Source organism: Orcinus orca, chromosome 13 (assembly GCF_937001465.1).
Source record: "Orcinus orca chromosome 13, mOrcOrc1.1, whole genome shotgun sequence".
Taxonomy (NCBI): Eukaryota; Metazoa; Chordata; class Mammalia; order Artiodactyla; family Delphinidae; genus Orcinus; species Orcinus orca.
In genome coordinates this window covers 55,056,998-55,200,703 of record NC_064571.1, presented here as the reverse complement: position 1 = coordinate 55,200,703, position 143,706 = coordinate 55,056,998, and the positions used below count along the sequence as shown (strand labels likewise).

General features: G+C 48.3%; 1 protein-coding gene and 1 long non-coding RNA gene across 3 annotated transcripts; one reads left to right on the top strand and one right to left on the bottom strand.

Moving 5' to 3' along the window:
• Nucleotides 1-40,623: 40,623 nt before the first annotated feature.
• Nucleotides 40,624-44,776, bottom strand: SIX2 (SIX homeobox 2). 2 transcript variants are annotated; one of them, XM_033419149.2, is made up of 2 exons: nucleotides 44,060-44,776; nucleotides 40,624-41,914 (listed from the first exon to the last, which is right to left on the bottom strand). In XM_033419149.2, the coding sequence occupies exons 1-2, from the start codon at nucleotides 44,623-44,625 to the stop codon at nucleotides 41,584-41,586; spliced, it is 897 nt and encodes a 298-aa protein (XP_033275040.1). In that variant the 5' UTR covers nucleotides 44,626-44,776; the 3' UTR covers nucleotides 40,624-41,583. The 2 variants fall into 2 exon arrangements, with proteins under 2 accessions (XP_033275040.1, XP_004265043.1); XM_004264995.3 differs by having other exon boundaries at nucleotides 44,066-44,776.
• Nucleotides 44,777-68,287: 23,511 nt separating this feature from the next.
• Nucleotides 68,288-134,222, top strand: LOC125960826 (uncharacterized). The gene is made up of 3 exons (XR_007470890.1): nucleotides 68,288-68,469; nucleotides 128,830-128,936; nucleotides 134,102-134,222. It is a non-coding gene; the product is annotated as an uncharacterized LOC125960826 (long non-coding RNA).
• The last annotated feature ends 9,484 nt before the right edge of the window (nucleotides 134,223-143,706 follow it).

Sequence of the window (143,706 nt, the reverse complement as noted above, 5' to 3'; positions counted from 1 at the left end):
CACCGTCCACTTTAGTCTCACCTCGCAGCAACATTCACTCTGAGGGGGTGCTAGGGTGAGGAAGGACGGCGAAAGCTTGAGCCTTAGGGCCGAGGCCTGGCGATCCTACGGGGAGTAGTTGGTGTGACCCGAGGAGACCAGCACACTAGGTGAATGGGAGTGTGGCCTGCAAGCAGGATCCCAGAGAGTCAGGGATGGAGAAGGGGACCCAGGACTCATGCGTCTGGAGATTCTTCGTCTTAGCGCGACAGGCTCTGCGCAACTTCTATGCGCGCAGCCTTCTGCAAACCGTTTCCGCGCGTTGTCCGGGTCTCGGGCTCAGGGGATCCAGACGGCCTAACGCGGGAATTTGCCGTTTGAGCTATTGGGACACTAAAGAAAGCTTTCCAGGCTGCAGCAAGCGCTTCGACGCGGAGAAGGCGTCGGCCTCAAGGCAGCTTGGCGATCTCGTTACAGATCGTTATTGGAGGAACGGGGTTTTAGCGAGCCCGAGAAAAGTTCAAGTCAAACTCAAGTCTCTTGGCATCGAGTGCTGCGATCCTCGCGGCCTCTCCGTCTGCCCCTCTTGAGCCCGGCGCGTACGCGTGACCGGGCGAGCCTGCGCGAGTGGGCGTCTGGTGCGTGGCCTCTGTGTGACTGCTCGCTGGCACGTGTTTACTGCGTGTGCGTGGGTGTGACAGGTCTCAGAGAGTAGGACGGGGAAACCTCAGCTTCCAGACTCGCTCTCAGGTCCTAACCTGGGCTGTGAGTGGGAACGCGAAAAGATGAAGGCGGACCACGGCTGTGTTCCGCAGAAGGGCTCAGGACGTGGGCCCGCCCTCGGAGAGATCGGGGAGGAAGAAGGGATCCGTTCCCCTGGGGGTGGGGAGGGGTCGGGGTGGGTGCAGAGGAGAGGAGCGGGGCAGGGCATCTAAATTCCATGAGTCCCTCCAGAAGCTTCCAGACACCAGTTTAGGAGCTTTTCTGAGCTGGACACCCGAGGAAGACTCGTCTTCCGCCTCCGGGACCCTGAGATCCTGGCCGTGGCGCTCAGCTTCGACCCCGCGGTAAAGAGGCGGGATGCCCTTCTGCTCCGGATGTGCGCGCCCAGGCCAAAAGCAGAACCAGGTCCGAGGTGGCAAGGCAACGTGCGCTCTGGGCCATTGGCGGGTTTTTGGTGCCACCTCGCGGCGGCGGCGCGCAGCGTCTCAGCCACCTGCGCCGCGGGCTTTGGCTACGCAGTCGGGCTGCGGGGGGAGGGGCGGGGTGGTGGTGGGTGGTGGCTGGCCCTGAGGCCTTTGCTTTTCCACCTGGTTTTTCCGAGCACCGCTTCCCCCAGAATCGCCTTTTTCCGCTTTTAAAGGGGTCTGCGATGGGCCGTGCCCTGTCTTATACCGAAGTCCACAGTTCTGCGTCTATGGGACCCTCCACCTTGGCCTGTGGGATTTGGGTTCACCTTCCCAGCTCCTTCCTCTTTCTTTACTGTGTGGTCCCGGAGCTGCCCGCCTGGACTTGTACTGCGTGTCTCATGCAAAGTCTTCCTTTCTCCAGCACTATTCACTTCCTCTCCCGCAGATGCCTCCGGGTCTCGTCCAGATGGCGCGTGGGCCCTGCTTCCACCATGATAGCCCATCTGGCGGGAAGCCACACTCACCTAGCACCCACTCATCCCCTCCCCAACTGCTCGCTGAGTGCCTGCTGTGTGCCGGCGCTGCGTTACACTTCTGGCACAGCGCGTGGCAACGTGGACGCTGGCCATGCGATCACAGTTTACCGGAAGCAGAGAAATGCCCCACACAAATTGATTTCAACGCCCACGTGCAAGCATGAATAAAGAGAGATCCCAGAGCAGGGCATCTGAAGCCGTTCTTAACCCTTAAGTACAAGTTTTCCAGGCTGGTGAGGAGGAAAGGACCATCGGGCACCCATGAGCTTGTCCGAAGACACTCATGGGTGCGGAGAGGGACAGATGCTTTCTTGGGGTGCTCCTTGGTCTGATGGTGCCTCCTCTGAACAGTGCAGCCAGCCTTGGCTAATGTATTTCATAGGATAATAAAACGTCAGAGGTCAGAGGAGCCTGTGGAATCACTTCCTTCCCAGTTTAAAGCGATCAGGAAACAGACTCAGGATGGCTCAGGCTCTGGCCTTAAGTACACAGTAGGGTGGCCCATAACTACAGAGTCCCAGAGAGTGCGGGAGGAGGCTGGGCTCCATCGCCAGGATCTCAGCGGGGGAGGCCGGTGGTGGGAGGGGGCAGGCTCCATCGCAGGCTCTTTTCCTTTCACAAGGATAGTTTTGCTTGCCTGCTTCTCTCTTAAGCAGCATAAATACTGCTCTTCAGTCTCTTCTCGACAAATCTCAAACTCAGAAAGCTCTGTTTTTGCTTGTTTGTTTGGTGTGTTTGCTGCCAAAACTATTTGGCGGCAAAATCTGCCCTAAACTGAAGTGAAGCTATTTATAGTCTTTATTTATCCCACTTGGCACCGATATCAGATGTTTCACTGTGGAAATATTGTGTTTGATTACAGGTACTGCTCTGTACCCCCAGGGTGGTACTGTAGAGTATGTCAAACAGGCACAATTATATGTATCTTCCTGAAATCCCCCAGATTCTGAATTCCCAAACACATCTACCCCAAAGGTTTTGGGCAGGGGATTGTGGTCTATTGGATTAAGCCTGTATTGTCTAAAGATAAGAGGTTCATGGTGAGACAGGAAGGTGGGGGAGTTAGAATTTAAATAATGTACGCAGATGAACCACAAAGGCTAAAGTACACAGGAAGGTAGGTCAGGTTGGCTGTGACGCAGGGTCACAGAGCCAACCATCAAAGCTGGTGGCATCCCTGAGGGCCCAAGGGTCTTGATTTCTACCCAAGCTGGAGAAAGCAGATAAATCCTGGTTCCTGGCATCAGGGGCAAAAGAAGGAGCCTCGGGGCCCTCTAGGAACACTGATCTTTCTGCATGTCTTCCTGCCATCCAGTTGGAGGACTGGCCCAGGCCCAGGCCCTTGTCTCCAAACATCTTTTTCCTCCTTGACACATCCAAGCCCAGTGTAGGTTTCTACGTCATGGTTAGTTGAGCTGACTGGCTCCCAGGTCAAATTTGGTCCATGGCAAACTGACTGGCATCTTGTGAAGTTCCAGGTTATCACCGAGGAGGGAGGAGGTCCAGGCTTCCTGTGGTCATCTGGGCCTTTCTGCAGCAGCAGGACTGGTCAGCAAGGGGGCGGGAGCTGCCCTATGTTCAGACCTGGTGAGCTGCGTGGCACTGTGTGTGGTCTTATAGGTGAACCTCCAAACAGTCTTTGGACCTCATGAGCACGGGCTCCATCCTGCCTGCCCTTCTGTGATAGAAGTCAGAGGACCTGGAGGGAGGTGGACACAGAGGATCAGCCTCCTCTGCCCCTGGCTGGGGACCACTGGGCAGCTCAGTGCTGGTGAGAGAGAGAGCAGGTGGGCAGGGAGATGGGTTAGGATGAAGGCCTGGAATGGGAACGAGGCTGGGTCTTTCTTCTTCTTAGTCCGGGGCCTAGGTCTGAGAGTGACACTTACTGCCTTAGTCAAGGCCCTGTGGGGTTGTCCTCGGTGAGCTTTTTTTTTTTTTTAATTGGAGTACAGTTGATTTACAATGCTGTGTTAGTTTTGGAGGTACAGCAAAGAGATTCAGTTATACATATATATATATATATATATATATATATATATATATATATATATATATCTCCATTCTTTTTCAGATTCTTTCCCATTATAGGTTATTACAAGGGATTGAGTAGAGTTCCCTGTGCTGTACAGGAGACCCTTGTTGGTTATCTATTTCATAGGCAGTAGTGTGTATCTGTTCATCCCAGACTCCTCATCTATCCCGCCCCCCCGCCCCCCGGCTTGGTGAGCTTTGGTCAGTGCACACAGCCTCCCGAGCAGCAACAGCGAAAATGTAAAATTGCCTTTTTCATCCGAGTGAGCTCTAGAATCTTCCTCCCAAACGGGGGTAGGGTTAGAAGGATGGAAAGTGGAGGAGGAAATAATCAAGGCCTGAAGAGGTTTTATTGTTTTAAACGGTGGTAAAATACGCGAAAAGTTTCCCCTCTTTAATCATTTTTAAGTGTACAGTTCAGTGGCATTCAGTACCTTCACAGTGTTGTGCAGCCACACCACCATCTAGTTCCAGAAGATTTTCATCAGCCCCAGAGGAAACCCCATGTCCATTAAGCAGTCACTCCCCAGGGTCCCCGCCCCCCCATCTCCCCAGCCCCTGGCAGCCACCAATCTACCCTCTGTCTCTCTGGAGGCACCTATGCTGGACATTTCATATAAACGAAATCCTACTGTACGTGGCCTTTTGTGTCCGGCTCCTTTCACTTATAATCTTTTCAAGGTTCGTGCATTTCTAGGGTGTATCCTACTTCATTGCTTTTTATGGCTGAAAGATACCTCATTATATGGATATGCCACAGTTTGTCTATCTATTGATATCTATCAGTTGATGAAAGGGGATGTTAGCCCCTTGCCAGGGGAGGACTGAGTTAAAGGGGGAGGACCTGCCAGTGATTGTGTTTTAGCTACGGAAGAAAAAGTCACCCAGGCTGAGCGTACTTGGCTGTTGTCGTTTTCAGGGGCCTCCTCCCCAACACACATCTTGCACACCCTGTTATTTCCCAATATATCCATGTAGAACAATTCTATCCTGACCCTGAATGAAAAGAGGAAATGGCGCTCAAAGCCGCCCAGGAGAGGAGATGAAGGCATCTGAGGGCATTTGGGGCCAGCGGTGGTGGTGACAGTGAAGTCCCACCTGGAGCTCAGGAAGGCTCGTGGGGCAGCCTGGGATGAGAGAGCAGGCAGCCGGGTGTCCTGCTCCATCCCTGTGGGTTTCCCCACCCCTGCTCCCTCTTCTTACTGCAAAGTCAAGGGGAAGATGCAGCCTTCACCTTCACTGGAAAAAAGGGGCTTGATTCAAGAAGCTTCAAAGTTGAAAAAACAAAAAGTTTCCTTTCAAGGAAGTCTGCAGTTCTGCAGAGATTAGATCTCTGACTCAACTGCTAGGCTGACCCCTTGCTCAGGGCCAGCTCTCATTTTGTTTTTAAAATAAATCTATTTATGTATTTTTGGCTGAGTTGGACTTTGTTGCCGCACACGGGCTTTCTCTAGTTGCAGCGAGTGGGGGCTACTCTTTGTTGCAGTGCGTGGGCTTCTCACTGCAGTGGCTTGTCTTGTTGCAGACCACGGGCTCTAGGCGCACGGGCTTCAGTAGTTGTGGCTCGTGGGCTCAGTAGCTGTGACTCGCGGGCTCTAGAGTGCAGGCTCAGTAGCTGTGGCGCACGGGCTTAGTTGCTCCGCGGCATGTGGGATCTTCCCGGACCAGGGCTTGAACCCGTGTCCCCTGCACTGGCAGGCGGACTCTCAACCACTGCACCACCAGGGAAGCCCGCAGCTCTCATTTTTAATGGCCATTCTCTCCCCGAGTTGGGCTCTCCCCTTGATGCCAGCCTTTACCCTTTCGCAGGCCAAGGGAAACACTGGATTTCACCCTCCAGGTCAGGTTGGGGACAGCCAGGGGCCCACTACTCTCAACCCTGGATGCCTCGGGGAAAAGTCCATCACTACCATAAAGCTACGGATAAGTGCCTCAAGCTTTCACCTTTTACATGAGAGACACCACCCCAAAGGAAGGAAGAAAAGGAACATTGATTAACTGCTTCCTGGGCATCAGGCAGTGTCCCAGGATCTTTCACCATCATATTTCTTTTAGTGCTCCCAGCACGCTGGGTGATTAGTATTTATATCCTCATTGTACAGTTGAAGAAGTTGAAGGCTGAGAGAAATTGTAGGATGCTTGCTAGTTTTCTCCATCACTCCAAACTCACCTTGCAGTCATGGGAGAACTGCTTAGAGACGGGGTGGGGATGGTCACCTGAGCTGGGAAGAGTGACTCAGGGAGACCTGAGTCATCCTGGCCTGTCCAGAAGCAGAGGCAACAGGAACTCTGCAGGTGACCCAGAGGGGGGCTGTGGTTTTCAAAGAGCAGGAGGAGGGACTCACCCAGGCTGTGGGGAGAAGTTTACGGTGCAGTGCAGTAAATACTAGACAAACACGGTGTCTTCACTGAGATACCCTGGCCACCAGAGAGCCCAAGACCGCACTCTACCTGGCCTGACGGTGCTTTGGGTGTATGGCTCCGTCCCCGACTAGAGTGGGGCAGGGCTGTATTGAACACCCCTTTGTATTTCTCACAGCACCTAACCTAAGCCTGGCCCATATTTGTTGAATCACTGAGTGAGTGAAAAATGCCGGCTCACCGCAATGGGAGAGGCCACAACAGTGAGAGGCCCGTGCACAGCAAAAAAAAAAAAGCTAGCTCAGGGCCATAGACAAAGAAGCCAGGCATTACCAGTGTGCCATGGGATATGCTTAGAGAAATCAACAGGTGACCCAGGTAGGACATGCTGAGTCAGAGAGATCCCTAAAAAGGAGTGGAGGTGAGGACAGCCTGGGCAGGTGGGATGGCCTGGACCAACAGGAGGATTCTCTACAGTCAAATGTAAGGGAAGGAACCAGGCAGCTTGCAAGGAGGAAGTGCTAACAGGACAAGAGCAAGGGAAAGGGGTGGGGCACTCCTGGATAGGGCTGCTAAACAGAGCTGTGTAGGTGGGGGGTGGGGTGGGGGGAGGGGGAAGGAGGGGCATCTTGGAGGTGATGTCGCACTCAAGTACCTGGAATTGAGACTTAGAACGTCCTTGTCTGAGGGCACCTGGTCCGTTTGGATGGTGGTACTGAGCTCTTAACTGGTTCTAAATCCACCCATCTGATTTTGACCAGTTTTAGAATCTTCCTGTCTTTTCCTGTCCAGCTTCTTTATTGAATTTCAAAGTCATCCATTTCAACACAAATCTTCATGCCTGTTTGTCTTACTGTAAACACAGGAAAAACATATGTGCTCAAATTGGCAACCCCATTTTTTCCACGTGGATGTGTGGGGTGCGCTGGCTTTGCATGGCGATAGCTGGTTAATGAGTGTGCCTGGAGTACCAGGTGAGGTCGTGGATTTCAGGGGGGAAGACAAGAAAAAGAACCCACTGTGTTTGGTGTGCATTAGGGCAAAACCACTATGTACCCCCACACTTTGCAAGCCCCTTCCCAGCAAACACCTAAAACCGGAACCTAAAACTGGAACCCGTAGTTTTTGTAGGTCAATATCTCTCTGTGAATAATCCTCACACACATGCCACAAGCCCAAGTCACCACTCGAATATGCATTTAATTTGATTCGAGGGAAAGGATAAATGTACCCCTGGCTCCCTTGGGTTTGAAGCCCATGTGCAAACACCCTTTTCAGAAAGATGGTGAACTACAGAAGTCATAAAGGGTAGAGTAGGAGGCCGGGCTTTGAATCTCAGAACTTCCATGTTGTAACTCTGCAAACTCGAGCATTCGGTCTGCTTTCCTCACCTATAAAATAAGTACAAGAGCACGTATCTTGCCAGAGTGGATGAAACATTAATGAGATAGTGTACATTTCCAGCACCTGGTGTACAGTGAGGGCTCAGTACCTGCCTGTAGAGTGGGAAGGTGGGGTGGTGGCAACTCTGAAATGGGTGATGGCGGCTGGGACTGGGGTCGACCCAGCGAGTGGGAAGCTGGGAGGGTCTGTGTCCAGCTCTGATTCTGGGCCACCTCTGCCCTCTTCTCCTCCATTCCATTTCAGAGCATCCGGCCAGCCCACCCCATCCCTCCCGGTGCTGCTTCTGTGCTCCTCTGTGATATGGAGGACCAAAGTGATGGGCTTTGCGCACTCGTGGTGGACGCGGTCCAGGTCTCCAGGATCCCCTCTCATTCCCACATTTTAAAGTCTCTTTGGTCCTACGGCTCCATGTTTTCTAATACCAAGGGGTAGGGGCAGGATGTGGTGCGCCCCCATGCCCACTGCACCACCTTTGCTCTTTTGCACCCCAGCACGATCGTGGCCTTCTCCCATTTCCCGCTTCCTGCTGCCCTTCCTCTTCATCCATCTCTCTCCCACTTGCTGGTTGGACACTGACTCATCACGGGCTGCTTCTCCACCATCCTCCTTCTCTAGGTGCCTCCCTCCATTGTGTCCTCTGCATGCCCCGGGCTTCAGCTACCAGTTTCCATATTACAGAGGAGAAAGTGGAGGCAGAGAGATGGGAAGAAGTCTGCCCAAGACTGAACGCCAAAGCAATGTCAGGGCCAAGGCAGGCATTCTGCTGGAGGGAAGGGTGCCTGGTAAACCCAGGCGACCAGCGAAGGGGACCCAGCCTCCGGTTCCCTGCTGAAGCTTCCCAGCTGTGGCCGCGTCTTTCCCACACTTGAAGGGCAGCATTTCCCAAACTTACCTAAGGGTGCTCGAGCCTCTTGTCAGACAGTCAGCATCCTGAGTCCTTACTGAATCGGAATCTCTAGGTGCTCCAGGTGATTCTTGTGAACAAGAGATGGGAAAACACTGCTGTAGGACCTTGCCACTCAAAGTTTGCATGTGCGTGTGCATGTGTGCGCGCACGTGTGCGCAAGTGTGCGTTGGGGGGGGAAATCCCAGCAGCATTGGGATCACCTGGGGACTTCTTAGGACTGCAGGGTCTTAGATCCCACCCCGACACACATTTAACAAGACCCCCGGGTGACTTCCATACACAGCTCCCTCTCTGGGTTTGCAATTCCTCAAGGAGGTGACATTGTGTAGGGGGAAAATCAGGCCTGTGACCTTAGTCATGTCATTTTACTGATCTGAGCCCTTGCCTTTCTCCTTTGTAAGCTGGTGGTAATGATACTTGCCAGGGGCTGTGATCATCGGATTGGATGCCAAGTTGGAAACAGTTCACAACGTTTAGAAAGGATGACTGTTGCTATTGTCTGGCCCCGGCCCTTGCTGTTGTTGCTTTCACTCTGGCCACCCTGGGACTCCCCATCCTGTCTGTCCTCTCACAGGTGCTGACCTTCCCCCCCTGCCCCCTGAAGGCAGGGCTCCTGGGCTCCTGCAGATAAACTCCTGGGGGAGGTGGGCAGCATCAGGTGGGTCATCACCTTGGCCACACCCACACCCCCTCTCGTCCACCCCCACCTCTGGTCATGGAAGCCGGATGCCTCCATCACTCAATGGACAGACTCTGCAACAGGAGAACCGGGAGAACAATGACAGACAGAGCCACGTTGCCAGAGGGACAGACCCACGGCCTCAGCCCAGAGCCACCGTGCTGGTCTAAGCAACAGCCCACGCAGATATTGGTTTGGGTGATGGGCAGGCCTTTGGAGGATGATTGAGGCTGGAGGATGGCTGGACTGGGGTCAGCAGCTGGAACAACGCAGGAGTGAGGAAAGGTGCCTGGAGTAGAATATGTGTGTGGAGGGAAGTACCGCTGTGTCACCAAGCAAGGTGTTCCTCAGTCAGCTGGACGGCTTCAGGATGGAGAAAAAGATGAGGCTGCTGCTAACCTCCCCAGAGCCCACAGCATTTCTTTGCTCCAGACGATTCCTCCTCTACTAAGATTTTTCCAACACCTCTGCCCCAGGTGGGTCCTGGAGCCCCTTGGTCTGTGCCCTGTATTGGTGATAGCTGTGTGTCTTAGATTTTCCTGTCCCTTCCCTTTCAGTTTTGTACTCCCTCCGGTTTGTTTCCATAAATGTCCTCCTGTGTGTCAGATCACATGTCCCCCTTTAATTTTTGTCTCAGAAAATAGAATAGTTATATTTACACGACTTCACTGGGTTTGATTTTATAGAAGGTGGAGGAACAGCATAATTATTAGACCCCGTTTTCCAACTCATTGTAGATTTCCTATTCTGTCTCCCCAGTTGCAAATGTTATTCAATCGACAATAATCATTTCTAGAAGTCTTCAGTCAATGGCATCGAGTTACACTGCTTTAAGTGGTATCCAACCACCAGCCCAGAATTCCTTCCTGGGGGGCAGCCCCCAGCTTGCTGGGACACAGCCCTGCTTTCTCCCACGTGGGTGGTGCTTTAATGGGGTCACTCGTGAAAAAGGCAGACATTCTCTCCCTGGATGTGATTCAAGTAGCCCCCTTGGAGAACATTCTTCTGAACAACCCCACCAAGATCTATAAGGAGTTTTAAAAAATCATGAATCTGAATCCCCAAAGCTTAAAGTATGTGAGAATTTTAACATGGCAGGGACCTCCACAATCAGACCACCTGATCTCCAGGTAGGGATACAGAGATCCAGGGAGATCCTTACCTTAGCAACCTGTACTGTTCCAAGTCTCGGGATGACCTCCCAGGTGCTCTCATCGGTTTCCTTTACACCATAGTTCTGGGGGCCTTTGTCGTGAGTGGAATTGGAAGATGGGTGTCTTAGGACTGGGACGCCACTCCTGAGGCTTTCTCCCCTCCTAGAGGCAAAGTTGGATTCTCCTTTCAGGGCCTGGCAAGCTCTTCCCGGGGGATTTGCTGATCCTGGCAAAATCCTCCTTCCCACCCCTTCTTCCTCTTTCTTTTCCCAAGTCCCCACCCTCTTCCTCTTCCTCTTCCCCCTCTTCTGGCCCTCCTCTCACCCGCCTTTCTTGAGAGCCCTGCCCAGGACGCCCCCTTTCTGGAGTCCCCAGTGCCAGGCCCCTGAAGGCAGGAGAAACAGCGCCCCGCGCCCCCCGGCCCCCTGAGCGCGCCTGCTTCCCTGCCTGGTGCCGTGGCAGATGCAGCATCTCCTGCTTTGTTTCCCATCCTGAAGACGAGCAGCTGCTGCACTAATTACCACCAGCGGGGGGTCCGGGCCGCGCTGACACTCCTCCTGCCGCTTAGGAGGCGGCCCAGGGTGGGAGGTTTTTAGGAACCCAATGAGCTAAGCCAGCGTTGAGCATTATTCCAGGCATTTTAAACACTCGTTAAAGGCTTTGCCGTGTCTCACTTCAGTACACATCATGCTCCAGTTACTGGTAGGAACCACAGGGGCATCCGCCTGGGCAGCACTTATCAATATTTTAGCACGAGAAAGGCAAATGATGTTGAAACACTGAACTATATTTCCATCTGTTCAAGCTGAAATGGGACAAGCACAGCTCAGGAAATGGAATACCTCCTCCCCAGCTGCCTCGGAAGCAGCGATACCCACTGGCCTGGTCTCTGCCCCTGCCTCAATTTCTCCTTCACCTCCCTTCTCCCTTGGTCCCCAGTGTTCATAGCTTGTGGGCGAAGGTTAAGGAGCTTGATACTGACTAGATGTTGGGTTTGTTGGTAAAGAATCCGAGAGTGATCCCCCTCTTGTTACAGTGTGCCTCACCCATTGATTAACAGGGAAAAGCGGGGTCCAATGTGACCTGCCCACTTTGGTGTCAGGGGACATCATCTCCATCCCCTGCGCTGGCCTGGCTCAGTGCCTGAAGAATGTCCCTCTTGCAGCAAGACCCAAGGATGGGTGGTTAGACCTGAAAAGGAACGCACAGACCATAAGCAGGTGCATAACCTCTGCATAAATACTGGACACAAATAAAGCCTTTTTTATTATATTCCCATTTTCCCTGGAATAAAACAGAATTTAGTGGCAGGAAAGAACCTTGAGAAATATTGATGTTCAGTTGTCTCAAAGGATTTGAAAAGTTCCTGGGGTGTGGAAAGCAGGAGTGGCTGTCATGGACGCTGAGACCAGACATCTCAGATGATTTAGTGCCCCCCTCGAGATAGAGCACATGGGGTAGGTCCACCAGCTGGGCCCCCAAGAGGTTCACAGCATTCAAGGAATAAGGAACCCTCGCCCTTTTTGTCCCCAGCCCTAAAGCAGAAAGAGGGACTGCTTCCTTTCATCTTCCCTCAGACTAACTTTTTGCAGCTTCTTCTCTTTGAGGCTGTTCTGTTTAATTGGATTCATCTACAGAGAAGTAAGGATGGGGTGAGGAAGGGCAAGTGGGTGCGTCCAGAGCCTGCAGCCCCCAGGACTCTGCTAAGGAGGGCACTGTGGGTCGGCCTCACTCCTTAGGGCTTGCGGTATATACGTTTGTCTCAGGGTGTAATTCCCCCTGGCTCCCATGCTGGTGGCCAGGCTGGTGGTAACTTGCCTTGTAGGAAAGGGGCTTCCATTGTGGCAGCAGCAGCAGAGAATGAAGGCCCATGTCTGTCACGGGAGATTATGAGCTGTGAGAGCCAGAGACCCACTGATTTCATCTATCCCTCTGCTTGCAGACAAGACCACTCACATCCCCAGCCAGCTGGGGGAAGAGTGGCTTCCAAAATCTTCAGAAATGGGTCCTCTTCTTTGGTCGGGACAGGGGACAGAGGAGGAGAAATAGCTAGTAGCATTTGAACCAAATAGGCAAGTGCTAAATGACATCACAGAGAGTCATCTCTGAGATCGGATGTTCAATGAATATTCAACGGTCAAGGCCATTACTGACAGTCCTGGAGAAGAAAGTTCTTTGCAGGCATTTGTGCCTGGGTGAGGCTGGTGGGGAGATAACAAAGTGCTCAGCCCTGCAGGAATCTGGGGAGGTTGCCCAAGCAGTGTAAAAATAAGGACCTATTTGTAAATTTAAAAATGTAAAGTGTTTACTGCTATCAAGGAAAGCGCTTTTTTTTTCTTTCTTTCTTTCTTTTAAGGAGAGTGCTTTTTAACCTCACGATCTCTTAAGACTCAGGATTAATGTTAAAATGTTGGAAAGACACAGCCTCTTACCTCCCCCTCCCTTGGTCATAGAAGATGGGGCTAGTAAGGGGGAGAGAAAAGAGGGCTCTTTGGAAGACTTTTGAAACAAGCCCAGAACAGGGTCTTGTCTAGGAGGGGGTCCACCCCAGCATCCTCATAGACATTGCCCTACTAAGGGACTAGGCAGAACTCTAAGAAGGACTGGTAAAAGAAAGCAGAGGGAATCAGTCAGTGCATTGGCTATAGACAACATATATGAGCCTGAGTTGGAAAATAGCATGAATTAAGATTGAAGCCAGTACCCACGCCTCTCACAAACAGCACTTGCGGGTATTAGACTGAGTGCAGAAAGGGAAGGCCAGGGAAAGTGATTAAGTGAGCACTTACTTTACCCTGGGTGCTGTCCAAGCTACTTTACGTGAATTATTTCTCACAGAGCCTCAGAGATAGAAATATTATTAAACCCATTTGACTAATGAAAAAACTGAAGGTCAGAGAGACTAAGTGGCATGCCAGATGAGACACTCAAGGTCACTGAGATAGTAAGTGGCACATTCAGAACTGGAATCCACATTTGTACACCTGCAAGGCTCATGTTCTTTTTATACCACATGTTGCATGTGACTCCAGTGTCAAGGGCTAGGGGTGAGGAAAGGGAACAGACAGAAGGCAAGATGGGGCTTCCTGGAGGCCAGAGGGAAGAGGGCATTGCGGTGTAGGAAAATTGTGCCTGCAAGTTTATTGGGATGTGGCTAGTCCACAGCCTTGTGAGTCTGGAAGTGCAGAAGAAATGGCCAGAAACCAGAGCATTCCTGAGAGGGTGAGGACAACTGCAGAGTGACTGCAGGTCATCCTGGCGTTAGAGGTGCAAGTTCAGAGCCCAAACCAAAAGACCGCCATACGGAGCCCAGATGCGGGACCGGTGGGCGGCCCGCATTCCTGGGGTTCAGCATGAGTGTGTGTAGGCAGCACTGTCAGGGGATGAGAACACATGACGAGGGCGGGGGAAGCAATTTCCTTACCTCATGAGACAGGCTAAGGCTGTTAGGCATCAAGCTATTGACAGTCAGGAGACAGAGCAAATGTGAAGATTCTTTAACCTGTGACTTTGCAGAGCCTTGTAATGGCTGTAGCAGAACCCATTTTTGTGCGCTCTGCCTATGGTGTGTATATCTCATGACTGAAGGACCACAGGTCAGAAGTTAAGGAGGAAGATCAGTGTCCATCCAGCAACTCTGTTGCAGAAATGACAGAGAAAATAGGAACTGGAGTTTGGAGTGCGGGTTGGTGGGTGTTTTTGGACTTAGAGAGTCATGTCTCTCATCAGAAACCAGCATTCACAGTACAGATGCATGTGGAAGTGAACATGAGAAGAGTCTTGATCATGAGGCCAGGCCCCTGAGACCCCAAGGAAAGCTTCCTGGAGGGGGCCTTATGGAGGCTGGAGAGTGAGTTATTCAGAAATCAGAAGGTTGCTCAGGGTTGCAGGCATCTCAAGAATCAGAGTTATATGGCTGCCACCTTAGCAGGTGGCATTGGTTGACTCTTCAGCTCCATCACTGACATCATCAGACCATTTTTTCTGTAGGCACCAGGGTCACACAGTCTAGCACCTGTGACAATGTTTCAGATCTCGGCAGATCTAATCAGCCCTGAGAAAAAGGCCCAAGGTTTAGGAACAGGGGCTCTTCAATCCTTTCTAACTCCCTGCCATTCCCCACTGTGGGGAATATGCAGTGAGGACACAATCCTAAACGTGCTGGAGCTCTCAAAATGAACCCCCTTTGACCTTCACCTCTGACCTGGGGATCAGGTCCTCTGGCACACCTGCCACAGAGGTACGAACGAGGCAGACCTGTGCACTCTCTGATGTCTGCCTGTCAGTAGGAGAAAACAGCCCCTGCTCGGTTTTCTAAACACTCATCAGCTTGGTAAGTGACCCAACCACAGATGCCCAGACTGCTGCAGACATGGAGGAAGCTGCTGAAGGAATGCAGGGCAAAGGTTCTGGGCAAGGATGGAGGAGGGTCCCCGGAGAATCACTGATTGCCCACTGAAGTCTCTGGAGCTCGACTGAGGTGTGGCTGTATGCGGGGCCCTGGAGTGGTGGCTTATGGGGCCCCTGGGACGCAGACAACGGGATAAATCATCATGAAGCTGTCTGCTCTGTCTCTCCCATCTTCATGTCCTCAGGAGCTAGCACGGTGCACAGGAAATGTCAACGTGAGATGCCTGTGAACCTGGGGACACACAGATCCTCTCAGTGCCACCTGAGCCTGAATCCTGCAGAGCAAAAACTCCAGCAGGGTTGGAGACCCTTCCTGGCTCTCGTTCAGGGGTCTCTCCATTTGCTATGGAATTCTGTGTTTTTACTAGAGATGAGCCTCAGAGGCAAGGGATCGTGACAGATAAGAGTCAGTATTTTGAACACATCTCAGAGGCGATTCTGATGTGTGGCTCGCTATGGGACCCTCAAGTATACACACACCTTCCTGCTTGAGACATGCTGATTGGCAGTTCCAGGTTTGTTCTGCAGGCCAGATGGGCTCCCAGGTGGGACAGCCAGAGGGAAGAGGTGGAAAAGTGTCAGAAAATTCCCTCTGCCCCAAAAGATTCCCTTGCCTAACCTGCCAATCCCACCTTAAATCCCACCACGAAGCATCTCTTAAGTCTTTGGTTAAGTGTTGTCCTCTCCAAAAACTCCTAACAATGCAGCTCTCTCTATGGAGTTCATCCCTCTTTCCAAAGGTTGGAAGTTGCTGGAAGCAAAAACTGTCATTTCATGTGACCCAGGACCCATCCTGCCTGTGAAATGGGCTGCACCCCTGTACCTGCCCCCTCCCAGGAGCCGAGTCTTCCCCCTTGCCCCACAGACCAGCCCAGGGCCACCAGCTCTTAGATTCTGAAGTAGTCCTTTGAGAGGGCAGGGTGACATCTCCTCTCTCTCTTTGCCATTCTCCTTCCGGTCTCCTCCCAGCCCAGCATTTAGGGCAAAGGCACAGGGAGCCAGACTGTCTGCCCCCACTCGGCACTGTTGCCAGGAAGTGTCGGGAACAGCCCTGCTGCCCTGCCGCTTGCCCCAGGCACCAAGATGAAAGAAACCCCAGAGTGGCAGTTTGGGATTTTCTAGTGCCCTGGGCCAGAAAGGCTCCCTGCGAGGATTAGTGGCTTCCTCTTGAAAAAGCCGCAGCTACTCTCTCAGACAATACCTCCTATTTTGGGACTCTCTGGCCCCCCTTTCCTAACCAAGCAGCCCAGTATACAAGGGGCTCTGAATCTGCGGAGGACAGCTTATCTTAGAATACCTCTGGTGACAGGGAACTCACCACCTCCCAAGGTAGCCCGATCTGTCTCTGGTTGTTCTAGGCAGTGCTTTCTTGTACTGACTCTGAAGCGGTCTCCCTGCTGTCTCTTCCATGGGTCATGGTTCAAAGCCTGCAGCTCCATCCAGGGGCAGCGGAGCACTGATGATCCTACTATCAAGGGACAGAAAGAGGGCTTGCTCCAAGCCCCTCCTCCACAGGAATTCTGGAGCTCCCACTGTCCACAGGATACCACCCTTCCTAATGAGGGGATACTTTCAGGAACGTTGTCCTCAGCGAGCTTCCCACCCCTCCTCCAGTGGCCCCTGCTGTGCCCGCAAGCACCTGTCAACTCCCTGTTCCATTCAGCTGTCACTCCGGCCAGGGTCCTATCACCCCAGGCTCCCATGCACAGTACTGAACGGGGCTGCTGGGAGTTTCCTCATAGTCCCTGGCACTCTGAACCCTCTTATCCACCAAGTGCTTGTCCTGGAACCCCTCACCGGGTTTCCCTAAGCCCCTTTACCTCTTTCCCCATCAACACAAGGCCTGGGTCCCAGCCACCAGCCCAGCCACTGGGGGGCAATGGACCGGAGTCCATGGCAAAGGGCTAACAGGCTGTGTCTTTGGAAACAGAATCCACAGCCTTCTTCACTGAGCTTTTCTGAACCCCAGACTACAGGGTGTGTATTTTTTTTACTGTGGTAAAATACACCGAACATGAGCTTTACCATTTTAATCATTTTTAGGTGTACAGTTCCGTGGCATTAAGTACATTCACAATGTTGTGCAACTGTCGCCACCATCCATCTCCAGAACTTTGTCATCTCCCCCAACTGAATCTCGGTGTCCATGAAGCAATAACTCCCCATTCCTCCCTTTGCCCATTCCTTGGCAACCACAATTCTACTTTGTAGCTGTGTGAATTTGGATACTGTAGGTATCTCGTATGAGTGGAATCATACAGTATTTGTCCTTTTGTGACAGGCTTATTTCATTTAGCATAATGTTTTCAAGGTCATCCACATTATAACATGTATCAGAGTTTCATTCCTTGTTAAGGCTGAATTAAAGTATTCATTGTGTGCGTTGTATCCATTGTATCCACGTATCACATTTTGTTGATCCATTCATCCACGGACGGACACTTGGTTTGTTTGCACCTTTTGGTTATTGTGAATAATGCTGCTATGAACATGGGTGGACAAATATCTGTTCGAATCCAGTGTGTGTATTTTACATGCTGCTCAAAGGGCTTCTCCCTCTGCCCCTGTAACACACACATGCTCCAATCAAACGGAGAATTCCCCCAGGGCAGGGCGGGAACCTCATTCTTCAACGATGGTACAGCTTGCGCTGTTTCTCTCATATCAACTCTTTCTAGGGTGTTAAAAAGCCCTACTGTGTTTTTAAAGACTATCAAGTGTAAGCCCAGTACTGGAGTGGATATACACGCTGCCTGTTTTCATAGGTGGCACTTTGATGTATTGTGTTGGGATATTATTCTAGATCGGACTGGTAAATACTATGTTTGAGGTTGGGTTGTCATTTTTATAACTGTCTTGGTATTTTATCAGCATATTTATCACTTTTGATATACAAAATGAGCTGCAAGCATTTATAGAACAGTAAAAGGATATATTTAATGAGACTTGTTTTTAACTGAATAAGAATAAATCAATAAAAATGATTAAAATGAAAAAGAAAAAAAACCCAAACATGCAATGTGTATATCATTCCAGTACTGGGCTCATACTTGGCTTTCTTTAAAAAGACGGTTGGGCTTTTTTACTCCCTAAAATGTGTTGATGTAATGCAAATGCCCCCCATCCTCATCTTCCTACTTTCCACCATCAGAACCTTCATAAGGGCTCTGATGAGTCAGTGTGACACCAACTAGGGAGTCTGGCATTTTGCAAGGCACAGTGCCTTAACCCAAAGCAATGAATCTGCAATAAAGGAATTTCAGTCATTAGCTGTGGACAGAAGAGAGATTTGGGATGAAGAGTCCTTCTCAAATTATGCCTCTTATTTTGACACACTCAGAAGCTCCAGATTAGGGGAGGTATAAGGTCGTTTACTCCATCCCCTCTTCCAGTCCCCAGCCCTCTTGATCTCACCAGCCTCTGCCTGAACACCTCCAGTGCCTGAGAAACAACGCCGCCACCACAGCCAGCCCACAGCATCTCTGGACTCCCCTTGGAAGAGCTCTTCCTTCTCGAGTCAATGACTCTCTCCCTGTAGCATCCTTTATGGGTCCATTATCTACCCCCTTGAGGCTCCTTGGGACCAGTCAGCTCCCTTTTCTCCAAATGCAGCACCCCTTGAATGTTACAGGCAAGTACCCAATCACCCTGAGGGTGAACATCCTGTTTTTTTAAAAATATATTTATTTATTTATTTTGGCTGTGCTGGGTCTTAGTTGTGGTATGTGGAATCTTCATTGTGGCATGCATGTGGGACCTAGTTCCCCGGCCAGGGATCAAACTCAGGCCCCCGGCATTGGGAGCGAGGAGTCCTACCCACTGAGCCACTAGGGAAGTCCCAATATCCTGGGTTTTGATGTTTGTTCTAGAGCTCCACGCCTAGACCTGACTGTAGGACCTCAGCCCAGCAGCAGCCGCGGGGACCTGGTTGGTCCTGCTCCACTCCTAGTCTCGGGGACGAAAGCAGTGCTGAGAGCAGGGTGTGGGGGAGGGAGAGAAAGGTACCAGCTGCTGTTGAGTGCCAGCTATTGTTGACCAGGCTCTGTGGTTGGCTTTGTACACATATTATCCCATTTGGTCTATTAGTCCCACTTCACAGATGGGAAAACTGAGGCTGTGTGAAGTTAAAGTTCTAGGACTCCTGACAAGAGTTTGGGGTAAGCGTGAGCCACTGTGATCTCACTTTTTGAATAAAAGCTGCAATAGCAGCAGCAGCAGCTCCCCTATTTCCCTAAACCGGGAGGTAAAGGGGGAGAGAGAAGGTGGTCCTTATATTCTCAGAATTGCCTAAGGGGCTCTCCGAGAGGGGAGTGCGGGAAGGGGGAATTGCAGTGTTCCAGGGAGAAACTACTGGCTGTGGGCAGGACCCAGGCTGGTGTGGACTGAAGCAGCCCCCAGCCCTGGTCTAACCTGTCTCCCAGGCCCTCTCAGCCTGGCCCCTCAGGGATTCTGGAGCCAGCTGCCCAGGTTGCTGTGTGGCTTTCAGCTCTGTTTTCGGCATATCTGGCGCTTGTCCCTCTGACCTAGGGCCAGAGGAATTCAGGAAAAGTCAGAGGTAAGGTACACACACACACACACACACACACACACACACACACACACACAGAGGAAGACTCCTTCCTGGGTGTGGAGGTGGGGGTGGATGTCTGCATCTTGGGCTTGGCTATTGAACCCATTACGTTAACAGGACAAAGAGCAGAAAGAGGGGGAGATGTTGAGGCTCCTGTCTGCTCCCCATCCCTCCACCTCCTCCCTACCCACCTGTAATGGGTCAGGGTCCTGGCAAGGACATATCATTCCCCAGTTGAGTAAGAAGAGGGTCTGAGGGGCTTCCCTGGTGGCGCAGTGGTTGACAGTCCACCTGCCGATGCAGGGGACACGGGTTCATGCCCCGGTCCGGGAGGATCCCACATGCCACGGAGCGGCTGGGCCCGTGAGCCATGGCCACTGAGCCTGCGTGTCCGGAGCCTGTGCTCCACAACGGGAGAGGCCACAACAGTGAGAGGCCCGTGTACCACAAAAAAAAAAAAAAAAAAAAAAGAGGGTCTGAATAAGCTGAACTGAGGTCAGAGTTGCCAGGCCGGCCCCAGGGGGAGAGAGGCGCCCCCTGGCTCTCTCTGGCTGCCTCCTTCTTGCCCGCTTGTGGGGGCTCAGGTGGCTCACACCCTCTTGACCAGCTGGGGTGGGTATGGGCCTATAGCCTGGACCCAATGGGCCGACCACCTTGTTTCCCAGCCTGAGACTTTTTTGCTGTCGCTCGTGATTCTGCTTTTTCTTTTTCTCACAGATGGAGCCGCTGAAGCTTGGAGCCAATTTGGGAGGGGACAGCAAAGGGGCCATTCAGCCCATGGTGGTTGGTAGCCCTGCGGCCTCCAACTTCCCTGGAGTTAAAGGAATCTTCTGAGGAGTCCCACGGGGGTGCTCACCAGGTCCCGCAGCAGGGCTTGGGCACAGGGTGGTGGTGACTATGGGCTCATTGCCTGTCTCCTTGGAGCTGCAGTTTCCTCTTTGTAAAATGAGAGCGATGATACCCACCTTGTGGCTTTGTTATGAGGATTAAATGAAGCAAAACACTGAGCAAGTTCTCCGCACTTAGTAGGTGCTCAATAAATACTGATTATTATGATTCTTATAGCTATTATTTTTGTCTTGTCTATTATTATCCTCTGGCACATTCTTCCCTCAGGAATGCCTTGGGAGGCCCTGGGTTCAGATGCTCTTGTGTTATAGTCTTCTAGCTCTAACTTCTTTCTAATACCTGGCACATCTACACCCACATGGATTATTTTTTTCTCATCCTTTGTTGCAAAACCTGCTTCTCCTCCTAAATGCCCCAGTTTGGTTAGTGGCACATCATCCCCCGATATATGGAGTCACCCCCATATCCTCTCTTCCCCTCTGCCCAATGTGCAACCCACCTCCGAGCCCGGCTGCCCCGCTCCCAGAAGGATCAGTCAGTGGCTTACCTGCACCTGGAGTGTTTTTACGTGAGTCCTGGACAAGTAAGCACTTAGCACAACATTTGTTTATAAGTCTGTCTCTCCTGTACTGAGGGCCTAAGGGTCACGTCTTCTGTTTGTTTTTAAGGCAGGTATCAAAGATGGATGGACAGATGGGAAAGAGGCCATGGAAAAGCACTGTGAATCTTGGGTCTAGCAACAGGGCCGTCATCCTCTCTAAACTTTAACGGAGTCCTCCATCACCTCTTCTAGAGCACTCAGGCAAATGGAGCGACCATGTCTTCCCTCCATAGGATGTGTTGATCCCAGGCCCAGAAAGGATAGTGCACTTGCCTAAGGACGCAGAGCACATAAAAGGATTAAGATGTCGGAATGTAGGACATTGAGGGGATTGACATTGCCAGGGCCTCCCAGTTCTTAAACAAAGCTTCAGTGTGTTTCTCGGGAGCCAGAAAGAGTGGGTGGGTTCAGAAGGGGATGACACAGAGCTTTGGGAGCTGCTCTCAAAGCCAGAGGTTTGGGAAACTTGTCTCAACACACACACAGGAGAGGGGAAGACACAAAATCAAAGCAAGTCTAAGACAATATTTGGCTCAGAAATATGCTGGAAAGAACTGTTCTGGGGAAGATTCCCATAGGACACCGTCTCTTTCCTCTGATGAGGCACTGATTCCTCTGTTCAGGTAGCAACGCTGGCCCCTCGAAGGAGGCATAATCAGGCCCTCTTTGGCAAAGGTGGACATACCCGGTGAGCTGTTCACAAGTGCACAGAACTGAGCATTGCAGGTCAGGAGATTTAGAAGTGAGCAGGCTGGAGTAAGGTGGCAGAAGATGGAGGAGGTGTGGCGAGGACTGACAGGGGAGCAGAGGGAGGGTGATGGTGTGTGGCCACTGGAACAAGGGTAGGTGTAAATAGCCATGACGGCCGGTGTTTACTAAGCACCCAGCGGGTACCAACAGCCATGCAAGGTAGGTGTTATACTCATTTCACAGATGAAGAGACTGAGGTTCAGGGAGGTCAAGTTAATCACCCAAATTCACAGTGGCACAATCAGCATGGAACCCAAGTCTAAGTGACTCCAGACTCCAGGTTCTTCCCTCGATGCCACATAGAGAAGAACTTTGGGTTTGGATCTGGGGACCATGGTGACAGGACCTGTTAGCCTAGAGGAGGGATAAAGGATTTCATGACGAGGGCAAATCTCCCAACAGCCACCTCCATAAACACACACACTTAGGCCCGTTCCTTCAACTGGCTGGAAAGTGCAGGATTTGGAGTCAAGAAACCAGCTTCATGTCCCCCAATTATAGAGTGAATGGCCTCCCCGTCTCTGCACATCATAAAATGATGACCAGCGTCATGTCTCCCAAAGAAAGTGTGTCACACACTTAAGTCCTCAATAAACCACATGGCGCCTGATAGAAGTTAATCATATTTTGATGATTTACTTTATTGTTGATGTTGCCACTGCTCATTCCAAACTGAGCTGGTGATGTTTTAAGAGGCCTGATCTAACCGGAGTGTGAACAGCACGGCAGTAATTGACTTTTCCAGCTTTGCCCTCAGCAGCCTGGTGGAACAACCTGGCCATCTTGTCCCAACCCCACCTCTAGGCCACCTCCTCACCCCCCTGCCTCCTTGCCCATCCAAGCGCTTGACATCACTTCTCTCAAACTTTCCCCTGGAAGAAAGCTCTGAATTCTTTTTGAGAACGAACTTCACACCCTAATAACAAGGTTTTACTCTTTTCTTGGGTGCTATAGGCCCCGCCTCCCTTCCCCCCTCCTCCCTGGGCAGCCTGAATAACGTTTTCAAATGCATAAAAGAAAAGACAGAGGACCTAAAAGGAAACCAATCATTCTGAAATACAGTGATCAAAATATTTTTTAAAGCAGCGATATAGTAATATATGTGCTTTTCCATTAATGGATTAAATAATAAGATCTACTGGCAGGACTAGTAACCATTGGAGTTTTGAAGCAGTGATGTGCACGGATGATATCTGAAAGTATCTGTTATCACTGCTAATACTACTGTGGCTGTTTGCCTACTTTCATAACTTAAGAAAAAGCGAAATTTCAGTTAGAAGTTAGTGAAGATAAAGCTGTCATTTTCTCCCCAAAGTGAAGGACCCCTTGGAAGCTTATCCATTAATCTCTTGCTGGGGAGGGAGGGTGGGAGGGTATCTGTGGATTCCAAGTTTGAAACCCTTGTTTTACAGCAGTGCTTTTCACCGGGGAACCGATTAGAAATGTAATCCCCCCAACCCCACCCCCCTGAAAATTTAGTGAATCAGAAACTCATCAATCTGAGTTTGAACAAGCCTTCGGGTGGGTCTGATGTGTTTTCAAGTTTGAGAACCCCTGTCATAGAGCGAGGTGGGACACAATTTCTGAAGTGGACAGCATGGCCAAAGTGGCCCCTTACCCATGATCAGTAGCCCTCTGCTTTCTCTCTCTGCTTCCTCCACACTAGCCCTTAACCTAAGGTGGACTGGTGGAGTGGAATTTAAAAACCCAAGATTCTTGTTAATGCATAACAAAGTGCTACAAAGCAGCTTCTGTCACAAGGGCAGAATAAAATACAGCTACAAGGACAGAGGCTAAGGTTCTGCTCCTTTATGTACATACAGAATAATTGGCCTCCTAATTATCTCCATAGAAGTGAGAAAACTTGCTTAGCTTATTAGCACCTTTATTAATACTAGGAAATCATGAGACACCCTTAATAGCTTTCTTTTTATTTTATTTTATTTTTTAACATCTTTATTGGAGTATAATTGCTTTACACTGGTGTGCTAGTTTCTGCTGTATAACAAAGTGAATCAGCTATACGTATACATATATCCCCATATATCCTCCCTCTTGCGTCTCCCTCCCACCCTCCCTATCCCCCCCTTCTAGTTGGACACAAAGCACTGAGCTGATCTCTCTGTGCTATGCGGCTGCTTCCCGCTAGCTAGCTATTTTACATTTGGTAGCGTATATATGTCCATGCCACTCTCTCACTTCGTCCCAGCTTACCCTTCCCCCTCCCCATGTCCTCAAGTCCATTCTCTATGTCTGCGTGTTTATTCCTGTCCTGCCCCTAGGTTCTTCAGAGCCATTTTTTTTTTTAGATTCCATATAGATGTGTTAGCATGTGGTATTTGTTTTTCTCTTTCTGACTTACTTCTGTATGGCAGTCTCTAGGTCCATCCACCTCACTGCAAATAACTCAATTTCATTTCTTTTTATGGCTGAGTAATATTCCATTGTCTATATGTGCCACACCTTCTTTATCCATGCATCTGTCGATGGACACTTAGGTTGCTTCCATGTCCTGGCTATCGTAAATAGTGCTGCAATGAACATTGTGGTACATGTCTCTTTTTGAATTATGGTTTTCTCAGGGTATATGCCCAGTAGTGGGATTGCTGGGTCATATGGTAGTTCTATTTGTAGTTTTTTAAGGAACCTCCATACTGTTCTCCATAGTGGCTGTATCAATTTACATTCCCACCAGCAGTGCAAGAGGGTTCCCTATTCTCCACACCCTCTCCAGCATTTATTGTTTGTAGATTTTTGATGATGGCCATTCTGACTGGTGTGAGGAGACACCCTTAATAGCTTTCTAATGATCCCTAGAGGAGGGAGCCATTTTCATCACATCTGCTGGCCATTACCAGGTAATTACAGAGCCTTTTAGACCTGGTCCACACAGAATGTGGCAATGGCAAATTGATCAGTGTTGGTACGGGTTTTGCATCCCGTGCTGGTGAAGGCACTCCACCTCTCACCAGCCCATGTCTCTTTCCAGAGCCACAGCAGCATCCTTCCCGAAAACTCTGAGAAGAGGACCCTCACCATGGTGGGCTGACAGGGAGAACTGCCAATTTGCCAATCTCCCGGGCAGCCTCGGGAGACCCAACTCTCCTCTGATCTTACTTCTTAAAAGGACATGGGCATGTTCATCCTATCCCAGTCTCCTCTGGGAAGGACGGCTAGGCTTACAGCATTTCAATTCTACAGCCCCAAGAGCACAGGCTTTGCAAAGCTGAAGGCATATTGATAAGCAGGGCTGCGGTTTCCCACCTGGCTGGGACGTGGCACCCCTGGAGGGCTTGGGTCTCTGGGGCACTGAGCTTTAGGGCAAGAGCAGGGAGGAAGAGAACCAGCATGCAAAAGGAATCAAGCCTACATTTCTCCAGCAGGTGGCACCATAACTTAACCTTTGGTGCCTCCATCGCCAGGGACAGCAGCTCTGAGTTTGCAAACCAGGAATGTTAAGTCGCCACCTGGGACTCCCCCTCTCAGGATTTGGGGCTTTGATAGTGCTTAGGACAGCTAACTAACCCCGACTAACCTCCATACCGCTGTCCTCCCAATACCTGCAATATTGCTGATTCTTCATCTGAGCTTCATAAACAAACTTGTCAGAAATACTTACTGTCTTAGATCTCCTGGAGCCCTGAGGAAGAATTTGGGCAAGTCCTAACTATGCTCTCCATCACCTAAAATTCTGGAGTTTTCTCCTAAACACCCCAAGTCTCCTTGTAGAGAGATCTGCCATCCAGATGTAAAGCTTCCAAAATCTACCTGTTTCCTTGGCAGAGAGATGAAGAGCTTGGGCTAGGAGAGTTTTGTGATTCTATAGTCCACAGTCCCTCCCTCCCAAGGTGGTCCGTTCCACCATCTGGTAGCTCTGATTTTTGGGAAACACTTTACTTATTGTCTGGTTATCCTCTGCTGCATAACAGCTACCCCCAAATTTAGTGACTTAAAAAAACAATCATGCTGGGCCTTCCCTGGTGGCGCAGTGGTTGAGAGTCCGCCTGCCGATGCAGGGGACACGGGTTCGTGCCCTGGTCCGGGAAGATCCCACATGCCGCGGAGTGGCTGGGCCTGTGAGCCATGGCCAGCCGCTGAGCCTGCACGTCCGGAGACTGTGCTCTGCAACGGGAGAGGCCACAGCAGTGGGAGGCCCGTGTACCGCAAAAAAAAAAAAAAAAAAAAAAAATATATATATATATATATATTCTAATGGCAAAGCAGGCACTTGTTCAGTGACACTTCATCTGGTGACACTTCATCTGCCATGTTATGGAGTAAAAACAATGATATCCTAATCAGGTTAGACAAGGTCAGACCAAAAAATCCAAAAAAAACAAACCAATCAAATTTATCAAGGCTATTTGAAATATGAATTTACATCTACTATTGTTACTGATGTCCTGTTAAAAATGCTATAAACAATGTTATACCTCATTCAGTTCAAATTATTTTTATATGTTTTATAATGTACAGAATATAGTATACAATATATTTAAAATACACATATGGAACAGGCGCAAATGTTTTTATCTGATGCAGCATGTGAGCAATAAATTTTAGACCAATGAAATGTATTTCCATCTTTGCATTAATTTAGCAAGCTTTTATCAAACATGCACTACATGCACATACTGTACTAATACTAAAGATACAAAAAACATGTAAGGTCTCTGCATTCAAGCATTTTGGAAGGGAAGGGAAGATATGTAAAAAAAGTAGTTGGTGTGAAGTGACATGATGGAATTGTTTACAAAATACTGCGAGGCACTCTAGTAAGCGTAGGTCAGTTGTACCTGGGGGAGACAATCTTGTAGGTCTTCACAGAGGAAGTGACAATATGATCTGGGGTCAGAGTGAAACCCTCACCTCTGCAGCCAGTGCATGATGGCAGACACTTGCTCCACCTCTTCCTTGGCCCTTCTCCAGCTCGGTTTTGGCTTCTGGGCACAGTGATCAATTTTGCACACAATGTCCCACAAAGAGGGAAGGAGGACATTTCCAACCCCCTTCAAGGTGACATTTGGAGCTAGAGCATGCACCCCATGAGGGTAGGTCCTACATCTGGCACGTGTTTGTAGACTGGCACTGGGTATGATGCCTGGCACATCAGAGACTCTTTTTTTAAAAAAATTATTTATATTTGGCTGCATTGGGTCTTTGCTGCTGCGCGCGGGCTTTCTCTAGTTGCAGCGAGCGGGAGCTACTCTTCGTTGTGGTGCACAGGCTTCTCATTGTGGTGGCTTCTCTTGTTGTGGAGCATGGGCTCTACGCGCGTGGGCTTCAGTAGTTGTGGCACGCGGGCTCAGTAGTTGTGGCTCGCGGGTTCTAGAGCACAGGCTCAATGGTTGTGGTGCACGGGCTTAGCTGCTCCACGGCATGTGGGATCTTCCTGGACCAGGGCTCGAACCCGTGTCCCCTGCATTAGCAAGCGGATTCCCAACCACTGTGCCACCAGGGAAGTCCCACATCAGAGACTCTTGATTAGTGTTATGCAACTGAATTGTATTGACCTTCTGAACTAGACCAGCTCATTGGTTAACGTCTTTGGAGAGTAGTTAACGATAATCCCTGTGCCTTCACCTTCAGCTCCCTAGCCCACACATTTAGGTTATTATCCACCCTTAGTCTGTTATCTGCTCACCTCAGTTTACCTGTCACTGGTCTGCCCACTCATGTGCCTTTATGAGATGTTCCTGAATTTGCTTTCAACCTCTGAATCCTTCACTCGCTAGGAGAGCACAGTGTCACATGCAAACCTAGAGATTTCACCATGATCCTCCAGATCATTTATAAAAATGAGGTAAATAGTTTTGGTATTGATCCTCCAGTCTGGGAAGGGGATAAGGTCAACGTTCTCTGTTTTCCAATAGCTCAACACCCGCCCCCCCACAATTGCTATTAAGGAACATTTGTAGATTTTTAAATCTCTTTGTCGGTTCCCAAACTCTTACAGAGAGTGCCAGCCTGAGAAAAGCCTGAAATAAAAGTGGGAACATATCCAGTAGCCTCCTGAGTCCAGACAAATTCATCTAGGGACAGGAGTAGCTGAAAAGTTTCTTCATTTAGGTGGCCGGGCTATGCTGAACTTACGTTTTCGCAATACCCTCTGTGGTGACAGCGTGCGCTGGAGAACTAGGAGTTACAACTTCTCAATTAAGCCACTTCACTGCCTTACTTCATTGCAATACTTTGAATGGAGTCATGCAAGTTTTCCGTACCTTTGTGAAATAGGCATGGTCAGAAAATAGAACACCTCAGAGAAATAGAGAAAGAATAAAAGCAAATTACAGACGTAAAAGGGCCATAAGGTTCCAGGAAGGAAGATTATACTCTTTGAATTTGTAAAGGTAGTTTTTAGTTAGAATTAGATATGACTATCGATACATGTGTCAGAAACCCAAGAGATTAGTAGCTTAAATAAAATAGGGGTTTATTTCTCTTTTATATTAATGAAGTCTAAAGTAGGAGGTCTAGAGCCAGAATATCTACTCCAAAGTCATATTAGATTCAGGTTCCTTTCGTCTGACTGCTCCACCAACTTTAGCATGTTGCCTCATGGTCTAAGGTGGCTGTGCTGCGGAGCGGCTGGGCCCGTGAGCCATGGCCGCTGAGCCTGCGGCCATCACGTTATAGCCATCACATTTACATTCCTGTCAGCAAGAAGGAGGAAGGGAGAAGAAAGGGATCCTCTTCCTTGAAAAACACTTCCAGAAGTTTTCATACAACACTTCCAATAATATTCATTAGCCAAAACTTAGTTATGTGGTATATCTAGCTGTAAGGGAGGCCAGAAAATGTAGTCTTTATTCTGGGCAGCATGTGGCCAGCTACAGATTGTGGGTTCTATCATTAAGAAAGGTGTGAAGCTAAATAAAGGGAACCAATAGCCCACTGTGCTGAGGTGGGAAGGTACAGTCCCCTACCAGAAAGAAAATGAAACTAATAACCTATCGGGCTTACACACAAAGTACTAAAGAGTGTGAAAAATAATTCTTTCCTTATTTTTTTACCCTTGGGTCACCTAGTCAGTCTATCTTGAGCTCACCTTAGACAGTCATCAGGAAGTGTATTTGTCAGGGTCCTCTAGAGAAACTGAACCAAGGAAGGCCTTATCACACATAAAAAGATGAGTTCCCTCTGGTAATCACTACTCTGTTCTCTGTATCTACATGTTAGTTTTTATTTGTTTTGTCTTGTTCATTTATTTTATTTTTTTGCTTTTTTATATTCCACATATGAATGAAATCATGTGGTGTTTGTCTTTCCCCATCTGACTTATTTCACTTACCATAATACCCTCAAAGCCCATCCACGTTGTTGCAAACGGCAAGATTTTATCTTTTTAATGGCTGAATAATATTCTCTTGTATACATATACCACATCTTCTTCATTCATTTACCCATTGATGGGTACCTAGGTTGCTTCCGTATCTCGGTATTGTAAATAATGCTGCAGTAAACATAGAGATGCATATATCGTTTCAAATTAGTGTTGGGGTTTCTTTGAATAAACACTCAGAAGTGGGATCGCTGTATCATATGATAGTTCTTATTCTTTGAGGAACCTCCATGCTGTCTTCCACGGTGGCTGCACCAATTTACATTCCCACCAACAGTGCAGGAGGGTTCCCTTTTCTCCACCTCCTTGCCAACACTTGTTATTTCTTGCCTTTTTGATAAGTCATTCTAACAAGCATGAGATGATAATTTATTGTGGTTTTGATTTGCATCAGAAATAACGTTTAATCAGATATGTGGCCATCTTGTGGCCCAGTCAAGCTTCACATAAAATTAACCATCAGAAGTCCACCCCTTGTTAACTTGGCATACACATCTCCTTAAACCATACTTAATGTGCAAATAAAGACAATAACCAGGTCATAATTCCAAACATGATACAACTACCCTGAGTACAATGAAAACACACTAACCCCCTCCCCAGAAGAGGAGGAAAAGTCCTTGAGCAATGTTTACTCTTCTCCTTGATATCCCGTAAACTTAAATACTATGGTGTAAAATGATAATATGTAAATACTATAATGTAAAGTCAATACATCTTACGCTACATGAGAAGGAAATAAGAGAGGAAAAAACCCAAAGATATTTGCTTAATATATATGCATATATACACACAAATATAATCATAACAAAATAAGGAGGAAATAGTCTTGACAATTGCAGTCCTCATTTCTGTAACCAGTCACATAGTTGTAGCTCGTATTTATAATTGCCTTCTTCCATTACCCATTCTGTATTCCCTTTGCCTTCAGCAAGGACCTCAGCTGGTCATGGTTCTTTAACTGGTGGTGTGATTCCTGAAGGCTCTGGGCCATTAGTAGTCCTGCCTGGTCTGGGTTGTTGCAGTTTTCCGTTGACCTTAATTACGGGGCATGGTAATAGTAAGAGACGCCCTAAGGGATCGCCTGTATCCCAGACATGCTTTGCATTACCTCCATAGTGCAGTAGCAGTCCAGTTTCTCCTTGGTAGTCAGAACCAATCACCACAGCCAGCACAGTGACTCCCGTCTTTGCCTGCTGATTCAGAGGCATGGGAAGGTGGCTGTCTTAACTTCCAGTTCAATGGAATCACTGTTGTGTCTCCTGGTGGAAGCATTTCTCCTTCTGGAACTAAGAGCTCTAGGCCAGCAGAGCATAATGTGGGAACAGAAAGCAGAAACTTTCCTAGTGGGTCACTAGGGGGAATAGTGAGTTGTGCCATTCCCACGTCTACTCCTTGATTCCTGGACCTGTGAATCCTGGCTATGGGAGAAATAGCAGCATATATTGGATGTTGATTCAGAGCATATACAGCTTTCCTGGGAACCTTGCCCCAGTCATGCAAGGTATTGCCACCCAGCTGGTGCTGTAACTAAGCTTCAAAAGATCATTCCACCTTTCTATCAAGCCAGCTTCTTCGGGATGGTGTGGGACACGGTAAGGCCAGTGAATCTTATGAGCATGGATCTGTTGCTGCACTTCTTTTGCTGTGGAGTGAGCTCCTTGATCAGAAGCAATGCTGTGTGCAATACTGCAATGGTGACTAAGGCATTCTACACGCCCATGGATGGTGGTTTTGGCAGGGAAGGTAAATCCGTATCCTAAGTGTCTATTCCAGTAGGAACACTGTTGGTGGGAATGTAAATTGGTGCAGCCAATATGGAAAAGAGTATGCAGGTTTCTCAAAAAACTAAAAATAGAACTACCATATGACCTAGCAATTCCACTCCTGGGTATATATCTGAAAAAAACACAAATTCAAAAAGACACATGCACCACAGCGTTCATAGCAGCATTATTTACAATAGCCAAGATATGGAAGCAACCTAAGTGTCCATCAAAAGATGAATGGATAGGGGCTTCCCTGGTGGCGCAGTGGTTGAGAGTCTGCCTGCCGATGCAGGGGATACAGGTTCGTGCCCCGGTCCGGGAAGATCCCACATGCTGTGGAGCGGCTGGGCCCATAAGCCATGGCCGCTGAGCCTGCACGTCCGGAGCCTGTGCTCCACAATGGGAGAGACCACAACAGTGAGAGGCCCGCGTACCACAAAAAAAAAAAAAAAAAAAAAAGATGAATGGATAAAGAAGATGTGGAATATATACAGTGGAATACTACTCAGCCATAAAAAAGAATGAAATTTTCAGCCACATGGATGGACTTGGAGGGCATTATGCTAAGTGAAATAAGTCAGACAGAGAAAGACAAACACTGTGTGATATTTGTCCTCTATCCACAGGACAAATACTGTATCCACATTTATATGTGGAATCTAAAAGATACAATAAACTAGTGAATATAACAAAAATGAAGCAGACTCACAGATACAGAGAACAAACTAGTGGTTACCAGTGGGGAGAGGGAAGAGGGAAAGGGCAAAATAGGGGTAGGTGATTAAGAAGTACAAACTAGGGACTTCCCTGGTGGTCCAGTGGTTAAGACTTTGCCTTCCAATGCAAGGGGTGCGGGTTTGATCCCTGGTTGGGATCCCACATGCCTCGGGGCCAGAAAACCAAAACATAAAAGAGAAGCAATATTGTAACAAACTCAATGAAAGCTTTAAAAATGGTCCACATCAAAAAATCTTAAAAAAAAAAAAGAAGTACAAACTATTAGGTATAAAATAAGCTACAAGGATCTATTGTACAGCATAGGGAATATAGCCAATATTTTATAATAACTATAAATGGCGTATAACCTTTAAAAATTGTGAATCACTGTATTGTACACCTGTAAGATATAATATTCTACAGCAACTATACTTCAATTTAAAAAAAGATTCTTTGTCCTTTGACAGTTTGATTATAATATGTCTCACTGTGGCTCTCTTAGACTTTATCCTACATGAAGTTTATTGAGCCTCTTGGATGTGTAAATTAATGTTTCTCATCAAATTTGAGAGGTTTTTAGCCATTATTTCTTGAAATATTCTTCCTGCCCTTTTCTCTCTCTCCTTCTGGAACTCCCAGTATGCATATATTGGTATGCTCGATGGTGACCCACAGGTCTCATAGACTTTATTCATTTTTCTTCATTCTTTGCTCTGTTCCTCAGACTGGGTAACTTCACTGGCTAATTCTTTCTTCTGTCAGCTCAAAACTGTTGTTGAGTCCCTCTGGTGAATTTTTCATTTCAGTTATGGTGATTTTAAACTCCAGAATTTCTATTTAGTTCCTTTTTATTGTTCTGATTTCTTTATTGATATTCTCTCTTGGGTGAGACATTGTTCTCATGCTTTCCATTAGTTCTTTAGACATGCTTTCCTTTAGCTCTGTGAGCACATTTAAAATAGATGATTTTAAAGTCTTAGTTTAGTAAGTCAATGTCTAGGTTTCTTTAGGGACAACAACAAAGTAGGAGGAGATTGGCTTTGCATCAATCTTAGATTGCCTACTTAGATGTTAATGTGTGAGAGAAATAATCTTCTATTATGCTTAAGCCACTCTTATTTGGGCTTTCTTCCATCACTTCCAGCTGAACCTTACCCTAATTAATACACTATGCAACCGATGAGGAAATGAGGCCCGGAGACGTGAACTGACTTGTGGTCTGTAATGTAGGAGTGGTATCTCCACATGTATTCCTCACCACAGAAAAACCAAGACAAGCAAGACAAAAAACAAAAAACCGTACTCAAGTCATAATAATAAAAAAATAATATAGAGATAGATATATAGATGCATGAAAAAGGAAAATTGACAGAATACAGATTTCTCTGTTTTAAAATCACTGAGGATTGACTAACCATACAGAATCAGTAAATCCTTTTCCTGGGATTTCCCCCATTTCCCAGTTTCCCTTGCAGTTGGGTTGGTCAAATGACTAAGTTACTGCCAATGGAATACAAGTGGAAGTGATGTGTACCACTCCAAACCTGTCCCCCACCCCACACCTCCCATGCCTGTCTTCCATGCTTCTTACCCACCTGGCAACCAAATGCAAAGGACTCTAAGGGTGGAGGCACCTGATAAGGAAGCCTTGGTCCCTGAATCACCCCATGGGAAGCCACTTGTTGTCCAGAAACACCCCACTGGACTGTTATGTGGATGAGAAACAAGCTCTTGTTTTGGGATTCATTTGTTTGCAGCCATGCCTAATACAGTCTCTTTTCCTGCTCTTTGCCTCAGCTCCACCAGCTTGGAAGTTGGCCTGTGCTGGGTAGACTCTGAGCCTCAGGAAGACTTCTGTTGCCACAGCTACTAGATATGGTGACATTTTCATTCTTTCCTGACTCAAGTTTGGTGCCCAACACAGCCCAGCTGCCGTGGGGTGACGTGGCACTGCCTGTTTGTGCCTTCCTGCCCCGTCTTGGTTCCTGGTCTCTAGGGAGGGAGGCACTGCCTAACCCCTGAGATTGTGTCTTGGCTCCAGCCACTGTGGACATTCATCCTTGCTCTGAAGTCATGTCTATTTAATATTCCTACTTAACATTTATCTGCCTTTAGGGTGATTGCTTAACTTAGTTCTTTATAGAATAATAAGTAAATGATAAAGGGACTCGACTTCATCTACAACTCTGAACAGACACCAGCGTCTAGTCTTTCCGCGTAAACAGAACTCTTGACTCTCTTCCCATTTTCTCCAGCTAAAAACACCTACAGCCCTTTGGGGACCACCCACAAAATTCAGTATTCACCTGCTGAGGAAATCTCTGGCTCACAACTCATTCGCTGGGAGCCTTAACTGACAGGTCTTGAGCCCAGTGAGAGAGCACACCTCTAGTTCTCTTCTCTGCCCACTTCCCCTTGGGGAAGGTATGGAAGCGGCCTGTTAGAAGAGACCCGTTTCTCTCAGTGATTAGGCATTCTTTCTAGTGATTTCAGGGATGGGTTATTCTGATTTTGAGGTACGTTTACTTTAAGTCTCTATAGCGGCATCCAGAGCTCCACGATGGCTGCCATCTCTCTGCATCACTCCCCCAAACCCAGGGGAACAATCTCTACTCTTTGGGCTGGTTTGGTATCTGCTATTTTCCCCAAACTCAAGAATTCACCTTGGGCTTCCCTGGTGGCGCAGTGGTTGAGAGTCCGCCCGCCGATGCAGGGGACACGGGTTCGTGCCCCGGTCCGGGAGGATCCCACATGCCGTGGAGCGGCTGGGCCCGTGAGCCATGGCCGCTGAGCCTGAGCGTCCGGAGCCTGTGCTCCGCAAGGGGAGAAGCCACAACAGTGAGAGGCCCGCGTACCGAAAAAAAAAAGAATTCACCTCAAGGGACTTCCCTGGTGGCTCAGTGGTTAAGAATCCACCTGCCAGTGCAGGGGACACGGGTTTGATCCCTGGTCTGGCAAGATCCCACATGTCGCAGAGCAGCTAAGCCCGTGCGCCACAACTACTGAGCCCGCGTGCCACAACTACCGAAGCCCAAGCGCCTGGAGCGCGTGCTCCGCAACAAGAGAAGCCACCGCAATTAGGAGCCCTCGCACCGCAACGAAGAGTACCCCCGCTCGTGGCAACTAGAGAAAGCCCGCGCGCAGCGACGAAGACCCAACGCAGCCATAAATTAAACAAACAAATAAGAAATTAAATAAATAAACTAATTAATTAATTAATTTTTAAAAGTCACCTCAACAACAGAGTGCAGAGGAAAGAGCCTCCGCTAACTTGGGCCTCAGGAAAGTCACTAGATCACTTTCCTTAGGCTCCCATCCTCACCTGTCAACTGGGGAGAAGAATTCCTTTCCTGCCTACCCTATACAATGGTGAATATTAAATGACAGGAAGTTTTTGAAACCACTGACACCCTGCCGAGTACCATATAAACACTAGGATTACCTATATTGTTTTGTTTTTAGAAACTACTCAGCTTCACCCTTTCTGTTTCTAATCCCCTCCATCTCCCTTCCCCCACCCCATCAGGGTCTGGCTCTTCCCTCAGGAGGAGAAGGGAGGAGTGATTCACACCTCCTGGCTGGCCTCCTTAATTAAGCCTAGCTTCACTCTCCGACCACTCCCTCTCTTCCTTCTCCTTGGACCAGGTGACCTCCCTCAATAGTTCAGGTGTCTCAGGGCAGCTTTCCAGGGTCGCCAATGGCTCTGCCTCGGGACAATAGGGTATTTCATACTCCCTGTCTTGAAACTGACAGAATCACCTAGCTCAGGTGGAATCTGAGCGCTTGTACCAACTACAGCTCCGCGGGTGGAGAAGGGAATGGGGGCTTCCGGTGGGGCCGAAGTGTGTGTGTTGGTGGCGGGAGGAGGGAGTGGGGCGAGGATGGGCCCCGTGTGTTCTGGTCTTTGCAGAACAGTGTCTGGGCTGCCCCTCCTTTCTGACCTCCTCGCACCGCAGCAGTAAACCTGTGTTAATTGAACGATGCTTTATTTACTGTCCACCAGACAGAGAGCCCTGTCCGCAGCACAGGATTGATGGGGCTGGGGGGGGAGCGGACCGAGAGGAGGGCGTCCCACCCAGGGCTCAGGTCTCAGCCCTCAGGATCCCCGAATCAGTCTCATCTTCCCGAGCAGAATGGAGGAGACGGGGTCGGAGTCTCAGGAGGGCGAAGACGGAGGCGGCAGCAGGGTCCCAAGGGTCCCAAGGTTCTATCTTTACTATTGAGTAACCCGCGCTCGGCGAAATCCGCTTCTTGGTACCCGACGGTGCGTCAAGACTACACCGTAGAGCGCAAATGAGGGAACGGGGTAATTACGCTGATGGTTGCGGAGATAAACGCTCTCCCCCGACTTCAGCGGGTCACTGAGGCTCTGAGCTCCGCTGCCGCAGCTCGCTCCGGAGCCAGTGCTGGTTCCGAGTTTCGCATCGCCCTCGTGCTGCCTCCGATCCCCGCGGGAGTCATCTGCGCCCGCCCCTGCCACCCGGGGCCCCGGGACTAGGCGCCGCTCCACTCCCGGGCACCGCGCTCATCTGCAGCCGGTACCCTGGGAAAACGTGCGCTGAAGACTCACAGGGACCAGGTTCAAATGCAGGTCCCGCCGCTGTAAACGTGTCTGACTCTGGGCAAGTTCCCGAACGTGACTTCTCAGTTTCATGTACCAGTAATAATAGCTTCTTTGTGTGGCCGCTGTGAGAATTAAACAGATACCAGGTGTGTAAAGTGCCTGGTGCGGAGTAAGCGTTCACGAAATGGCAAGTATGACCTGTTACTCTGCGGACCACGAAGCCACCATCGAGCTGCGTCTCCACGGCCCAGGGCAAGCTACCCGGATGATTCTGCCAGCAATGAGCTTTTGAACTAGTGAGAGGTCCTGGCTGGGCAGCCAACACAAACCCTTGGAAAAGCCCTGAAGGAAGGGAGTCGAGGGCCTGCAGCTCTGCAAGCCCCACCCCCGCGGCTTCTCTTGCCTTCCTGTCTGACCCGTCATTCCCTTTATAGGACCTCAGGCGGCTGGTCTGACTCCCGGGCCGGGGCAACCGAGGCTACACTCCGCCCGGAGACTGCAGAGTCCCAGGCATGGGCCAGTCGGGCCTGAGTGCCCTGAGCCGGGATGGCTACAGAGTTGCGGACAGCTTCACCTCCCGCGGCGCGACCCAAGCCGCTAGTTCAAGGGCCAGAGGAATGAGGCTGCCCAGTCCCTTGGTCCCCTTGCTCCCCTGTGCTCAGGCCCCAGAGCTTCGCGTCATCTCGAGCAGCGCGCGGGTCCCTTGTCCCAAAACGCCGGTCGCGCCGGGCCTGGCATCGAGTGCGCGGCTGGGTCTGCGAAGGCCTCGGCCGCCCGGAGCCGCAGAATTTCTCCTTGCAGCGCGCCAGAGTCCGAGCGGGTGCGCGCTACTCAGAGAGCGAGGAAGCACTTGGTACTCCGGGTGGGCCGGGCCACTGGTAGTTCTGGATTTATCCCTGGCAACGGCCAGGGCTGCTACCGTCCTAAGCAAGGCGTCCTCCTACGTGTCCGCCCTCGTGCCAGCCTATCGGGTTTGTGGGTCCTCCAAGAAAGGGAGCCTTTGGGCAACTAGGGGCTCCTGTGGGCCTTGCAAGGTGCGCTTTCTTCAGGCGCATCCTCACGATCTTTCTTAGACTCTCACCTGGTGGGGGAGCAGCCCTGCTGCTGAGATCGAGGGGGAAACAGAGTGGAAAACTCACCCCACTGGAGGGCACCCAATCTGATCCTCTCCTCTCCGATTCCACCCCACAACCCAGGAGAAACATTTCCCGAGTTACAGCTGTACAGGAACCCACAGAGTTTCCAGAAGAGACTCCTGCGAGGCGACTCTCGAGGCCTTGACCCTGACACAGGGACTCGAGACCTTTCCGGGCTCCACTGCGCGGTCCCCAGCAGCAGCGACCCAGAGACCCTCTTTTCCTCCCTGCTCACCCTGCCCGCGTCCAGCAGCGGCTCCAGGAATCGAATCAGGAAAAATCCGGGCAGGGTTGGGCTCCCGCGGCGCGAGAGGAGAGGCTGGTTCTCTTCCAGCCCCAGGCGCCTCCTTTACAAGCCGCATTCCGGGCTCCTCCGAGTGCCCTGGTCAGCTCACTGGCTCACCCACACACCTCTGGACTCAAAAAGAGCTACGGTCTCAATGCACACGTCAGCCCCACCTATTCACACCAGCGCGGTTTTTCACCCTATTGCATGCACACACTCTCTTAGCCTTCTCACATCTCCCAGCACATCCTCACGCACTGGGTGGTCGCTTCCCTCTCCAGCATCCCTAGGCAGCTTCTAGTGCCCAGGGTCCCCAAGCCGTAGTGTTGGAATGGGGAACACGAGAAAATGAAGGGGCCCAGTCAAGAGCCCTAGCCCTCCTGTCCTTCTCCACCCGCCCCTCAATACAAAAACATTCACAAGTTTCCTGTCCGGAGGCCTGGCAGCATCCCAGCAAGAGGTGGGCACTGGTGGAATCCAGGAGGCCAAATTCCCTGTGTCCTGACTCTGGTGTCCCCACTCGGCTGGTCCCTGCTTTTCTCAGGGGCCAAAATTCTGTTAAACAGGGACTGAGTTAAACTGAGGACCAAGTAGACCGGTGTTCTCCCCAGATCTCCCTGGCTCTGTTGAACCTTTTCTTGTGTGGCAGGCCATCACCACCTGCTCCTTAGGCCACTCCCTGGAGATGCTCTTCGCAGAAGGGACACCAGGTCCAGGCCTGCCCTGAAGCCTGGAGAAGGGTGCTGAGTGCGGGGTGAGGAAGGAGACTGCGCGGGGAGCACAGCCAGCCCTCACGCTCCCGTCTGCCTTCAGTAGCCCTTGGCTTTTACAGCCCCGAAGCAGATGAGCCGGCCAGCTGCCCTCAAGGGCTGGGTTCTGCCTCCTTCATTAGGGTTTTACCTTGGAGGGTACATGCGTATGGGACCTGGCTGGGAATAAATGAAAGGTGAACATGGTCAGGGAAGCCGAGAGGGAGGCTCCCGCTTCTAGCTGCTGCGTCCCTTCAGGTGGCCTGAGCAGAACTCTCGGCTTCAGTGGCTACTGGCAGAGGGGAAGGATGACAAGTCATCGGGAACACTGTTCGGTGAACACCGGCGGGGAATAGCTGCATTCACCTGGCAACATCGGTGCAAAAGTTACGTCCAGTTGGTGCGGTCGGTCTAGTGGAGTGTGGAATGGAGGACTGGCTTGTATAGATTTATACAGTGGGTGAGTAGCTGCTCGGTTTATTTTCAGAACGTCTGCATAGTTTCCCCTTTTAAATAAATATTTTCGGAGTTAGCTTTCCAAGGGGGAGGGAAAGAGGGAAGTTGCAACAAGTAGCGCCACCAAGCCAGAATAAAGCTCCAGGACAGGCAGCCCGCCCCCTACTGGCAAGTGAGAACTCCCAGCAAACTCCATGGATTCCACCTGGACCGCTGGATAAGGGTGGGGTCCCTGACCGTCTGCAGCCTCGGGCTAGGACCGTCTCTTTCTCTGGGCCACAGCTGCCTAGAGCCAAGGCCTTCCCGGCCAGCCGGGCTTCAAGGCTGTGTTCTGGCCCCAGCAGGTCCCTCGGCTGGGACGGGCTGCTCGCTGGGGCGCCGGTGGGAGGGTGGGTTTGAAGGCTTCTGGGGAGAAGCAGAGGTTTGTGTTTGTGTGAGTACAAGGAGGAGGGAGGGGCTCATTTGTGTAGGTATCTCCCTTTCATCTGTGCAGGGGCGTGTTTCACCTGAGTGCCTGCGTTTGTGTGTCTGTAAAAATGGGTTGAGTGTCTATGTGTGTTTGTGTGTGTGTGAACATATGTGTGACGGAGTATGATATTTCCCCGTGTGGCCACAAGTGTGAGTGGGTGAGTTTTTGTGCTACCCACAGTGCCCAGCACAGTGAATCGAATGATAAATGTGTACGTGTCCTTGTGAAAGTTGGTACAGAGCCTGTTTGCCTGTGATTGTGAGTGCAGAAAATAGGAGGCAGGTAGGGGAGATGTGGGCTCCAGGGACTACTGTGTTTCCTCCCTTCGAGAAGTAAGGACGGGTCTGTCGGCTCAGCTCGGCTGACTCGAGGCAGCTTCTCGCTCCCTGAGCCTCTCTGGACCCTCAGACAGTAGCAGGCTCTATGCCCCGCCAGTCAGGGAGGGGTGGGGGCCACTCGGGCCCAGGATGACCTGAGTTGTCCCCTGAGAGCACAGCCTCCAGGAGAGGCGACAGGAGCTGCCAGGACTGCACTTCCTCTTGGGGGTGCAGGGGCCGTGGGGCGCCTGATGCCGTCTTATGCTGCTAGGGATTCCCTTGACCCCCACGACTGCACAGAGCTTACGCTGAGGAAAAGCCTCCCTCTCCAAGTTAGCCCGCCCAGCTGCCCGCGTCCCCGAGGGTCTCGACTGGGAAGGAATCCTTGATATTTAGAAAGTCCGCGCAGAAGTGCTCTCCGCGAGCGCTGATTTCACCGGCGGAAAGCGCCGGAGAAGTCCTGGAGCTCCAGGATCACGGGGTCAGAAGGGCGCCTCCTCCCCTCCATCCCTTCCCACCCAGGGCCGGTCGGAAGCGTCCGGGTCGCGGAGGAGTAATGTGTATGGTACCAACAGCCACCGAGACCTGAGACGGAAAAGCCTCAACTTTCTCCTCGAGGAGTCCCGCCGGCTTCGGACCTGCCTGGACCGGCTTAGACTTGTCGCTTAATGGGGAGGGAGGCTGGCTCCCCGAGAGGGGAGGGGGCGCCGCAGGTTAATTTACAGCCGCAGATGCACCTACGGCGCACCACGCACGGAGGTGCCTCCTCTGCCTGACCATCCAAGCCCCGGCGTCCGCTTGTTCCCGTTTAGAACACGCGCCCGGCGCGCCCGGCTCCCCGAGTCTCCCGGACTTCCCTTCTCCCCAAGCCCCTTCATCTCCACGCCAAACCAACGGATTTCTGAGCGTGGAGACCTTCGTTCCACGGCTACACGCACGACCCGGGCTTCGCTGCTGGACCAGCGGCTGCCCTTTCGGCCCGCGAATCTGACCAGTGCGTCGTGCCTGGTTCTGGGGATGGCGACCACCGCTAAGGCGTCCGCCCTTCAGGAAACCTCCACGGCCCGACCTGTTTCCCAGCCTTGGCATGTCCAAACACACGTAACCACGTTACGCACACAGCCTCTCATTTCCTACCCCCATTCCCAGGTGAAGAAAGAGGCAGGTGAGGGCACTGCTCGGCTGGTGGGGGGAGAGGAGTCCCCAAGAGGGACAGGCCCCTTCCCCGCTCCTGCAGGGAGCTTCCCGGACAAGAAAAGGGGCAGAGTGCTTTGGGGCAGGAGGTTTCCGAGTATTCAGCCCCTTCACCTTGCGACTCATAAACGTTGTGTGTGGGGGAAGGCGCCTCCCGGTTTCTGGGACTCATGGGGCTTCGCTGCCCAGAACGGTCCACCCGGGGTGTCGAGTCCCTGTAGGGAAATGAGACACAGCTGCACTCCCGGCTCGCGGGCCTCGTGGTATATATCCATATATATATATATTTATGATTTCTAATTTTATTATAAAATAAAAGCAGAAATATTTCCCGAAGAACATTCACATGAGGACATAACAGGGAGATGGCAAGTCTGCGGCTCGGAGGCACGCTCTGCCGGGAGCACGGCGGCCACAGTCCCAGGAGGAAGAGGAGAGCGAGTGGCGGGGCCTCACCAAAGCAGAGGGGCAAGCGGCAAGGGGGCGTTCAGGGGCTTCCCTGCCGCCGCCCTTGCTCTTTCACTTAAGTTACTAGGCAGCGCTGACACCTGCAGCCCCCAGCTGACCCCGGGGGGAGGGCCTCTGGAGAAAGCCCGGGTTCAAAGGCCCTGTCTTTTCTTTGCTCTTCCCCCTCCCACTCCCACCCCCGTAAAGTGAGGAATAGGGGGAGGGCAAATAGACCGCCAGGCACGAGGAGAAAGACCGACGCGTACAGCCCGCGAGGTGCAGGAGGCTGGCGGAGAGGAGAAACCGAAAAACAGAGATAGAGTAATAGAAACCTAGCGAGAGATGGCAAGCCTGAAGTACAGCGGGAAACAGAGACAGTGCAGAGGGGGAAAGCAAGAAGAAGAAAGGGAAAGGAGAAGAGAGAAGAGAAGGGGAATGAGAGGAAGAAAGAGCAAGGAAGGCAAGGGAAGAGAGCGGAAGAGGAGGCACGGAGAGAGAGTAGGAGAATGGTGTATAATTTATTCTCTTCCCTGGTTCAAGACCCGGTCCCAGGCCTCCAAAGGATCTCCAAAGAAGCAACTTGTTGAAAATAAATCCCGAACAAAGACTAAACCAGAGAGCCATCCGCCCTGCCCGGGCCGGCAGTTCTGCCCGCTCAGCGCGCGGGTCTTCCAGTACCTGGTGGGGCCGCCGGCGCGGGGCGCCCTCCGGACACGGTCCTTCTCAGGTCCCGAGCGACCAGCCCAGAAGGCAAGCGCGTCGAGGCAGGCGGGGCTCTAGGAGCCCAGGTCCACGAGGTTGGCCGACATGGGGTTGAGGATGGAGTCCTGCAGGCCGTGGTGATGCTGCAGTGGGTCCGAGCCGCCTCCCCCCGGCACAGGCACGGGCACGGCGCTGGGGCCCGGAGGGTGGCCCAGGCTGTGCAGGGACGGCAGCCCGGGTGGCGGCGGCGGGCTGAGCAGCAGCGCGGGGCTGGACGACGAGTGGTCTGGCGTCCCCGACGGCGTCTTCTCGTCCTCCGAGCTGCCTAGCACAGACTTGCCACTGCCGTTCAGCGACGCAGCCAGCGGATTGTGGCTGTTGGAGTTGGAGTTCTCGCTGTTCTCCCTGCAAGTGCAGGAGCAAAGCAGCCGGGTCAGCGGGGAAACCGAGGCTGATCGGCGCCGCGTCGCCCTGAGCCAGAGCCGCCGCGCGCTGCCTGCGGGTGTTTTCGGTTTCTAACATGTTTCGCGGCCAAGCCTGGGCTCTGGCTCTTTCAGTCCCTCCAGACCCGATTTCTCTCTTATACCTTCTCCCTGTATCGTTTCTATCTCCCCACCTCTCCTGCTCTCAATCTCACGAATATCTCTCTGCTCTCCGTGTGTTCTGCCCTCCCTGCCTACCCCCACTGAGTGGCTGACTTTTCTTTTCCAGAGCAGAGGGGCAGGGGAGCAGGGTTCATTGGAGTTGTAGGGAACAGGGACAGGGAGGAAGAGAAGGTGCCTGGGTTTTCAGATCACTCTTGGCTACTCAAGCCAGCGTTTGTTGCGGAGAAGTGGGTCCAGGAGAGTCAGGGACCCTAGATTCTAGGCTGAGGGCCCACTTGAGGCTGGGGATACCACAGGTCCTCATCTCCCTTTGCTTTTCTCTGCTTGAGGGAAAACCCGGTCTGAGGGACAGGTTCCTGGAGCTAAGGGTCTTTTCCCTCTAGTTCCAAACTGGCAGGCCTTGTTAGGGTTTTCCTTGCTTGGCCTAGGAACGAGGCCCTAAGGATGCAGGACTCCCTTTGCCTGGTGGCACAGCAGAAACTTCAGCTGGGGGCCTGAAGCTGGGGTGTGGGGGGCAGCTTCTGGGAGAAGAGTGAAGGGGATTGCTAATCCTGGCCTAGACTTTTTCACCATACCAGAAACTGACGGACTCTTCAGCCCTCACCTGGGGCCTGACCTGAGAACTTAGTTCTTCAGGACTCTGGATGCATTGTATTCTGGGGGGAGGGGGACCTCAGCAGGGAGAACCCACCTCCTGCCCTGTCTCTGACCGTCGGACAGCCCCTGCCCAGATTTGGAGGTTTGAATTCTTGGGTAGATTCTCTCTTTACTGGCTCCCCAGGGCCTTTTCTTTCTGTTTTCCTGGAAGGGAACTTCCCACAGGGCTGGCAGCTGAATCCTTACAACTGTGGATGCTCCAACCTCATGGTCTTAGAGACCAAGGTCAGCTTGAAGCCACCCCGCCCCCCCGCCCCCTCGAGTCCCACCGCTGATTCCACTGTTCAGCACCCGTACTCTGACCCTGGCCATTCACTCCGGGCTGCACACACCCCGTACCACAGACCCCGGGTGTCTCGTTCTGCTCTTACACTCAGGCTGATTCTGTTCCCACAGTCAGCTTCTCCCCCTCCAGATTTGGGGTTCTGAGGGGCCAAAGCCACAACGGCCTCATGGTCAACTGCAAGGCTAGTTCAGCAAGTCCCGGTTTCCCTGAGGACAAGCAACTCCCAGCCTTTCTGCTGCTCTCAGCTCACCCCAGACATACCGACCTACCTGCCAAAGAGGGTAGAGCCTGAGCAGAGAGGAGCTAAGGGCTTGGCAGGCCAGGGAAGGACTGCTGGGTCCAACGAGGCAGAAAAAGGGACATGTGTTTCTCTTCTCTCCTAGAGCTGACACTTCCTCCCCAAGCCTTTCACCTCTTGGTCCCTTCAATGCGCGATAAGACTTTCCCTATCAACCCTCCTATCCAGACAAGGAAAATTCTTCCAGGCCGCTCCACATCCACGTCGTACCAGGAAAGTTCCAATCCCAGTACTGACCCCAAATCACACGGTCTGTAGCTGAGTGAGGCAGACGGGAAGCCCTGGGAAGTGCTGGTGAATTCTCACAGGCAGTCTAAACCCCGCACCCCGCACCGCGCCCCCCCATAGTCCTCGCCAAAACCCTGTGTCCTCCGACCTTCGGAGGACTAACAGGCCTTGCCCGCTGTGCGCCCCGTGCCTGGAATCCAGGCCTACCGTCTTGCCTTTGTCCCGAAGGTCGCTGCTTCTCCACTTTTGCTCACAAGCGACCAGGGAGTTAGTTGACAACTTCCCGATTGCTCTGCCCGCTTTAGACAAATTTCGGATCACTTGGTCGCCGGCAAGCGCCGTCCGGGTCAGACCAGGCTGCAGCAGGGCCCTTGCTGGGACGAGCGGGCCCAGTTCAAGCCTCTTCAGTGGCTGAGTGGACGCCCTGGGACCCCCTCCCTCGAGCCCGGGGTAGCTGGCGCCGAAGTTCTACTTACTCGTACCTTTCCTTGGCCTCGGCCGCCCGGTCGCGCTGCCGCCGGTTCTTGAACCAGTTGCTGACCTGCGTGGTGGTGAGGCCCGTGGCTTCCGCCAGCTCGCGCTTCTCGCGGGGTGAGGGGTAGGGGTTGTGAGCGTACCACTCGCGCAGCACGCTTCGACTCTTTTCCTTGAAGCAGTAGCTGGTCTCCTCGCCGTCCCAGATGGAGCGCGGCAGGGGAAACTTGCGGCGCACTCGGTACTTGCCCACAGCGCCCAGGGGCCGGCCGCGCAGCTTCTCCGCCTCGATATAGTGCGCCTTGAGCCACAGCTGCTGCAGCTTGGCGTGGTTGTGCGGCGAGAACTGATGGCTCTCCAGGATCTTGTAGAGCTCGCGGAAGTTGCCGCGGTGGAAGGCCACCACCGCCTTGGCCTTGAGCACGCTTTCATTCTTGTGGAGGTGCTCGCAGGCGGGCAGAGACCACAGGAAGCGGCCCAGTCGCTCGATGTTGCCGCCCTGTTGCAGCACCTCGCACACGCACGCCACTTGCTCCTGCGTGAAGCCGAAGGTGGGTAGCATAGACATGGTGCCGGTTGCGCCCGCCCGCGCGCGCCCTCAGCGCGCCGCGCGGTCCGGCATGGGCGCCTCCCCGCCGGACCGTCCGGGCCAAGAGGCGGGCGGGGGGGGGGGCCCCGGCCTGGCGCTGGCTCCCGGAGAACTCCGAGTCACTGCAGGACGTCCCCAAGCCGGCCGCGGGTCCCGCGCCGCTCCGCGCCCCCGCCGCCCGCGCACTTCTCCTGAGTCCTCGTCCAAGCCCGGGGGCCGCCCGGGGCGCCGCTCCGCATGCTCCGCGCCCTCCCGCCCGCCAGCCGCTCCCTCGTTCGCTTCTCGCTAGCTCTCCCTCCCGTCTAGCTCGCTCGCTGCTTTTTTAATAATATTATTCTAAGCGGGCATGAGGCGCGGCGGCCCGCGCCCTGATTGGTCTGGTTATCTGACCCGGGGCCTGCCCGCGCCAGACAATAGTCGGAGTCAAATTATTCGCCATGGAGACGCTGTCAGTCACTGGTAACCCGAGCCCGGCGGGCCTGGCGGCTCCCCCCGGCCTGCTCCGCTGACAGATCGCCGGGCTCCGTGCAAAGCGTAGGGCAGCCCGAGACGGGAGCCGGAGGCGCTCCAAGAGCCTGGGAGGCGGAGAGGGCCGGGCAGAGGCCAGCGGCGGCGGTGATTGACGGGGCGGACGCCCAAAGAGCAAGGGAGGAGCTGGACCCGGGAGGCGGGGGGGGGGCGGAGTGGAGACGCGCACTGAAGAAAAGGGGAGGACCGAGGTGGGGAGGGAAGAGAGGAGAAGAGAAGGCGGAGGACGTTAAGGGGGTGCCGGGAAGAAGGGGAGGGAGTGGGGTGGAGGGAGCCACGAGGGGGAAGAAACTTTGCCCAGCTTTTCGCAAGGCCGCGCCGGCTGTCCCCCGGGTCGTCACGCCGCTCCCGGGGCTGCTGTTTGCCGGGTGGATTCTGCCCAGGAGCTGACCAGTGGGGTGGGAGAGTTTGGACGCGCTAGGGCGCCCCTTAAAGATGTGGCTTTTCCTGCTGACAGTGCCCCACCCCCATCCTAGGAGTTCGGGACCCGCGAGGTCCGCGAGGGAGAGGGGGAGGGAGCAAGAGAGAACTGAGGAAAAGTTGGCAGTGGCTACGGGCGGACGCTTGAGAATCTACTTCTTGGAGGATCCCGCCTTTCCTCCTTCTCTTCACCGGGCCGGCTGCCCCGCGGCCGGTACCGCCCGGCTGAGCTCTCTTGGCTCTTCGCTGGGCGGGGACTCAGACTTAACCCCACGGGTCCCACGGCCCGAGAAGCTCCCGGCACTTCCGTGTGGCCTCCACGGAAGTTGACTCCGGTGGGCAGCGCCGGTGGTCTGCCCATAGGGATGCGAGGGCAGGGAATCTGGGATGGTCTTGGCCCTTCTCCTGTGGGTGGTCGGGGAGGCAAGATCCACCACCTTCTGGCCTCTCAGCTTGGACTCGGCTCTGGCCAATTCCAACATGAGAACCGGGTCGCCGAGCTCCGGAATGAGGGGCTTAAAAAGGGGATCCTATTTTTTGCTTCTTTGTCACGGCGCGTGTGTAAACACGTGGCGCTGGTTCTCTGGGAGAAGGGCAGGCGAGTAGGTGGGAGGGCTGGAGTGGAAGAGGGGGTGTTGCGGCTGTTTCTACGGTTTTGAAAAGCCCCGGGGTTAGCTCCTTCCCCGACTGGTCTTTCCCACCTCCGTTTCCCGTCTTGGCTCTGAGCTGTTGCAGGCTGGAGCCTCGCTGGCTCCCAGTGCCAGGACTCAAGCCAAAACAGAGCCCCGGCTCTGCCTTCAGCTTAGGACTGTGTAATCTGTGTCTAGGCCACATTTCTTGGTTCCTACCCCTTTAAATTTACTCAGAAGTTTGTGCTAGGAGCACTGGAATGCGGGTCCAGAACCCTGGGTTCAAGCTGTGACTTTGCTTGGTGTTTTTGAGCAAGTCTCCTACTTGTTCCTCTAACCCTTAGTAACATTTCCCAAAGTTTCCCCCCTGCTCTAGCATTCTAGACGTCCTGTGGGGGACTTGCAGTCATGAAAGAGTGGAACCCTGTGATACTCCCTAAGACTTTTGCCTCTGGGGGCCTGTCCAGAGGTATGGAGACCACAGGGTTATCAAAGTATGTTCCAAGCCAGTGGCAGGGACAGCTCCCTGCAGAATCTCAGGTGGCATGCTCAGAGCCTGCATCAGTCTGCTGAGAGGAGCCCTGCTGTGTCCAGGCCACTTTATCCAGAGTCCCGTGTGCTGCCACACAGGGTTTGCCCCAGAGTCGGGCTTAGAGGACTCTGGAAGACATGAGGAAGTACTTACCCTTGGCTGCAGTGAGGTTCAGAGCCCACCTTACTCGTCCCAAGAAGGGGCAACCTACTCTTTCCAAGACCTCTTCCTCAGCCACGTGGTTAATGACTGGCAGGCAGGTCCCACCTCTGGCCATGGCGGTCTTACATCTTGGCAAGATCAAGTCCTAACTGTTGGGGAACACCCTAGTCTGGTGCAGGTGAGTGGCACTGGTCAGTAACTTCCTGGTGTGAGACTTTGGACCAGTTTATGGTCTCCACCTCATTCTCTCTATTAGATGAAGCCTGCGTGATCTTTCAGGTCCCTGTTGCTGGAATGAGTCTAAGAATACTAACCTGGAAAAAGTGGGTAAACTGCAACCTCAGCCACAGCTTCCGCTGGGAATATGCCCCTCCCTGGACCCTTGGAGCGTCAAGATTGAACTTCCTTTGGGACTGGGTCCTGCCCATGTTCAGCTAAGGCAGATTTTCTGGAGTTTCAGACTCACCGTCCCTTCTAGTGTTGCTCTCTTTGTGGCCTCTGGGTGCTGAGCCCAAGGGTCAGACCTGCCAGGAGAGCACACGCGGTACCTGCCATCTTGGATAATATAGTGTGTGCCATGTGAAAAGAGTGAGCGCAAAACCCTGTAACATCATTACTCAATGCATGGGTGTGTGTCCATATGCCACTAGTTCTGCCCTTCCCCCATATCTGTAGGAAACCAGTTTTAGCAGGTCTGGGCTAGAACCTTTTGCCAGCAGAGGCAGCTGAGCGCCTGCCCTAAAAAAGGCTAGGAGCTCAGCTAGGGTCTCTTTACACTCTGCAGCCCCCTCCCTGCCTAGCCCCCTTCCTGACAGCCTTTGCCACAGGACAGAGCACTTGGCAGGCATTCGGGTCCTCCAGGATTTGATAGATGCCAGCCTGACCCTAAGGCAATCGCAGCCCCAGGTTCCAGTGCTCAGAGCAGCTGCTGGAGAGGCCTGAGGGTGCCAGACACGGTGGGTCTACCCCACCCCAACCCAAGGAATCTGTGGACTATGCAATCTATTCCTCCCCTAAGACACACTTGAAAGGCCTGCACAACTGGAAGCTCCATGGCTGGGGAGGAGAAAACTTTGTAGACCTGTGGAAATGTGGGCTTTATTGAAACGTCTCCTTTCATCTCCAAAGTGGGCCTGGAGTCCTTTGGGATAAACTTTCTGGAAGGCAGCAGCAGGGGTGGATGGGTGAGCTTTAACGAGCCCACACTGACCCAGTGCCTTTGCCCTGACTCTTGGTCAGGGACAGTCTGAGGCTGGGCCCCCGCAGATGGTACCCATTGCCCATCCCAGGGGCAGCACATGGCCCACTCCCGGGACTTTCAGAGAAAGGGAGAAAACAGCGGAACCAACCTCGCAAGGGCTCCCCTGACTTTGGTTTGGGACTTTTCGTAAAGAAGGGGTTGCTAAGGAAAAGGAGCTGCTAGCCGGCTATTTCCAACGCCAGCAGAGAAGGGGGCGGGGGTTCGGTGCCAAACCAGAGAACCAGACCTTTTCTTTTCTTTAATCTTTATTTTTCCAGCCTATAAAGATTGCAGAAATCCCCTGGGCAGACTCCGGCCCTGGCGCCGCCCGCCTCAAGCCCTCCCCGCCGTTCTGCATCTCTGGGGTGTCCCGGCCCGGGGGTGGGGAAGCAGGGAGCACCCGCCCGGAACTCGGGGTGGGCCGACCGCGGCCGCAGAGCCCTGTTCCCCCCACACTCGCTCCCACCCGGCCTCCCGCTTGGGCCTCGCTCGCGTTTCGGTGAAAGCGGGGCTCCCGCCGCCGCCCCGCCTGCCCCCTGGCATTTGCGACGCCCCGCACCGCACGGTTTTCTGTGTTGGCCGACTTTTGGGGCAGGTCAGGGCGCGGGAATTCCGCTCGAAGCAATTCTCCGTTTTTGAAGACGGTTCCGGTGGCGCCCAGGGATACAGGGAACTGGGCTCCGGGTGGCCGCCCTCGTGAAACGGAGCGAAACGGTGCATCGCCTGCGCCGCACGTGGCTGGCACGGTCCCGGGCCCCCAAGGGCCGGAGCAGCAGCGTCCAGCGGGGCAGCCGCTGCCCCTCCGCCCTGCGGGCCTTTTGCCCCGGACCCATGCGGCGGCCTGGGCCGCCCTCAGGAGCAAACGGTTTGGAGGCCGCAGGCTCACAGGGGATCTGGTTCTAAACGAAAAGAGCGAGAAAGTAGGGCTTGGGGTCGGTCTGGAGGCTGGCAAACCCGGGAATAGGCCCGGGGCGGCGCCAGGGCCGAACAAGACTTGAGACGGGTCCCCAGGTCCCGGGCGCTGCCCGCTTGCCTACGACGCCCGTCCCGGCTCGCGGCCTTGCGTCCCCGCCCGCGGTCACGGCTCGGTCCTGGAGCCCTTCGTACCCGCGCCGCGCTCCCTCTGGGGCTGGCAGGGGACGCCGGGCCCCTTTGCCTGGGAAGGGGTTGGGGACTGGGGGGCGAGGGCGCGGGCGCGGGCTTGGGGGATCGGGCATCCGGGTGAGGGGGCCAGGTTCTCGGCTTTGGGGTCAGGAAGCGGCCGAAGTCCGCCGCTGGGTTTTTTCCGCGGAGGCGCGGAGGACCTGGGCACTGCGGCCCTGCCTTCGGCCGGGTCTGCCCGCGAGCGCCCCCACGCGGCAGGTCCCAGAGTCCGAGTCTGTGGGTCGATGCTCGGTTTCCCGAAGGCCTCTAACGGAGCAGGGAAAGGGCGCCGGGAGGGCCCGCAGGTTCCTCCCTGCTCACCACCCCCAGCACTAACCGGCCGGATGCACAGGCAGAGAGGACACGAGAAGTGGGGTGCGTCCGGGCAGCGCGCTCCCTCGGAGACAGACACACACCCGTTCCGAGGCGCATTAGGTTGCCCGGGTCTGATCCCACGATCCTTGGGGAACAGTCACCGGCTTTTCACCCTCGCGTGTCCCCGCCCCCCCCCCCCCCCCGGAGACTCCGGATCTGCCTGGCACACAGTGGAAATGTTCGAATGAATGTTTGAATGACCAGTGGGATCTGACTGACAGCAACAACTGGGAAGTACCAGGCCAATAAGAGAATGGCCCTCTTCCGCCTCTTTCCTTCTGTGCTTCACTTCCAGTCCCCTTCCGGCCCTCCTTTCTTTGCAGGGGAAGACTCAGATCTGTGACGGCTTTCTCCAACCAGAAGTACTGGGTGCTGGAGTCTCTGTAGGGCTATGCAGAGGCTACAGACAGAACGCGCTGCTCTTAGAAATTACAGATCTAACTGCCTATAGCATTACCAGGTCCCCCTGGGCTGCAGGAAAGAAAGTTTTCCAAGTAGAGTTATTCTAGTTTTTGTGGGGCTGCTGTCTTTAGTTGCATTTCCTTAGTTACGTTACAAAAATCCTCTGTAGGTAACGTGTAGATCAGGTTTCCTGTAAGAAGTGACTTTTTTTTTTTTTCTTCTTTCCATTACCTGTGAGAAATTCTATCCGAGAGTAGGGATTCCTGGCTTTGCACTTCTCTCTCACTGCTGTATCTATTTTTATTACCATTAATTACAGTGCATCAGTCCCACTCATCAGCAACACCCCTCCCCCTGGCCGGTGACTGCTCTTGGCTCTCCTGACTTGGGTAGCACCTGGGCCAGAGGGCACTCCCACCCCGCCATTGAAGGCAGCCGCACAGGGGTTTCCACCAAGTTCTGCATTTGAAAAGGGAACCTGGAAAAAGCCAAGATTATTCTTAACTTGGAAATCCAATACTTTATTTTGTTGTCTCTGTGAATTAAGGCTAAAATCCAGGGGCTGTTTCTTATAGAAGAATGTTTGCTAATTAGCTTATGCACATTGCTGTGAGAATGCTTCAATAAAGTAGGTAGAAACAAGATACAGCCCTGCTGGGGAAGGCACGTAGCTCAGGGAAACCTGTGCCCGAGGCTGCTGCAGAGGATCCAGGTCAATGTCAGCCTCTAATAGATGTCCTCTGGTAGCACCGTGGCATTCTGTTTTGTGACGACAGGTGGGGTTGGCCCTTTGGCAATTACCATCTCTGTTCCAACCATTCTAATACAGTTGCACTGTTAGTAAACGCTCACATATAGGGCAGATAGGCTGGGCGGGGCCGAGGACGTGGGCTTTGGCAGCAGACAAGCCTGGGTCCTTGGTCCAGACCCACCACTTAAGTAAGGCTCTCAACCTTGGAGCCTTATTTTGCTCATGTGTAAAACGGGGATAATAACCCAGTGTTGGCACACAACAAGCCTTCAGCGTTTGCTTATTGAATACAGTTGCATTGGGGATTGGAGATAAAAGTTTGTGAAACATCTGGCTGACAAGAGGTGCTCAATAATTGAGGCTGTTGTTATCGGGATGTGATGGGATGGTGTGTTTACACAATTGCATATGATTAGTGTGATTTCAGAAAGCACCTGACTTAAGTGTCAAAAGGCAGATTTAATTTCCAGGTGACAAATATTATCAAGCCCCTCTCGATTCCCAGACCCGGGCTAGGCACTGTGGGAAGCACTCAGTTGTGTGACGGGAGGTCCTGGAGCAGTTGGAAAGACAGAAGCTCGTACGTGTGAGACTCCCTTGGTCTCTGCAGTTCACCATCCGCGGCAGCCTTGGAGAGGGTGTGGGCTTTGGTGTCAGGCTATCTGGGTTAAATCCTGCCTCTGCCACTTAATAACAGGGTGACCAAGGGCAAGCTACTCAATCTTATGGAGTCAGTTTCCCAGTCTAGGGAGAATAAAAAGTAGGCATAACAAACACCTTTGCTCTCAGGGGCTGGGGAAGTGGAAATGAGCTAAGCATGTGAAAAGGCTGGGTCCCCATTCGGAAAGGAATAGGAGAACTTCAGGGGCCATAATGTTTTCTATTATCTTATGGTGTTTTCAGGAGTTTGGTCTCATTAAGACAATTCTCAAAGCAAAAGACAGCTGCATACGGGCGTGACATCGCATGTTCCTTTAGGGTTGAGACCAAGGCTTCTCCCCCTGTTGTGTTTGCTCTCAGCGTTGAGGACAAAGCAGAACTCACGCTGAAAGCCCCATAGGCGGGTGTGGATTGTGATTGTGCGTTGTGACCTAGAGTAAATGGAGCGACTCCCCGCTGCTCCCTAACTCCTTCCTTCTCAGCCCCCTGTGCCTTGAGATAGAGCCAGGAGTATCTGTTCAAATGTCTTCCCCCCATAGAGTATCTTCTGTATACAAAGCAGTATACTAAGGCAGAGTGGGTACCATAATCCTATAAAGTGGGGATTATTAGCATTTACAGAGGAGGAGATAGGTTCAGAGGTTAAGCAACTTGACCAAGGTCATACGGCTGGTAAGGAGCCTCTGAAACTTCAGCTCTTAAGGCCAAAGTCCATACTATCAGCCATAAGCCAGTTACTGCCTTTAGTTCCTTTGTCACAGCAAAAGCAATAATAGGAAGAATTTACCGAAGGCCTATGTGCCAGGCATTGTGACATCTCACATAATGTCCAAACACCTCCATGAGCCAGGCATAATTAACTGCTCCATTTTGCAGGTGGTGACACCGAGGCTCAGAGAGGTTGAGTACAACTCCAGCAGCTATGGCAGAGCTGAGTTCTTGAATCCAGGCTGTTCAGCTGCAGAATCTATGCTCTGACCCACTTCATTGAGAGCTTTTCCACTAAACGCTCCTCCCTCACCCCGAAGCCTTTCTTCTCTCTGAGTTCAGGTTCCCCAGGCATTTCCAGCTACCAGCGGTTAGAGTTCCCTGTGTCAGGAAGATAGGGCTAGGCTCTAGAAGAGCCAGCTCTCCCTGCCTCAGGTTTCAGCCTCCACGCCCTGGGGCTCGTGGCCTTCGCTCCCTGCCAGCCCCTGCAGGGCAGGAGTCCACTGTGACCAGGGCAAGCTGTACGGCGGAGTCCACTGTGACCAGGGCAAGCTGTACGGCGGTAGCCTCAACCCCAAGTTGATAAAGTCTGGTGTGTACTCATGGCTCCCATTACGTCTGGGCTGAGCTTGTGGGACTCAGAGAATTAGTGTCTGAGGCAAGGCACTTGGATGTGCAAGCTCAGAAATTCACTCAGACCAACAGAAGAGACAAAGGGATGAATTTCTTATAAGGATTCAGGGCTAGCACATGGATTCAAGGGCAGGGGACACCACTGTCCTTAACAGCGGTGGAACCAAAAACTGGAAACTAGTTAGATATCAAGGCAGGCACTTTCTCTCCCTCTGGGTGGCGGAACAGTCTCCTCTCTCGGAGAATCTTTGTTCTCTCTCCGAAGAGCACCTCTCTCTGTTTCTTCTCCTTTTAATACTTCCCTAGCCTTTAGTGTGTCCCCCGCTCCGGGCACTCAGGAGGCACTCCCAAATCTCTGCCCCTGTTCCAAATTCTTGAGAGAGAGAGAATCTTATAGGCTCATCTTGGGTCGGGTGGTTCCCAGCCCAATCAGTGATGCTGTGTGGGTGGGTGGGCGGGACTATATGGCGCCCCGCCCAATCCGCAGGAACTGTGAGTCCAGCCGTGGGAGAATGAAGTGATCGGTGGGCGGCTACCAGTGTCTAGTCAGCTATGGAATGCCCAAGTCTAGGGCCTGGTACCCAGAGGCATTAAACAAATTAGTTCCTTTGCTTTCCCCTTCTCCCCACTCCCCAATGTGGTGCCTTTTCCAGTCCATCCATCACAAATCAGCCAGAGCTACCAAATCAGAGCCCAGATATGATGACCCCACTCTGTGTTTAAATTCCTGTACTGGCACCTGTTAACCTCATGATGAAATTTAGACTTCTTAGCGTGGCTTATGAGGCCCTTTATCATCGGACTTTGCACGTATATCTAGCCTATTTCTCCACGCTGCCCACTTCTTTCTCGAGACTTTAGCCATCCAGAGTGATTAACGTGCACTCTTCCACTCCTGTGGTAGAAACCCATCACCACCCACTTATGCCTCCCTGACCCTGGGCTTGGCTGTGTGACAGGCTTGGACCAATGAAATGTGAGTGGGTGAGCAGATGCTTCTATAGACATTGCAAGGTGCCACCAGGACTCTTTCATCTTTTGCCCTCGTACCCCAGATAGGTGCTGCTCCAGCCCATGTCACAGGATGAAAAAGAAGACGGAGCAGAGCCCCACCTGAAGCAGGGTCACAGGTGGCCTGCAGCCTACCACTTCTGGTAAATTTTCAATGCTCTTACAAGTTTATTTGGCCAGAATTAACTCTGCCTAGGAAGAGCTTGCAGAATGTACATAAGGCTGCAGGTACAAACAAATCTTCCCGAGTCACCCCCCACCCTCCGTTCCCACCATACCCCTTCTTTTTAAAAGTCTAGTCTATCCTGTACAGTATCCCAGCAGATGGATGGATAATGAGGCCTTTATAAATCAATGGTGGATCCCCCACTAGAGCTGGCATGATCTGGGTTCTCGAAGGTGCTCTTTTGAACTTCTTACTACACGGGACTCACCATTTCAGATTCCATAAGCTGAGTTTGCTCCATAGTTAATCTATGTTGGCCAAAGTCAGCATCTAGCCTCTGGGTGTGTTTGAAAACTCAGAGGTCATGGGATGTTGTCCATCACACATGCACGCACACACAGGTACACATGTTCGTATCCGTGGAGGTGTCTAGGGACAGGAAATCACATACTGTTGAACATATATTCCCAGCCATACTGGGCACAGTCCTCCAGCATTGACCCTAGAAGTTCAGATCCTTCTGTGGGTGGGTCTGTGATGGGCTATGAAACCCAGCATGTAGTCCTCTCCACCCATGGCTGTGAAACTGAAACCTCCTCCTCCCCTATGCTTTCAGCAACTGATTAATACTCACAGGGGCTATTGGAGCTCTTGATTCTCAGTAGATTGTACTACCAGCTGACACATTTCCTCCTCAAAGAACATACACTCTAATTTTCTACACAGAACATACAAGCAAAAATATGTAATTTCAAACAATAAGTTAATGGTAAGAGTAAACAAAAATAGTCTAATGCAGATGCAAGGTGAAGTAAGAGTGGGTGAGTGTTCCTTGTAGTCATCCGAGGCTGTAAGGAAAAGGGGAGGGCTGGAGCCAGGGCTAGGACCGGGGCAGACCCAGGAAAAAGGCATCGGACGTGAGATAAGCATAGTTAGAGAGCAGATGCAGACTGTGAAGTCCATGAACATTTTATAAAATGAGATTTCCTTATGGGAAAGGCTTAAACCCACAAAGTTTATTCAGCAATACATTTTGTAGCCTCAGCAGGACTTTAATTTAGGGTCCTTGTTTAAAGGGTATATGGAGGAATTCACACACACACACACACACAGAATCAAGCGGGAATGTGCATGCACACATATAAATAAATGTATATATAGGCAAATACCTGTCCCTGTACATACACATATGGACACACACAAGCACACATATACTTATATTCATAGGAACTGATGAATACACAGTTATGCTCACATGAGGAACTAATTCTTGAAATCATGGGCACCATTTCATTCTCAATGCGCTTTATACCTGATTTGGTCACCCCCAAACCAGCCGTCTGTGAGAGATGACTCGTGATTTGGGGTTGTGGGGGAAGGAGACAGGTGGTAAGAGGGTAGGAGCTGAAACTAGGAAATGTAATTACATTCAGTTTACTGAGCTTCTCCCCTTCTGAATAGCAAGCATTCTTAACCGGAAAAGTTTGTACATTCGACGCATTATAAACTTTGTGGCTACTTAGCCTGTGGCCGGGGATGGGACCGTTCTTAAGGAATCCGTAGTTTCTGCTAGTGTTTTTTCTGATGCTTTCCTGACCTACCTTAGCTATACCTGGGAAGGCCTCCTAGGGTTTACGTTCATCGCCTATATCCCTGTAGCTCTCCCAAGTGAGAGAGTGAGATTTCTGGGAAAAGTCAAAATATGTAGAAAAAAACAGAATCCATCAATGCACAATGGCATCATCGGGTGACAGCCATGGATGGCAAATGCAGTCTTGTTGCAGGGAGGGGGGGTTGCTCACAGTGTAGTCTGAGAACCATGCAAAATGGGATGAAGCTAATCTGAAGAGCAGTGGCTCTCAACTTTGGGGGTCAGAAACCCCACTGGTAATGTGAGAAAGGTCCTCTCTCCAGGGAAATGCTCATAGGCACATACCCACCAAAGGTGGCATTCTCTTGCAGGAAGTCAGAGCCCTGAGCTCGTGCCTGGATCTGTGGTGTGTGCAGGGGAAGGGCCGCTGGGGCACAGCCAACCGCTGGAGGCCTGGTGCTTCCTTGGAGTTTCTAGCACTCCTTTGTGGTCAAGGACAAAGGTTTTGTCTCCCTTCACAGCCGCTAGCCTGACAAGCAAAAGAATGGAAGAATCTTTGCACTCACCCACCCCATCCCACAGAGCAGGAGAAGGGGTCTCCCTTCTCATCAAGGGCAGGCACCATTTTTTGCCTTTAGTGAATATGGGCAGTTTCCTCAGACACCAGTCCCCCTCCGCCGCCAACGCCCGCCCCAGCGGTTCAAAATTAACTGGATTGAATAATTTCTCCCTTGCAGGCTTTGTCCATCCGTGGTCATGGACATAGTCCAACACCGAACATGGTGTCTTGTCCCAGAAGAAGCTCAAAAAAAGGTTTCTGTTAATTTATCAATAATAGCTATCTTTTATCGAATGCTACTATGTGCAGACACTAAGCAAGGGGCTTTAGAAGCAGGATTTCATTGAATCTCCTGACAACTCTATGAGGTGGATACTATTAATAGGCCCATCTTACAGAGAAAGTGTGTACTCCTGATGCACGGAAGGTTAAATTAATGAAGTGGGGGAGGAGGGAGTTGAACCAAGGTCTGCTTGCAGAGTCTGGGCGTGTAACCACTATCCTATGTTGCTACTCTGAGCGACATACCTGTTCAGTTAATGTTGATACACTGACCACGATTTGACAGTAGCCAAAGGGAGGAAGGGGACTTGAAGAGCTGCCCACATGCCAGGAGGGCTAGTTGATGCCCGCACGACAGAGCGCTGTGCGAGGCTAGGGGGCACCCCCCACCCCCTGCCCCTCCTCCAGGCAGGTCCCAGTGGCAACCTGAGCTGGAATGCAAGGACGAGCCAGTGCAACACCTTACTCGTATTTTGTTTCAGCGATGGCCCGGGCAGGAGCGAAAGCGCCTCATTGAAATAATTGGCTCATTCTGGAATGGAGATTCATTTCCGACTGTGCGCTCCCGAGCTGGCCGATGTCAGAGGGAGGATATTTTCATAAGGATGAACGTTCTTGATCGTTTCCTGCCGCAAAGGTCTCCCCCTCAGCGGTCACGGGGCCTGTTATCTAACACCCCTCTCTGCTTCCAAACATATTCAAATGAAAATAAAGCCCCTCTATGAAGAGCCCGAGCTTTCGGACCTAAGAACAGGCACGGGGTGCTACCGACTCCCCGCTCATGGTGGGAAGGCTGAGAAGTATTTGATTCAATTCAGCATAGACTTTCTTGCGTGTCTGAAGGGGGGCTGGGCATAAGTTTGGGGTAGGAGGGTGTCAGGCTTTTGCTTAAGATCCCACCATTAAGTAGTTAGTCACTTTGTGAAAATGCGAACCAGTGGGTCCGGAGGACAGCATTCAAGGTGTCTGTGAACTTGGATGGGAAAAAGTGCATCCTAATTTTCACTGACCTCTAACTAAAATTTAGCAGCTCCTCCGAGAATGGAGGCATCAGTCATGGCAGTACCAGGCGATACCTGTGACGTCCTCACCAGCAGAAACCACAGATATTTTCCTACCATGTTAGAGTTGGCGCAGGCACCTTGAAATACTTACGCTCATCGGTACTTTGGAATTATGGTACTGATTAGACCTACTGCTAGATCTTGCAATTTAAAATGTTAACAAAGATGCATATATGTTACTGTATCATTTTAAAAATGATTTTTATAATTATACTTCAATATAATTTTCTTTGTAATCATGAGTATTTCCTTTTATGTATTAGAAAGTATTATTCTGAGAAGGGGTGCGTAGGACTTACCAGATGCTGCAGACACAAAAATTGGTCCCCTGTGAAATCGATGTATATTTCGGGATTCTTCCTTCAGTACGGGGTTGCAGCTGTTTTGAAGAAGAGTTCATTGTTCGTCTTTCACCTGTTCAGAGAGGCCCTCACCAGACATCAGGGGGAAAGAGGAACAACATGGGGAACCTTAAGAGGTTCTGATATGTTTAGGCCTCAACTTTCCATCTATAAAATGGGGTGGCCAAGCCCGTCAACAGGAGGTGCTCTCTTCTCATTCCTGACTGGTTGGGAGGTTGGCAGAGCTGTTCATGCTCCAGGTGCCCGGATTTGACACGGCTGGACGCTGAGCCTGGCACAGTGGCTTCACAAAGTCAGCTGGATCCCCTGCGCTTCCTGCACGCCTAGATGCAAATGGCTTTTTTTCATTTGGGATCCAAGATGCTGAGTCACTGGCCAGACCACAAGAGTAGTTTTTGTTGTAGAAACAGTCCAAGAGGCCGCTCCCCTAATCCCTGCCCAGCAAGCTAGGCCTCGACCCAGTTCTGATTCTGAGGGGATGCCTCCAGGAAAACACTGCAGGGGGTGTGGGAGTGGGTGGGGCTTAATGAAACACGTTCCAGGAGGGAAGTCCAGGTTTCAGAGTTTCCTAGGGGTGAGCCCAAGGCAGGTGCCCCTCCCCTATACTTTGTCCAGAGTCTATGTTGTTCCTGAAGTCTTGTGCACCCAGTAACAGGCTCCAGTCTGTGGGGACCCTGAAGGGGAAGGCAGTTCCTGTTTGTAACGCCCTGACAATTAAGCCGGAGGTGTGAGAGGCAAGCCTAGCCCAGTAGGTACAACACACCTCCCAAAAGAGCTTAGGTGTGTGCCCAGACAGGCCAGGACGAGAGGCCTGGAGGGAGCAGAGTGTGCTAAATGGGGGGGCAGAGAGTTGGCAAAGAGGCAGAGGCACAGGGGAGGGCATCCTAGGAAGGGATGTCAGCCTGAGCACAGAAGCAGGAGGGGTTTTGACTGGTGATAGTGAGGGGGCACTGTGGTGAGATTAACCAGGATCGGAGTAAAAGGCAAATATTGGAGCAGCGTAGGCTGTGGGAAGTAGGGTGTGGATTATGAAGGACTGGATGTTCGTTGAAGTTGTTTTGAGCAGGAGAGTTGATTCTGGCTGTGTTGCAGGCTTGCAAGGAAGGGCAGGACTCCAGGTTTCTGCATCCAGGCCCTAACCTATTCCTGAGTTACGGCTCTCCTATCTTTCTAAATGTAGCAACCTTCCATCCATCCATTCACTTGTCATCCATTTATCCACCCGCTCATTCTCTCATCCTCTGCCTTCCTCCCCACTCCCATCACTAGTCCAGAGACTGTGTTCTCTGCTGGGTTCCAGGTTTCTAGAGTAGTTCCTGGCATATAGTAGGCCCTCAACAAATAGTTTTGAACAAATTCTCTCCCTGAGCGTTCACTTAGCTGTTCACATTTTGCACAGGACGCTTCTCCTGGAATATTGAGTCCTTTTGCCCCTGCTTATCACTGGAGCCACATCTGGTTATTGGGACACTCCACTATCCCAACAGAGCCTCAGAGAGTCCCTTTCTTCTCAAGTTTAGCCTTGAACTGCATGAAAACACCTTGAACTGCATGAAAGAAGACCTGGGTGCTGGTCTCAGCTCTGCAGAGGCAAGATGCATGGCCTTGGGCACTATCATTCTCCTTGTTTCCTTGGCAGAGAGATGTCAAGCTTGGGCTAGGAGAGCTTTGAGATTCTCTGGACTCTAATGGGCTATGATTCTATAACCTTAACTCATTCCACTGTAGGGCAAGGGAAACCACGTTATAAACTGCTTGAATTCAAAGGGAAGTTTCTGCAGAGTCAGTGATTTAAGGTACATTTCTCGGCCACACAGAGATGCCCTAGATGAATGGCTAACCATTCCTCAGCCCTAGGAAACAATTCTCTTCTGATAGTCCCATTATGAATGCATTACCCCCTTCATCATTGGGAGGATACAGGAGCGCCCAGAAAGGGACTTAATTACTCTGAGATTACGTTACTTTCCTGATTAAGTCACTTAATAAATGACCACATCAAGTAGCCTGAAGCGAGGCATTTCCTAAGAGGGCCTAAATCACTTTTAATTTTCAGGGCTGTGTGTTTTCCTTGTGCAGCCTGGAGCGGCCATGCCCAGCTTGCCATCTGAGAAACATTTCTTCAAGGTGTCAAAAGGACGTGTCATGCATTTGGAATGAGGGCTAAATTAAAAGGCCATATAACACGTCGTTATATAAATAGCGGGGCTGTTTCCAATATAAACCACCCATTTTGGCTGTCTTTTCTTGAGTGGAACAACGTGTAGTGGGACACTTGCCTGACATTTACACCCCCATAAGCACATACAAAAACAACTATACACACATGTACATACATGCATAGGCACACATGCATGCAGGCAGGAAGGGAGGTGCAGGGCCCTTGGAACATGACATACCAATTAGCCACCAGGATTTGTTGCTGCAGAAAAGGTGGAAAGATCGGTGACTGCTAAGTTGGCACTTCTAGCTTTCATGCCTGTTCTGAGAATGGCTTAACTCAGAGGTGAGGGGAAACGGAGTGATTTCATCCAACTTCCTCAATTGTTGTTTTTTAAATTAATTAATTAATTTTTGGCTGTGTTGGGTCTTCGTTTCTGTGCAAGGGTTTTCTCTAGTTGCGGCAAGCGGGGGGGCCACTCTTCATCGCGGTGCGCGGGCTGCTCACTATCGCAGCCTCTCTTGTTGCGGAGCACAGGCTCCAGACGCGCAGGCTCAGTAGTTGTGGCTCATGGGCCTGGTTGCTCCACTGCATGTGGGATCTTCCCAGACCAGGGCTCGAACCCGTGTCCCTTGCATTGGCAGGCAGATTCTCAACCACTGCGCCACCATGGAAGCCCACCTTCCTCAACTTTAAGATGAGGAAACCATTGCCCAGAGAGGTCTGGGGACTTGCCAGAAAACACACAGCCAGAGGGAGCCATGCCAGTATAAGGACCCAGGTTTCTTGGTTTTTTGTTCCACATAGCCCTACCCTCTGAGGTTTCAAGGGTATCATTTACATCAGTGAGCAAAATGGCTGTCCTTGTCACTCTGATTCTGCTCTGCCTGGAAACTGGGCTGATAGGCAATCTCCAACCCCCATCCTACCTCCCCACCCCCAGCTCTTGTTGTCCCACCTCAGCCCAGCCACACAGCAAGAATGTTCTGGGAGCTATTTCTCCCTCCCACCCCAGAATTCATACCCTGGTGTAGTCTTTCCAGCACCGAATCTGGGCTGGCCCTTTTAAGCATTAGAGTCGGTGGAAGCAACACTGTGTGGCTTCTCAGGTCATAGAAAGCCTTGCAGCTTCTGTCCTGGACTTTGGAAACGCACAATCTGGAGAAAGCTGCTATGGTGTAAGAAGTCCACTGCTGAGAGACTGCCGTTCTGTGAGGGAAGCCCAAGCTACCCCATAGCAAGAGTGAGTAGAGGTGTCTCCCAGCTGTTGCTACCGTCTGGGCCTGGGTGCCTGACACATGCATGAAGAAACGCTTTTCGGATTCCCAGGCTGGTCAAGCCTTCCCAAGACTGCAGCTCCTGCTGCTACCTGAAAGCCACTGCAGGAGAGACCCAAAGGGAGTGCTGCCCTGCTGAGCCCAGAAGCCATGAGAAATGGACATAAATTGTGGTTTGAGGGCCCTGCATTTTGGGGGCGGTTAGGCTGCAATAGATAAAAGGAAGGGACACAGACGCGTGTCATGCTTTCTCCCAGCTCTGCCTGCTGCTAGCCAGGGCCTCCTTCACCCCATCCCCTGGGTCCAGTCTCCCTCTCCCTCACCCTGAAGTTATCCCACCTCAGACAAGCCACAAAACAGATAATTGAGAGCAGGCTGCCTTGGCTAGTGATTTTATCCCAGGGAGAAAACTAGTGCTGTTGTCAGCGAGAGGTCCCAGCTGCTCACGGCGTGTTCTGAAGCTTCCGGCTCTGGAGAAGCCGTTGGCTTTGCTTCTACCTCATGCCATTAAGAGAGCATTTCCAATACCTGACAGGGGCTTTCAGATACTTTGCTGTTCCCATTTCTGCTTTTTAGCCTTGAAGGTTTTTTCTTTTTTTTTCATTTTCAGTTTTTACCAGTTAAACTCTCACTGGGTGGGATAGCCCACAGCCAGCCCTTCCAAGACAAATGAGGGTGAAAGAACTCAGCTCTCAGCTCAGGAATAAGCAAACTTCTGGGAAGAGAAAAAACCACCAAGCACTCCTAGGCCTTTTCCCCAGACTCAGTAATGTGCTCCATCCATCTCTTCCTGGCCCTATGGGGCTGAGGGACCATCTAGAGTAAATAGACCAGAGGCTGACCTCCAGAAAGCCTAGGGGGTGGTGAGAGGGCAGGGTAGTTTTCCAGAAAACTAGACCCAAACAAAACAAACAATTTCTGGGCACCCAATGTCATCAGGTGCTGGGCTGGGTGCTTCCTCGTTGGGTAATTTACTGAAACCTCTCTGAGATCTGAGAGCTCCTGGCCCAAGATTGACCCCAGGCTAAGCTCGGGAAGGTGCTGATCTTTCACTCTTCCCATGGGGCTCCATCACTGTCTCTAGTGGCCTAGAGATCTACCTCCTGCCCCCGGGGAAACCGAGGCTCAGAGAGGCCGCTTGGTTGGAGACTTCAGAGCTCTGAGAAGTACTTCCCCTGTTCTTGTTTCCCCTGTAGGGCTGCCTGATTTAGCAAATAAAAAGGACAAAAAAAAAAAAAAAAGAGACAGGAATTCAGTTAAATTTGAATTTCAGATAAATAACAAATACTTTTTAGTATAAGTATGCCCCATGCAATATTTGGGATATAACTATGTTAAACAATGATTCGGTGTTCCTTGAAATTCAAATTTAACCGAGTATCCCATCTTTCATGTGGAAGTCCTAATTTATAATGCTCTGAGTAATTCTTCATTTGAGGAAAGGGGTCTGCTGCAGAGGAAAATACATTTACAAGTTATTGATTTAGATTAACTCACTTATCTGGCTCCCTGCGGGAGCCAGCCGTGAGTCAGGCTGGGAGCTCACCTGGGTCAGGTCTTTGGTCCGGTGTTACCTTCTCTATGGCACTGTCCTTGATCGCCCATTTAAAATGGTACACCCCCACCCCTACCCGCTGGGGACCTTCCCGGTTGTATTTTTCTCTATATTCTCTGCTTTATCTACTCCTTTCTTTTATAGTCTCTCTCTGCCTACTAGAATGTAAGCTCCACGACGGCAGGGATCTCATTTGTGTCATTCACAACTGTATCCCCAGGTCTGTATCCCCAAGTGCCTGGCACTTGGTCGGCTTGCTGTCAACATTTGTTGGATGGATGAACGAAGGAATCTGGGACTCACGGCTCACTATCAGAAGCTCTCCGCTCTGAAGCCCTCTGCTTTCCCTGTCATCTCTTTGCTGCCCTGCAGCCTCCTTAGAGCCAGGGAATTTAGGCAACAGCTGCTTTTGGGGGACCATGTGAGGATGCATGTTAGGGGTGGGCTTGGGGAGGGCAGCCCTTGGAGCTTTGCCCTTAAATCCCAGCCACTCCTGCCGTCCTGCTGGGTGTCCGCAGCTGCTGGTGTCAGGCAGGAGAGTAGCGGAAGGACTCTCAGGAAGGGAGAATGGTGTGACTAGTGCGCAGAGGGGGCTCTCTCTGCAACGATGAGAACTTAGAGCACAGGTGCTCTTTCCCAACAGCACTGCCTCCTTGCTCAGAGTAGAGAGGCGAAGGTGTCCCGGAAAGAGCTCTGGACTAGAGTGACCCAGTGTGGCCGAGTGCCCGCCTCTGCTCTGCCGGTCACCACCTACTGAGGGGCGGAGGGTGATGGGGAACTGCCCTTTCCATCTCAGGCTTGCAAATCACTGCTGGCTTGGAACCCTCACAAGTAGGGGAGCTGATCCCACCCCCATTATCAAAGACATATCCCAGCCCGAGTCCAACTGGGACAGATGTTTTTTTTTTCAGAAAAAGGATGTCAAACACCTCTGTCAAGGCTTTGACTTTGTAAAAATAATAAAATAAAAGATTCTGGAAGAGATAAGAAAAGAAATTATATATAACTGGAGCACAAGGGACCTACGAGGTCTTGTGATCAGACCCCATTTACTGATAAGGAAACTAAGTCTGGAGAGGCTGGGGTGGGCCCTGTTCCTCAAGTGACTCGGAAGGGCTGGGGGTAGGGGTGCTGAGCTAGAGCCAGGCTCCCTTCCCCCCCATCTTGCCACCTACACGCATCTAGAAGTTAATGCTGTTGGGTGACTCTGAAAGTGGGTCTCAAGGGGTCAGGTCTATTGTTTGGGGAGTTCAACAGCCCTGAGAGGCTTAGGGTCTGCAAAACAGAGACTCTAGGGTTTCTGGTGCCGGTTTCTCCAGGCAAGGAATGGAGGCAGAACCTCGTCACAAGAGTGGCCATGGGCTGTGGGATTTACTTGCCCTTTTGCCATGACCTTGGGCAGATCTTATTAAGGGATGAGATCCTTGGCTTCCAGAAGCTTCCATCCCTTAACTTGATGGATGTTAGGTCTTGAGTGAGCTACTGGCACGTGTGAGGGAGCGAGGGGTAGGGGAGCTGGCCCCTCACCCCATCACAGGGGGCGCGAGGTCAGGGAGGGCCACTGGGAAGGACGGGGTCCAGGAAGCTTCCTCCACAGATGGGGCTGGGGGGCTGGAGGGGGTGGGGCTTGCCCAAGGTTTCATAGCTAGAGATGCCCCACTTCCTCTCTTGGCCTCCCCCTCCTGGACAGAGCAAACAGGACAGCAGCATCTTCCTTTTACTGAGTCCCGATGAAGGCCAGCCGCAGTGCTTAGCATGTTACGTGTATTAGCTCACATACAATTCCAACAGCAATATGAGGTCGATGCAACTTATTCGCATTTAATAAATGAGGGAATGGAGGTCAAGTCTCTCGTGCAGCATCACGCAGCTAGGAAGCTGCAGAGGAAGAAGGAAAAGCCCTAGCACCTAACACTGATTTTGTGGGAAGGGCTTCACCTCACTGTGAGGTGAATGCGGAGGGAACCCCACCTTTTTTTACCTCTGCTGCTTAAGGACCCAGCTGTGCCTTTGAGCTTTCCCAAATTCTAGCCTTATTGGCTTAACGTGCAAACAGATGCCACTTCAGCTTTGCAGCCAGGGGTCCTGATTTATTTTGTGAACGATTCCATTTATCAGTAGCTTCATTACCATGTTCTCCGAGTGTCCAGATTACAAAGTTTATAAATAATTGTTTTCTTAATTGAAACATGTCAGGAGATTACAGGTGAGAAGCAGTTAATTATCTTTCCTTTCCAAATGGAAATTGACCTTAATTGTGAAATATTAATCCACATGTTTTATGCATTACACGAAACCCCCATTTTTGACATGGAGAGCAAGGAAGGCAGGTCTGAGGTTACATAATTGTTTTTAATGTAAGTGCATCGGTTAATTAATACTTGCAAAAAACCCAAGGTTTTTCAGGAAACTTACAATTACAGTCAATTTAAATGTACAGCTACATTAATACGGTGACAAGTCCAATAATACAGCTTAAGTGATTGCAGGCTAGTGCTGAACAGATGTGTGAACAGGCATGCAGGCGCTGGGTTGAGTATCACATCTTATTGGAAAAGAGAGCAGTCAGAGACCCCAGTCCTGGGCCCCAGCCTCAGCCTCCAGCCCGGACTTCAGCCCCAGCCCTGTTGCACGATTGTAGAGCTGGCCCCTGATATGGGCCACAGACAGATCTGCTCTCTCTTTCTATATTTTTTTAAAAATTATTTATTTATTTTTGGCTGCATTGGGTCTTCATTGCTGTGGGCGGGCTTTCTCTAGTTGCAGCGAGCGGGGCTACTCTTCGCTGCGGTGCGCAGGCTTCTCACTGCGGTGGCTTCTCTTTGTTGCGGGGCACGGGCTCTAGGCGTGCGGGCTTCGGTAGTTGTGGCTCGTGGGCTCAGTAGGTGTGTCGTGGGCTCTAGAGTGCAGGCTCAGTAGTTGTGGTGCACGGGCTTAGTTGCTCCGAGGCATGTGGGATCTTCCCAGACCAGGGCTCGAACCCACGTCTCCTGCATTGGCGGGTGGATTCTTAACCACTGTGTCACCAGGGAAGCCCCTGCTCTCTCTATTTTGATCAAGACACGACATGCACATCTGGCACTGAGGTCCGCATTTTCTTTCTTTCCTTAGCTATCAAAGAGAGTTATTTCTCAGCACTGAGAAAGTGGGCACCTCTCAGACTGGTTAGAGTCCAAAATGGTCAGAAGGGTCCAAGGAACCCACAAGAGAGAGAAGAGCACTGGAGCTGCTCCTTCTTGCCCCCCTCCTTCTTAGCCCTTCGACCACCTTCCTGTAGATAATCCATTCATGTATCACCCATCAGTTGCCAGGGAGGACAACGACACCTGCACGGGGAGCCGGGGACGCTGCTGCCCCTCACCTGATGGCCAAAGCTGATTGGTTCACATATACACCTGACCATGCTGGGATAGTCTGCCTTCTTTTCTCTAGGATGTAACTTCGAGCCAGCGAAGACGAGCGTTGGCACCAAGTGCCCTGAAGAGAAGGGCCACAAATTCTGCTGCTCAGGCCCCCAGCTCCCCTGCGTCCTCCTGGCCTGGGGGTGCAGCTCTTCACTGGATCCTGAGGGCTCTTCTAGATATCTTCCAGTACATGCTAAGCCCTCTCCTTACCCCCTTATTTATGTATTTATTTATTTAGCCAGCCACTGTTGGTGTCTGGTACCAGTGGCCACAAGAAACTTAACGAGGACCAGCCACTTCGTGGTGAGGTTTGTAACCTGGCCTTCCCAGCTCACCAGCTCTGTGACTCCCGGCAGATCTCTTTCTCAGAATCTCCATTTTCTTATCAAAGTGAGGAAAATAAAAGACCGAATGCATACATGTATTATAAGGATTTTATGAGATAATCTGTTTGGCATACATAATGTTCTGAAAAAATAAACAAACAAACCTGTTAGCTGCTGTTATTATTACAACTTGAGCTTAAAGAGTTGCAAGCAGGAACTCTGAGTTCCCTTTTACCATGCTTGGTGGAGCACATAGATAACAAACACAGATGACAAAGGGGTTTACACTGATCTTTAAGTGGCCTTTTGACATTCAACGGAAGGTGCTTGACCCCTGACAGCAAATTAATTTCTAGAACAGGGTCCTAGCCTTGGTGACCATTCATGGTTATCCAGCTCTTTACATCACAAAGGGGAGTCCTGTGGGCTGCTCTGCACTTTTTTTTTTTTGCGGTGGTTGGGGGGGTGGTGGTGCTGTGTGAGTTATGCAGGATCCTAGTTTCCTGACCAGGGATGGAGCCCGCATTCCCTGCAGTGGAAGCGAGGAATCTTACCCACTGGACCACGAGGGAAGTCCCTGCTCTGCATTGTTGATTGGAGCTAAGTCTGAGATGATGAGGTCAACCTCTGAGCACAGAAGCCAGAGAAACAGTCTTCCAGACCACAGGCAGCACCTTACTTAGCCAGCCAGTATGTGCCATGGGTCATCGGGGGCCTGGGAGAGAGTGTGGACGGCTCCATGTAACACTTCACCACTGCTGGAAACAGCTCAGAGTGTTTGACCCCAGCTGAGCCTGAGGCAGGGGTTGTTAGCCAACTGGGGTATCAAAGACTGGGATATCTGGGGTGTGAGACTTGGAAAGCGTGTGAGAGAACTCTGCCTCTTGGGCTCAGATAAAACTCCACATGGATTTAGCTCTGGAAGGAGATTCTCCAGGTGGAGTGAACAGCTGGGACCAAGAGGCCATGGTCTGCCGGCGTGATTCATCCCTGGGTCTCTCCCATCCTGATACCCACTGCCCCTGCCTTGTTGGCCCCAGGAGCAGGGGCTGCTCTTTTAATGCCCCAGCCCAGTTGGACACAAATGCTTCTCTTAACTCCTCTTAGCTCAGCTGTGACAGCTGGAATTTCTCAGAAGGCTTCTTAAAGGAGGGCAAAGGGAAATAAACCAGAAAATAAGAGTAAAAACCTGTCCAGCTTCAAGAAATCAGGTCCCTTCAGCTCTGTCTCATTCCCAGGAGGGTCCCAAGGAGAGATTCTCTCATTCATCCTCATCCCAAGGGTTGGGACACGTCCGCAGGCCCCTTGCTGGCTTTCCTTCTTAGCCAGATCCCCGTCGCCGTCCAGAAGGGCCCTCATGCACATATTAGCCCACCCTGGTTCTGGCCAGAACTCCTCAGGCTCCCCCTTCATCTGCAAGACCTGAAGGGTTCAGGAAGAAGCTTGGTTCCTCAGAGAAGGTCCTGTCTTGCACAAACAGGAAGCAGTCTGGCCCTGTGCAGGTCCACTGTTGCAGGAGCATCTATACAACATGTCTGGAGGGGTGGTTTCTCATAAAGGTTTTACCTACACACTTATTTCACAGGTGAGAAAACTGAAATTCAAACGAGGTTAAATGACACGCCCAGGGTCCCTGACTGACGTGAAGGTCAGGATTCAATTCATGTCCCCTGATGCCAAGCTGCCTTCTCTTTATTTCACACAGCCTGCTAGTTTATTATTTCATGACTTCCGTCCTCACTCCTCTCTCCTCTCTCCTCTCTGCCCCAGAATTCACTGTCGCATGACCAATGTCGCTGAAGCTGCTTTGATTTACTGATGGAGAAAATGTTTACAGAAAGTCAGCGGAAAAAAAAAGAAAAAGAAAGTCAGCGGACACGCAGTAAGTCCTGGTTGAGTTACGTTGGCAGAGTTGTTGATAATCGTAGTGATAATAATGAAACTAACCGATGCATTTTAAAGGGGGAAAGAACTTTCGTTGAAAGGGGATAAAAAGAGAGCAGTGACTTAAAATCCAATGACTTTGCAGGAGCAGGGGAATTTTTCCTGGGATTCCGTTTCAGCTCCGTGTGAGCTTTGGTGGGGGGATGTACCTGTTTCACAGGAGTGTGGGCGATAACATAACAATTACCATTAAATGTTTTTCTTTGAAGATTTTGCAGTCGAATAACTAGGAACAGCAAAGGTTTAGTGTGAGAAGCCAGGGAAACGTGGCCATAGGAATAACGTTCACATTTAATTGCTTTAAATGACAGCCTCAAATACAATGCAATTAAAAACATACAATAAACATGTGGTGGAATTTAGAGCATCTGGGTCTGTTTAAATTGCTCTTGTTTTTCAACATCAAGGGTATTATTGATAAAAACAAAAATCTTTGTAATCACTAAATTTAATCCAACTAACGATGATGAGAAGGCCGTTGTAAACATGAAACATAACTTGAGAACTAAAGCTTACATATTTTCCTCATTGGGAAAGGCATGTTTTGAGTCATTTGCATTGGAGAAAGCTGCAGAACGATCGAGGCAGGGCTTCTGGGCTGAGAGGCTGCCAGAGAGAGCCCCCAGCCAGCTGGTACTTCAGAACGATGCAACTGTTGGTCACAGTGATTTTGAGCAGCAGTTGTTAAGACCTTTGGTCTCATACCCATAGGAGGGAGAGAAGCAAGTGTGCATTGAGGTAGGAAGAAATTGAAAATCGGTAGAAGAAAAAAAAAAGTCCCCGGGGAGAAACGTTGCCTAAGAATAAAATATAAATGAACCTATTTATGTTTGGCTTTTGCAATTCAAGTTTTAGGTCTAGTTTTACATTTTTATCCCTTCTTGATTCCATGGGGAACTTTCGCCATCAAAATTTCCATTGAATTAACAAGTATTTATTGAGTGTGTGGTCTTGGGCACCATGGGGGCTAGAATATGACCCCTCTTCTTGTTTGTGTAAATGGAGGTGCACTCACTTGGGAACAGGCACTGCTCTGGAACCATCCAAGGTGTCTTTTCTGGGAACATGGTGACAACAACTGTTGGCTGGTCTTCTCTATTTGTGCCTCACCCCTGCCTCCTAATTCACACACGTAGTTTTGCCCTAGTCGGTATCATCCCTTAATAAAACATGAAAGGATTCTTGGGACTTTATAAGGACAGCAAAAGATTAATTGAGAAGACCCAAATGCACACAATGGAATAGACTAATACTTAGTTTATTAAACAGCTATCCCAAGCACATCAATAGAAACAGTAAATTACATATCACGGATATACATGATAGGAGCCATGCTCTGATGGTTAATAGCACCTCCTCCAAGTTCCATATTGGTCTAACTTTCTAAGGAGGGGCTGTCCGAGGCAGCGTTCTGTCCCGGTGTTGTGTCATCATCCAATCTGCTTCTGTGTACAGTCTGGTGTCCATACTGAAGTGCTCCTTCCTCGAATCCAAGGTAACGTATTATTGCAAAACTTTCTTATTATTGATGTCTCTCATGTTCAAGTTCAGTCTTTTAAACAACATTAACTCTACTTCTACTGCGTGAGCTATCTACCTGGCCACCATGAGGACGGATCCATGAAGTACTTAACTGTCGGAGATGGCTCTGGATATACTAAACTGTTTAGGAATGTTTCCTAGCACAGACCTCTGTATACTTCTTTGAAAATGTTATATATTCTGAGTGAGGAAAAAAAATCCATCAACTCATTAGAAAATGGGAAAAAGACATTTACAGAAACTCACAGAAGAAATCAATAGAAGGTAAACTACAAATATTCAAATCTTATGAAAAGATGCGTCTCTCCAATAACATACAAGGCAATGTAAAACAATATCAACTTTTAAAATTTCCTGTCAGAGTAGGAAAGATGACAAATACTGCTGATAGCCACTTTGGCAAAGGTGTGGGGGAAATAGGCACTTCTATGCTGGGGATGGGAGAGTAATCTGTACAATGTCTTTTGGAGAGCAATTTGGCTTTGTCTGTAACAATTAGAATGGACATATCCTTTGAATCAGAAATTCCACGTATAGGAATTTATCCTATGGAAATACTCACACAACTGTGGAAGAAATAGATATATTCATTACATTATTTATAATAGCATAAAGTTGGAAACTCCCTGTTAATCATTAGGGAATTAGTTAAATAAACTATGGTAATTCCATAATCCACACAATGGAACCCTGTGTGATTATTGAAAAAAGATGAAGTGGATCTATATGTGTCCATGTGGGAAAAGGTTCACAATATACTCAAAAAACCAAGTTGTCCATAAGTGTGTATACTTTGACTTTTTTTTTCTTGAATTGTGTTTTCACGTGCACAGAATTTTCTGGAAAAAAATAAGGGGTTTATCTTTGGGGGGGGAGGATTTATGGCATACTTTCACTTGGTACTTTATAGACTTTTGCCTTATTTGAATCCTTTTTTTAAAAACAAGGAACCTGAATATAACGAAACAGAAACAGACTCATAGATACAGAGAATAAACTAGTAGTTACCAGTGGGGAGAGGGATGGGGGGAGGGGGAAGATAGGGGAAGGAGATTAAGAGGTACAAATTACTAGGTATAAAATAAATAAGATACAAGGATGTAATGTACAGCACAGGGAACATAGCCAATATTTTATAATCGCTTTAAGTGGAGTATAATCTATAAAAATATCAAATCACTATGTTGTACACCTGAAACTAATATAATATTGTAACTCAACCATACTTCAATTTAAAAAAATAAAAAAACAAAACAAGCAACCTGTTTTATTTATAAAATTAGAAAATCCACAAATAATACTTTTAAAATAGAAGTCTACGGGGGCTGCTATGAGATGAGTTTAGAGAATGTTAAATCTTGGTGGGAAGCACTGGCTTTCAGCCTGTGACCCATTATCCTCTCTCCCTGTTCAGGAGCTTTGTCTCTGAGTCTCATTTACATTTCCCCTCCTTCCTCTTCCTAGCTTAACCCTCCTAGGGTCCGTGGCTGGGTCTGACAATTAAACTGACAAAGACAAACTAACAGGAAAAAAGCATACAAGTTTTATTAAATTTCATAGTACAGACCCAAAGAAGTGAACAGAGCAGGAAGCTTTTGCACCTTTTAAATAAAGAAACAATAAATTTTTGAAGAATTGACAAGACAGAGGGGTTTGGGTTACAAGTAGAAAATGGTGAAGAAATAACTAGGAAGATAAGGGTTAGTTTAGCAAGGTTTGTTTGTGTGGATTTCTTGGCCCCCAGTTCCCTGTCTCTGTTGATAAGAATGTCTTCCTTCCTCCTGGTGCAGAGAGGGTACCTTTCACATGGGAGTTCTATGGCCTGTTTCAGTGAAGAAGCATGAGGTGGGGGGGGGGGTCAGAGTGAACTTCCTGCTTCTGCCATTATTTTTTCAAATTCCTTCAGCTTAAGATACACCAAGATGCCATATTTTGGGGGTAGTGTGTCTTGAACCCCATGACCAACATCTCCTCTCTTATGTTGACCGTGTGACTTGCCATCTCAGTAGCATCCTGTCTTCCTCACCTCTCGTAGCCAGTTTCGCCAAGTCCGCAAAAGCAGCCTGCATGGTGTTCTTATATCTCTCTTTTGCATCCCCAGCAAAGTTGAAGAGCCTTTCTTGAACTTTACATCCTAATGTGACCACAACTTCCCTGAAACTCCAAAGCATTGTGTTTCCTTCTCTGATGCACCTGTCTGTTCTAGTTTGTATTGACTTAGTTCTGTGTGTTTCTCACCCTCCCTCCCCCTCTCTATCTGGATCACAAGCTCCTTGAAGTAGAGGACCTTATTACTCACATTTACCTTTACCTTACTTACCTTTACCTCTGCAAATCTTGCACAGGGCCTCATGTGGTAGGTGCTCAAATTACTTGCTTGTTGGATTAACTTGAATCCCAGACTCCAAGTGCAGTGCATTGACTCGAGTTGAACTGGTCCCTGTTACTGCCTGTGGTCTGAGGACCCCTTTAGACCTGGCTCCCAATCTCCGGAGAGGCCTGAGGAACAGGTGCTACTTAGGTTCTGGTGGTTGTAAAAAACAGAGACTGGGCTTCCCTGGTGGCGCAGTGGTTGGGGGTCCGCCTGCCGATGCGGGGGATGCGGGTTTGTGCCCCGGTCTGGGGGGATCCCACATGGCGCGGAGCGGCTGGGCCCGTGAGCCATGGCCGCTGGGCCTGCGCGTCCGGAGCCTGTGCTCCGCGGCGGGGGAGGCCACAGCAGTGAGAGGCCCGTGTACCGCAGAAAAAAAAAAAAACCAAAAAAAACCCAGAGACTTACTTAAGCTATCTCAGGAGAAAAGAAGATTTATCTTAAGGATGCTGATGGCCTGGACCAGAATGTGGTCTAGAGCTGAGGGAGCTGGCACAGGCGTCTCTCCCACGAGCAGCCTGGTTGCTCCATCTCACTGTATTTCTGCATCTCTTGGTGTATCTGCTCCATTCTCCTTCTGATAACTCTTTGAGTCTGGCTTCTGTAACCTGTAACTCCTGTTCCCATGTAACTTTGGCTTATACTAGATTATCATGGCCTCTCTGGTTTCTTCTTACATCACAAACCTTCTGTTTTAGCCTTATCGCTAATTATACCCTTCCCTTGGCGTTTCTTGGTTCAAGTGCTATAGAAAGAGAATCCGATGGGCACAGTTTATTTTTTGGATTGGCTGCCCTTGATCCAGGTGTCTGCCCCCGGTCCAGTCAGCTCTTGCAGTGCTAGAACAGTGGGAAGAGTGGGCCATTAAGGCCCAAATATGGCTACCTAGCGGCTACCCTTAACACAGGTGTCTTCTGTCACAGTAGCGTGGAGGGTGTGTCAGGCTTCTGCAGCTGGTTCTGCCCAGTTTAGGGATGTCATACAGCGCTGTCTCTAGCTGCTGCATTGGGAACCAGGAACCCAAGTGAACGAAGGAAGGGCCAAGAGAAAGGACCTCCTGGTTGGCTGGAATCTCAGTTCTCTCATAACATTGCCTCGCCTGCCCCCAGCACCTTCTCACCAGACAATGAGAACGTTTCCCAACATGAGATGTATGAGGGTGAATGGCTAGAAGGAAATCAGCAAACAAAGCAGTCCTAATACTGATGTGAGGAAATGCTGTGAATTTTACAAGTGAGAACACCGATCTTCACTAGGAAGATCACAACGAGAGGAAAAGAAGATAAACCCAACAGAGAACTTGATACCCAGCCAACTCAGAGGATGAAATAAGCCAGGCCCTTAGGATGCTGAAATGAGAATCTAATAAAGTGGCAGGTGATGTAATCAAGAGTAACTGCAGGTTTAGATACGAGAGTGCATTTAAAAGGATTGAGGATTCATCCTCCAACACTATTACAGGGTTGACCAACAAAGAGGATGCATCCTAGCCCTTCTGTTTGCAACTTCAAGGGAATTTCCTAAATTGCCAGTGGATTGGTCTTTTCTGCACTGCAGGAATTTTCTCTTGGTATGAATATGAAGATATTTTAAAAGAGAAAAGAAAACAGTTACAGAGCAATCTTTGTTCTGTATTTTGAGGACGATTAAATCCCTTCCTCCCTCCCTCCCTCCCTCCCTCCCTCCCTTCCTTCCTTCTTTCCTTCCTTCCTTCCTTCCTTCTTTCCTTCCTTATGAACATGTCTTCTGTCCAAGACTTAGTATGCACGGAGTTTTTTACTCAGCAGCATGAGAAATACAAATATATACAGTACCAAAGAAAGTCTATCATTTATCGAATGCTTACCATGTGTCAGGTACTGTATAATGCTCTTCACACATATCAATTATTAGCCTTAAAAGGTAGGTACTAATATTATCCTCACCTGTAAAAGGAAGAAACGGAGGCACAAGCGGTTCAGTAACTTTCTCAAGATCACAGTCAGAAAGTTGCAAAACTGAACATTTGGCCTCAGTGCTGGTGGGACTATGACCAATGTTAGTGGACCACTCGGGCAATCGCAGGATGTGCAAAGAGGGAAGCTCAGTGAGGGAAGGATGGAGGGAGCAAGAAAAGGAAGGGTCTGCTTGTCAGCTCACAGAGGACCCATTTTCCCCAGGATGATTTTTCTGGAGAGGGGAGTCTGAGGGGGGAGAAGGACCGCAGGGGCAGTTCAGTTTACCACAGGTTCCATCTGAGCCATTAAGAAACATGGAAGCAGGGGCTTCCCTGGTGGCGCAGTGGTTGAGAGTCCGCCTGCCGATGCAGGGGACATGGGTTCGTGCCCTAGTCCGGGAAGATCCCACATGTCGCGGAGCGGCTGGGCCCGTGAGCCATGACTGCTGAGCCTGCGCGTCCGGAGCCTGTGCTCCGCAACGGGAGAGGCCACAACAGTGAGAGGCCCGCGTATCGCAAAAAAAAAAAAAAGAAAAAGAAACATGGAAGCAGCTGATAGGGAAATCAGTGGAACACGAGTCCTGAATTTGAACCCTGCCTTCACTGCTTCCTACCTGTGTGACCTTGGACAAGCCTTTTATCCTTTCTTTCCATAGTTATGATCAAGTGAGGGGGCATTTTTTATACTCTGAAGGGCCATTCAAATATTTGATATGAAATGTCCATGGCCAGGTGGGACGTATTTGAGTAGAGCTAACTTCTGTGCCAGTGGCCAGCCCTTGCTCTGTATTGTAAGTACAGGACTGGTCCCTCAGTCTTCAGCCAAAATGTATTCACTTGCGCTGACCTGTCCCTTCAGTAAAGGTGAGTCCCAGCAAGGATGTGGAGTCTGGAGGAGCTGCCCTGAGAAACACTCAAGAAGAGAAAGGCCAATGGCTTTTCTTCGGAGAATTTGCTCCAGGACTATTACCATCTTTCTCAGACTAGCAACTTCTAGACCTTCATGAGGAATTACTAAGACAAGTTGGCTTGTGGCAAAATAAAAGGGAAGCGAAGGCAGACACAAACGGCCACATATTGTATGATTCCGCTTACGTGAAGTGCACAGAAGAGGCAGATCTACAGAGACAGAAACCAGATTAGCAGCTGGCGGGGAACGAGAGGAGTGTGGAATGGGGGTGCTTGCTGATGGACAGGGGCTTCTTCTTGTGGGTGATGAAAGTGTTCTGGAATTAGTGATGATGACACACTCTTGGGAATATACAAAAAGGCTTTGAAGGGTACACTTGAAAAGGGTGGATTTTGTGGTGTGTGAATTAAATCTCAATTTAAAAAGGTACAATTAAGAGAGGAGGCTCCCAGCAAGCTTCCCACTGCCACAGAAGATTTCCTCATCATGGAAGTCTCTCTGAGTGGAGGCGAAGCCATAGGGACCCGGACCTGCAAAGAATGCCGCCCACTGAGGGTCCTGACTGAGGAGTAAACTCACAGGCAGATCCCCACACCCCCCGGCCCTGAACAGACGGCCTGTGGAGAGAGAGGTAGAGAGACCGCTCCCCAGACCCCCAGGCCCATTCCTCACTGGGCAGCAGAAGACCACAGCAAGTCAGCTGCCGCAGAGGGGACCCAGGTAAAATTTCTGCCTTTGAAAGCACGCCTTGAGCACTTCAAGATGGTCCCTGGGAGAGGAAGCTCTGACCCAGACTCGGCACATATTTTGTGATTTGGTGGTATTGGGTAGGGGGGGGACTGGTCCACGTCAATGTCAGTCTAGAGCTGAAGGGTTGAAAGGCTCCCTTGACTCTTTGCACCTTCACTTGTGGCTTACCTCAAGCCATGCCCTCTCTCCTTCCTCCTGGAGGAGGTCCTGGGAGGAGAATGCTTTTTTTTTTTTTAAGAAAATATAGTAAGCATTCATCTTGGTCTACAAATTCAGGTTCATGCACACACACACGCACCACTTTCTGTATTTTCTTTAAATCAACATAATTCCAGCTGTAAGCTCCCATCCTGTGCGCTAGTGGGAATTTGGTCATTGCTGGCTCCACCTACCACGTGGGCCCAGGCAGCACCAGGGTCCGGTTTACATGGTACCTGGAGGTGCGGAAGAGCCTTCAAGCTTTAGTGAGTCAAACTCCAGGCCTGAGTTCTCCCTTGAAGTCTGGCAGCATGGGCTGGGGGTCTTGCATGGGACAGGGACCCTCTCATCTTTCCTGCTGGGATCTTACCACCTCTCCCCGGAAGCTGCCCTGAGTTGTGTGGAGGGTCCCTGCTCGTGCAGGACCCATCACAGCCTGTTTTATCCATCAGATACAAAAGCCTAAGAGCTTTTCAAGGGCTCAGAAAAAGTCTGATCATCGGAAGAAAATCCATGGGCTCCAAAACACAAAAAAGAGAACAGCATAATAGAAATGAAGAAATGTTTAATTGTGCTTAGAAATCGAATACTGTCATCCTCATCGTGAAACTTAATATTCATGAACACTGCACTCTATGTGAAAACAGTTTGTTACTTAGCTTCTCTCATTTTGTGAGAATTTCTGTGTATAATAACGTTTGCGAAGTCATTCTTGGTCAGGAAAAAATTAGCAGCACCAGGGAACAACTCTAGAACCCACTAACCCTTCATGCTAGGCAAGTTTTCTTTTTCTTTTCTTTTCTTTTCTTTTCCTTTATTTTAGGCTGCGTTGGGTCTTTGTTGCTGAGCACGGGCTTTCTCTAGCTGCGGCGAGCGGGGGCTACTCTTCATTGCGGTGCGCAGGCTTGTCATTGCATTGGCTTCTCTTGTTGCGGAGCACGGGCTCTAGGAGCGCTAGAGTGCAGGCTCAGTAGTTGTGGCACACGGGCTTAGTTGCTCCGCAGCAATGTGGGATCTTCCCGGACCAGGGCTCGAACCTCTGTCCCCTGTATTGGCAGGTGGATTCTTAACCACTGTGCCACCAGGGAAGCCCTAGGCAAGTTTTCTTAAAGCAGAACTTTGCAAAGTTTCATGTGCCTGGTGAGTCATGGGGATCTAGTTGCAATGCAGTTCTGATTCAGTAGGCCTGGGGTGGGACTGAGATTGCGTTTTCTAGAAAACCTCCCAGGTGGGGTAAAGCTGATGCTGGTCATCTCCAGACCACATTTTGTGTAGCAAAGCTCTAAAGCATGCTTTCATTTATTGCTTCTTGTTCAAGAACCTCCAGTACCCTCAGCTGACTTTAGGGTTAAGTCCAGAGTCCACTGGTTCCATCAAGTTTTTTTTTTTTTTTTTTTTGGTACATGGGCCTCTCACTGTTGTGGCCTCTCCCGTTGCAGAGCACAGGCTCCGGACGCGCAGGCTCAGCGGCCATGGCTCACGGGCCTAGCCACTCCGCGGCATGTGGGATGTTCCCGGACTGGGGCACGAACCTGTGTCCCCTGCATCGGCAGGCAGACTCTCAACCACTGCGCCACCAAGGAAGCCCTCCATCAAGTTTTGATACTTTGATATTGACACATCTTTCCCACTGGGGTCCCAATGAATGTCTGTGTCCAGGCAATGCTTCTTCCAGCCCCCAGGCTTCTTCCTTTGTCCAGGCTGTCTCTCTGCCTATAACGCCTTCTCTTCTGATCTCTGCCAAGTGGGACCCTGTCTACTTTTCAGCCTCCCACCCGACTGCTGCTTCCTCTGTGAAACGTGTCCAGACTTGCCTGCCAATATCACTTCCTTCCTTCCCAAAATTCAGTTTTTGTGACCCTCAGTGTGGCTCTGATTACGTACCCTCTCCTGTTGTTAGCTAACTCTTTTGAAGATGTCTGTCTTCCTTCTCTGCCTAGGCTGTAAGGCGCTGGCCGATGTTACTAAGGTTTCTCACTCTTTCTGTAGTCTAGACTTGGCTCTGTCATTAATTAGCCACACGATCTTGGAAAAATCACTTTATTTCTCTGGGCCTTGAGTCCCTCATTTGTAAAACGAGGAGTCAAACTAACTCAGAGACTGCTGAAAGCCTGTCTGCTTCTGAAATTCCCTGGTTCCATATGGTTCTGACTGCCCCACGTTGCCTAGGACATGGTTGACATCCAAGAACACACCTAGTGGATTTAATTAAATGGAAATTTTAAGCAAGGAAAGTCTATATGTCCCCAGAGAGGTCATGGATAAATGGCCCTGGGGCAATGCAACAAATCATGGCTGTAGGAGAGATTCATTCTTCCTGAGCCTCCCCCATGTCTGGAATTTGCCACCTTTTCTCAGTGCTAGGCTCTTCATTCCTTCTATTCTTTACTGAGACCACAGAGAAAATAAAATGCAATGAGGGAAATGCTTAGGGGTGTGAGAGAGAAACAAAAGAGGAAAGGGGGTGGGAGAGAGGGAGTAGGGGAGGGAAAAGTAGGGGGGTAGGAGAAGAGTGGAACATGAGGTCATGATGTGGAGGGACCAGACTTCGCAGAGATCATCTGTCGCAGCAACCTAGCCACCAGAAGATGTAAATAAACGAAGACGGTAATTCCATCTCAGATTTGCGGTGCTGTGAACAGCCCGTGGAAGCTCCGCTCTCACGGTGTGTCATGTCACCCACAGGCCTTGATGGAATTAGAGCCCTAATTTATTTATGGTTGGGGATATGCTATTCCTTATGGCATTGCAATTGTCTTTTATTTTATAGGCTGCTTGAAGCAATTTAATATGGTTGGGTCCTGCAGAGGACGCATACCAACAAAACTCAGCAAGTGAGAGTTGGCTGGCTTGTGGGCCCACGGACAGCCAGCAGTCCAGAGCCATGCGAGGCCTGCCGGGAAATGGGGCTTCAGGTTTTCATCGTCCTCATGGGGATCTCCCTGAGGAAGCAGGGACGCTACAGCGGGATCATCAGTAGTAGTCAGGGTAGGGATATTCTTCTCAGAGACCTGGCCTCAGCGGCGCTGGAAACAAACCCCCAGCAGGATCAAGGAGGGCCACAGTTCAAGAGGACAGCTCCTCCGTGTTTGGAGTGGAAGCAGGACTTTGTTCAAACCACTCCGCATCATGTATGGAGGGCCTCGACCATCAAACAGTGTAGAATACTGTCAGGATTTGGAGTCAGAATCCCTGCATGCATGTCTTGCCACTGTCTGTGTTGTCTTGGGCAGGTCACTTACCTGAACCTCAGTCCTTACAGGTAAAATGGAAATAATATTTTCATACCGCAGAAGGTTGTTGAGACGTAGGTAAAGTGCTTGATAATCTCTGAGTGTTGCATAGACGGTGGCTCCAGCCGGGGGAGGCAACGTGTGGCTGACTTCACCTGTGGCACAATCCCTCCTCCAGAAGCTCTTGAATCCCTAAGGGAACCAAGTCTCAGGACGATAAGGCCGCCCACTGGCATCCTGCATCCCCTGTGCTTTGACCAACCATCCTCATGGGTCCTGAGTCCTCTCTTGCTGAAGTAACCAGACACTAGATGTCTCCAGGCTACACCACTGGCAGGCTTTAGATTCTTTTTTATTTATTTATTTATATTTTTGGTTGTGTTGGGTCTTCATTGCTGCGCGTGGGCTTTCTCTAGTTGTGGTGAGCGGGGGCTACTCTTTGTTATGGTGCGCAGGCTTCCCATTGAGGTGGCTTCTCTTGTTGCGGAGCGCAGGCTCTAGGTGCGCTGGCTTCCCTGGTGGTGCAGTGGTTAGGAATCCGCCTGCTAATGCAGGGGACACGGGTTCAAACCGTGGTCTGGGAAGATCCTATCGTGCCATGGAGCAACAAAGCCCATGAGCCACAACTACTGAGCTCACGTGCCACAAAGACCGAAGCAGGCTTTAGATTCTAATGGGCCAGGGGGTTCTTATCTCTTCTAACCTTCCCTCTCATCCCTCTTCTGCAGGAGTAATACATGCTTTGTTCATTTGATGGTTTTGTACATTAACTTTTCTGTCTTGAGACCATGGTAAGCATTCATTATGTCCTGCAGCAACATATTTTTTCCGTCTAGATTTCAAGTTTCTAGAACGTTCTGGAGTTTCACTTGAGGAAGACAGAGCTAGGCACAGACAGGAACTACAGTTGAGAACTATGTAACTTACTATATCCTAATTCCTCTGGAACACAGCTGTATGTATTTTTAAAAATTGTTAAGTGCTGAAAGAAAGAGGGGACTTCCCTGGTGGTCCAGTGGTTAAGACTCTGCATTTCCGGGCTTCCCTGGTGGCGCAGTGGTTGGGAGCCCGCCTGCCGATGCAGGGGACACGGGTTCGTGCCCCAGTCTGGGAAGATCCCACATGCCGCGGAGCGGCTGGGCCCGTGAGCCATGGCCGCTGAGCCTGCGCGTCCGGAGCCCGTGCTCCGCAACGGGAGAGGCCACAGCAGTGAGAGGCCCGCGTACCGCAAAAAAAAAAAAAGAAAAAAAATAGACTCTGCACTTCCAATGCAGGAGGTTCAGGTTCCATCCCTGGTTGGGGAGCTAATATCCCATGTGCCATGTGGCACCACCAAAAAATAAAAAAATAAATTAAAAAAAAGAAAAAAAGAAAGGAAGAAAGAGGAAGAGAGGAAGGAAGGAAAAAAGAAAGGAAGGAGAAAATTTTATATAACTGTACATCTTAGTATACACTGTAATTTCTTCACCTATGAAATGAGGAGTTTTGACCAAATATCTCTGGCAGTCACATCCTATTAATAATATCCTATAGATCTATAGTTGATTCCATCATTGGCAAATATATTACATAGGGTTCAATGCCCATAGCAGACACCATTAATTAATCACAGCACTGTTCTGTGCTTCAAACAATATCTTCCCAGATCATGTTACCAAGAGATGAAACCCATTTGGCTCTTGGGTTTACTCATTCAATCACCAAACTATTACTGAATAACCTTCATTTTTTTACTTAAAATTTTTTTATCTTCCAACCTTCCCTATTCCCTTAGCTCCCTCATAACCATTACCATGCGGGAATTTCTATGAGAAAAATGCAATGGGTATGATTTCTGGATGAAGCTAAGAGGAGCAACGTCACGGAGGAGGTGGCATTTGAAGTATTATTAAAACAACACTAATAACCACTACCGTTTAGCAGAGGGCCTGTTCTATGACTGGCATTGAGTCTACACTTGATCTTACTAATCCTAACAATACTTCAAGATACTTATTATTTTTACCATCTTACAGATGAGGAAACTGAGGCTCAAGAGGAGTTAAGTCACTTGCCCAGGGACACACAGCATACAAGTGGCAGAGCTCAGATTCACCTTTGTAGCCCGTGGTGGGTAGGATGTTCATAGATTGAAATAAAAGGAAGGAGACAGAGGCAGCACCTAGTAGCACCCCCAAAAATGTAATATTTAGGTATAAATCTAACAAAGTACATATATACAAGATCTATATGAGGAAAACTACAAAGCTCTGATGAAAGATATCAAAGATGTCAAACCATGGTGAAAGCTATCTCCATCCAAAAATGGAGAGATATTCCATATTCAAGGATAGGAAGACACAATATTGTCAAGAGGTTAGCTCTTCCCAACTTTATCTATAGATTCAAGGCAATCCCAATCAGAATCCCTGCAAGTTATTTTGTGGATATCAACAAACTAATTCTTAAATTTATATGGAGAGGCACTTATATGGCCCAGAGCACAATATTGAAAGAGAACAATGTTGGAGGCCTGATGATAAGACTTACTGTAAAGCTACAGTAATCAGGACAAGTGGTCTTGGTAAAAGAATAGACAAATAGATCAATGGGACAGAAGAGAGCCCAGAAATGGACCCACACAGATATAGTCAACTGATCTCTGACAAAGGAGCAAAGGCAATTCAGTGGAGCAAAGATAGAAAAACAAATGGTGCCGGAACTACTGGACGTGCAAATAAAAAAAGAATCTAGACACAGACCTTACACCCTTCATAGGTAGAAACAGAGGGGAGGGGACAGAAGAGGCCTGAAGAAAAGAAAATTGGATAATTATTTAAAACATATTGCAGTTGATATGTAAATGGCCCATGTGTAATGAGATCAGTGTAAGATGAGCACACGAGGAAAACTGGCCCTTTGGAAAGCAGACCCAGGCATCCCAGAGCAGAGAGAGCCACCCAAGGTCACTGAGCGCTCACCAGGACGAGAGGAAGGAGCAATGGATCCACTAGAAAACTTCTGCAGACTGGGGAGCCCTGTGTCTCAATTCCTGCAAACTTGCTACAGGAGGGGGCAGGCCTCAGTCCTGGGCAGCTCGTGTGCTGTCTTCTCTGAAGAGCTCATGACTGGACGGGTAGGTTACAGGATGAGTAGCAGGGTCCCTCCGCTTCACGGTTCATTGTAGAGAATAGAGTGCAGAGGGGTTGGTGGTGGTTCAGCCTTCGTAATGTTATTCTCTGATCTCTCCAGATCAGGGGGAGAAGGGTGTGTCATTCAATGGTCCTTGTAAAGTCTGGCCACCAAGAGGAGCAAGGGTGCGTTGGGGTGGCCAGGCCAGGCTGGGCCAAGTCAATGGGAGAATTCGGCCGAATAATTTCCTGAGGCAGCTCTACACATCGGCTTAGGGTGAGGCACAAACAGCCGTGTGAGATTCTGAGAGGGAAACGACGGGGCAGGACAATCCCGGGATGCCTTCTTCCAATGGTCTGAGCAGGTAGTGGGTACCATGAGGAGCAAGTGGAGGACCTGGGGGCCAGTTCCCAGCTCGATGGTAACGATTTCAGCGCCTTCCAGATGAGGGGGCAGAGTGAGGGGAAGGCTTACGAATGGCTCGCCAATTTCAGAGAGGTGGTTGGACATGATGGCCGGTGCCCTTTTCCGGGGAGGATGAGGATAAGAGACTTGAGGACATTCAGTGAACGAGGTTCTCACAGTCAGTGTGTCCCCACAATCACTTCCCATCCCTGGGCCTCCGTTTCCTCATTTTTAAGTGAGACACTTGGAGTAGATGGCTCCCCAGTGTGCCTTCCAACTATACATTCTGTCCTGTGAGAAGACACAGGAAGCCCTTGTCTTCAGGGAACTTCGAGTCTAAACCAGGAGGCTCACGCCGGGCACAATGTGGAGATGAGTATGTAGATGGTGAATGTGGAGACGAGGGGGTGAGCCGGGGAGGCCAGAGATGCTTCAGGAAGCTCAGAGCTGGGGGCCTGGGGCCAGGACTGAGCTGAACTGAAGCCCTCTGATTGGGATGCAGGTCGGATACTGGCTGTGGTTGTGAAGCTCTTTCTCAGACCCCCGGCTGCCGGGCCTCCCCACAACCTCACGGTGGGGCAAGGGGCCGTCTCACAGACCCTGCTCCTTGTAAGCTCGGTGGCTCTCCTGCCTCTTTGGGCCACAGAGACGCTAACCTGCAGGCCCTGAGAGGCAGCTCAGCCCGCATCTTGAACTCATTTTCCAGCACGAGGGGGTCTGGTTTTATGTCGCAGTCCAAGGCACGTGTTTACTCAGCTTCTCTGCTCCCCAGCCCAAGGAAAGATAACTGAACTTGATGGATAACCACTAATTGGATCATTACCTTCATTTTGAAATGATTGCCCCTAGCCACCGGGGGCATTAGTTCCAAGCTGGGGCCCCCCAATCCGGCCCCAGGCAAGCTGTGGAGCAGAGGACGGCTCCATCTCAGACCCCAGCAGGACCGTGACCCCGCAAGGGCTCACAGCTGTGCTCCTGCCACACTATCCCCTCCAGCCAGCCCCCTCCCTGCTCCACCAGTCGGGCTGCACCTTGCTCCCTTGGACACTCCCTTCCCCCTCCCCCGTGCCCCCTTGTCCTTGTTCCCAGTGCTCCGGGGAACACAGCTCCCACTGAACCATCCTCTCTGCTTTTCTGACCATCCCTCCCTCAGGGCACCACCTCCCTAGGTCTTCCTGCGTATGCTTTACCTCCCCAGACAGAGAACAGGGTCCTTGAAGGCAGGCCAAGCCCTCTTCTCTCGGGCTCCCCTGCACTGCTGGCACTGGTCTGGGCACCCAGCAGTGGCTTCTTAGCTGATTGATGTTGTGGGGCAGGAAGGGATGGGCCGGAAGGGAGGGCGATTGATTCCAGCTGAGGAAGGAGGGAGGCAGGTACAGGCCGAGGGGAATGGATGCCAGGCGGGTGGGGGCAGGAGGGTCAGTAGCTCTGAAGGAGTCTGCCCCCGCTCCCTGGTGGCTCTGACCTAGGAGCTTGGGTTAAAAAAAATAGTTTACAGAAGTAATCCCTCTGAGAGTGATTAAATAAATTACCATAACTCCTGAGATGAAATATGACAGCCATTAAAAGTGCTTTGAAGACTATTTAATGATATATAGGGATAAAACCAAGTTACAGGATATAATGTAGAATAGATTCCATTAAAAAATGTTGTTGAAACATACATATAGGATGATGGTAGCTGACAGGTACTGGGCGCTTACGGCACTGCCTGCGTCGTGCTCTGGGCTTCCTCTGTGTTAGCTCCTGCAGGCTTCATACCAATCCTAGGAGCTAGGTTCTGTTCTTATTCCTATTTTACGTATGTGGAAACCGAGGCACAGAGATGAAGTAACTTCCAACTTTCTCTCTTGAAGCCTTTGGAGCTCTGAATTTCTTATGCTGCCTTGAGGGCCCTTCCACAGGGGAATTAGGTCAAAACTGACCAGTCATGTTCTAGGGAGTGTGGTTGGGGGTTTGTTTTGTGGAAGGTGGACCAGTTGTGCTCTGTGTGTTCCCAGAAGAGAAGGGGGGTGGGGGTACCTGGAGGAAGCACGACTTCAGCTGCTGGGCAGGGAGGAACCCTGTGTCCCTGGAAGTGATCAAGAATTAGCTGAGGGGGCTTCCCTGGTGGCACAGTGGTTAAGAATCCGCCTGCCAATGCAGGGGACATGGGTTCAAACCCTGGTCCGGGAAGATCCCACATGCCACGGAGCAACTAAGCCCGTGCGCCACAGCTACCAAGCCTGTGCTCTAGAGCCCGCAAGCCACAACTACTGAGCCTGCGTGCCACAACTACTGAAGACTGCGCACTTAGAGCCTGTGCTCCACAAGAGAAGCCACCGCAGTGAGAAGCCCACGCACCACAACAAAGAGTAGCCCCCACTCGCCGCAACTAGAGAGAGCCCACGCATAGCAACAAAGACCCAACTCAGCCATAAATAAAAAAAAAAAAAACAAAAAAAAGAATTAGCTGAGAACCAGCTTCCTTGGACACTGGAGAGGGGCTTTCACACTAGGATGACCTCTGAGGACTTCTAATCCTCACAGCCTATGAAGAATGCCAGCCTGGGAATGAGATCTAGGCTTTCCCTGCCCAGGTGCCTGCACATAGAATCCAGGGGCTTATGAGTTGCTGTTTCACCCCTCATATGATCTAAATGTTTGTATCCTTCCAAATTCGTATGTTAAAACCCTACCCCCTGCATCTGATAGTATTAGGAGATGGGCCCTCTGACAGGTGATTAGGATTAGATGAGGTCATGAGGGTGGGGACCTCATGAATGAGATTAGTGCCCTTATAAGGGTCACAAGAGAGCTTGCTCCTTCTCTCACCCTCTCTGCCTTATGAAGATAGAAGAAAACAGCTGTCTGCATCTCAGAGGAAGGCCCTCACAGAGAATCCCACCACAATGTCACCCTCATCTTGAACTTCCAGCCTCCAGAGGTATGAGAAATACATTTCTGTTGTTTAAGCCCCTGAGTCTCTGGTACTTTGTTATAGCAGCCCATGCTGACCAAGAGCCCCCTCTGGGACATGGGTGCCCTATCCTGGCACTCTCCAGATTTCCTTAAGAGAGTATAAACCATGGTCATTCCTCCTAGCCCTCTCTGTCTCTCAAACACCCATGTGCTCCATGTGCTAGAGGCCCTGGAGCCCAAGAACAAGTTTCTCAACCTTTTCTACATAGGGGCACCTGGGCAAGTTTGGGCAGTGAAAGTGAATATTCTGGAGAAAGGTCATGCTACCCCAATAACAGTGTTGTCCTGCAGAGAAAGGCTTGGAGTAGGGAGACTGAGTGTCTTTTGTTGCCTCCTGAGATGTTGTGTAAATCTGGCCTAGCCGGGCCTGGGAGGTCTGAGACGTATGTGTGTGGTGAGGTGGGGGGACGTGTCTCCTGACTGAGATCTTCAACGTCCACTTACAGTTTTCTAGGCAATGTCCTGACCTTTGAAAAAGGACACTGGGATGAGAAATTCAAGCTGACATCCTCCCGTTATCTCACAGTGTGCCCATGGGTGTTGATTGTGGTGTTTGGTAATAAATCAATCAAGTTCTCTTTATTGCCTGGTAAGTGTGTATCCAGCTTTGCATGTGCTTATGCATGTGTGTGTGTGTGTGTGTGTGTGCACACACATACATGTCTATGTGTGTGTTTGGGGAGGTGAGGCATGAAGAGAAGGCATGGCCCTGCTCTGGGGGTTAGACAGACCCAGGAGGAAACCATTCATAGTAAACCCACAAAGCCGGACGCTGCTCTGTGGAGTTGGAAAGACTAGAGTGGCTTGTCAGCCACGAAGCAGCGCGTGCCTGCGGTCTGAAAAAGCCCCGAGTAGTCCTATGCCTTTTATACTTAGGAAAATACCTTTTACTCTGTGTTTCAAAAGAGGTCACTGAGCGCCCTCAGATGTGGAAGGAGTTGATAGGAAAGCTCTGGGCAAATCAGCCGCCTCCACCAGCCAAGCCCGTCCCTCTGCACTTTCTCCTCCTTCTACTTTTTCTCCCCACTCCCCTCGATTTAAACCTGTGGGCAAAATTCCCCTCTTCTTCTGCCCTGTCCACAGCATCGCTTTTCTTTCTGGTGGGGGGAAGTGGGGTGGCATTTACTGGTATTGAGCACCCAGGATGAGAGGCATTGGTACTGGGCACTGCTTCTTGGGGACAGAACGTGAGCGAGACCCAGTGTTTATCCTCCTGGAACTCAGGAGGGACACTGCAGAGCCACGAGGAGTCAGGGTGTCAAGGACGGCAGGACGCTTCACCCCCCAGGGCGGCCGTGGGTGCTGCGAGCAAAGGTGGGGAGTGTGCGTGACAGGGGAGGGGCCGAGGGGTCATTTGGGGGAAGGTGGTCAGTGTGGGTCCAGCCTGACTTTTGAGGGTGAGCGAGCACCGGCCACGCTTAGGTTGAACAAGGCGGCAATAAAGGCTGTTGTCCACGCCCTGCAGAGCGCGTGACCTTTCTCACTGACCCTGGCACACCTGGCCAGGCAGGGATGCAGCCTGACATCTGACTTAGTCTCTGCTCTTCCTTGCGCCACCTTCCCAGAAATCTGACCTCCTCCCCTGGACCTGTCTGGTTATTTCCTACTGGGCTCCATGGGAAGCATCCCATGGCTGTGTACTCAGGATGTCTGCCCAGGCTGCGCTGAGGGCAGAGGCAGGCTCTGGGGCCTGGCCTGGCAGTGGTCCTCTCTCTCTCCCAGGTGTGAGGAGGACCCTCTGGAATGCCCCCACCTGCCTGGGACTGATTCTGATGGCTCCTCTGACCTGGTAGATGCGCCCTGGTTCTAGGCAGCACCAGCTTCCTCATCTCCCCTGACAGGGCCTGTCTTCCTTGGACCCCAGGTTTTCTCCCCTGTGCTGACACGGTGCTCCTTTCCTCAGGACCCTTGGGCCCAGGAGGAGTTGTTAACTTCTCGGTGGTCCCCGTGGACTCGGCCAGTGCCTCCTCTGAATCCACTGACCTGTTTTATCTGCAGGAAACGAGTCAGTTCCACATTCTGCACTCTCCTTCAGGCAGCTCAGCCCCACTCTTTTGAATGGTGCCTCTATGTCACTCTGTGGGGCTGGTTCTAACTCTTGGCCATGACTCTAATCTGCTGACCACATGGCAGCTGCCCTCTTGTGTCTTCCCCTCGACAGGAAGCGTCTTTAGCTCTCCCCGCCCCCTCCGTCTCTTTCTAGTATCCATCTGGAGAAGGGAGAGACAAACAATGAGCTGAGTGTTTTACTTTTTTTTTTTTTCTCATTTAAGCCTCTCAACATCTCTCCTACATGGTGTTAGGCTTTTTCCCATAGAGAAGGAATCTGAGGCTCAGAAAGTTATTTCAGTTGCCCAAGGTCTTACCAGTGGTGAGGCTGAGCTGGGTTAGAAACTAGTCTCTCTGGCTCCAGGGCCCCTGCTCGGTTTTTGTTATGGGTTGAATATGTCTCTTAAAAAGAAGTATTGAAGTCCTAACTCCTGGTACCTGTGAGTGTGACCTTATTTGGAAATAGGGTCTTTGCAGATATAATCAAGTTAAGATGAGCTCATAGTGGATTAGGGTGAGTCCTAATACGATTGCTGGTGTGCTTAAAAGAAAAGAAAATTTAGACAGAGCCACGGGGAGAACACCATGTGAAGACGGAGGTGGAGATCGGTATGACACCCCTACAAGGCAAGGAACCCCAAGGCTACTGGGGGAGAGGCATGGAACAGATTCTCCTTCAGAACACCCGCGTGGAACCAACCCTGTGGATACCTTGGTTTTGGACTTCTAGCTTCCTGAACTGTGAGAGAATAAATTTCTGTTATTTTAAGCCACCCAGTCTGTGGTCATTTGCTGTGGCAGCCCTAGGAAGATAATACAGTTCCTTATACTTCACTCCAAGGATGCCAAGAATGCCTCTTTCTCCTGGCCTAACACCAGTGGACTCCTTCAGAAGCCACTCTCAGAATCCTTCTCTCTGGGGTTGACTCAGATCTGATTAAGAGCCTCTTGCACGAGTCCACCTGGGAGCCGCCCCAGAAAGGGACAGAGGACAACGAGTAAGTAAGCAGCTTATTCTTGCAGCCATCAGGGAAGGCTTTGCGGTGGCAGAAGCGTGGTGGAGAACAGAAATTGGAGATGAGGATGAAGAGCTGATGTGAGTGGGAAAGGAGCGCAGTGAATGTAAACGCACCTGGCATAAGGCACGGTGTTTATTACATAGTAGGTGGTCAATTAATGTCAGTAAAAGAACCTTAAAAAATGTGAGATGTCTTGAAAGCAGCTGGAACCAGGTATGAACCACTGTTAAGTTTGCTGGATACAGGTTTTAGGCAAGAGTATTGTTTTTTTTTTTTTCTGTATGCGAGCCTCTCACTGTTGTGGCCTCTCCCATTGCAGAGCACAGGCTCCGGACGCGCAGGCTCAGCGGCCATGGCTCACAGGCCCAGCCGCTTCGTGGCATGTGGGATCGTCCCGGACCGGGGCACAAACCCGTGTCCCCTGCATTGGCAGGCAGACTCTCAACCACTGCGCCACCAGGGAAGCCCTATTATTTATATTATTAATGACAGGTCAGGCTCTTTGCTGTCCTGCAAGTGCCCCATACACATTGAGTCTCTATGTCTTTGCTTATGATCTCTTTACCCACTTGGAAGTCCATCTTTGTTAGTTAGGATTAGATATGGATGCAAGTAACAGAAACCCAAGACAACAGTGGTATGTTTCCCTCCTGGAATAGTCTGGAGGCACGTCAGGGCTGGTATGGGTGACTTAGACCTTTCCATCTCTGCTGTGCCTGGGTTGCCATTTCCAAGGCCACCTTATAGCCCAAGGTAGCTGCTGGAGCTCCAGCCATTACATCCACATTTCAGCAAGGAGGAAGAAAAGACAGAGGGCAGACTTCTGTCTCTAAGGACACTCTGTGGGAGTTGCGTATGCCACCTTTTTATATATTCTATTGGCCAGAAATGAATCACATGGACACATGTACCTTCTGGAGAAACTAGCAAATGTGGTTTTTATTCTGGGTGGTCATGTGCCAAGCTAAAAATCAGGGTTCTATTATCACTGAAGAAGGAGAGAGGAATATTTAGGGGAGAACTGTGGATAGTATCTCTGCCGTTCCCTTTGTCTCATCTCTGTAGATCCATATTTCATTTTTCAAGATCGAGTCACGTTCATCTTCCAAATAAGGAGTTTTTGTTAGGGAGATACATAGCTAGTCCCTATGACACTATGCCAGGCAGCGAGCTAACTGCTTTCCATGGATTATCTCATTTAACCTGCGCCACAGCCCTGTGGGCTAGGCGCTAGCATTGCCTCAGGTTTATAGATGAGGAAATGTGGCTCAGAGCCGTGAAATGGCACAGTCTAGGTTTCCTGGGAAACAAACTCTGAGACGGAGTTTAGCAATTGGTGGGCAGGACGTGTATCAGAGAGCGCTTTGGGGGTTGCATGCCTGTGGCAGGGAGGGGATGGAAGCAGGATGGGGCAGAGGGAGAAGCTGAGCTGTGATGTGGTTCCAGAAAAGGTCTCAGCGGAGTTCCCAGGGAACGCGGAGCTGCGATAGCCCTGCAGAGTCGGTCCACGTTGGCACTAGGAGGACAGGCCTTTAGGCCCCTATGCTGATCACTCATTTGGACACAGGCTGCCCCAGGAAGGGGCCTGACCTTGGGCTAATCACTTTTCCGCTGAGACAATCCCCAAGGAGGCTGACAGCTGAGGGCTTTCTGCCGGCAGCACATCCCATGGCTGCTAGTATAAGTCCTTCCTTCCTGAAGCAGAATCCTGGAGGGATCAGAGTTCCCCACATGAAGTCACATGACTAAGCTTGCAGCAAGTAGCCAGTGACAGAGAGACAGGACTAGTCCCAGGACATCTGACTCCAGAAATTACGCTTTTCCTTCGCAACGAGGCTGGGCTTGCTCAGAGTCACAGCTAGCAAGTAACGCCCACAGTCCAAGCACCCTCATCGATATTCTAAATCAATTTGCTCTACTGCCTCTCCAGGGTCTCCAATGGTGGTTCCTCCTGGGGACTTTACCTCTGTGTTTCCTATGCACCAGGTTCTTTTTTTCTCTCTGGACAACCTCTGGCACTTAATACTACGTTGGCTGAACTATTTCGAGTCACTCAGTCAAACCATTTTTTTGTGCTGATAAAGGGCTCCTAGGGGCTCAGCCCTCTGCCAGGTGGAGTTGGATTCTGAGGACAGATCCTGTCCCAGCAGAGCTGCAGGCTGCTTGGAGCGCTGAGGCTGACACCCGCGGAGATGTCGGCGATTGAGGCAGGACTGAGTGGCCCTGTGAGTCCTGTCTGCCAGTGCTCTGGGGTTCAGAGGAAGGAAAGAGTGACTGGGGCTGGATTGAAATGCTCCCGGATTCCACCCACCCATCACAGGCTCCCGGAGGCTGGGGCCAGATGTTCCCCTCTTTCGGAATCCATCAAGTGCTAGTAAATGGGAAGGGATTTTAGAATCAGAGAACTAGAGGAGGATAGTCATGTTTCTTATCTCAGAGATGGAAAACAGAGGCCCAGGAGGCAAAATGACCTGCCCAAGGTGACACAGCCAGGTGGTGGCACGGCTGGACTGAGAACCTGGGTCTTCTGACTCCCGGCCTTGTCCACCACCCGGAGTTGCCCCTGCTAAGTGAGGGCAGAAGGACTAGACGCAGACTTCAGGCTGGTCCCTGCCTTCTAACATTCTCAGCAACACATTCAGGACCACCACTGTCACCAAGAGAGAAACATAACATCGGACTGGGAATAGCAGGCCCGTGGAAACACCCCGCAGAACCCTATAGCCTATATACCCTGATTTCCACCAGCCCAGCTGCCTCCTTGCTTGTTCAAGGCAGCTGCCCCAAGAAAGGGGGCTGCGGAGAAGAGAGCACAAAAGTCCTTTCTATTTGGGGCTTAGCACCTGGGACTGCAGACAGCGCCAAGTCGAAGGAGAAGATTTAGGAGTGATTCTGTAGGAAGCCAGAGTGTAAGAAGCCTTAGCTCAACAGTTCAATATGCGAAAAGCTTTTGCCCACCGCCCGAGAGAGGCTCCCTCACACACTGTAACCTGCATCTTCCCCCGAAACATCTTAGCTCCATGAAGCAATAAAACAGTCTGGCCTAAGTTACTGAACTTCTTTGAAGTCCTGAAGCGGCCCATAAATAAGGTGGGTACTTTGGAAGGGAGCGTTTTTTTAGGAGGGATCCCTAAACGGCGTTCAGAGTCACATTGATTTGTAGCCGCCTCTAAGTCAATTTCCTGGGGTTCATAAATCTTGATTCGAGCAAAACGAAAACGTCATCAATATTTATTTGATGCACTTCTTACCACTCCTTAGGAAAGGAAGAAAAAAAAAAATGTCAGCATTCTCACCCACCACCCTGGAGCAGGCATGGGACACGGCCGTTCCTGGTTCCTGGCAGACTATTTCGTTGTGAACCATAAACTCCGGGTAACAAATGTACCATTTCATGGTCAGCAAGAGTGGTAACTGTCACTGGAGAAATAAAACTGAGTTATTGTTTCCAGTTTCAAAAGAACAGCAACAAGTATATAAAAAAAAAAAAACTGTATGTGATCTCTCTTCAGACACCTGCAACCATCTAATGTTTCACTGAATCCTGCCACATAAATGCATAGCTTCACTCACTAATCCATATGGCTCCAGAGACCACTGTTACATGAGAACTTCAACTGATGGGGCCAGGCAGCCCAGGGCAGCTTAATCTTTTTTAATTCAAATCGACTGAGTCCCATGTGGCCGGGAGATGATACCCTATATGCTGCAATCAGACTGACCTAGACTTCTCGTGCTCTAAATGATTAATGAAACTGCCTCGAGTTTGTTTCTATGGTGATTGGAAACCCGACCCGGACAGAGGAATCTGCCATTCACGGGCACAGAACCGAAAGGGGGGGCACTGGGGACCCTGGCCGCTAGTCGCTAGTCGGGAAGTGGGGATGCACAATGCAGTGAGTTCCTCTCCCAAACCTGCCACTGGGCTCAGAAAGTGGGGTGAGGGGATAGGAAAGAAAATGGCTCTTTTAGGGAAGTTTTAACTTGACTCAACTGCAGAATTATCTCCTCCCCACCCCCAGAAAAATCTACAAACTCTTTAAGCGTTTCTGAAGCAAATGACCCCAAGAGTTGAGGGAAGACAGTATTGAACTCACTTTTGGTTTCCTAAAATAAATCCATGAATAAATAAAATAAAACCCTGAAATCTTTTGATTCCTTCTTTAGAATGAATGGTTTTGTCCATTATGAATGTTACAAAACCTGCCGAGTACCTCACATTACTTGTTTACTCTCTGGTCATGTGTGGTTTTATTTGTTTTTCTTCCTCATTTGAAATAAGTACCATTTGGGCTTCACACAGCAAAACTTTGCAGTCAGAACTGGCAGAAGTAGGCAGCGTGGGACTTCGGGGACATTAGATGCTGCTGACAGAGAAGCAAAGGGTATGAACAGTTAGTGCCAATGGTTACCTGCTGCCGTCTGCCTGGAGGGACAGTTGGGTCCTGCTTCAGGATAGAGTCCATCCTAGCTTTCTCGTCAGAGCCCCCAAACCCTGCTCGGGTGTCCCAGCTCCATGAAATCCTGAACCTTTAGAGAGGTCACGCCGAAAATACCAAAGGCCATACCTTGTCATTTTAAAATCCAAGGCCATTGACCGAGGAATAATGACTATAAAAGTTGGTGAGGGCATCATTCCCCTTCTTTCATTCTCCCCCCACTGCCCACCTACCTTTCTTCACAAGATCCCCGGCCACCTCCTTAAACATGGTTCCCTACCTGTAAACCTTTGATGCCCGTGTTCCCTAGAGAAGAAATTGCAGACTTTAGTAGGACCCACAAGGCCCTCCAAGGTCTCTCCCCACCTCCTGTTCCAGCTCGATCTCCCACACATCTCTGCCATCTGTTCCCTGAATGTCCTGCATGATTCTCCCATTCTCTGCCTTTGCTTTGCTGTCCCCTCTGTCTGCGATGCCCTCCCCAATGTCTGGGTCTGTTCCCCAAGACCCAGCTCAAGTGCCGTCTCAGCTAATGGGCATCCCAGCTCCTCAGCAGAGATCCTCCTCTTTCCTTCCTAATATGCCTTTTATCTTAGGGTGTCCCAGGCTCCGCCTTGCATGATAGGACATCTTGGTCCCGGTCACAGGGACAGAATCTGTTTGCTCAGTTGAATTTCTTCTTCCAACCCTGCTCCTTGGTCCCTGGCTCCACGGTTAGCTGGGAAGTTCATCTGACCACCATATTTGTTGTCCCCCTGGTGGTCACTACTAGCTGTTCCCAGAGGAGCAAAGGATTCAGGACTTTGTGGATCAGGAACGCTTCTGGGAAAGCAACCCGGAGCTGCTCTAGTTTGGCTCTAAGCCTCTCTTCTGACCAAGCTGGGGCTCACTGGGCCCAAGCTTTTACAGCAGTTTCTCCAAATTGAAACCTTCCCTGTTGAGGGCCTGAGCTGGTTACAGCCAGGCTGGGCGCTGTTTAGAGGGTCTGTCTAGCCCAAGCTCTCACCCCAGCCCCTGACTCGGCCCTGCAGGGGTGCAGCCGTCAGGCAGCGTCCTCCCTCTGCCCTTGGCAAGAGGAGGGGAACCTGAGTAAGAACCGGCCTCAGCCAGCCTCTCGCCCATCCAATTAGACATTTCCACAAACTACCTGCTGGTGAGCAATCCCTTGGCCTTATCTGACTCTCCCACGGCGGGGAGTATCATGTGTGCCTGTTGTGTTCTCTGAAGGCACAGGTGGCAGGGCTTGGGTGTGGAGCCCTGTCGAGGAGGGAGCGGTATGCAGACGCCCAGGAACAGATCTTTGGGTGAGCAGAGACAGGGTGCTCCCTGTGTCAGTGATGAGCCTGCATGCGTTACGTCCCACATAGTCCCCATTTCACCAACTGACAGACCCCATCCCAAATCTCTCACCTGGACTCCCCCGTGCCCTAGCACAGAGCTCGTGGCATACGTCTCTGACATTTGTCCCGGCCTCTGCTTCACTTGTTAAACGGACAAGGTCATAACCCCTGAGTCTGTAACGCTTTGTAAATGGTAAGGAATATCTCTCCCCTGTTCCTCTTCCCTTCCCTTCCCCACCACTCTGTCCAACCAAACTGGTACTTGTCATGGCTGTACATGTTTTTAAATCACATTTTATTTTCAGGGGTTCAGAAAAGTCCCATTGCTTCCATTCAGAAGGTTCTTCCCTGGATGTCGTGGGCACTCTGCCTGGGCTAGGCGGGGGGTGGGGTCTGGTGGAGAAGACTTGGGGGAGTTGATTGCTGAGGTGAGGAATGTGAGACGTGGTGAGAGGGAAGTGAAGCCATGAATATTTAGATGAGGAGGAGAGTGGAATTCAATCTGACCCTGATACACAGGAGGATTGGATTGATAGCAATAATCTAAAATTAGAAGCACTCAGTCATGGGAGTTTAGAGCTCAGACTCTAGAGACAGACTAGGTTAAAAACTGAATTTGCCACTTACCAGCTGAATGACCTTGGGCGAGTTACTTAACCTCTCTGTGCCCCAGCTGCTTCATCTGTAAAGTGGAGATATTAAAGCCGTTCCTCTATAGGATTGTAGTGATGATTGAGTTCCTGAAACAATACTTGACACATAGTACACGCTAGCTGCAGTTACAACTAAATAAAGATCAACTTCATGTACCTTCCTCAGGATCTCTCTTCTAGAGTTCCTTTTGCTGTTTTCCCAAACTCTCCGCCCCCCCGCCCCCCTTTTATTTGTTGTGGAGGAAAGGAGGGTCTAGCTCACTGCTGTCCAACAGAAATAGAATACAAGACACATAATAAGAAATTTAAAAATTTCTAGAAGCCACACTAAAAAAATTAAAAGAAATAGGCAAAATTAATTCTACCAGTATATTTCATTTAACCCAATACATCTAAAATACTATCCTTTCAACATGCAATCAATACAAAAACTCATAGATTAGGTTCGTAGGACTGGAGCATGTCTGAGGTGGGTGTCCAGAATTTCAGGCACTGGCTTGCGCTAGCCCCAAGTTCAAAGTTATCCCCAGAGAGAACTGAACCCACGAGATTTTGGAGTGAAGACCTTGCTCCATCTTTGCCCAGCCATCTGTGAGGAGGTGGGGAAGGGAGCTGCATCCCTACTGTCTGCTCCTATAGAGGAAAACTGAGCCAAGCTCTGCCCTGAGGATGCTCTGGGTTAAGAGTTACTGATCCACAGGGAGCAAAAATGAGATGGAGCAGAGGGAATCCACCTCTGCCTTTTGGAAGTTAAACATTTCAATTAAAAGGCCAGATTATCCAGGTCTAAATCCTGCTTTGATTCTTAAGTTTTAAACTTTGCTCCTCAATTTTCCCATCTGTAAAATGGGGTAATGATAGTACTGACCTCAAACAGCTGTTAATGAGGATAAAATAAGTCTTGCAGAGCGCCCAGAATGGTGCCTGTCATGTAATATGTTTGTCATATAGGTGCAATATTTTAAGGAACTACCAACTATTTGGTTCACTGCAGTATCTCCAGCCCATATAGGTGCTCAATAAATATTTGTGGAATGAAATAAGTGCTTTCAAGGAGAGCTTTGGCAACAGATAGAAGGAATAGTTCAATAAGCCACAAAAGTTACTCCAGCAAAAATCGATGATTGCTAACGTGTCTCCCGGGGGTAATGACAAGAGGTGAGTGTGGACAGCAGAACTTACTTTGTAACTGGGGTCGAGGCTGGGGGTCTTTCTCTGCTCCTCACCCACTGCTCTTACTGTTTCCTCCATGTGTTTAATGAGTGTTTAAGGGCTACCAGTTTCAAAAGGTGCCAGTGATGTGGTCCAGGACACCCCCAAGTCTCTGTCTGACCCTGACTTCTAGCTTTGTCTATCTTTGGGTGAACTTGGGGTGTGGCAAAGGCTAGCTGGGTCACATTACACAAAAACTCTTTCTAGATAGTTAGATTCCGAGGGGAACAATCCAGAAACACAGGCCATTCTCCCAAGGACATGGGAGTTGACACCACGATGAACATCCTCCTCCTGTCCCACCTCCCACCCCCCGACGATGCAGAGTGGGGTTGAGTAGAGGGAAAGAGGATAAACTCTATCTGCCATCTTCCTGTCCCATGGCTTCCCGTAACTTCCAAGGGAGTCCAAGTGGACTCCAAAATGTGCCCCCCCTCCCCGGCCCTGCCCCCCTTTCTATGGTGGGGACATAATTAAATAAGATATCACCTGTTGATAATCAAATGAGAACAACATATAACACATTGTGTGACCCAACAACATTGAGGACCATTAGAATGTGTCTCTAAAGATTGCAAAGCCCACTAGGGCAGGTGGCACAAGAGAATTACAGGGAGGTGGGATTCTGAGGATGCTTGGGCTATTTTAGTCAGTCTGGGGTATTCATTTGTTTGTCTAGTAAACTAATGACACCTTAAAAGCACTGAGTAACCACGGCCCCCGGTTTCCCACCAATACTCTGATTTTATCTCATAGGGACTCTGTGGCCCAGCTCTTCACCCCGGCTCCTGCACCAGCCCTGGCCCAGCCTCTGGTGTGCATGTGGGCTGCAGTCCGCTCCCCCAGACTGTAGACACTTTGGGTTCCTGTAAGTAGCTTTGACAGGACTCAGCAGTATTCCCTGGATGAAAGCTGTTTTCTTTTAAAAAACAGATGTTGATGACAATAAAAGTCTCAAGAGGAGGCTACAATATAAGTGGATTTTTAAATCACTTCTACTTAGAGGAATTCACAGGACATGTTTTAAAAAATATAGCCCCCTACATGATTCCTATTAGTAGCTCCATTGATGAAAAGACTCAACCACATTTGGTTGAACATCCTTAATACTAAGGGGCACCTCAAAACACATTTCCAGATGAAAAACGATGTAGATATTTTTTCTTTTCAATTAGGCCTAACTTTCTGTCAATGACTCTCCCGTTACCTCTGTTTTTATCCTTTTTAAACATTTTAAAAAAACCCAACAATGCAAGTAGTCTCTTTCATTTCTGAGACAATTAAAAAGGAGAAGCAAAAAAGTAAATGATTTTATTGATATTTTTAACTGTTTTAAAAATGGGAAGCACATTAATATGATTGAAAATCTAAGAACAAAAAGATAATCACCAAAACCCTTCCCTCCCACCCCACTCCAGCCACCTTGCTCCCCCTCCCAAAGGTAACCAGCATTGTCAGTTTTTTGTGTAACTTTCCAGAGATATGTCCCTCACAAACAAGTATACACCCGCCAATTCTTTTTTCCTTTTTTACATATCATACACACATGCTGTTCTCTCTATTGTTTTTTTCAGTTAGCGATATATCCTGGAGATCATTCCTTTCCATTATATAAGACTTTTTCATTTTTCCCAGCTGTATAGTATTTCATTGTATTCGTTTAGTAAGCTGGCTGCAGATAGATATTTGGATTGTTTCCAATCTGTTGCTATTACAAAATGTCTGCAGAGAAGTGCTTTGTATACATATAATTTCTCATGTGTGCTTATATATCTGTAGGATAAATTTCTAGAAATGGTAGCTTAAGGTCAAAAGATATGGGCATTTGTAACTTTGACGAACTAAACTTTCATTTAAAAGTCACTGGTAATCCCTTCTCCAGTGTGAGTCATGTTACCATTTTTTATGTATAATTTTCCAGAGTCGCTCATTTAATAAGCACTTACTAAGCCCCTAGGGGCTGAGTGTTCTGTTAGGCACTGGCCATACAACACTGAACAAAACCGACTTTGAGACCAGAGGGGGGGTATGCTGTGGGCAGAGCAAGTGCTCAGAACTGCTCAGGACACTTGGGTGTGAAAGAGTTATTCCCCCCAAATCCCATCACATCTGGCTCTCAGCACCACCCATGCCATGGTCTGCACTAAGTTCAACATTACTTGTTGGGGTCATTTCCTTTCCCATGGATCATCCCAAAATCCTGGGGTTTTTGCGGCCAGAAAATCGGAGGCGGCTCTCGCATGCTCATCCCACTGCTACAGTCCTGGTGGTCCTCACATTCTGCCTGCTTTGCGAGCATCGCCAGCTCCCAGCCCTTGGCCGTTCCCCTCAACCCCCGTGTGGGTTCCCACCAGCCAGGACTGTTTCAGAGTTGGAGGCACAGGCTTTCCAACCTCAAAGGAAACCCTCGTCCCTACCGCCTTCTGCACCTGGGAATTACTCAGTTTCCTGCTTTCTTTTCAAAACACCAGTTTCCATTCCTTCCTTCCCTTGCCCAATGCTAACTGCCTCCTCAGAAACCCACCAACACCTGGGAGATGAGACACTCCCCCAAACCTAGACATTAAACCACAGAGGTCAAGCTGCTTTGAGAATTGGGGGAAGGGAATCCCATTTTCCTCCTTGGGTTTTCTGTATTCATGGGACTAAAGCAAAAATGTATACGTATATGTTATGCCATTGCATAAATACATAAATTAAATTATAAGTGCAAACTATAAGTGCTGTTTTCTTTACTGCTGTATTCCCTGCACCTAGAATAGTGCCTGACACATAGTAGGTGCTCAGTAAATATTTGTTGACTCAGAGAATGAAGTATTATGAAGAAAAAAAAAAGGGAGAATGCCTGAGAGGAAAAATTAGTTAGTGGTGACTGCTTTGGACTGAGTAGTCAGAGATTCTCCAAGGAGATGACATTTCCAGTGATCCTTGAGGATCAGAAGAAATCAGCTCTGTGAAGTGTACGGGGAGGAACTGTCCAGGCAGAGTGTGGGGGACCTGAAGAGGAAGGGAACTTGCAGTGAAGCGAGCACAGGAAGAAGCCCTGGGCAGCGGTGGCACAAGGAGGTGACAGAGGAGGGCAGAGGCCGATCGGGGGCGACCTTGGAGGGTGTGTTAAGGAGTATAGACTGAATGCAAACCGTAATGCAAAAACTTTCCATAATTTTAAGCAAGGGAATAAAACTTTGTTTTTAGAATCTCTTTGCATTTTGGAAGGATCTTCCCAGCAGCTGTATAGGAGTGGATGTGAGCACTGGATAGAGAAGTGGGTAAATAAGAAGATCATTAAGAGAGGTCATTGCTGGGCTTCCCTAGTGGCGCAGTGGTTGGGAGTCTGCCTGCCGATGCAGGGGACACGGGTTCATGACCCGGTCCAGGAGGATTCCAAATGCCGCGGAGCGGCTGTGCCCGTGAGCCATGGCCGCTGAGCCTGAGCGTCCGGAGCCTGTGCTCCGCAATGGGAGAGGCCACAACAGTGAGAGGCCCGCGTACCGCAAAAAAAAAAAAAAAAAAAGGGGTCATTTTAATCGTCAGAGCAAGAACAGATGAGGGGTGTGGAGAGGATGGAAAAGTGCGGGAAGATTTAAGATACGTCTTGGGGACAGACTTGGCAAGACTTGATCCAATGTGGGAGATGAGAGAAAGAGGGAAATTTTAAGTATTATTGTGAGCTGGGAATAATTGTGAGGGGAGGGGAGATTGCTGTTAAGAGATGGCTGAGGGAGGCATGCTGCAGAGTTTGTGTGTCTGTATCTCCGGTGTGGTGTGAAGAGTAAAGGTAAGACTCAAACTGCCTGGGTTCTGGTCCTGTCTCCCAGGTCAGCCATGGGATACTGGGCAAGTGACCCACACTTGTGCCTCAGTTTCCTCATCTGGAAGAGAATAATAATAGTTCCTTCTTACATTTTTGAGGGTTAATTGATTAATCAAATGCTTATAATAGTGTCTTTTACATAGTAAAGTACCTAATAAAATTTAGCTATTTTTATTATCTACTTCTACGTTGGCATTTATTTATTTTATTTAGTTAGTTTTGGCAGTGTTGGGTGTCCATTGCTGCATGCAGGTTTTCTCTAGTTGCGGCGAGCGGAGGCTACTCTTCGTGGCGGTGCGTGGGCCTCTCTTTGCAGTGGCTTCTCTTGCTGCGGAGCTTGGGCTCTAGGTGCACGGGCTTCAGTAATTGTAGCACGCGGGCTCTAGAGCACAGGCTCAGTAGTTGTGGCGCACAGGTTTAGCTGCTCCGTGGCATGTGGGATCTTCCCTGACCAGGGCTCGAACCTGTGTCCCCTGAATTGGCAGGTGGATTCTTAACCACTGCACCACCAGAGAAGTCCCTACATTGGCATTTAAAACAGATGGACAGTATTCCATTTTATGAATAAATTACTTATCCAAATCCCCATTTGTATTGCTTCCAATGCTGCAGCTTAGTAATAATAGGATAGTGCAGACTCAGGAGCTAAACTGCTTGAGTTCAAATCCTGCCCATATATTTATTAAATCTATAATTTTGGCAAGTTACCTAACCTCTCTGTGCCTCAGTTTCCTCATCACCAAAGGTGAGGCTAATGATAGCACCTGTCTCAGAAGATTCTATAAGAATGAAGTGAGTTAGTGGGTCTAGATCATTCAGAACATATTAAACACCATGTCAGCATGTGCTTTTATCATCATGTGCCAGCTTCTCTTTTAAGCATGTTACGTGTATGTCCTCACTTAATATTTATAACATCCCTATGTGTAGGTACTACTCTTATCCCGATATTACAGACCAGAAAACTGAGATACAGACACGATTTGAAACTAGACTCCAGAGCTCCTGGTTCTAACAACTACTATCAATGGCACGTCAATTTATATGTATCTTTGCTCATCTGTACAACTATTTCTTTAGGATACATTCCAAGAAATGGAATTGCATGATTTAAAAGTTCTTTTAAAGTATGACCTTTGATACATGAACACATCATTTTCCAGAGTTTGTAGCAGTTTACAATCCCATACAATTTACAATAGCTATGTTTTCTTGGTGAATTACTCTCTCTACTGTTAAGTAATTCTTATTAATTCACTAGATTTGGAGCAGTGGGTGAAGTCATGCCCAGTGACATCGCTGGTGGAAGTGACTCTCTCGGTGGCAGGTAATCGGGTATAGCGGCTGGCTCTCCTGGCCTTAGTTGTGGGCTGGGGTAGGCAGGCTCCTGGTGGGGCCAGGCATGTGGACAGCAGAGACTGGGAAGGGGCAGGACCACACGTTACGTTTAGTTGTCACATTCCTTAGTCTTCTCTGACCTGGAACAGTTCCTCAGTCTTTCTTTTCATGATCTTGATTTTGAAGAGTGTCATCCAGCAATTTGTGAAATGCCCCTCAATTTGGGATCAGACAGGGAATAACTATTTTAAATATGTTACAGAATTTATAGGAAAAGATGGATATAATGAGTAAAGAATTGTATGGGTTTTTCAGAAAAGAAACGGACATTCTAATATAAAACCCAATGAAAATTCTAGAACTGAATAATAAATTATCTAATACCATTCCACTTGATGGGATTAGAAGCAGATAGGACATTGGGTATCACAGAACAAAGGATCCATGAACTTGAAGATGGGACAATACAAATTAATCAAACTGAAGCAAAGTGAGAAAAAAAATTTTTTAAATGAACAAATTGTCAGTGACACATGGAATAATATCAAATCGTCCAACGTATATGTAATTGGAGTCATAGAAGAGAGAGAGAGTATGACAGGAAAGTTTCAAGAAACCATGACCAAATATTTCTCAGATTTGATGAAAAACATCAATACACAACCAAGAAATTTAACAAACCTCAAATGGGATAAATATTGACACCTAGACCCATCATGGTCACATTGCTCAAAAAGATAAGAAGAAAATATTAAAAGAAGGCAGAGCAAAAAAAGATTCCATACAACGTAACATGGATATGAATTATGATTTTTTAAAAATTAGAAACAGTGCAAGCTAGACCACAATGGAACAGCGTCTTTAAAATGCTGAAAGAGAAAAACCTTCAAGCTTGAATCCTAGAGCTAGAGAAATGATATACCCTTCAAAAATTAAGGCAAAGTAAAGACATTTTCAAGTAAGCAAAAGTTGAGAGAATTTATAGTCAGCAGACCCTCAATACAAGAAGTGCTAAAGGAAGTTCTTCAAACTGAAGAGAAGCAATCCCAGATAGAAACACAAGTGAACAGGAAGAAATAAAGAGTTCCAGGAAATAGCAAGCATGGAGATAAGTAAAAAAGATTTTTGTCTCTTTCCTCAATTTCTTTAAAGTACAATTGACAGTTTAAAGCAAAAAGAATAATAATAATCTATCATGGGGTTTATGACATAAGTAAAAATAAAATATACGACCATGAATACAAAGCACCGAAGGAGCTAACGGGAAGTTTATTGTGTTTAGTTTTTCACTCCATGTGAAATAGCATAATACTAATAAATGGTAGTCTCTAAAAAGTTAAAGTTGCATATTGCAATCCCTAGAGTAAGAACCAAAAATAAAACAAAGAGGTATAACTAAAAATCCATTTTTAGAATGCTAAAAAGTAATCTCCAGAAAGTCAGGAAAAGTGGGAAAAGTGAACAAAAACAGAGAGACAAATAGAAAAGAAATAGTAAGGTGGTAGATGTAACCTAATATGATAATTATTTATCAATAATTACATAAATGTAAACAGACTAAGCGCCTCATTTAAAACCTGAATGCCTTGGACATATATCTGGTTCTAATAACATTATTGGCCATTCGGTTTCTAACTTCCTTTTACTGCTTTGGTTTTAACTTTCTTTTTACATTTTCTGGTACCTGTGGATTTCCTTTGTACTTTTGAGATAGGCTAGGTATGAATTATATTTAAATAAGAAATCCCATGTGTTTGGAAGGAGGACAGGGAATCTGGGGGCTGCTTACAGTGGTTTGGTTCATCATAATGGCAGCTTTATTTTTGAAATTTAACTGATTAATCCATCCTGAATTTATTTTGTTTTAAGGGAACAGATAAGTTTCTAACCTCATTTTATAAATTACTAGCCTATTGCCCTTATTTGTTAAATAATCTAGCCTTTCTCCACTGATTTGAGAAGCTACCTTGATTTCAAACTAAACTATTTTGTACCTTTGTGTACATTACTGAATTTCCATTCTGTTACCATGGTTGTCTGTTTTGTACTATTGTTTCTGCTTTACATTATTTCAGTTTCAGTGTCTGGTGGGTGAAGGCTCCTGTCATCACCCTTATTTTACAGCATCATAGCTATTCTATTCACATGAACTATAGAAGAGTTTTGTTAAGTCTAAACATTTTCTGTCCGGACTTTATTTTGGGATAATGTTTAAGATGTAACATAATTGAGGGGAAGAATTGGTATTGAAGTGGTATTAGATTTTTCCTCCTCCTAGAAATGTGACATGCCTAGAAATTGTGCCACTTATTCAAGACATAAATGTCTCAGGCTTCCCTGGTGGCAGCGGTGAAGAATCCGCCTGTCAATGCAGGGGACACGGGTTCGAGTCCTGGTCCGGGAAGATCCCACATGCCTCAGAGCAACTAAGCCCGTGCGCCACGACTACTGAGCCTGTGCTCTTGAGCCCACGAGCCACAACTATTGAGCCCGTGAGCCAGAACTACTGAAGCCCGCCTGCCTAGAGCCTGTGCTCTGCAACAAGAGAAGCTACTGCAATGAGCAGCCCGCGCACAGCAATGAAGAGTAGCCCCCGCTCGCCGCAACTAGAGAAAGCCCGCGCGCAGCAACGAAGACCCAACGCAGCCTGAAAACTAAAAAAAAAAAAAGACATAAATGTCTCTCAGGAAAGTTTTGCAATTTTCTTTGTGTGGCTTCTGTATGTTTGTCATAAGGGTATTCCTACATCCATATTTAGGAACTTGTTTTGCTACAGTAAATTAAATCTTTTTATCATATATATTTATATACACATACAGTTTTTCTTGTCCTGAATTTATATTTAATGAAACGAAGTATTACAAGAAAAGTTTTACTTTTTAAAAAATCATTAATGTGATATTGTATTCAAATTATTTTTCTTCCTCTTTTTTAGTCAACTATTTTTATTGAGGTATCATATGTATACAGTAAAGTATATAAATGTGTTAATTAATTAATTTATTTTTGCTGTGTTGGGTCTTCGTTTCTGTGTGCAGGCTCTCTCCAGTTGTGGCAAGCGGGGGCCACTCTTCATCGCGGTGCGCGGGCCTCTCACTGGTGCGGCCTCTCTTGTTGCAGAGCACAGGCTCCAGACGCGCAGGCTCAGTAGTTGTGGCTCTCGGGCCTAGTTGCTCCACGGCATGTGGGATCCTCCCAGACCAGGGCTCGAACCCGTGTCCTCTGCATTGGCAGGTGGATTCTCAACCACTGTGCCACCAGGGAAGCCCTATAAATGTATGAATCTTAAGTGCTCATCTTGATGAATTTTTCCACACGTATACGTAGGTCAAGGCATGGACTCTTTCTCTCATGCTCCTTCTCCACCTACACCACCCCCTGAGGTAACTATTGTTCATTTTTCTGTCAACAGGGAAGAGTTTAGCCTCCTTGTGAATTTAATATAAATCGAATCATGCAGTATGCATTTTAGTGTCTGGATTCTTCCACTCAATATAATAGCTTGAGGTTCACTCACTTTGCTGCACTTAGTAGTAGTTTGGACTTTTTCTTTGTTTTGTAGTAGACTACTACTATTACATTAATATGTAGTCGTCTCTGTGTGTATGTATACATCTGTGTGTGTGTACTCATACACATAAATATTTATATACTCTATACCACAATTTATCAATTTATTTACCCATTCGCCTATTGACGGGTCTTTGGGTTGTTTCTAGTTTTGGGCTATTATGATTAAAGCTATTATGAAAATTCTTGTACCTGTGTTTTTAGGAATATACGTACACTTTTCAGTTGGGGGTATACCTGGGTGTAGATTTGCTGGGATATAGAGTGTGTACATGTTAACTTTAATATATACTATCAAATGATATTCCAAAGTGGTTATACCATCCTACACTCCCACCATCAATGTTTGAGAGGTCCAGTGGCTGCATAACCTCACGGACATTTTGTATTATCAGTCTTTAATTTTAGTCATTCTAGTGGGTTCACAGTGGCATCTCATTAGGTTTTCATATGCAATTACTTGGTAAGTGAAGTTCAACACCTTTTCATATGCTTATTGGCCATTTAGATATTCTCTTTTTTAAAGTGCCAGTTCAATATTTTTACACATTTTAAAATTGGGCTGTTTGAGTTTCCTTATTGATTTGTAGTTTTTCATAGATTTCAGGTATGAGTCCTCTGTCCTATCTGTTCAAAGATATTTTTCTGGGGCTTGCTTTTTACTCTCTTAATGATTTCTGTTGATGAACAGAAGTCTTCAATTTTAGTGAAGTTCAATTAATCAGTTATTTTTCATTTAGGGCTACTGTGTCCTGTTTAAGAAACCTTTGCTTACCCCAAGGTCATGAAGATAGCCTCCTACGGTTGCTTCTAGAAACCTTATTGTTTTACCTTTCATATTTAAATCTACGATTCATCTCAAATCAATTCTTGTAGGTCATATGAGGTAGGGGTTCACAGTTATTTTTTTCCCAAGTTTCAGCACCAGTTGTTGGAAAGACCATTATTTCCTCCACTGAATGGCAGTGGTATTTCCTTGTGAATCGAGTGATCATACAAGTGGGTCTGTTTCTGCACTTTATGTTATTATTGGTCAAATTATCTATCTTGTCACTAATACCACTTTGTCTTAATTACTATGGCTTTTTGTCTTTGTAAGACTTGAAATGTAGTAGTGTAAATTCTTCAATTATGTTCTTTAAGATTTTCTTAGCTACTCTAGGTCCCTTGCATTTCCCTGTAAATTTTAGAATCAACTTGTCAATTTTAGCAACTGTAAACTTTCTGGGATTTTGATTGGGATTGCACTAAATTTATATATCAGTTCAGGGAGAATTAATGCCTTAACAATATTGAGTCATCCAATCTGTGAGCACGTGTGTCATTTAGCTCCTTTTAATTTCTCCCATCAATTTGTTGTTGTTGTTGTGTTTTCAGTATATAAGTCTTGCATACTGAATTGTGTTTTGTTAATACTTGTAAATTTTGTTAAATTTATCACTAAATAGTTCATATTTTAATGCTATTATAACGCTGTAGGGTTTTTAAGTTTTCATTTTTCTAATTTTTTTATGGCTGTTTTACAGAAGTACAGTTTTATTGGTTGACTTTGTATTAATTCAATTATTAGTTCAAACAGTTCATTATAGATTCTTTGGGGATTTCTACATATACCATTATGGCAGCTGCAAATAAAGAGTTTTACCTCTTCCTTATCACTTTTTCAGGACTTTTATTTATTTTTCCTTCTGAAAGGGCTTCCAGATAATCTCTCTGTAGACTGATGGTCCTAATTCAAGTCTTGTGTAAAATGATCTATAAAAAGTGTCAGAACAGAGAAGGCTTAGTTGGAAAGAATATTGGATAATTTAATTGAAGCAACAATGGGTGAGTATGATTCCTCACTGAATGCCCCTGTTGATAGAGAATGTTTACCTTCACAAAAAGATAAGCAGAAAATATTAAGAGAAGGTGGAGCAAAACAGAAAGATTACATACAAGGTAACATGGATATGACTTATGATTTTTTAAAAATTAGAAAGAGCGCAAGGCAGACCACAGTGGAACAGCATCTTTAAAATGCTGAAAGAAAAAAAATCTTCAACCTTGAATCTTAGAGCTGGTGAAGTGATATATTCTTCAAAAATTAAGGCGAAGTCAAGACACCCACACATAATAAACATGCACATCAGCAACCACACGGCGAGTGAATCACCTTCACGGCAAATGTAAGAAAATTTTACCTGAAGGAAAATTTTTGTTCAATCACCAAAAATGCTCAAGAACTTGAGTGAGAGGTCTCAAGACAAACTTTGCTTATGTCAAGCTTTGTCTCTTGATCTTTTGGGACTCTTTGGAAAGCAATTTTCCCTGTATTTATCCACCTAAACACAGACAAGATAAGGGCAGGGTTCCTATTGTCTATTCCTACTCTGTAGTGTACCAATCAGGTGTTCCATGAATGTTCCTTGAATGAGTGAATGCATGACTAAATGAAAAGAGTGAATGAGTGGAATTATGGATAAGAGAAGTCAGCCCCAATCTTCAGTTCTCTTTGACAATCCACCCTGTTGAACTTTGAATGTATCCGCTATTTTCTGTTGCATGTTCAAATAATCCCAACCGTTTCCCATTTAGAACTTGGTTCCACTAAAGGAATATTCCAATCCATAGTAGACTATGTTCAAAGATGGCCACAGCCATCTCTCTCCCCCCACCACTGTAATCCCACTTCTCAGAGGTTGCCAATGGGAACAGCCAAGCAATAAAGTAGGAGAAGTGGATGTTGGACTGAATTAGACCTTTTTTTTTTTTTTGCTGTACGTGAGCCTCTCACTGTTGTGGCCTCTCCCGTTGCGGAGCACAGGCTCCGGACGCGCAGGCTCAGCGGCTATGGCTCACGGGCCCAGCCGCTCCGCGGCATGTGGGATCTTCCCGGACCGGGATACGAACCCGTGTCTCCTGCCTCGGCAGGCGGACTCTCAACCACTGTGCCACCAGGGAAGCCCTAGACCTTTTTTAAAAGCTGAATTTGGTTGTATCAATCCATGTCTGTACATTGTATAGTTACGGTCATGGAAGAAATGCCATAATTATTGTCTAGCTTCAATGAGCTTCATTCGCCATCTGTCAGCTCTGGCAGGGCAATGAAAGAGGCCCCTCTACTCCATTTATTGAGGTAAGTGCTTTCACTCTCTGTCCACATTCAACACTCCTGCCAACGTCTACCAGCCCTCCACCCCTCACACTATAGTTTACTCACTATTCATGCTCATGTCCATCTTGGTATACAACTTCCCTAGACCCTACTGAGCCCAGCCCAGTGCTTTGCAAAAAGTAGGCCCTTGGAACAATATTTTCTAGATGCACAAAATAAGGGAGGAAATGAGGAGAGGGGTAGACATAAAAGATGAGTTACAACTAATACTGAATGTTATATTCTGCAAGGTATAGTATACATACATTAAACTACATTGGATTGCTTTCTAGTAAATACGGTTCTGGGCTTAAAGTGGTTTTTCGAGAGGCATTAGAAATTCCTACTTTAGCTTAATCACAATGTTTAGTTTTCTCTCGAAGGCACCTTATTTATTTAATGTCACAATACTAAAATCATTTCATTCTGCAATGTTCAATAAACAGGAAAAAAAAGAAACCCTCAACATCTCTGCTAAATTGTTACCAACAAAGTAAACATTTCTCCCCCAGTTTTTTCAGAGTTGATTAAGCACCAGTATATTTAAAAATGTTTCCCAAGCCTGAGAAAGTCTCCCCTCTGAACATACAACCATTCGGTGTCGAATGTTTTCCTACCACTTGATTACAATTTGGCAGTAGGTTCTGAATAATTTACAAATTTAAAATTTCTGTGCCCAAAACACACATGTGTTTGCAGCTAAACAGACTTGAAAGAATATGCAAATTGCACTTTTATGTCAAAAATGAGTGAATGCAGCTTCACGCAGAGAAAAAGCTAACTGCCACCCTCATGTTTTTGTTTAGACTAATCTGTGTGCTGTCGCTCCCACATCAGACTGCATCAACATTTTCTTTGGGATATTAGACGTAAATGTTTATGGCTGCAGATAGCCTAGAAGGGATTGGCACTTATTAAAAACGACCCTGGAGTATTTTCTTTGGTTTCCACATAAATATCCCGGGGAAACGTTCAATCAAACGAGGCTGCCAGGTGGAGGGAAATGAACATTGTAGCAGAGCCCTGGGGTCTCCCGGGTCCTGTGAAGTGAGGGGCCCCATCCAAGAATGGAGTAAGAAGGCTGACCCCAGAGAACTGGGTGGGGCTGCCTTCTTTTCACTGTGGAAGATAAGGCAGCGGCTGACTGGAAATGTCTCTCCCTGAGGTCAGGAATCCAACCCTCTCCACAGACAAAAAAAAATCACATTTAAAAGAGCCATCAGAAAACTAGATACCATATGTGGATTTCATCCCACCTTCAGCTGTAGGGGCCAAGGCTGGGTGTGGTATCAAGACGGGACAACCTCCCATGGGGCAGTCGGTGTCACTCAGGCAGGTGAGAGCCCATCGTATTTTCACAAATGGCAGGAACTGGTTTTTGAAGTTTAGGCCTGGAAATGTTCATTCTTGAATCCAGAAAAAAGCTGAGAAACTTATCCTAGGCTCTCAGACGCTGAGGATACTTCTAGCTCTCCCTGCTTCAGCTAAAATGTATTCAAAAGCCACTACGTAAAGGCCTATTAAGTTGTCTTGATAAAAATCACTTTAATGTAATCACCGTCCTCCAGCTTTTCCCCTAGACTCCCTGAGATCTAGGGAATGTCATCCCACTCTCAGTGGCCTTCTACCCCCTCTCATCCACTACACCAGCTAGCACCAAGGTCGCAAACAACCGCCACAAGCCCAAGCAAAACGAGCAATTTTCAGTTCCCATCTTATCTTACCTCTCAAAGGTATTGAACTCTTGGCCTATCCCTCCTCCTTGAAACCTCTTCTACGGGCTCAGTGACACCACCATCATTTGGTTTCCCTTTATGTCCAGCTACTTCTGTCTCCTTTGCTGCCTCCTTTCTCTCTACGCCGTCTTCCTAAGTTGACAGATCAAATGCCATAAGATCATTTCAAGAGGCACAAAAAAAGCATTTGACAAAATCCAACACCCTTTCATGTTAAAGACACTCAGCAGACCTGGAACAGAAGGGAACTTCCTTAACCTGATAAAATACTAATACTCGTTGAAAATTAACCCAGATTTTGGTACCTGGAAGTGGGAGCTGCTGTAATGGATTTCTGAAAATGTGAAAGAAGGAAATTGTGCTGTTTGTGACAGCACGGTTGGACCTAGAGGGTATCATGCTGAGTGAACAAGCCAGAGAGAGAAAGACAAGTGCCGTATGATCTCACTTATATGTAAGTCTAGAAAACAAAACAAACGAACAAACAAACCAAACAGAAACAGATTTGTAGACACAGAACAAACTGGTGTTTGGGAGAGGGCAAGGAGTGAGAAGTTGGTCAAAACAGGTGAAGGGGATTAAGAAATATAAACTTCCAGTTTTAAATAAATAAGCCATGGGGATGTAATATACTGCATAAGGAATTTAGTCAATAATACTGTAATAATTTTGCATTGTGAAAGATGGTTACCGGACGTATATTGGTGATAATTTTGTGATGTATTTGATTGTCAGATTAACTATGTTGTACACCTGAAACTAACATAATATTGTATGTCAACTATACTTCAATTTAAAAAGTCTTTTAAATTAAAAAACCCGAAAATATCTGAAAATGCAGAACTGGCTTTGGAATTGGGCAGTGGGCAGAGGCTGGAAGCATTCTGAGGAACATGACAGAGAGAGTCAGACTGCCTTGAACAAACTGTTAGTAGAAATATAGCTGGTAATAAATCTGCCAGTTAGGACTCAGAAGGCAATGAGAAGCACAGTGGAGAAGACATCACTTGCCTTAGGTAATACCTACATCATCACCAACAGGCTGTTAGTAGAAATGTGGGTGTTAAAGGTGGTGCTATGAAGGCTCAGAAGGGAACGAGGAACACGTTACTGGAAACTGGAGGAAAGGGGGTTCTGTTAGATATGGCAGAAAGCTTAGCAGAATTTCGTCCTACAGTTATGTGGAAAACAGAACTGGTAAATGATGGATTTCGACATTTAGCTGAAATTTCCAAGCAAAGTGTTGAAGGTGTGACCTAGTTTTCTTGCAGCTCATAGTACAATGCAAGAGAAAAGAGACAAATTGAAGCAAAAACCATTTTTTAAAAGAAGGATCTGGGATTTCATGATTTGGGAAATTCTCAGCTTAACCAGATTGCAAAAGATGCTAAGATTAAGAGATTCCCTGTCAGGGAAGAGTATTACTGGAAAAAATTTAAGAGTGTAGCTGGGCAACCTCTTGCTAATACCTCAGAAAAACAAAAAAGTTAGGATACCTGGTTACATAAAAGGCTCTTAGAGAGTAAGTGTATAACACATAGATCCCCTCTGCCATCTCAACAGAAGACAGAAATAGAGGTGGGATTATTTAGGAAGAATCTGGGGAGGGACTTCTTGTCTAACGGGACAGAGACAGAGTCTTAAGAATTTTATACCAGTAGAAACACTGCCAGCTTGGCCCAATAGGGACAGAGAGCAAAATAAAAGAAGGGTCTTGGACCCCCAACATTCTGCAGGCAGGAAACAGGCTGATAAAAATACTCAGCAGTAAACACGTTGCCATTCATGTAAAAAGGAAGGATGACTCAGAATATGGAGCCGCAGGTCCAGGGGTAGAGCCATGGACCCAGAGGTTGGAACTGAGAGCCCCAGAACGTTGTTTCCAGACCTTGTAACCCAGTGGAGTTGGCCTGGCTGGATTTCTACATTTCGGGGGACCGGTGACTATTTTTCCTTTTCCTTTTCTCCCTTTTTGAATCAGAATGTCTGTGCCTTTCTTACCTTTGTATTTTGGGAGCATATAACTTGTTTCTTTACTTTCACTTGTCCACATGGAGAGGAACTCTGCTCCAGAATAGATTATACTGAATCTCACTCATACCTACGTTGATGATTTAGGTGATGGTATTTGGAACTTTTGAACTGGAGAGATATAGGTGAAGTTTTGGATTTGTTGATGCTGTAATGGGTTGAGAATTTAGGGGATCTTGGGATGGGGTAAAAGTATTTTGCCTATGGGACAGACATAAATCTTTGGGGGTCAGAGAATGGAATATGGTGGGCAGAAGAATGCCCTCCTAAAGATATCCACATCCTAATCCCTGGAATCTGTGAATATGTTACTTTACGTGGGAAAAGGGACTTTGCAGATGTGACTAATGTTATAGACATTGAGACGGAACCAGTATAATCACTTGAATCCTTAAAATTGAGAACCTTTCCTGCTGTATTCAGCCAGAAGAAGATTTTCTTCACTGTGGAAGAAAAAGGAGAGAGATGCCACATTGCTAGCTTTGAAAATGGAGAAAGGGGTCCATGAGGCAAGGAATGTGAGTGACCTTTAGAAGCTGGAAAAGGCAAAGACTCCCCTAGAGTCTACAGACAGGAAAACAGCACACCTGACACCTTGCTTTTAGCTCAGTGAAGCCCATGTTGGACTTGTTAAATGTAGAACTGGGAGATAATAAATTTGTATTGTTTTAAGCCATTGAGTTTGTCACAATTAGCTACAGCAGCAAAACAAACACAGTTGTCTGCGAAAAAGCCATAGATAACACCAACTTAATGATGAAAGACAAGGACCAAGAACAAAGACAAAGATCAAGAACAAGACAAGGGGGACTTCCCTGGTGACGCAGTGGTTAAGAATCCGCCTGCCAGTGCAGGAGACATGGGTTTGAGCCCTGGTTGGGGAAGATCCCACATGCCGCGGAGCAACTAAGCCCGTGCGCCACAGCCACTGAGCCTGCGCTGTAGAGCTTACGACATTCAGCTACTGAGCCCATGTGCCACAACTACTGAACCCTGCTCACCTAGAGCCCGTGTGCCACAACAAGAGAGGCCACTGCAACGAGAAACCTGTGCACCGCAACGAAGAGTAGCCCCTGCTTGCCGTAACTGGAGAAAGCCCACGTGCAGCAACGAAGACCCAACACAGCCAAAAATAAATAAATTAATTAAATTGTATAAAAAAATTACTCTCAAAAAAAACAAAGAACAAGACAAGCTTGTTCATTCTTGCCACTTCTATTCAACATTGTACTGGAGGTTCTAGCCAGGGCAGCTAGGCAGGAAAAAGAAATAAAAGGCCATCAACACTAGAATGGGGAAAGCAAAACTAGCTATGTTTACACATGAAATGATCTTATATACAGAAAATCCTAAGGAATCCATTAAAAAAACTATTAGGACAAATAAATGAGTTCAGCATCGTTGCAGGATATAAGATCAATAAGCAAAAATCAGTTATATTTCTATAACACTGCCAGTGAACAATCAGGAAATAAAACTAAGAAAATAATTTCTGGGGGCTTCCCTGGTGGCGCAGTGGTTAAGAATCCACCTGCCAATGCAGGAGACACGGGTTCGAGCCCTGGTCCGGGAAGAAGCCACATGCCACGCAGCAATTAAGCCCGTGCACCACAACTACTGAGCCTGCGCTCTAGAGCCTGTGAGCCACAACTACTGAAGCCCACGTGCCACAATTACTGAAGCCCGCCCGCCTAGAGCCCGTGCTCCCAACAAAAGAATCCACTGCAATGAGAAGAACAAGCACAGCAACAAAGAGTAGCTCCCGGGCTTCCCTGGTGGCACAGTGGTTGAGAGTCCTCCTGCCGATGCAGGGGACACGGGTTCGTGCCCCGGTCCGGGAAGATCCCACATGCCGCGGAGCTGCTGGGCCCGTGAGCCATGGCCGCTGAGCCTGTGCGTCCGGAGCCTGTGCTCCTCAACGGGAAAGGCCACAGCAGTGAGAGGCCCGCGTACCGCAAAAAATTTTAAAAAAAATAGTAGCTCCCACTTGCCACAACTAAAGAAAAGCCCACGCGCAGCAACGAAGACCCAATGCAGCCAAAAATAAATAGACAAATAAATAATTTTTTTTTGTGTGGTACGCGGGCCTCTCACTGCTGTGGCCTCTCCTGTTGTGGAGCACAGGCTCAGCGGCCACGGCTCACGGGCTCAGCCGCTCTGCAGCACGTGGGATCCTCCCAGACCAGGGCACGAACCCGCGTCCCCTGCATCGGCAGGCAGACTCCCAACCACTGCGCCACCAGGGAAGCCCAAATAAATACATTTTTAAAAAAAGAAAGAAAAGAATTTCTAATAGCATCAAAAAGAATAAAATACTTAGGAACAAATTTAACAAAACAAGTGCAAGACAAGCACTGAAGATTACAAAATGTCACCAAAGACTTAAAGAAGACTTAAAAAAATGGAAAGACATCTCATTCTCATGGATTGGAAGACTTTATACTGTTAAGAGTGCAGGCTCCCCAAATTGGTCTTCAGGGTCAATGCAATCCCTATAAAAATCTCAGCTGGCTTCTTTGAGAATATTAATGAGCTTATTTTAAAATTCATGTGGAAATTCAAGGGACCTGGAATAGCCAAAACAATCTTGAAAAAGAACAAACTTAGAGGACTCACACTTCCTCATTTCAAAACTTACTACAAAGCTACAGTGACTGTAGTATTGGCATAAAGATAGACATGTAGATCAATGGAATAGAATTGAGAATCCAGAAATAAACCTTTATGGTTTTGGTCAACTGATTCTTGACACAAGGGTGTCAAGACAATTCATGGGGAAATAATAGTCTTTTCAATAAATGGTGCGGAAACAAGACAAGGTTGTATGTGAAGGATACTTGTATGTGAAGGATATTCACATACAGAGGAATGAGTTTGGATCCCTACCTCCAAAACATATACAAAAGTTAACTAAAAATGATCAGAGACCTAAGAGTGAGAGCTAAAACTATAAAACCTTTAGAAGAAAATGTAAGTTTAAATCTTTGTGATCTCAGATTAGACAATGGTTTCTTATATATGACACCCAAACCACAAATGATAAAAGGAAAAACAGGTAAGATGAAGTTCATCAAAATTAAAAACTTTTGTGCTTCAAAGAACACTGTCAATGAAGTGAAAAGACAACCCACAAAGAATGGAAGAAATTGTTTGCAAATCATATATCTGACGAGAGACTTGTATCCAGAAGAAAAAGACTTGTACACTCAGTAATAAAATTAAAAAAAAAATTTTAAAATGGGTAAAAGATTTGAATAGACATTTCTCCAAAGGAGATATACAAACGGTATACATATACCATATGTAGAAGATATACAAAAAAGATATACAAAAGCATATGAAAGAATGTTCAACACCATTAGAGAAATGAGAATCAAAACCACAATGAGGGGGGACTTCCCTGGTGATCCAGTGGTTAAGACTACACAGTCCCAGTGCAGGAGGCCAGGGTTCGATCCCTGGTCGGGGAGCTAGAGCCTGCATGCATGCCGCAACTAAGAGTGCGCATGCTGCAACTAAAGATCTCGCATGCCACAACAAAGGATCCCGCATGCCACAACGAAGATCCTAAGTCCTGCAACTAAGACCCAGTGCAGCCAAAACAAACAAACAAATAAATATTAAAAAAAAAAAAACACCCACAGTGAGATGTCACTTCACACCTACAAGGATGACTATAATAAAAAGATGAACAATAACTAGTGCTGATGAGGATGTGGAGAAATGAACTCTCATACATGTGATGGGAATGTAAAATGATGCAGCTGCTTTGTGAAAATGGCTTGGCTGTTCCTCAAAAAGGTAAACATAGAGTTACTTTATGGCCCAGCAATTTTATTTCTAGGTATATAAGGGAATTTAAAACATGTTCACACAAAAACTTGTTCATAGCAGACTTATTCATAAGAGCCAAAAAATGGAAACAACCCACATATCCATCAATTAATAAATGGATAAACAAAATGGATAGTTATATATATACACCATGGGATATTATTCAGCTGTAGTAAGGGAAAAAAATACAGCTAAATGCTACAACATAGACAAACCTCAAAATCATCATGCTAAGTGAAAGAAATGAGACACAAATAAAACGTTCAGAATAGCAAATTCATAGATATGCAAAGCAGATTAGTGGCCACCAGAGGCTGGGGGTGGAAATGGAGAGTGACTGCTAATAGGTACAGGGCTACTGTTTGAGGTGACAAAAACATTCTGGAATTAGATAACTGTGGTGGTTGCACAACTCTGGGAATACATTAAAATATTGAGCTGTATATATATATATATATATATATATATTTTTTTTTTTGCGTTACGCGGGCCTCTCACTGTTGTGGCCTCTCCCGCTGTGGAGCACAGGCTCCGGGCACGCAGGCTCAGCGGCCATGGCTCACGGGCCCAGCCGCTCCGCGGCATGTGGGATCTTCCCGGACCGGGGCACGAACCCGTGTCCCCTGCATTGGCAGGCGGACTCTCAACCACTGCGCCACCAGGGAAGCCCGAACTGTATATTTTAAAAGGTTGAATTTTAGGTATGTGAATTATACCTCAATAAAGCTGTTACATATTTATTTTCTTTAAAAAAAACAGTTTATGAACTTCAAGCTTTGGTCCTAAATCCTATTCTTTTCTATACTCTCTCTAGGGGATTCCTTCCAGAACCATAGCTCCCACTGAAATTGATTTACCTGTCAACCTCAAGTGTATATCACAGGTGTCTCCTCTGACTTCCTCTGAATTTCCGACTGGAAGTTTCCAAAGCACCTCTAATTCACCATGACCAAGACTAAATTTTGCTTTCCCATTTGGCACCAAAGCCTGGTCTTCCTGCAATGTTACCTCTTCAGCAAATGGCATCGACATCCACTGAGTTGGAAATAGAAATGGCTGCGTTTTCCTTAATGCCTTGTGGGTATTGAGGAAGTCCAATAAATGACAGGCCTTTTCTGCTCAAGTTGATATTCTATGATGTCAGGTTGATATGGACAAATATTTCAGCCGGTTTCATGACTGACAAAGTCAACACTGGAAAATGTAGTTGGTTGCATAGTGCCTGGTGATTTCTCAACACTGAACCATGGATGCAGGCAGACTGAACACCCATTCATTAGCAGAACCAATTACTGCAGCCTCCCATACAGGGCCCTGCCTCTGCAAAACTTAGGCTCTCGGTAGAAAATACACTTGCCTACTCTGCATATTTCTTACTAAAGAAAGGTAGGTAATAAAATGTATTCAACTTGGAGCTGAACTTGAGTGAGTTTTCCTTCCAAGGGGCACCACGGAGATCATTCTGCCATCACTGTTGAACTTCCTGGAAGATTCTGAAAACCCACACTGCAAATGGGAAGGCCCTTCATGCTTCATGAATGTTAGGTGAATGACACTGAGTATTTGACAGTGGGGAGGTCTGTGCTGTGACAGTGGGATGGGAGCATGTCTCACACGTGGCAGAGCAGAGGCCACCTCGTGCAGCTCTCCCACGCTTGCAGCAGTAAACCTTTTATGGCAGTCCTGCTATCTTGCACACCACATATACCTGCTTGTGCTAATTTTGGTCTTAATTTGCTCTCCCTAAAGGAGGGATACAAATGGTATCTGATCTCACAACTGTGCATGTAGCCGTAAGACTTTTGATCCTAAGCCCTCTTGAGTTTTTCTTTTTCTTTTATTTATTTATTTGTTTGTTTGTTTTTGGCTGCATTGGGTTTTTGTTGCTGAGCATGGGCTTTCTCTAGTTGCAGCGAGCGGGGGCTACTCTTCGTTGTGGTGCACGGGCTTCTCATTGCGGTGGCTTCTCTTGCTGCAGAGCATGGGCTCTAGGTGCGCGGGCTTCCACAGTAGTTGTGGCTTGAGGGCTCTAGAGCGCAGGCTCAGTAGTTGTGGGCTTAGTTGCTCCACGGCATGTGGGATCTTCCCGGACCAGGGCTCGACCCCGTATCCCCTGCACTGGCAGGCGGATTCTTAACCACTGTGCCACCAGGGAAGCCCGAGTTTTGAGGTTTTCCTCCTCCACTTGTAGGGGCCAGATTTAACTTATGTGACTAGTTACTTATTGGCTGTGTGTTAGGCTCCTACATGGACCACATCTGGGTTATCCTATCTGTACCCACTGTTGGGTGGTGATGGACACTTGGACTTGGTCAGCCTCAACCATGTGAGCTGTAACATGCCTCTGCTCCTTATTAGGATTTAACCTAATGGCAGTATAAGCTACCCTGTGTATTTGCTGAAAAGCAGAGACACTAAAAGGTATGCTGCCAGCCTCACAATTCTGCCTTCTCTCCACAGCTTTGCTGGAGAAGCCTTAGACCAGGAGTAGAGAGGGAGAGGTGTAGAGGAATGCATTTTGGAGAAGGTTCATTTTAACCTCTCTTCTGCTGACAAGAATTGTTGCGTGTTCAGTTGAGTGTGTTGCATCCTGACCTTGACCCTTGCCCTTTCCTGCTCTTTCAGAGCCCAGTTGTCTTACAGTGGCTGACCACATACTGCCTAAGCTCCATGCCTTTTATGGGGTCCAGCTCACACTGTTGGTGACCAATAAACACAAGCTTAGCCGGTAAGAACACAGGCTTAGGGCGTCAGACAGCCTTGAGTTTGACTACTGTGTGACCTTGGGCAAGTTACTTTACCTGTCTGAATCCCTGCTTCCTCATTTGGAAAACTGAGATAATAATACCAACTCCCTCATGAGGTAGGGAGAAGAAGAAATGAGCTAATGTAGGGAAAGCAGAGCACCTGGGACACGCAGGGGTCCAGTAAATGTTAGCTGTCACCACCACCGTGATCATCGTTCATTTTCATCATCGTGATTGTATTCATCAGTTTTAGCTGCAAGTGACAGAAGTCCATCTCAAATGAATTTAAGCAAAAAGGAAAATATTTTGGCTCAGTTAATTGAAAATTCCAGGCACAGGCTGAATCCAGAGTTTCAACGATGTCATCTGTGCTCAATCTCTCTCTGTCCAAATCACTCCACTTTCCTCTGTCTTGACTGCATCCTCCAGCGGGTGACTAAAACGCAGCTGGGGGACTCTAGCCTGCAGAGGCCCACCTGCCTTATCTTCCCACCAAAGCCTTGTGTACATGCATGTAGAAATGCCAGCCCACATGTCCAAGCTCCATCCACAAACCCACCTCCCCGTGAACAGCCTCCCTTGGCCACCCCTCCTCCTCTGAAAGACAGACCTGGGGACGAGGCTTCCACAGGCTCTGGAAACAGATTCAGGGCTGTTTGGGCAGGCAAGTCTGGGGTCCTGGTATCAGGAACGTGGCCTGTATGGGAATAGAAAGGACGCAGACTCTAGATGGGCGTGTTCACGTGGTCCCACAGAATCATGACCCCAGGAGGAAGGGCAGGGCTGGATGAGGGCTGAGCAGGGCCTTCTAACACAAGGGGCTCTGGTTGCCAGGCCTAAGAGAGCTATTTACTTTTTATATAGTACATGTTTCATATGGCGATTGTTGTGGAACAGTCTAAAAGCAATTCAAGACAGGATATCATTCAGTGTCGTGGAGTAAGAAAGAAAGGATTCCTTGAGAAGGAGGCCTTGGAGGATGGGAAGATCAGGATAGACCAGGACATAGAGAAGGGCATTCCGGGTGAGGAGAGCAATGTGAAAAAAGGCCATGAGGTCAGATGGGATCTACTGTGTTGGGTCAATGGGGAGTTCAGTCTAGTAAGACAGAAGGTATCTGCTGGGAGAAACAGATGATGGCCCATGGGGCCTACTGGTAGAAGCTTTTTAGAAAAGCTCTAAGGGGGAGTCCAGGTCCAAACCTGTTATAATAAGAACTGGGGAGACTTTGAAGGTTTGTGAATAGAGGATGCTGGTTGAAAGTGGTGTTTGGGAAGCTGGACCTGGCAAGCACCATGTTGGTGGACCAAGGGGCCCACCCAGAGCTGAGATTTGGGGGAGTGGAGGAGGAACCAGACAAGGATTACTGTGAGGATGATGAGTGGGGGTGGGGGAGGAGTGGGGGGAGGAAGAGAGCTCTTATGCATGGTCAATGGAAGAGGGTAAGATGGCAAAGGGACCAAATCCAGAGCTGATGTCACCAGGAAAACTGAATGCCTAGCCCCGGGTGAGCTGTGTACAAATTCTTCCCAAGTTGAGCTGTCAGGACAGATGGGATGGACACAGGTCCAGTCTAATTTGTGGTTAAGATGATCAACTTAACTGCACCAGGTGTTTGCTTTTCATTTTTGTTCCAGTCCCCTGATGGGCAAATGAAATTCAGTGAGTCCACGCCATCTGACCTGGCCGCGGTTACTGTGTCTGGGTGTCCTATGGGCAGAGCTGGCGCCTCAGGCTCAGGCTGACGCGCTGGTGAAGTTCCTGTGGGCAGAACTGAGGGCTTTTCCCTGGCTGGTTTTGCTGGGCGGTTTGTAGGGCCTTGTCTGTTGACTGGGGGTGAATGCAAACTGGAATGTATTTGTAAAGGGGGCTTCCAGGCCTGGCCTGTACCCACGGGCTTCTCATCTGAGCAAGGGGAACCGCAGGCATCTGGCCAGCCACGAGACTGTAGCTGCGGGCCAACAGGTCCAGGCAGGCCCCTGCGGAGCTGTGGCTCCTAGAGCGTGAAGCACTCAGAGGGTCCAAGGGTACTCCTGGGTGAGAGAAAAATCACGCCGGGCCATGCGATTCCCCCCAGCCTTTAAGCCGGCAATTTGTAATTATGCGGTATCCATCAGCCCACAATTATTTATTTACTCCCTGTTCTATGTCTGCCTTGTTGGTACCACATGAGAAGCAGAAGAAATCCAAATGACTTCTGAAGAGTCTAGTTTAAGTATGAGGACTTGGGTTCAAGTCCAGCTCTACCCTGTACCACATAAATGGACATTAACAAGTCCTTTAACTTCTCTTGTCCTCGGTTTCCTTGTCTGTAAAATGGGCACAGAAACACAATCTATTTAACAATGTTGATGTGAGAGACACATGAGGTTGATAATGATATATAATAAGCAGGCAGGTGTTTATTCTAATCTAATAAATGGAGATTAATGTAGTTTCTAATTTTATAATATTTGTTAAAATAATAAAATTTGTTCTAAAAGTCAATGAGTTCTGTGAAACTTTTCCTTGCTCTTAAAAAGCAAGTAAACTGATTAAGGGAACTAAAACTAACACACATGTAACAGGAATGAATATAAGAGAAAGAAAATATACCATATTTTGTGAAACAGAGGATAAGAGCCACTTGACATTTTCTCAATATTGGGCCAAATAAATTTGGTCATTTTCTTCCTTTCTTACTGCCACCTACCTCTTTGGAAGCATCTGGCTTCCCCCTAAGTTCCTAAAGGTGGAAAATATCTACAGTCAGAAGCTACTGTCCTCTCAGCCCCTGTTTACAGATGGGACAACCAAGGCCGTGGGAAGGGGAGGAGTCTTGTACTGCAAAGATTGCACCTTTAGGAAGTGGTAGGGCTGGGACTTGACCACAGGACTTCTGGCTCTTTCCATCCACTCTATTGCCCTCTGACCTGGAAGTCATCTTCCAGTGTAAGATCTGGGTCATTGAAGGGGGGACCCCTGGCTCTCTACCCACTTCATTGCAGGCCATGCCTTGCTTTCCTTACCTGGGCGAGTCCCTCACACATGACCATAGGGGCAGAAATCACTGTCTTTGAAAATATTAATTTTGGAGTTAAAAAAAAAAACCCAAACAACAAAAACAGAGCAATGGGGATTTTCAAATGGCAATGAGGTAGAGAGACAGGTAAACCCCCCTGTAACAGTGCTTCTCTCCCCAGGCAGGGGCCTGTCCACTCTGACCTTAGACCTTCCCGGTCCACACAGCCCATAGCTGTGGCTGCTCTCTGAGCAACCTCCAACCAGAAGAAGTCTTGCAGAAATGCCTGACTCTGACCTGTGGCTGGGAAGGATGAGGAGGGTGGGGCTGTCAGGGTAGCTACAGCAATAAGGATGCCCCTCCAGGTGCTTTGGTGGTGGTAGTCGGAGTCCAGGTGGAGGGGAGCGGCCACCAGCCTCCCACTGAGCTCAGCGCTGGCACTAGGGGCAGCCAATAACTCTGCTTGGTTTTGCCATTTCCCTATCTGGCAGGAGTTGCTAATCCTTCATTACTAAAAATAACTTCTTTATCCAGGACCCAATCAGCATGAAACCTCCTATCATTTGGATGCTATTTCTTCCAATCCTGTATGGTTACTGATTTCCCTAATGATGTCCCTGAGGCCCTGCAACACCCTGGAATGCTTTCTGAATCACTGAGGGAGAATGCAGCTGTGTTCAGTCTAGTTTTAATGTGATGTGATTCTTACTTGTTTTTCCAAAGCATCGAATAAAAGGCAACTCTCATGGGAACTACCCAAATGTTGTAGAGAAACAAAAGACACCTGTCTATGGAATGACAGTACATCTGGTCATTTCAGCCACTTCCGGGCACCTGCACGTCCATGTCAGTCCACGTGTATCTGCTAAGCTCTGGTTAGAGCTGTGAGGTTGGGTGTTTGTGGAAGTGGTGTGAGGCCCGCATTTTTTGTGTATCCTCCTTCCCTCATTTGACTGCAAAGTTCTCAAGGGTGAAGAACATTTCTCATCCTTTGTCTTCCAAACATGTTCTGCTGATGACTGCTCACTCCAGGAGCCGAGTCCCTGGGGCTGCCGAGCTCACTGCAGGGCCCACTCTGGCAGGATAACTGCTCATTCCTTGCAGACTCGTGTCACCTGCATAAATGTAAACCTGCCTCCCTAAGGTGGCAAATCTTGGCCCTTTCCCTGGAAGTGTCTGCCAGCGCTTCTCTCGAGGAGAGCTATCCACTCCCTAGTTTCTGCCCGCTCTCCTCACAGCCTGCCTTAATTACACTATCTGCCTCCAGGGACCAGACGTGGTGAAGGATGAGGGGAACTGGCTGGCAGGGCAGAGGCGATAGGAAGCATTGGTAGCGAGGCGGTAGGAAGCACAGATGGGCGTTGCCCTCTTTCCATGAAGTGGCTCCTATAACATAAGGCCCTTCGGGGCAAGGATCTTCCATGCCCAGTTCACCTTTATATTACCAGCACTGAGGAAAGTGCTCTGTTTATGCCCAATAAATATTTGCGGGAGGAACAGGACTTGGGGTCCCAAGTCAGCTCAGACATTCATGAGCTCCGTGCATCACTCACTGTCCTCATCTCTAAACCGAGGGGGCTACTTTTGTAGTTCATTTACTGTATTATATTTCATTGCCTAAATCTCAGAAACGTAATGTTGAGTAGGAAATAAGAGTAAGTAGTAGACAATGACATGCAATATTATCATTTTCCAAAGCTCAGAAGACAAGCAAAATAAAATGATATGGTCTTTAGAGATCGATAGTATATCATCAGCCATTGCCACGATAATGCTGCGTAACAAACTAGTCCCCAACTCAGTGGCTTACAACATTCATGTATTCTCACTCGGGCGTCTGTGGATTGGCTGGGAGTTGGCTGATCTAGTCTGGACTCAGTTGGGTTTGGTTCTGACTTCAGCTTGGGTCCAGGTCTGCTCCACGTGTCTCTCATCCTGCTTGGACCAGCAGGTGAGCTCTGGAGCATGTCCTTCTCATAGCAGAGGCAGGAATACAAGAGGAGAAAGTGGAAACACGTGATGCCTCTTGAGACCTAGGCTCAGAATTGGCATCCATCCATGCCTACAGCAATCTACCGGCCAAAGCAAACCTAAATCACTGGGCAGGGAAGTGTATTCCACCTCTAACGGGAGGAACTGCAAAGTCATATGTCAAAGGGCATCTAAAGGACTTGGAGCAATAATGTAATCTACCTCGCAAACATTGCTGGCAAAATTATAAAAATAATCAAGGGGACGATAAATACAAGATTCAAGGTAGTGGTTATTTCTATGCAGGAGGTGTGAGAAAGGAATGGGAGGAGACTTCATTGTAATGGTCTAGTTCTAAGAGGGTATGGTGGGTTCGCAGGTTTTATGATTACTCTGTGTTCGGCTGCATCCCACAGGCCTGCAAGCCTTATAGTTGCCCAGTTGCAAGATTGAAGAAAAAGCCCAGAGGCAGTGACAGAGACGTCAGTGGACTGTTGGATAGGGAATCTTACAAGTCTGAAGCAAAAGTTCTGGAGCAACACCCCACTGTGTACAGCAGACAGCAAGAAGGACAGGGCAGCAGTCTTTCCTACCGGAGGGAGGTGATGAGGAGAAGGAGGCTACCAGTTAAAGGGGGAAGTGACTGTCAGGTTGGCTCATCAGTTACCAGGGAAACCAGCAGCAGGGGCAGAGGGCAAGCATGTAGGCAGTTACTGATTAAGTCCTATAATTAAGAGGATTGGACAGTCATGTGAGTAGGGTGTAGGTGAAACAGGGACTGGTCAAACAGATGTACAGAGAGAGCAAGAGAACAGCCATCTTGAATGCCCTGACCATAAATGATGGTTTGTAATTTTTTTGCGGTACGCGGGCCTCTCACTGTTGTGGCCTCTCCCTTTGCGGAGCACAGGCTCTGGACGCGCAGGCCTAGTGGCCATGGCTCACGGGCCCAGCCGCTCCGCGACATGTGGGATCCTCCCGGACCGGGGCACGAACCCGTGTCCCCTGCATCGGCAGGCGGACTCTCAACCACTGCGCCACCAGGGAAGCCCCTGGTTTGTAATTTATGTAGACATTATTCTGTCCGTGTCAAATCTTACCTAATAAAAACAGTAAGTTTAAATAAATACTGGATGCGATACACTGATAGGAGAAGTTCTTTCCGGTGCTGACATTGTATGTCCTACAATTCTAAGGTAAAGAGGAGCTGAGAGCTCTCGTTTGACGATGGAAAGCCTCTGAACATTCAGCAGTAGTCCTGGCTACCCAGCACCCAGAAATCAACCCGTGCTGGTTCTGTCTCAGGCCCAGTGGGGAAAATGAGAAGATATGTTCTCTGCACTTAGGGCTACGGGAAGTCTCTAGAAGACAGTTTGGATGGCAGCTGAGATAGTACTGAGATCCCTGGCTTTGATTCCAACCTCACTGGACTTAACTCTTAACTGAGACACTCGCCAGCTGTGCAGCCTTGGGAATATTACTTAGCCTTTTGGAGTCTATTTCCTTACACGAGACAAGTGTACCCTGGAGGGTCGCTATGGATCCTTGAATAAGTGAGTTTCTATTTGCTTTCTGATGTTGAGCAGAGAGGCCACCTTAGTTAGTTAATTAGTTAGATAGTGAGCTGCAAAGTCTGATACCTGTGTTTGAGTCTCACCTGTGCTGCTTATAAGGATGCGTGCGCAGGCTGTGATTTAACTTTTCCAAATCTCCATTGCTTTCTGTAATGTGGTGATGCTAACATTTTTCTTCAAAAGGCATGTTGGGTTTAAATTAGGTAGTGTGTACCATGAATCTGACGCATGTAGGGGCGTTCAGTAAATGTTAATCCCTTTCCCCTCCTGCTTCCAGCTTCTACACGGCTTCTTTCTGGCTGTGGCTCAAAGAGGATGGGGGGAAAAGGTCAAGTTCACGGCCAGGTGTCTTAAGGAGAATCCCAGTTCCCTTGGTTCCTTGGTAGGGGTGTCTCAGGTGTGGGTACTGGGAGGGGGGTTGGACCCAGGGAGAGATTATGTTTTCCATTACCCAAACATCTCCAATTTCAGCCTCCAATTTGGGGAAGCAAAATCATTTTGGGTCCCCACACAGTATCTGCCTCTGGAACTGATTATCTGCTGTGTTAAGTTCAGAGGCATTCTGATAAGGGTAATTGAATTAGGCTTCTCGGATGGGAGAGGGGCTCCTACAAGCAGGCCTGCTGCCACAGTAGGGGGTCTCTCTGTCCAGGCCCTGCAGGCAGGCTCTCCCTCCACACTTCTCTATGGAGCACACCCTCCTGGGGTGCCCAGCGCCTCGGGCTTTGCCTTTGAAGATCTTTGCAGAGCAGCCTCTCACACTCTCCACACTTGCAAGGCCATCGTGCTTCCCTGGGGTCCTGCCCTGAATCTGTTCCCAGCCCAATTTGGAGGCGTGGGGTATGGGGGGAAGGGAGGGGAGAGGAGTCTTCCCTTGAGGCAGAGGAATTTCTGGAGGTCAAGGAAATGTCTTTCCTGGGGACAAAAGAGCAGGAGGTCAAGGTTCAAATGATGTTGACCTAAATTTTTCCCAATTCCGGAGAGTTTCTCTCTCAGGAGAACTTGCCTCCACTCGCCCAACAATCTTGGCAGGACTCTGCCCATCTGAAATGACAGAAGCCCGGTCATTTGTGGATATGACTGTGACAGCAACCACTCAAGTTTTCAAAAATCAGCAGGCTGCAAGAAAAGTTGTTTGATCCCCCAAATGTGTGCAGACTCAGCCGCCATTTCTCACACCTCATTATGGTCTCCACACCCTCGCTCTCTCCCCGTTTCATGACCAGCGCTGAGAAAATCACAGGGTTGTTGTCTATTGCTGCATACCTCTGAGGGGCTGTTTCTTCTTCCTCCCACCAAAACAGGGTCCCATGGAAACTCAGCACAAAAAGGGTGACAGAGCTAAGTGACTGCCCAGTGTGCCCCTCAGGGCTCTCGGTTCCATGATCTGTGGGTCCCACGCTACTTCTCTAACTTCTGCCCCACCAACCATCCTGTCTATCCACCTCCGGAGGAGCCAGTGAGCTCCCGTCATTATTATAAACAAAAGTGATGCAGTTTTAGAGACCACTAGAATAGATGTGGGTTCGAATCCTGACTCTGGAACTTACTACTTGTGTGATCTTTGGCAAGTTAGTAACTTGGGAGGATTGGCAATAAAACAGAGGGTCTCAAGCTTTCTCAGTTTATGGTGTCCTCAGTATGTCAGTCAATTTTTCACAGTGTCTCTAGGCCTTAAGAGACACATAAGAGTCCCATTTACTAAAAGTTAGAATCAAATAGGAACCCTCTTACACTGTTGGTGGGAATGTAAATTGGTGCAGCCATTACGGAGAACAGTATGGCGGTTCCTTAAGAAACTAAACATAGAGCTGCCATATGATCCTGAAATCCCACTCCTGGGCATATATCTGGAGAAAAACATAATTTGAAAAGATACATGCCCCCCAATGTTCATAGATGCACTATTTACAATAGCCAAGACATGGAAGCAACCTAAGTGTTCATTGAGAGATGAATGGATAAAGAAGATGTGGCATATATATATATATATATATATATATATATATTAAATGGAATAGTACTCAGTCATAAAAAAGAATGAAATAATGCCATCTGCAGTAACATGGATGGACCTAGAGACGATCATACTGAGTGAAGTAAGTTAGACACAGAAAGACAAATCTCATATGATGCCACTTATATGTGGAATCTAATAAAAACATACAAAAGAAATTATTTGCAAAACAAAAGTAGAGTCACAGATGTAGAAAAAAACTTATGGTTACCAGGGGATAAAGGTGGGGGAGGGATACACTGAGAGAATGAGATTGACATATACACACTGCTATATATAAAATACATAACTAATAAGAATCTGCTGTATAGCACAGAAAACTGTACTCTATATTGTGTAATAACCTATAATGGAAGAGAATGTAAAAAAAAAGAATATATATATATCTGAATCACTTTGCTGTACACCTGAAACTAACACAACATTGTAAATCAACTATATTTCAATGAAAATTTTTTAAAAATTAGGACCAAACAGCTTAAGTATCTATGTCTTGACAAAATAATAAATATATATTAAAAGAAAAAAGTAGTAGTTTTATTTCATTCTTAAGTTAACAACAATTACTTATTAATGAGATGCATGCACCTCTTGCAACTTCTCAGACCTTGCAATCTGATGGGACCCTGCTGCCCTAATCCCTTGTTCCATGCTGATTTTCATATGGTTCTTGTTTATTTATTGCAGCTGCCACCAGAGAGCCAGCTCCACAAGATATGACATCATGGAAAGGAATGTAGTGTGATCTCACGTTAAAACTGTGAACTACCTTGAGCTAGTAGTTTGTACAGTGTCTAACAGATATTGAGTATCATACGTTTCCTTCAAAATCTAAAATAACTCCCGGTTCCCCCGTGAGTTTGCTGCAGCACCCCAGAGTGGGGAGTATAACACTAATGTTTGAGAAATGCCTAACATATTATAGGTGCTTAAAAAAAGGTAGCTATTATTATTTCTCTTTAAACTTTTAAAGTCACTGTTGGTTGACTTATGACTGCATTGCCATGCCACCAGACTAGACTACAATCTCATTGAAGGCTATCTTATCCAGCTAAGATAGTCTTCAATGAGACTGGCACTTAGTAAGTGTTCAATAAATGTTTCTAGAATGGATGGATGGATGGATGCCTTTTGGACCATCCATCTGTTGGCTCATTCATACTAATATCCATCTGTCCATCCATCCATCCATCCATCCATCCATGCATGTATCCAATCAACAGTAGAAAGTTGACTCTGCTGTCAGCTAGAACTGCCTTGCATCCTCTGCCCCCCTCTAGTGGATGGTGTTGGCTTCTCTTTGCCTTCTTGTCCTACATCATGTTGCCTTGAGGAACCATCATTCTTTGGGCTCCAGCTCTGGAATTGTTCTTTCATGTGTGGAACTTTCTTTCTCCAAGGTCTCTGCAAATTCCTCAAGGATAGAAACAGGTCTAATTCACTGAATCCCCATACTTTTTCCGACATGGAACGTTCCCTGCAGGACTGAACATAAAGTAGGTGCTCAGTAAGTACTTGTTAAGTGAATTATTTGATTTATGCTACGGCTCTATGCAACAAACCAATGTCAACATTTTGATCAATTTGTCTAGTGACTCAATTACAAAAATTGGGCTGGTAGTGACCATCTCATACATAGAAGGAAGGAGGAATTAGGATGACTTCAGCAGTCAGTGAGGGCTTTGCTGAGAAGGAGGCCTGGGTGTTGAGTGGTGGGGCAGGATTCAGAGGCGCTGAGGAATGAGGCAGGCATTCAGGATCGTGATAGTGGGCACAGCATGAGAAATGGCCTGAAGGAGGAAATGGGCTTGGTGTGAAACAAAAGGCTTAACTGGATAGAGAAGGAATGAGATGGCGTCATGTGGGATAACGTTGGATTAGCAATTTCTAAGATATTGAAAGCTAGGGAGAAGTATTTAAAAATGTGAACATTAGTAGTTAAGTGGAAGGTATACCATAGAGTTGATTGTGTAAAGGTGGTTGCACCATATTGAATCACTTTACCTAAAGAAGAGGGACAAGGGGTGGAGGGGAAATTAAAATAATATGCCCTGTTGCAGGAGAGGTCCAAATGAAAACATTTTGCTGGGGTCTAACTGGCCATAGGTCTGATGGTTTTCTATCCACCGCACAAGTAAATAGCTCAAGGGCAGGCTGCCGGCCAGCGTAAAACTTTATGTGGAAAATACTGCCAGTGTGGCTATGGAAAATGCCCTCTTGCTGACCATAATTATACAGAATGTGTGCAAATAAAAGCTGAAGGAAAACACTTTTGCAGTGGTGTATTTTTTCTGTTCTTATTTTGACAGAGTGGAAGACAAATTCACAGACGTTTTTCTCAGTCTCCCCGTAGGGGCAGAATGAGCTCATGCAGCAAGGCTGGGCTGGGGGTTGGGTTTCAGAGAGAGACCCCGAACTAGCTTCTACACAGAGACCTACGTTTATGGGTCTTTCGGGCCTGAGTTAGCCTCGGGGCAGCAGGAGGATTGTTGCGGAGGAGCCCAAAGAGGCATTGCCTTGTTTAGCTCTGCCTAACCAACAAGGTTTGATCTCATTCAGCCAAAGGGAGATGGGAGAGGTTGGGATGTTCAAACTATGATACCCACCTTTTAAGGTTAACTTCAGTGGAAGGTGATTCCTCTCCGACTTCAGCTGTTTCCTGGGTTTCCCATCAGAGATAACCTCTAACTCTGAAGAAGCCCACAGCACAACAAAGGCCTCCAAGAAAGCCCTCTCCAAGCGGCAAGATGGCAGATTTGGTTTCTTCAAATTTTACATCTGCCCTTCCAGAAAGTTGTCCTTTCTCCTCTTTTCTTTGACGTTTTTAGGAATACTTGAGTGAAAAATCCTCAGGTGAAATCCCTGTGTTTTCTAGTCTGGCTGTGATCCATTCACAGATTACCCGGCCCCTTCAGGGCTGGGCTCCAAAGTGCCAAGGGGCAAAGGACCATCAAAGAAGAGGCACAACAAAGGTCGCTGCAGTTGTAGAAGGTTTGCTTCAGGAGCATGTGCTCTGGATCTGGAAATGGATCAGGAACGGGAAAGCTAGAAGGAACAGTGGCGGCCCTGGAGACCAGCCCTCCCTGCCAACATTTCTCGTTCTGTCTGCCTGTCTGTTCCATTCTCTTCTCTGCTCACTCATAGTTTGTTATTTCACCTTGCATATGGCCCATCATGACTTCTGGCTCCCTTCACTTGTGGCAACTCTCTAGACAACTTTTGGTCTCTGTTTCCAAAGCTAACTGGTTGTTTCTCTGTGTCTTAAGAGAAATATAACTGGCCAACTGCTCTCGATCATTTTTGGGGGGCAGGGCCTAGTGCTCCGGTCAGCCTGTGGCTTCACTGCCCTTGTGTTGGGCACCCACCCAGAGTGCAGTCAGCTGAGGGGTGGGCAACATGCCACTCAGGAGGAGAGACTGTGAGTTGGGGTGTGGATAAAGCAGGCATCGATTGCCATCTCTAATGCAATAGTCATTCTGAACAGCACTGGTGGACAAGGTTATGGCAGGGACTACACACACACGTAGTTTTTATCAGTTTAGCTAACATTTATTTTACATGTGAAAAATATTTTTATAGGAATAAAAAACCTGGCTTTGAATACCATGTGACTGTGATATAGTCTAAGACACATAGGTGTGTTTATACCCAATAATATCCAAATGACTTGGCAAAGAATAGAAACTCTTTAGTATCATGTTGGGAAAAAAAAAGAACACATTCCGTCAAAGACAAAGAAAAATGATTTGACCGACTGAACTTTTAAAAATTTGCTTTTTAAACAAAATTTCTTCTACCCAAGGGAGAGAGGAGAAATAGTAATGTTTAGGTTACAATCTCCATTTCTTTTTCAACTTAACTTCCTGGGAGGACAACCCTCCTTTGTTCCAACCCATCCTCTGGGATACGTAAATGCGACCAGCACCTGTGCGCATGCATTCAGCATACACTGGACCCTGTGGCAGGTCCCCTCAGTTACAGCAGATACTGTACTCAGGCATAGCAGAGGGATACACAAAGGGCGGGCATGTCATTTAGGATTAGGTTTGGCTACTTGTAACTAACATCCAAAACAGCAGTGGATTAGACAAAGAAGTTCGTTTCTCTCTCAAGTAAAAGTTCAGAACGACGGAGTGGCTTTACTTCACAAAACCCTCAGGAACCCAGATTCATTCTGGGGTCTCCCCATTTGGGGGATCTCCAGTTCACAGGCTGGTCCCCCTGCTGTGGTCGAGAATGGAGTGCCCCCTGCCACGTCTCTGTTACAAGCAGCAGGGAAGAGGAAGAGGGGAAGGGGTAGCAGAGGGCAGGCGCCAGCTCTCTTTTAAGGAAGGTCCTTAGAATCTGCCACACAAACTTCTCCTTGCATCCCATTGGTCACATGGCCACACCGAGCTACCGGAGAGGCTGGGAAATGGAGTCTTTATTCCAGATGGCCATTTGCCAGCTAAAAGTTCTACTACTATGTATATTAGTCAGGGTTCTCCAGAGAAACATAACCAATAGGATGCATTTATATGTAAAAAGCGATTTGTTATAAGGAACTGGCTCATGTGAGCATGGAGGCCGGCAAGTCCAGAATCCTCAGGGTGGGCTGGCAGGCCACAAAGCCAGAAGAGCTGAGGCTGGAGTTCCAGTCTGAAGACCAGCAGGCTGGAGAGTTCTTTCTTGCTGCCAGTCTTTGTGTTCCATTCAGGCCTTCAACTGATGGGATGAGGCTCACCCACATTATGCAGGGCAATCTGCTTTATTCAAAGTCCACTGATTTAAATGTCAATCTCATTCAAAAACATCCTTACAGAAACCACCAGAATAATGTTTGATCAAACATCTAAGCACCATGGCCCAGCCAAGTGGACATGTAAATGACACCTATGTGTCATTTATGTGTCAACATCAATATGGCTATTGGGGTACAACAGCAGTCCCCGTCACCCTGGAGATCAGCAACTTCTACTCTGAGCAGGAACGTTAAAAATCCCTGAGGGCAATGACTGTGTTTGTATTGGTCACCACTGTATTTCAGTGATTTTCATAATACTTTGCACAATAATGGTGACCATTATTTGTTGAGTGAATATTGTTTGTTTGATAAGGAACAAAGTTAACGTATAGAGAGGATTAAAATGAGTTGGAACCACAGATGAGAACAGGATCAGCAAACTCTATAAAAGGCCAGAGAATAAATATTTTCAGCTTTGTGGGCCATATGGCCTCTGCCCAAATCCTCAACTCTGTGACTGTAGGGGAGAGCAGCACAGATAATATGTAAATGAATGGGCATGAGCAGATCTGACCCACAGACAGTAGTGTGCCAACTCCTGGACTAAAATATCAGAGCTGGGAAGGACCTAACCTCTCATCTGATAGGAAACTGGAGTTAACTGGCTTGGTCAAGGTTACACATGGGTAAGTGGCAGCAGAAGTGGGAATAGATGATAGGTCTCCTAACTCCTTGTTCAGAGCTTGAGCCCTAACATTCAAAAATTAATTTTTGAGGGTCAACAATGTAGAATGGACAGCTCCTCCTCCTTACTCAGTGTCACAGACCTTAGAAGAACAAGATGTGTGTGTGTGTGTCTCTGTGTGTGGCTTGTGTGAGGGGTATGTGTGTGAGTGGTATGTGCGTATGGCGTGTGTATGTATGTGTGTATGGTATGTGTGTGTGTGTGTGGTATGAGTGCGTGTGGTGTCTATGTGTGGATTGTGTGTGATGTGGGAGGACTGTGTGTGTGTGTATGTGGTGTGTGCTGTGGTATGGGGGCGCTTGTGTGGTTTGTGTACATGTTGACGGTCATGTGGAAGGATTATTGTCCTTCTGTGAGTCTGAGAGGGTACTGGTGTGCCCTGACATACGTCAGCTTCTTTGTCAGAGGAGACAAGAGTGTAGCGTGACAAATCCATACCCACTTACTGAAGTTATTCATGCGTTAATGGGTAGTTCATAGACTGAGGCCTTGTCCTCTTGGTAAGCAGTCATACTGATCAGGATAACAAATGGGAAGAAGATGCCAGGTGGTAAATGACGGGAAAGAGAAAGCCTGACCCACTTCCCGGAGTCTGAAACTATAAAAGCCAAGCTTCGGCCACTGCGGCTGCCATTAGCCATCCAATACGGTAGCCACGAGCCATGTGAAGCTACTAGGCACTCGAAATGTGGCTGGCATGAAATGTAGACCGAAGAACTGAGTTTTAAATATATTTACATTCAGTTCATTTAAATTTAAAAACTAATACTTAAGTTATTAGAAAACTTTTAAGTCTGTTTGGAACGACCTGTTTATATGAATCTACTTTTTCAACTGGATATTTAATGTAATTTAAATACAGATCTAGTTTTTCTAATAAAAATTCAGGATATGAAGAGAGAATTAAACTACACATGGGTGGTGAGGGTTTCAAAGGTATATGGGTATGTCCAAATCATCATATTGTATACATTAAACATCTGCAGGTTTTTACATCAGTTATACCTCAATGAAGCTGTTAAAAAAATAAAAGTAAACTACAGATGAGAACCTCAAAGCTTTAATGCAAAACAAAAGAATTTAAAACATCTCATTAATAATTGTGTATATTGATTATATGTTGAATACGTGTTGATAATTGGGCTATTGTATGTTAAATATATTATTAAACTTAATTTCAACTGTTTCTTTTTACTTTTTGTAGTGCGGCTACTAGACAATGTAAAATGACGAATTACTGTGGGACGGTGCTGTTGTAAAGACACCAGCCCTACACGGCCCCAGGACGTCCTGATCTACGCTCTCATTTTCCCTCTCAGCTCCTACAGCAAAATTTGTCCTAACCAGGGTTCGACAGCTTCTCTGCTAGTCTCTGATTGTTTCATAAAACCATCTTTCTTTCCTCCCTGGTTGGGTGGAAGTGGAAAGAAGACTTCGGCACTCTCAACAGAGCCCAACATACAATAGGGATGGGACGGGCTAAGGACTGAGTGGAACAATTCCTGAGCTGGAAATCTGAAGGCTGGGACTTTGCTCTGACCTTACAGTAGACACAGTGGCGATTTTTGCAAGCCACCCCACTGCCCTGCGCTTCACATCCCTCACCTCTGAAATGATTCCTTGCACTCTTCTCAGGACTATTTTAAACATAAGCATTAATATCTGAGGAGAGCTGGAGAAAATGGAAATGCTATTCCAACGTTAAATAATTTGCATTATAAAGTGGAGGAATTCTGCTCTGGCCAGCCCTCCCTTCCCTCTCCTTCTATCCATTTAGCAAATACTAAGTGCTAAATGCCTGCTTCGGGCCAGGGCTGCACTGGGCTTACTGCACATCACAGACCATCTTCCTTACTTGGCTCTACTCCACCCCTTCCCCGCCAGGGGAATCCTGGTCATCTAAGCGTCTCACGCCTTCTCACCTCCTGGAATCACCTGAAGTTCACAGACACACCCTTGGGGCCAACAGTAGTTTACCCAATTTCATCTTCATCATGAACCCTGCATGAAGCCCTGAGGAAGAAATCAGCTCACACACTGCGTTTCAGGGCCCCCGTTACCCCCCGCATGATGAAATGTACACAGAGACCCTCAAAATTGGTGTTAAAAGCACATAAACCTCTTGGGTTGTTGAGATTCTAGCCCAAGCAGGGTGTGTGTGTAATATCACTAAAAGCAGGTATGATGGATAAAAATGAATGATGGCCCCTTCTCAGCGTAAACCAAGTTGCTCATCCCTCAGGGTTGTTTATAAATAGAGGGGAGTCCATTTGTTCACCATCCCGGGGACAGGCCGGCACTCCATTTAGATAACGACCACATTTTGTGCCCAGCCATCACTCTCCAGCTTGCAAGGTGGTGATTAATCAAACAGTGTTTTGGTTTCTCCTGATACACATCTAGTTCTTCCGGTTTAGAGTGAGCTGAAGATGGCTTCAACAGTTTACAGAACAGCCCGGGGGCCAGTACATTAGAAGGCTGTGAGAATGAACGCCTAGGAGGGCCTATCGGGCTGGACATCGCAGTTGAAGTTACAAGTTGAGAGCAGCTGCATGAATATGGATTCCAGAAGTTTAGTCCAGTGGAGGCCTGGCCTTCTGGGGTCATCACTGACCTATTATGCTCAGTCTGAGAGAGCAAATAACACTTGTCATTAAGATAGAGACACATGGAGTTGAAGGAACACCAAAATTGGACAAATCAGAAGGCGTATATTTTTCTGATAAGGTACTCAGATACAGACCAAGGGTAATACGGTCTCCCCACAGCCTCCTCAACTCCATCAGCAGCAATGAGGAGAGGCCCCGGCTTCCACGTGCTCTTACGAGACACTCCCACCCCAACACTCACAGCCTCGGGATCATGATCTGCCTTGCAGACCTTCATGCTCTTTACCCCTGTTTACGTCAATCACGCAAGGAGCCCAGGACTCCCAGACCATCCTTCACCCCTGAACTCTCCCCTCCAGACAGCTCCACAAAGCCCAGTCTTAGCCTGTCTCCCACTCCCCCAGTTCCCCAGGCTCTCTGGGTCTCATGGTCCATTGTATCCCCTCCATCCGCTGCTTCTCTCTGATGCTCTCTCCATGCTCTTGTTCCAACCAGAAGCTGGCTTTCCACTCAGGACACAGCTTCCTCTGTATCCCTCAAGTGGGGGCTGTTTCCTCTCCTCCGTCTCTCATGCTGCTGGGGCTGGGGCTGGAGTAGTGGCCCTCTCTGATCCTCAGTTCCGCTTGGGCATCGCTGTTCCTCCCTCCTCAATAAAACGCCTGCTTTGAAGCACATGCCATCAGCCTACAGACCCTGTGAGCGTCTCCTGTTGCAGTCATCTACGGAGCCCCAGCTCACTGTGCTGTTTCCCACACTCTGCAGTTATAAGTTTTGGTGATTCCATCGTCCATGAAGGGGATCCTCCCAACATCCAGACTTCTCAGTTCCTTCACAACCTCCTCTCCAATACCTTGTGTGCTACCCTATCACAGACACACACCTTATAACCTTCCCATCACTAATGACTGCCACCCTCTCACAATCTCAATTTCAACCCCGCCCCCCGCCTCTAGGATCACCACCTGCTGCCTTGTAGTACATCCCTCTAGTACTTGATTCTAACAATCCTTTGAGCTGGGGCTGCCATACACAGTTGTGTATCTTGGGTACTGCACAGAAGTCCTTGGCCAAGGGGACAAGTGGGCCTTGAAATCCAGCCCAAGCTCCAGAAATGACACTATAAACCCTGAATCATGGCTCTATCCACCCAGGGGAAGAGGCAGCTTTTTCTTTGCACAGTTGTGGGACCATATCACATAGAGGGGAAGTGTTTATCTAATTCATTGAAGACACTCCGTGAACTAGCACCAGCTCTGGTTTAGCCCCACTGGGACCTAGAACTTAGTGCTCTCACTACTGTTCCAATGCCCCTCATGCCCTTCCCTCCGTTGCCATCTTAGATTACATGTTCTGTGATTATAATCCCTTCTCTCAACTCCCTGGCCAACTTTCTCCCTTCATTGTATTCCTGGCAAAAGCCCAATCCTTTAAAAATGGAAACTTCCATGCCTGCACCCGTGTAGCTGAATATGGCTGGAGAGAAACATACATGGGTTCACATTCATGTCCATGAGCCCTAACTCCAAGCGGACCCTTAGTTCTGCCCGGTACTCCTGGTCTGGTCACTCTCCCACATTCTCAGATATCGATCTGTTGTCTATACCCAGTGAGAGCCTGCCCCCCATTTCTGTGAGAACACGATCAGCAGAGCCCTCCACATGCTCCTGACACGACATCCACCCACGTGTCTGCATCTGTCCCCCATACTCTGCCTTCCCTCCCACACTGTGCGTGAACTGTCCCTGCTCTTATCCAAAACCAGCCCCTCCATTAGTACCTCAGATACGTCCCTTTTGCCTTACAAGGGCTTTCTGTAATCATCCTCTCTCCTTTCTTTTGTGTCATCACATTTTTTCTACTACTGGATCCTTTATATGAGTATATTAATGTGTTGTTATATCTCCCATATTTAAAAAAGCTCGCTCTTTACCCTACAACCTCCTCCCATTTCTCTGCGCCCCATAGCAAAACTTCTCTCAAGAGCGGGCTGTACCCGCTGCCTGTTCCCCATTCCCTCTCCAATTCAATCCAGTCAGGCTTCTGCCCTCACCACTCCACTGAAATCTTTCTTGTCAAGGTTCCCAATGACCACCATGTTACAAATCTCTTGGTGAATTCTCAGTCCTCATCTTACTTTCACCTACAGCAGCTTTGACACACCTGATCACCCTATCCTTCCTGAAACTCTTTTCTTGGCTTCCAGGACTCTACTCTGTTGGGTCTCCTTTTATGATTGGCTGCTGCTTTTCAGACTTCTTTGCTGGTCCCTTCTTCTTTGTTTCTTCCTGCTCTAAGCTGGTTCTTTCTCATCTCCTCAAACGCTGAGCACTGACATGGCCTTGAATGTCCTTGGGCTTTGTCTCTATCTACACACACTCCCTTGGTGATTTCATCCTTTCTTGTGGCTTTAATTATTGTCTATGTGCTGATGACCCCCACATTTCCATCTCCAGCCCCCTGAACTCTAGACTGACATATACAGCTGCAAGCACAGTATCTCCGCTTCATTATGGGACTCAGACATAACATGAAGAAGAGCTTCTGATTCTACCATCCACCCCAACCTGCACATCCTCGTCTTCCCATCTCAGTAAATGGCAACTCCAACCTTCCAGTGCCTGGGATGCCATCCTCGACATCTCTCTTTCTCAGCTCTCTCTTCAAAATTGATCCAGAAACCAGTCACTTTTTGTCATCTCCACTACCACCACCAAGGTCCAAGTCACCTTATCTTTCACCTGATTTATTACAGTAGCCTCAGTCAGGGACTTCAGCTGGGGCTGTGGTCAGATCATCTCCATAGTGGCCTGAGCTTCCTTACAATATAATGGCTGGGTCTAGGGACAAGTGTTGAGAGAGAGAGAGAGAGAGAGAGAGAGAGAGAGAGAGAGAGAGAGAGAGAGAGAGGGAAAAGCTGTGTTGCCTTTTCTATCCTAGCCTTACTAAGGGAAAGGTATTACATAAAGTACTGAAGGCATAAAGATGAATAATAAGTAGTTTTGAGTTTCCAGACTGGAAGGGTACTGGGGAACTTCACATGTTAGAACCCAATGTTCCAAGTGCTGTCACAGGATTAAGCAGGGGGCACCGTGGGAAGTGAGATGATGGAGGTAAATCAGAATGGGGGGTTTGACTTGAGTCTGAAGGCTAAGGAGGAACTACAACGTGGAGGAGTAGAAAAGGGCTTCTATGTAATGCTCACATGCTAGAAAAAGAGGTTAAAAAGGGACTTATGGAGTTAACAGCTGAGAGACCTTGGGGTGAATCAGATAGACTTCTTGCATTTACTAGTTAAACTTGGAGAAATTATATAATCTCTCTGAATCTGTTTTCTCACTTACAGAATGGGAATTATTCTTTAGACTTGAGAAAACTCCTCTCATAATGTATGACACTTAATAGGCCTTCAAAAAATAATGATTTTCCAAAATGAGTTGGTTCAAATTGCCCAATATAGGTTTTTTGAAGTTTTTTCTTTCGTCAGTCCTATTCCAACAGGCCCAAACCGTCTCCAGCGTTTCAACCTAAGACATAAACGAAGAAATCTGGGGAGCAGAAAAGCAGAAAGGTTCATTTCCCCCAGTCGCAGTTGAATCAAAGCCACACAGCCTGACTTACTGTATCTTCTCGTTCACATTCTCAATGCAGAAAGTCCTCGCAGCCGGCCATGGACTTGGTTCTGGGGCCTAATTTGGGGTTGCTGTCCCAAGATCTGGACTGGCCAGTGAGGCAGATTTCCAAGTCACGTTCCCCGTTATATCAGCTGGGGCGGACAGAGAGTGAAGAGAAAATAAAAAGGAAATAGAAGGTTTCCTTTTAATTCAATTTTTCAAAGTCTGTGCTGTAGAGGATAGAGTATACAACAGCTGGTCCCTGCCTTCTAGACGCTTACAACATATTTGAAGGGACCAGACACAAACATATGAATCCGCGAGTAGAAGTCATAGGATATATCACGTGTTCCAAATGTCAGGACAGAAGGTACGACCCTGGGGGCAGGGGAAGCTGGGTGGGAGGCTTCTGTCTTGTAGAAGCTGTGGTGGTCAGAGGTGTCCACAGCCTGCCTGTCCAGGTCTGACTCTGCTGGGGCACATGCTGTCTCTGCACCTACTTTTTCAGCGGTTCCTTCCAAGACTGCAACTTTCTGGAAAGTGCGTGCCAGCCGGACCCTAAAGCCATTAGGCCACAGATGCATCAAAGGGCCTGCCCCACATGCTTTGAGGATTAGAGTCGGTCTTATTTAACAATCTAATTAATGTTTTGATAATTTAACAATTTTGTATGCTTTCTGGAGGGCTTTCGAGGGGAGCGACCTTGGCAAATAAAGCCACGTTTCCTTTCATTCTTAGAGATGCCTTTTCTGATCCTATTAATGAGAAACATCCTTTCTATCTGGGCTGGGCCAAGAGTGAGGACAGGCTTTCCTGCTATTGGGATGTGGTGGGGAAGCCCCAGCAGTGTGGCCAGCGAGGGATGAGGAAGGTAGGGGGTAGAACTGCAGCTGTCCTCTCAGCGCTCAGCCACCCCAGTGTGAAGCCCAGCCCCTGTTCACATTCTACTGTAGCCCTCAGAGAGTGCAGCACTGCGAAAGGTGCTCTGACAGCGCGCTGTGCTGCATGGACCAGGCTCTTCCACTCTCTGGGACTTCATTTCTTCCTATTTCAAATGGACGTGGCAATCCTTACCTGACCGGCCTCAGGGGGTGATGAGCCAGGCCAACTGTAGCAGCATAGGAATCACTGGGGAAGTTTAAATTACAGCCTGAAGCCCAAGGACAAGGAGTGAGATGAGGCCGCACAAGCTCTTGGTAGGCTGAGGTGCCCTCCAGGGAAAGGCACAACTACCTTCCTCCTTCCAGATCAAGGCCCTGAGGAGTGGTGGTGAGCAGCGCGGGCTGGACGCACGGATGGGGGTTCTGATTCCTGCTCCATCACTGCCTTGCTGTGTGCCCATGGGTGCACATTAGTTGGCCCCCCTCAGCCTTTTCATCTATAAATGGGTACAACAATAGCTTCATCCTTCGTAAAGCTACCGTGAGAGTCAAATGAGGTGATGTACAGGCAGTGCTCACTTTGCAGAGTTCAACTAAGTATGAATTTCAGTTATCACGGTGTAGTTCAATAACACCAGTCCCAAAACATGGTTGCAATTTCAGTTACCGTGTGTATTAACTGTGAGTAATTGCATGAAGAACAAACTTCTCTGCTAGCTCTTTGACCCATAAATCTCTAGATAAATGACAGAGGCACGTCATGATCAGTGACCAATTGCATCACTTCTTGCAAAGCCTGTCGGTGACTGGTCCCGGCGCATTTGTTACTCAATTCACACACAGGCAGCAAAGCATGTAGCTGTGCTGCCTCCTTGTGTCCCAGTGATAAACCCATGTGCTAATCACAAGAGGGAGCTGGCCAAGAAAAACAAAAGTGCAGCAAAGAAATAAAAGTGATCGTGTTGGAAGTGAAATTCAAACTCAACATAAATGGAATCATAGAAGAAAGAGCTGACCATGGGAATACGGATGATGCCGCTCTTTGAGAGACTCTTGTATGCAGTGGGAGGAGCTAATGAACTTAGTGGCATAAGTGTGGAGAATGGTTGTGATGAAAAGGGTGAAGATGTCCCAGAGGAAGTGACACCAGCAAAAAACTTCACCTGAAAGGAAATCTCAGAAATACTCCACAACAATGAAAGTACAAATAGTGTGTTAGAAGCTGATCCAAACTTAGAAAGGAGGATGACAATTTGCCAAGGCATAGAAAAGATGCTTGCTCTGTGTCATATGTTCTACAGTGAGAAGGAGGCGACCACTGTTCAAATTTTCTTGATAGACTTTTTACAAAGAAACAGTACATGTTAGCTCTTAACGTTTCTAATGTTTTAAGTTTCAGTATACTAAGTAAATGTTGGTTTTACTATTGTATTTCATTTCAATAAACATTTAAAACTGACAGTAGAGAGGTCTTAATGTTTTGACAAAAATTTTAAAGTTCACAGAACAATTAACATTTTTCCCCGTGACTATTAAGATGGCTTTTCAGGGTTTCAGCACACATGGTTATTTTATAGTCCCTTACTATCAAGCAAAGTGACGGCTCCCTACATATACAGATAAATGCTGATAGACGGTAGCTGCCCTTATTATTACTCTATTGACCCAAGGAGTCCAAATGAGCGAGTTGCATTGACTCTTCCATCGCCCTTTCTACTCATCTATCAGGTCAGAACACACTGACTGAGGAAACCCTGGGACAATGAGAGGTTATAATAACCAAGAGGAGGACGGGTCCTACGTTGGCAAGCCTTATCCGAGAACTTTTCTCTTGGAACGAGTAAGTGACTAATCTTCAACCACAGGCCACAAGGTCTGTGGAGATTTGCAAATGCTTCCTAGCATCTTTGAGGGTGCTTCTAAGATACTCCACATTTGGTGGAATCTTCAAATCCCACATTTAACTGAGCTGACGTTAGAATGGATAGAAACTTTCTCGGTGGGTTCAAGCACCTGAAGACCACCCCTCCCTCAATCAACTCAGGAGAAGAGGTCTGTAGAGAGGGCCACCGATGGCTCCTGAATTTCCAACTCCCTCTCATTTCTCTAGTGAACCAGTCAGTCTAAATAAAGCACTTATTTTACGCTCAGGTGGAAGGAAGGTGTGTGAGATGGGGAGGCAGGGGTTGTAGCTAATTTGGGAGATGAGCTCTGTGCCAAACTGCCAGGGTTCAAATCTCGGCTCTACAACCTTGTATCTGAGGGACTGTGGGCAAGTTACTTACCCTCTCCATGCCTCAGTTTCCTCATTTGTAAATTAAATGGGAGTATCTTAGTCAGTTCAGGCTGCTATAACAAAAATATCATAGAGTGGGTAGCTTAAACAACAAACGTTTATTTCTCACAGTCCTGGAGGCTGAGAAATCTAGGATCAAGGTGCCGGCAGACTCAGTGTCTGCTGAGGACCTGCTTCCTGGTTTACAGACAGCCATTTTCTTGCAGTGTTCTCACGTGGCAGAATGGCGTGAGAGAGCTCTCTGGAGTCTCTTTTATAAGGGCACTAATTCCATTCACGAGGGTCCTACCCTCATGACCTAATCACTCCCCAAAGATCCCGCCTTCTAATACCTCCACACTGGGGACTGGGCTTCAGTGAACTTTGAAGGGGCACACACATTCAGTGCATAACAAATAGTATCTATGGGGTTGGCCAAAAAGATCGTTCGGGATTTTCGTACCATTGTATGGAAAACCCCGAATGAACTTTTTGGCCAACCCCATACTTATACAGATGAGAGGTCTACAAGTGATCACCTATACTAAGCCCTTTGCCTAGTCTCTGGTATATAGTGACTGCTCCATACATGTTTGTTTTATTACAAAGTAATTAGTTAAAAGAAAAAAAAAATTCACATTCACACAGAAAGTTCCAGAAGATCAGATTTTTACCATTATCCAAATAAATTAACTCTATCCTAAATCATGTGGTACAGAGAATTTGTGCTGCCGGTATAAAGACGTAAGCATTATTGGGAGGCAGACCTCCGTGATCCAGTGGTAGCTTCCCAGCATCACCCATCTTATGGGCTCTCACTTCCTCTTCACCAAAATTAACTGTTCTCCTCTGAATGAGATGCTACTGGGTTAATTATTTATAAAAAGAAGGAGCTTCCCTTCATCTGTCTGCACCAGTAGGGACCATGGTGGCCGTTGTTTTATTTCCTGGAGGTGGGGGCATTCAGAGCCTCTCCCAACCCTCTCCCCACTGCCTTCTTGTTAGCAGTGGCATGTCTTTTTGAGAGAGTGGGCTAGGGTTAGGGGTTAGGCTGTGGGAAGAGATGGAGATAAGGTAAGAGCATGACCTTGTCCATGAAGTTCTGGCCATTCCAGCCCATGCCAAGCTCTTCCTTCTCTGATCTCTTTATTACCACTGGTCCTTGGCACTCAGCATATCCCATACATTTGTCAGGTGTCATCCAGCGAGGTAGGTATTACCACCCTTGATGCTAAGATGCCATCTTACCTCTCACACAGAGAGCCCTCGACAGCTGTAAGCAGTAAGTACATGCTGACTGACCAAGAGGAGGGACCTCTCAGGGAAGTGGGGTGGAAGCTCTTGGGCTGGGAAGAGCCTGGTGGGAGGGTGAGGGTTGGACAGCCAGAGCCTGCGTCTGTCTCATTTTTCTCCCCATAACTGGCAGTCAGGAC

Coding starts and splice junctions, on each gene's coding strand:
- SIX2 (XM_033419149.2), bottom strand. CDS start 44,625: ATGTCTATGCTACCCACCTTCGGCTTCACGCAGGAGCAAGTGGCGTGC. Junction 41,915..44,059: donor GAGGCCAAGGAAAGGTACGA/GTAAGTAGAACT, acceptor CTGCACTTGCAG/GGAGAACAGCGAGAACTCCA.